A 105714-nucleotide genomic window follows, 5' to 3' on the forward strand; every position below is an offset into this window, starting at 1 on the left:
TGGAGGAGGGAGGTTGGTTTCCTGGATCCCCACTTTATGCGTCACACGGTCGCCTTTTTGTAGACTCAGGCCTGATCTTGTGTGGCAGCGCAGGGGCAAAAGGCTCTGTGGTGACAGAGATGAGGCCAGGGGGCCAGGGTCAGCAAGACAAGAGGCAGAGATACCCGGGTGTAGCGCAGGGTATCACCTTTGCCAGCATCTCCAGCTGCGTGATTACATAGCTGCTCCCTGCCTTAGCTCATCTGCCATAAACAGGGGAACGTAACAACAGAAATTTATTTTCTCACAGTTCTGGAGGCTGGAATTCCTAGATCAGGGTCCCAGCATGGCTGGGTTCTGGGGAGAGCCCTCTTTCCAGCTTGTAGATGACTGTCTTCTTGCTGTGTTCTCACAGGGGTAGGGGGCAAGGAGAGAGAGAGCGAGCATGCTCGAGGGTTTCTTCTTTCTAAGGGCACTAATCCCATTAGATCAGGGTCCCACCCTCATGACCTAATCTAACCTTGACTATCTCCCAGAGGCCTCATCTCCAAATACCATCACATTGGGAGTTAGGGCTTCAACACATGAATTTGAGGTTGTAGGGGGCACAATTCAGTCCATAGCACTGTTGGATGTGAAGTTTGTTTGTGACTTCAGTATCATAAACCAGGCAGCAGTGCATTCATTGTGGCAGCGTCTGTGGTTCTTTGCAGGGACTTTGTGAATTTACCTTTGTCTCCATTCTGTTGCAAAAGTATTTGGTTCTTTTCCTGAAATTTGCTACAGCTTGTCATTGTGTGTGTGTGTGTGTGTGTGTGTGTGTGTGTGTGTGTGTGTGTTCAAATGTCTATTCTCCGACTAGCCATGAGAGCAGGGCCTTTGACAATCTCGGCTGCACCCCTAGTGCCTAGAACAGCTCCTGATTCACTAAATATTTGTGGCTGAAGATTGCAGTGTTTTCCAGCACCCAGCTCTGCTCTTGACCCACGGTGTTGAGGGGGAGTTAGAGGGGGGTACTGAGGACAGTTTCCAAGAGCTACCCTCGCAGAAGACATTAACCCTTTCATAGCTGGAAGGGGGCCCTAGGGCTTGGGAAGCAAACCCTCTTGCACATAAGGGCAGCTGGCTCAGAATTCAGGCCAGAAACCCCAGAGGAAGGGGCCCTTTCTTTCTGCTGAAAAGCAGAATCCCCAGCCCAGTGGAAGCTCGGCGGTGGGAGGGTTGCCCAATGCCCTCTGGGCGTTTGGGGCCTGGGTCACTGGGCACCTGAGCTGACGCCCCAGTGACTGGCCTGGCTATCCTCCGCCAGGTGGGTGGGATGACATCATTCTGGGAAAAGGCATCGGCGTCGGGGATCTTTCCCAGAGGCTGCAGGACTGCAGATGTCGCACAGTTGTGTTTGGAGGAGATGGCCAAGACATTTCTTTTCTTTTTTGAAGAGGGGATAATTAGGTTTATTTATTTATTTATTTTCTTACTGGAAGTAAGACATTTCTTCATTCATAGATACAATTCAGATTCAATTATTTCACTCTCCACTCAACAAATACTCATCAAATGCCTCCGAAGTCCCTGGCATTCTCTTAGAGGCTAATTAGGCTTTGTCTAAATTGACCACCATCAATTAAACACCCACAATGTGCCACACTTGTCACCAGGTCCCTGGGCTGTATTATTTCTCATTCTCACAACAACGCAGTGGGCAGGACTTACAATCTCATTTCTGCAGAGGAGGGAAGCACGGTACTCAAGGCCACAGGACTTCTAAGTGGGCTTCAAACCCAGCTTTGTCTAACACTCTGCTTTCTGATGTGGCCCTTACCTGTGTCAGTTCACTGATAAGCATTATCTGTAATCCTTATAACAAACTTAATGCCTTAGTTGTACTCTCCCCATTTTCCAGATGAGGAAACTGAGTCTTGGAGGGGTTAGGTAACTCGCCCACAGTTGCACAGCCTGGAAGCAGTGACACTTGGGTTTAAATTTGCCCCTTGTCCCACTCTGGGCACCATGCAGCTGCCTCCTGGTCAGGTCCCTTGGCCAATGAGCTCTGAATTCCCTTCAAGCACAAAGACCCTCCAGTCTCTCCAGAACTTCAAGTAGAAAATGTGGAGTGTCAAGATCATCCAGACTGACCCAAACTGGCAAATCTCCGTCTCTTACCAAGATGTTCGTCTACGAGCTGTGTGCCTGTACTTTCTTCCTCTCTGCTCCCACAGCCCTGCAGCATCCTCAGCACCTCTCCCTTCCCTCCTTCACAGAACCCCTCCAGGCCCTGGAAGGATCTGGGCACAGAATAGCAACATCTGACTCGAAGATGCACCAGGCCCCACCCTGCGCCGTTTTTTAGAACATGCCTCTTGGTCCTGTAAATTCCAGGGCCCGGAAGCCATGATGGAAGATGATGAAGCCTGGGGTTGCCAGTTGGCCTTACATCTGGGGTTGCTGTCCTGTTTTACACTGCGCATGGCCTCCGATGGCTGCATCACACTGTCTGGGCACCATCCTTTCATTCAGTGACTAGGCATTTGTTGTGTGCCACGCCCTCTTCCCAGGTCTTAAGGAATCCAGGGAGAAAGCCTTGATTTTTCTGGGATGTTCTGCTATCAAGTATGCTATCCCTACACACACTTCCTTAACTGCTTCTGTGTGGAAAATGGTACAGCCTGGTGTTCCCAACCAATAGCACTGACTGGCGGGTACCGAGCTCAGGGCAGGCTCCAGGTCTAGCCCCTGACACGCACCACCTCACATGATCCCTCCCTCCACCCCATGAGGAAGGGGTTATCACCCTTGTTCAGTAGGCAAGGAAACTGAGGCTCAGAGAGGGTGAGTGGCTCAAATGAGATCACACACTGGTGGTCAAAGAAATCAGGATCTGAACCCAGATTGAGCTGATAGCAAAGCCTTAACCGCAAATCTTTACTGGCTAATTAGCGAGGAGAAGGGAAAAGACTCCAGACCCTCTGGTCTACTGATTGAGATTCATTCTACAGACATCAGCTGAGCACATCTCTGCGCCAGGCATGGCCAGGTTTTAGGGACACAGAAGACAGAAGGGTCCTTGCCTTCAAGGGACATGAAACAAAAGTCAAAGAAACAGAACCAATAGGAGATCTCTCTCTCTAAGAACATAAATACATATATATATATATATATATATATGTATATTTCATGTGCACATGAGAGAGAGAAAGAGCTTAAGCGTGAGAGTGATTTTAAGGAATCAGCTCACCTGATTGTAGAGGCTGGTGAGTCCCAAATCTGCAGGGCAGGCAGGTTAGAGACCCAAGGAACTGCTGATGTGCAGCTTGAGTTTGAAGGGGTCTGCTGGAAGAATTCCCTCTTCCTTGGAGGATGTCAGTCTTTTTTCTTCTTAAAATCTTCAACTGATTGGGTGAGGCCCACCCATATTATGGAGAGTGATCTGCTTTACTTGAAGTCTACTGATTTAAATGTTAGTCTCATCTGATAAAAAGTACCTTCACGGTAACATCCAGACTGATGTCTGACCGAATATCTGGGTGCCACAGCCTAGCCAAGGTGACACATAAGATTAACCATCACAGAGCACGTAGTTTAGGACAAGTGTTAATTAATACTTCTGGGGTTACTTGTCCTTTTGAGCATTTAAAGAAGGCAGTAGAGATGCCCTTAGCATTCCTCCCCTTGCAGATGGGGAAGTTGAGGCTTGGGGAAGAGCTGTTACTGGCCTAAGGTCATGGGCAAGCTGGTGCAGGACCAAGATGGGAGTCTCCTCTCCCGACTCCCTGCTAGTGCTCTTCATCTTCTGGAAGCTTCTTAGTCTGGGTTTCCCCAGAGGAGACTCTGAGACAAAGATCTGAGTGCAAGTCGTTTATTTGGGAGGTGCAGGATACACTGAGAGGGGATGGGAAAGTGAGACAGGGAGGGAACTCTCAGTGATGGTGTGTTAGTGAGATGGTTACAATGGTTACCACTTGGGGGTGACTGGGGAGCCCCGAGAAGTGGTGTGGAGCTAGTGGAGCCCCAGAGCAAGCCCACCCAGGAGCAAGGGAGCCTGAGCATCAATGCACCCACTCTCATCAGTCTTTGGTTAAGGGCTGCTCCTGGGGGGGCATTAGATCCCTGCACTTTGATCAGCAGGCTCTGGTGGACAGAGAAAGCCTCTGGGCAGGTGCTGGCACTTGAGAGCTGGGCCTCTGTGAACTGAAGAGGGAGTGGGGGCCACCGACAGCAACTGTTACAGGAGGTGGGGGACATCCCCATCTCTTCAAGAAACAAGACAGCTGGGGACACATCCCCTCTGAAAAAGGCACATGGAATATTTTGCCTACAGTTTGATGGATTCACACACCCCTGGGGATTCCGGTTGACGATCTCTATCTCCAGTGACTCTTCCTTCCTCTCCCCACCCACCCCCGCCAGGAGGTAATCAAGGCTTTATTGACACAGCTGCCCTCCACCCACATGCGCTCAGGGACTCTTCCGGAGAAAAGTGGCTCAGTGATGACATTGTAGTTTGGTCACCAGCGTGTGGGTGCCCTCCTCTTCCCTGAGCTTCAGAGCACCTGGCCCCTGGCAGTCCATGCCCAGCATCCCTCTCCGGGGGTTGGCAAATCCTCTGCCATCTGCCACTGGAGGCGGGGATCTGCTCTTGTTCTGGCCAGTGTGAACCGTGTTGATGAACTTGATCCACTCCTGCTCTGTGGTTGCCTTTATATTGGTGTGCCTTTCTTCCAATTGCAAAATATATCATGCCTCCAGAGGAGTGTGTAAACATACAATCATTTTAGGAAATAACAATAAAGTGAACACCATGTAAACACCACTCAGGTTGAGGAATAGAAAGTCTTCGGTACTTTTGAAGCTGTTTAAGGACACCTCCCTCACACCATCGCCCCTACTGCAGAGCAAACAAGGATGCAAACTTGTCATCATCAGTCCCTTGCTTTTCTTTATGGTTTTTACTTTTTTAGTTTTGCCTACTTTGGGACTTTACATAAATGGAAGCACACGTTATCCCTTAGTGACTTGCTTCCTTCACTTAACGTTGTGTTTGTGAGATGCATCATGTTGGTGTGGGAACCATAAGTGTTTCCTCTCCATTGCTAATATTCCACCGTGTGAATATACAATTGAGTTATCCATCCTACTGGCGATGGACACTGTTTCCAGCTTTTGGATCATTTGATAAATGCTGCCATGAATATTAATATTTTATTTATTTATTACTGTATTACTTAATTTTTTTTTAATTTGGTGGGGGAGGTAACTAGGTTTATTCATTTTTTTAGAGAAGGTACTGGGTCTTGAACCTAGGACCTCGTGTATGTTAAGCATGTGACATACCACTTGAGCTATACCCTCCCACCCTGCCATGAATATGTATGTCGCTTCAGACACAAGGGCAAGAGTTTCTCCAGGTATATACCTAGGCTTTGAGTTTCTGGCTTAGGGTAGGCGCATTTTCAACTCACTGGGAAGTCACAAACTACTTTCCAAAGTGGTTGTACCAGTTTCATCCCCATCAACAATTTATGAGGGTCCTGGTTATTCCATATCCTCACTAACAGTTAATTCTGTTTTACGTTTGTTTTTTTTTTTTTTTTTTTTTTGCCTGTCTGGTGAGCATGTCATATTACACCATTGTGGTTTTCCTTTGAATTCCCCTGCTTACTAATGAATGGAATAACTTTTCATCTGTTTATTGGCAATCTATGTTTTCTGTTTTGTGAAGGACCTCTTCAGAGTTTTATCCTATTTTTCTCTCAGATTATTTCTCTTTTCCTTTTTCTTATTTTTATTGAATGGCAGGAGTGATTCATACCTGTAGCTTAGATCTTGGTCCACAAAGAACAAAATGATAAAGAAAAGGAAGGATAAACTTAGCTACATTAAAATTAAGAACTGCTATTGACTAAAAGACAGATTAAGAGAGGAAAAAGATAAACCACAACCTGGCAGAAAACATATTTGTAATACATGTAAATGGTGACAGACGAGTATACAGGATTTACAAACAACTTCTACCAGGCAATAATAAAATGTCTGGCCCTCTGTTCTGTGTAAATGGGCTATTTGTCTATCTCTGCATAAGTTCTAAAAAGTTCTACGTTTTTATACCTGGTAGAGCAAGTTCTGGACCTTTCCATCTTCAGGAGTGATTAGCTGTTCTTGATTCTTTACACTTCTGTATAGTTTTTAGAATCAGCTTGTAAGTTCTACACACATACACACACACACACACACACACCCTGCTGCAATTCTAACCGGGTTTGCGTTAATCTATAGATCTTAGAATTATCCTTTCTTTCAATATTAACCTTTCAACCTATGAACATGGTAACTCTCTCCATGAATTGAGATCTCTTCTAATGTTTTTCAGTGCAGTTGTATGTACACTCCATAAAGTTTTTGCCCCTCTTTTGTTAGATTTGTTCTTTGCAGTTTTGTTTATTGCCATGCTAAGTGGTATATTTAAATTTTTTTCCCACGTGCTGTTGGTATCTAGAAATACAACTGATTTTTGTATGTTGGTTTTATAGTGATAGCCTTGCTAAACCCTCTTATTAATTCTTATAGCTTGTAGATTCTTTTGGATTTTCTACCTGTATAATCATTCCTTTCCAATCCTTAAAATAACTTTCTCTTGCTTTACTGCACTGCATGAAATTTTGATTCAAGGCTGAATAAAAGTGATGGTTATGGGTACTCTTGCCCTGTTCTGATCCTGGAAGGAATGGTTTCAACATTCCATCATCTTGTATAGTTTTTCGTGTCATTTTCTTGTAGATCAGGTTTGTCAAAACTCTAACAGCACCAGCAATACCAGGAGAGCTTATTAAAACACAGATAGCTCCCCTCCACCTTCCCCAGAGTTCGATTCAGAAAGTCTGGGTGAGGCCTGAGGGTTTTCATTTCAAACAAGTTCCCTGGCAGTCCCAATGCCCTTAAGAATTGTTGCAGAAAAACGTGTTACAGCTCAGTGTTACAGCACAGTTGTGACAGCAACCTGGATCCTGGTGAGAGACCAAACATCACTCCCAGAGTTGGAGAACTCAGGTTTATTATGCCAGTGAGCCCAGAGAAATTAACACTCCAAGCTCTGGACCCCATCTGTAGGCTTACACAGGCTTTTATAGGCTGCCAGTTTACACTTTGCAACATCATATGCAAATAAGGTATAACAAAAATTGACTAATTAGGAACAGGCTTTGTAGAAATGGACCAATCAGAAGGGAGAGAAGTAACCAATCAGGAGTGAGGGAAATGGACCAATCAGGAGTGAGGGAAGTAACCAATCAGGAGTGAGCTCTATGCAAATGAAGTACTACAAATGGACCAATCAGGAGTGAGCTCTGCTTTCCTAGAAGTTAGCCCTTTCAGAGGCAAAAAGTGAGATAAAGCCACTGGGCCAGGGAACCAGATGGTGCTGGCAGGAGAGTAGTGGCCCTGTTTGGGGATCCTGCTGGTCTTTTTTATGGGGCTTCCCATCTCAGAATCACTATTGTAGATATTTTTCCACTGTTTTTTTCTGATTTATTGAGATAATTGTATAAATTTTTTCTTTGAACGACTAATCTACTGAACTGATTTTCTAAGGTGAAACTTCATTCCTGGGATCCCTTTCATTTGATCTGATATTAGATAATCTGATAGCGTTTCCTTTTTTTTTGCATGCGATTCACTAAGAGTTTTACTTAGAATTGTATTTATGGGTTCCTTACCGTGTCTCTAGGTTTCCTTTCTCACTCTGTTCTTGTCAAGCACTGTACCGAGCTCAGATTAAGTGCTAAAAATGGAGGTTGTTATGGTTATTATCGTGTTCTACCATTGTAATTTTGTTACCATGTTTCCATTGTCTGTTTCTTGCTTCTCTGCTGATCTGTGAGCTTCCTAAAGGCAAGGTCCATGCATATTTACTCATTCTCTGCTGGAACCCCAAGATCCACCAGTGAGCTGAACACACAGTGGAAATAATTGTGTCCAAATAAAGTAGCTGTGAGGATTAGCTAGCTATATAATAAGGCACGAATAATTATAGTAAGGTGCTATATCCCATGCGGGTTGGAGAGAATAGAGGGTAAAGAAATGAATTTTGGTTGGGTGCTTGCTGTCTGCTAGGTGCCGGTCTAGTCCTCCAATCATCCAAAAGGTAAGAATTGTTCATGTTTTACAAATGAGCAAACAGAGATTCAGCCCCAGACAGTCTCTCATCAGACTTGCTGCTGCAAGGTGGCTGAGGACACTGACTACTCCATGTCCTTTTATAAAGGTCCACGTGTGGCTGGAATCCTTTGACATGCTGCCTTCCTTCTGATAATGAGAATCCAGTGGTTAACTCCGGCTCCTTTCTTGCATGGGCAGCTGAGAAGCTCATCCTAATACTGAGCTTAACCACACAGGTGCTAGTTTGATCCTCATGGTTATAGATACATTTGTCCTTTCCCATGGCCTTTATGTCCTAGGTTTTTCCTACTTTGATGTCTTTATTTTTCTCTCCTTTTTAATGATTCATTTGCTGAATGTTTCCTTTATGTAACTGACCTGGAATCCCTTGACGCATTCCTTAAGGGAATAAAACAATTTAAAAAATAGAAAAAAAGTAAGCATAATGACTGAGCCATCCAGTAGCCTCTTGGGTCGTGTTACTCACATGAAAACTCATTTCCGAAGGATGCTCAGGTCCCTGCCTGCCAGAGCCCTGGGAACTGCCTGGGGCGGCTATAATTTCTGCAATTGAGATGTTGCAGATTCAGATAATTAGCACTGAGATGCTGTTTCTCAAGATGCCCAGACTCATTTAAAGACCCCAGAAGGGTTCAAGAAAGAAACTACGGAAATGACTTTCATGTTGGCCTTAGACCTTCAAAGATGGCTTTGCTTCAGAGGGTCATTGGTGGTGATTTCTTTGCATCCGCTGGTTCACAACACACACATGTGACGAGTGCCCACACTGGCAACGCTCACCCTAGGTTTTCCAAGCAGGCGTTCCTTTCTAGGAACTCCAAGGGTGACTCCTGCTCCCTGAAGTCCTATCGGCAACCATTTCAAATCCTTGCTGCCCACATAACAAGAAAGTGCTGGGAAGCAAGAGACCTGGGTCTGGTGTCCAGAACTGAGGTGATGGACTTGGGGGAATAGGGAGTCCAGCCCCTCTCTCGTCCTGAGCCTCCTGAAAACTTGCCCAGCACTTGTTTCAGCTTCAAGTCACAAGGAGAGAGGCTGCTAGCACATGGTGATGGGCAAACAGGAGACACCACTGCCTGCCCCCAGGGGGCAGAAAGTTCGTGTTCCTGTGGTCTTCAAGAAGGCTTTGCTGCCACCCAACTTCTTATGTATCCAGCTTGAAATTAAAAAAAAAAAAATTATCATCAGGAAAAAGTGGGAAAGAGACTCTAGGTGGCAGTGCAGAAAAATCGAGGCTTCAGAGCCAAATACATCTGTCTTTTTAGCTTACTCTGGCTAGTTACTTCAAGTTACTTCCTCCCCGACACTTAGCTGCAGTTTGCTGAGTGCCAAGCTCTATGCCAAACGCCTACCCGGATCTGCCACACTGCTCACAACATCCCCCTGAGATAGGTACTATCTCTATCCCATTCTACCAATGAGGAGAGTAAAGTTCAGAGAGGTTAAGTCATCTGCCCAAGGTCACACAGCTGGCAGTGGCCAAGCTGGGAAACACACCTCGGCAGCCTGGTCCTGGGGCCCAGACTATGCTACCGTCCTTGTTGCTTATTGCCTGGGGACACATAATACATGCTCAACAAACATTCGTCGGATTAAATGAAAGTGCACTTGAGAGTCAGCTCCTGGTTCCTTCCCTATCAGCAGTGCACTCACTCATGAGCAATAGCAGGGACAGACTGGCAGCTCAACTACAACCTAATTCCATGTTGGCACACCCGTTGCTCCATCGCCCCAAACAGGGAAGCAGGAAATGCAGAAAGTGACACTTCCCTACACACCTTCATCCGTCACCAGGCCCTTCCCGGGGCTCTTGTCTACTGACACTGGAGAAATCCCTTGACTCATCCATCTTTCTCCAGGAAACTCTGCTTACTGTGTCCCTTGCTCAGGGGGCAAGACTCAGAACTGCAGCATGAGTGGGTCTGGGCTGGGGTGAGGGCTCAGACAGAGAGGAACCTGCAGGGGCAGGCCTGCGCCGTCTGGCCACAACTGTGGGAAGAAGGCCGGCTCTGAATCCCTAAGGGCAGAACAACACCAAGTGAACAGGAATGAAACTTGACTCTGGAGGTGGCTTCCCATGAACAATCCCATTTCCCAGAGTCCCCAGCATCCCCAGGGGCCACTGAGTTCTCACTGTTGGATGGTCAACAGAAGTGATATGTGACCCTTCTGGCCCGAGGTAGTTCAGAGGCAGGTGTGTGTTCTCCAGCCTCTCTCTTCTCTTCTGCAGGCTCAAGGTCCATGCCAGAGTGAAGCCAGCAGAGCCTCCATCAGCCTGGGTCCCTGAGTGACTGTGTGGAGCAGAGCTCCTCCCATGCCACCCCAACACATGTACTTAGCATTCAGACCTGAACCACCTTAGTCTGTTGGCCTGAGCAAGAAATAAACACTTGAGCCAGTATACATTTTATAGTCTATTTGTTAGAGAAGCTGGCCTCCCTGAATGCATACTTCCTCCCAAACTGGTCCTTTCCCTTTTTCCCATGGCCTCACCATTCTCCCATGGCCTCACCATTCTCCCAGTTAAGAAAGCTAAAATCTTCTAGATCTGTATTCCAGAGAGACTCATAAATGTGTACACCAGGAAGGATCTCCAAGAATGGAGATAGCCACATTGCTTGTTACAGCAAACTTGGGAAGGACCTGAGACACATGGATGGAAAGCTGTATAAATAGATCTTACTCATAGAATGGAATATTACACAGTAGTAAAGAGGAATGAGTTATGGCCACAGGCAACACAAATGAATCTTACCAATACAGTGCTGAGTGAAAAAAAAGCAAGTCACAGAATAACAGAATGAATATGGTTCTATGCACATAAATTCTAAAAGCAGGCAAAATGAAAGAGTAGGTAGTTCAGAGATACTGACATAAAATGAGAAAGAGAAGCAAACTAATGATAAACACAAAGTTCAGTGGGGGAGGGTAGAGCTCAGTGGTAGAGCACATGCTTAGCATGCACGAGGTGCTGGGTTCAATCCCTAGTACCTCCATTAAAACAAATAAATAAAAACCTAATTACCTCCCCCACCAAAACAAATAAACAAACAATCCAGATTAGTGAGACTCCTGGGTATGGGAGAGGGGTGGGAGGGGTCACCCATAGGACTGCAGAGGGGTTCGGAATGTTCTCTTTTTTAATGAAAACAGTGTTGAGTACACACTTCCTAATTATTCTTTAAATCATTTAGAAACATCATAAAACCTCTTTTGGAGCCTTGATCGACTTCATTTAAAAAAAAAATCAGTACGTAGGAAATATGGAAACCTGGCAGGTACTTGGCTCTGCCTCTCCGCAGTCCCACGGCCCGTCTGCCAGCAAGTTGTTGCTTCCTGTTTTCACACGAATGGTGAATTGAACAGTCATTTCTCTCTGGCTCAACTAGTGTGCAGCCCTCTGACCTGCGTCTTTGCTCTCACCCTAGTCCTTAACCCAAAATCTCACACCAAGCTGTTCCCCACCTAGAGGATTCTTTAGAAAAAGACGTAGCCCAAATCATGTCACCCATACCTCGAGCGCTCCCCACTGCATGGGGGTGACAGCCAAGCTCATCACTGGGGCCTCCCAGACCCCAGAGACAGGGACTTGCCTTCTATGCCACCATCGCCCATGTCACGCCCCTGGCTCCCTACGCTCTCTGCCTGCTGCGAGGTCTTCAGCCATGTTCTAGAACACGTCGAGCCAGTCCCTACCCAGGGCTTTGGCACTATCTCCTCTCTCCACCTGGCTCCTTCCAACCCAGTCTGAGATGTCACCTCCTCAGAAGGGCCTCCCTGATTGCTTATCAAAGGCAGGTCCCCTCTGGCTCCCAACTCCATGCCCCATTTGTTCCCTTCCTGAGCCAGGTGTTCTTTGGCGCTGAGTTCCTGTGCTGTCTGCTCCAGACACTAGACTGTGGGCTCTATGGAGGCAGGGGCTTCACCGTGGCCTCTGTTGTGACCAGGGCCATCTTGTCCTTTAAACTCTCCCCAGAACTTCAACTTTAACTTCCAAGGGCTGCCACAGTCTTTGGCCCAAAACACAGCTCATTTTTTTTTAAAGCTTTCATACATAGATATGCCAATACAATTATAATAAATAAATCACACATGTGGCCAAATCACACCCTCCTTTTAACTTTTTTTTTAATCCATTGTCTGGTTGGCTTCTTCCAGCTAACATCTAGTGTGGACCAGTCCATATTTTCCTCTGTGCTCGTATAATCATAAATTGATACACACACACACACACACACACACACACACACACACACACACACACACACAGTGGGGGGGTGTGGCTTTGAGGTCACAGTGACCATGCTGCCATCATTATGCACACACTATTTTGTGCCCTGTCTTTCTCTCTCTTGTGAAATCCCTCTAAGTCAAATGGGATATTTACTACTAGTTCTTGTTAAATGATAGTCCAAGGGGTGGAATATATCAGAATGTGTTCAAAGACACCCTCTTGATAAATGTTCACTTTGTGTCCAGGTATTTTGTCACAATGAACAGGAAGTAGTTGGGATTTTTAACCCACATGAGCATCAGAACCACCTGGGAAGCTTCACAATGTGCAGATACCCAGGCCCGGGGATCTGGCCTCAGGAGACTTGGCTCAGGGCAGCAGGGATGAGGGCACCTAGGAATCTGTATCTTTACAAGAATCATCTGGGAAATCTTGCGTGCACTCTGTTTAAGAACCACTGGCCCAGCAAGAAAATTTGAACGTAACAGAAACTGTCTGGTTGTTGGAGGTGCCACCGTGCCTGAGTGGCTACCACAAACTGCTGATCCCAGAAGGGGTCCCAGGGTGGGAGTTGGGGGAGACACTTAGGAGAAAAATATGGCGAGGAGGGGCGTGCTGTTGCTCTGCCCTGGCTGCACGTAGAGGCACAGGGCAGCTTTTACAACATCCTAACACCCAGAGTCTCCAATGGGGAGGAGGACTTAAAAGCCCTCCAGGTGATTCTAACTGGCAGCCAGGTTGAGAACTGCTGGAGCGGCTGGTTAAGAACCCAGGCTACAGAGATCACCTGTCCGGGCTCAAACCTATCCCCCCGACTTAATAGCTCTGGAATCCGGGCAAGTTCCTTCATTTCTCTGTGTCTCAGCATCCTTGTCTATACAGGGAGGGTATAAAATAGTAACTACCTGTTAGCCTGGAAGAGCAAGCAGGCTGGCGCCTGCCAGGTGTCCAGCTTGCGGCCGGCACGCGGCTCACACTCACCACCGTTGTGCTGTAGGAGACATGGGATGATGCTGACTCCGTAGGAAATGACTCTGACTCTGTCCAGTTGCCCGGAATTCCTCTCCGGCCATCCCCGCCCCCTACCCTCAACCTCCAGAGCCCCAGCCATCCCAGCCTGACACGCCCGCCCTCCAGGGCTGCCCGGGAGGGTGCAGGGGACCTTAAGATTGGGCAACCTCCAAGGCCCTGCAGTTACTTTTTCCTTTCTCAATAAAGCAGGAGTCAGGCAGGCCCAGTGCCGCCAGAGCTGTAAATCCCCAAAAGAAAGACAAGCTCTCACTTCCTGTCTGGGCAGGAGCCTCCTCCTGGGCTAATTTTGTGCAGCTGAGCCCAGCAGGATGCAACCTGAGCATTCAGTTCGGGAACAGCCTTCCTTTCCCTTCCTCCCACATCTGACCTTTGGGTCTCAAAGGGTCTCCGTCTGCTGTGAGGATGCAGGAATTGGGAGTATCCGTATACATACAGCAGTGGCTTGGGGAGGGTCTGGGGATAGTCTGTAACAACAGTCCACATTTCTCCAGCACTTACTTTGTGCCCCGCACTGTGCTACTAAGCACCTCACTTAAACCCCATGCAAGCTCTGTGGGGCAGGCACAATGATTATGCCCATTTTACAGAGGAGGAAACAGACACAGAGAGGTTAAGTGCGCAGCTGAGACGTGCCAGTTCAGCACTGGGTCATCCAACTCCGAGGCACGTGGCCTTTCCTTTGTGCCCTGTTGCTTTGCCCAGGGCAGGCTCTACCCAATCCTGCCCACTCCCAAGTCAGACCCTGGGGATGGGGAGTGGAGGGGGGCAACATGCTTCACGGTGGGTGTACTAGGGCTACAGGAAAACAGGCCTCCACCCCACCTCCCACCATCCTACCTGTGCCACCGGTGCTACCCTACCCCCGGGCCTTTGCACAGCAGTTCCCAATGCCCAGAAGCTTACTCTCCAGCTTGCTCACAGCTCAGTGTCCTCCTTCAGTCCTAGCCCAAATGTCAAGTCCTCTGAGAGGTGACGGTTTTTCTACTGAAGTAGGTCCCCATCCCCTTTATTCCCTGGCCCTCGCTTCCTCCACTTTATGACCCTTATCTTAATTTTTAGTTATTTGTGTTTCTTTACTTACTACCTCCTTAGATATAAATGCCTGAGTCCAGAGATTTTGCCTGGCAAAGAGTAGATGCTCATTGAATATTTTTTGAATGAATGAATGAGGAATTAACAGAGGGTGTTGAACAGGCTTTTGCTAGGTTATAAACAACTGGCTCAGCCTAGCAGTCTTCAGGCTCCCTTGGGACCTCCATTCTGACCTTCCCAGGATCAAGGCTGACCCCTGTGTTGGAGGGACCATAATATGAGTGGGGAGAGGGAGTTCCCCCACAAAAACTCAGGCCTCATCCTGGTCTCCCTGGGGATTTTCAGGCCTGAGAACCAGGCCCTGGGAGGGACCAGGTAGTGCACCACAGGCAGCTGCCTGGGAAGGCAGTGGCCTGTGGAGGACACCCCTGCCCCCAGGCTTGGTGAGACAGCCTCCAGTGCTTTTAGGAGCTGCTCAGCCTGCACCAGTGAGATCCCAGGTCTCAGCCCAGTGTCATCGAAGGCCCAGGACTAAGTGCCAGCCCCGGAGGCAGCCCGTTGATGGCACCTTGCTCCCGCTGACTACGTGAAACTTGTCAGGAGGCCTAGCTGCATACAGCTCAATAACAAAAAAAGAAATGACTCAATTGGAAAATGTGCGAAGACCTAAACAGACATTTCTCCAGTGAAGACAGACAGATGGCCAATAGGCACATGAAAAGATGCTCAATATCGCTAAATGTTAGTGAAATGCAGATCAAAACCGCAATGAGGTATCACCTCACACCAGTCAGAATAGCCATCATTAAAAAGTCCACAAAAGATAAATGCTGGAGAGGCTGTGGAGAAAAGGGAACCCTCCTACACTGCTGGTGGGAATGCAGTTTGGTGCAGCCACTGTGGAGGATAGTATGGAGATTCCCTAAAAAACTGAAAATAGGGTTTCCATATGATCCAGCAATCCCACTCCTGGCACATCATCTGGAGAAAACTAATTCGAAAAACCACATGCACCCCAGTGTTCACAGCAGCACTATTTTCAATAGCCAAGACATGGAAGCAACCTGAATGTCCATCGACAGATGACTGGTAAAGACGATGTGATATCCATATACGCAATGGAATACTGCTCAGCCATAAATGAAGAATGAAATAATGCCATTTGCTGCAACACGGATGGACCTAGAGATGATCAGACTACGTGAAGTCAGACAGAGAAAGACAAATATATGAAATCACTTATATGTGGAATCTTTTAAAAATGACACAAATGAACTTATTTACAAAACAAACAGACTCACAGAGATAGAAAACAAACTGTGGTTGCCAAAAAGAAAAGAGGGGGAGGGATAAACTAGGAGTTTGGGATAAGCGGATACAAACTACTATACATAAAATAAAGTCCTACTGTAGAGCACAGGGAACTAGATTCAATATCTTGTAATGATCTATAATGAAAAAGAACATATACATATATGTGTATGTATGTGTATAACCATGCTGTGCAGCAGAGACTAACACAACATTGTAAATCAACTATACTTCAGTAACAAAAAGAAAACCTTTTTCAACATTTATTGAACCAATTGTCAAAACCTCTGGTATTGATCAGAGATAAGGATAGCTGAAGGCTTGTGGAAAGAAAAGAACGAAAGGAGAAAGAGAGAGAGAGAGAAAAGAAAGAAAAGAAAGGAAGAAAGAAGGAAAGAAAAAGAGGCCAAGCTGGATTTCAAAGAGGGCATATGTGGTCCAGAAAGCCAAGGCAGGGCATAGCTGGAGGCGTGGCATGGGGCAGAGTAATGGCCCCCACAAAGATGTCCACATCCTAACCCCCAGAACCTGTGAGTATGCTACCTTCCAGGGCAATGGGGAATCAAAGCTATAGATTGACTTAAGGTTGTGGATCAGCTGACCTCAAAATGGTAGAGGGTCCTGGCTTGTCCAGCTGGGCTCACTGTAATCATAAGGGTCCTAAAAAGTGGAAGAGGAGGGCAGAAGATTTGGGGAAATATTTGAAGATACAACACTGCTGGCTTTGAAGATGGAGGAAGAGGTCACTAGCCAAGGAATGCAGGATGCCTTTAGATGCTGGAAAAGACAAGAAAACAGATTCTTCTAGAACCATCAGAAGAAACAGCCTTCTAGACTTCCAGAACTATAAGACAATAAATTTGCATTGTTTTAAGCCACGGAGTTCGTGGTGGTTGTTATAGCAGCAATAGGAACCCAACACACTGGCTGTGACCTTTGCCGTGTGGACGGGTGAATGTCGTCTTCAGTGGCTCAAATGAAGCTTCCTCTGCTTTGTGGTTAGGTTCCTAGGCTGCCGCCCACCTACACCAACCTGGAGCAAAGAAGGCAAACTTGAGGTGCGAGGAGTTTCCAAGGCTTTCCGCTGGCTCCACCCAGAGCCTCATGGCCAGTCTGGGAGCATCCAGGGGTGAGAAAAGCCTGCTTGGAAACTCACCCTTGCCTTCTAAAGCCACGCTCCCCAGCCCAAACCCTTTCAAAAATGATTTTCTCAGTTATGTAAAACACCTCTCGGTCTCTGTGTCTTGGAAGGAAAGTCCTGCTAGCTAACTGCCAATTCTAAGCACGGAGAATTAAGGTAAATGTGTTTCATGCTTTACACACAAATGCAGAGTTTGTATGACCACAGGACTTCACAGCTGTGAGCTCAAGAAAGAATAAATTTCTCCTTTATCTTTTTCTTGCAGTTAATGGAAGATTACTCTGAATCTCCGAGGATCTGAAGGTGTTAGAGGTAGAGATGGTCTAGTAAAGATGTAGTTGTAATTAAATATATATATGTATGATTTTCACATTTGTCTCAGCATCTGTTGGACGTGGGCTTATTCCATCCAAATCCGGTCACGTGAGGGGCACTGGGAGTCTGTTTCAGAGATTCTAGGTAAACGGTGGTGAGCAGGGTGAATTAGGGGAAGGCAGGCTGTAGTACCTTCTCTAACCACCTAGAAACACCCCAGCCCTGGGGCCAGTTTGAGTTGTTTCTGAATTCTGCACCTCTAGAGAGAGTATGGGGGCTTGGAAAGGACAAGCATAGAGAGCCATTTCCTGGGGCTCTGCAGCCAGCCCACCTGGCCTTTATGGGGTGCCTGTGGCCTCCCCGTGGGCAGGAAGGAAGATGTCACCAAGGGCACACAGCAGGCCTCCCCGTGTTACACACACACAGGCTTCCCACATTGCCACACTCACAATGCAACCTTCTGGGCTGTGGTTGCAACCTTCTGGTTGCAAGGTTGGTGAGCCCCCGCCCTGCCATGCTCACCAGGTCCTGGCAGCCTTGCATTTTACCCGTGGGTTGCATTTTTGCATCCATATTATTGCCACGGTCCATGGCAGTCCTAACTCCTCCCATGACCAAGACAGAGCTACCTCACAGTCTTATCAAAATCAGGGCTTGTCAGCCTCAAATTCTTGGCACGGGGGTGGGGGGGGGCAGGCAAGCAAATGTTTCAGCTGCAAGAAACTCCCCTGTTCCTGCGTCGTGTTCTAAGACCAAAGCAGGGCCCCAGTTAGACTCAAACCATTTGTGTTTCTGTAGGTTTATTAGTTAGTGATGGAGACAAAGCTGGACCCATACAGAACACACATGCAACTGACACACACATCTGGAGAAAACAACCCACCCCTCCCCTGACTCCCCTGTGCTCAGAGCAGTTCATTCCCAGAGTGGTCCCGTTGTGAGCGGTCTCGGTGGGTCTGCCCCGCCGGGCCCCCGTCTCCTGAGGCAGAGCAGGATAGGGAAATCTTGACCAGTGGTCAACAGAAAACCTAGGACTGGCTCCCCCACACCCCCAGAGAGAGGCCCCGAGGCCACGGAAGCGCCTTATGTATTATAAAGGACACTTTTCTCCCTCACACGCAGTTTTCCCAGGCTCCAGGAATTCCCCAGATACTTTCATCACCAAGAAATTCCAGGAGGTTTTGGAACCAAGCCAGATTTCTGAACATCAGATGACAAGGTGTTTCTAAGGTTAAGGGGGGACTATCATTGCTTCAACATACACCTAGAAGCACCTACTACGTGGAACCTCTGGAGAATGCTGGGCAGGGCAGAGGTCAACATCTGGTCAGGAGCTTGGGAATCGGAAGGCTGGTCCCACCTTGACCTAAATGGACCTCTGCTCCTTCCCTGTGGGTGAGGCTATGGGCCTAGTGTCTCCTGTCCTGCGACCTTATGGCTGTTCCCCTGCACAGTGATAGGCAATCAGACCAAAGCAGGACCATGGGTTCTTCTTCCATCAGGACACACAGGTCAGGAAAGCAGAGGAGATTCATGGAAGTTTCTAGACCACAAAGTGAATTAGGCTCCAAACGGAGGATTTGGGGGTGGGGAGGGGGAGTATTTGGAAGAGTCCTCATGGGTCATGCTGATCGACATGAGAGGCCAGAAGAAATGAGGTCCTTCTTTTTGGGAGGCCAAAGGGAATCAAGTCTGAGAACCGAATGGGTTGCAGGTGAGGCGTGAACACTTCTAGGGAAAAGGCTTCCAAGAGGGGGTTCCATCTGGAACCTTGGGGTTCAAGAGCCTGTCTCAGTCTCCATCACCCAGGCCGATGTTCCTCCCCAGGAGGAGAGGATGGGGGTGGGGCATGGGCTCAGGGCACCATGTTCCACCACTTGAAGGAGAAGGGCTGCCGGCGCACGTTGGTGCCGCAGTGCACCTCCCCGTGCAGCATGTGGTACGAGGTGAAGTCATCGATGAAGGTGCAGTGGAGGCCCAGCGGCTCCAGCAGGGAGCGCACCTTCTCCTCCAGGCAGCAGCGGCCGTTGATGATGGGCCCGAAGGGCTTGGGGATGCCCAGGTGCTTCCCCAGCACCAGCATGTTCACCTGCAGAGAACGGGGAGCAGCACTTCATCATCCACTCGCACCCCAACACTTTCACTATCCCTGGCAGGACCTGGGTTTGTCCTTTAGGCAGCCTTGCAAGTAGCTACTCGCCCCTTCAGGCAGTGGGAGAGGAACTTGGGTTGGTAAGAACCCTAGACAGCTGTGCATTCCCATGGGTGCATCTTCAGAGCTCACAGTGACAACTTATTTCTCTGGCGACTGCCCTCCTTGTGGGTGGATTGTCGGGGCTGCCGTGTCTGTGCTACACAAGCCCCAAACCCCCAGGCTGTAGCTGACAGGACCAGGGTGACCGTCAGACCCAAGCTGGGCCAATCAGGTTCTCTCTCTCCAGTATTTGAAGTTGACATGGTGGAACAGTGGAGTCAATCTCTGCCTGGTCTGTGTCTGTGCTTCTGTGTGGCTGTATTAATATTCATCCCCAGGGACAGAGAAGCAAAGGAAGCCAAAATGGGGGGAGGGGATGAATGACGCAGATCCAGAGACAAGAGATGGTTTCAGGCCCTCCTGATGCCCCAGAGCCCTGCCCTCAGCTTCCATGGTATCTTTATATTAAATCTTCTGCACTGGCTGAAGCCAGCTTGGGTAGTCCTCTATCTCCTGCAATCCAAGAACCTGGACCACTGCACAAGCTCCTGGGGGCACATACATCCCTCCTTAGAGATGCAGGAAGGAAAGGGCGTGATGAGAGGCTTTGCAAGTGGGGAAATCAAAGAGGGCAGGAAGTCAGCCAGAAAGGAGAAGGAAAAATGGGGGGATGAAGCAATGGTGGTGTGGACAGGCTCCCTGCAAGACTCTGACGATGGGCAAGTCTAGTTCCTCTGAGGGATGGAGGTGAGGAAGGGATGGAGGGGGAGGGAAGGAGGGGTGGAGAGGCGAGCTGGGCAACTGACAGCAGTGCTACTCAAAGTGCGGTCCTCAGAGAGCAGCATCAGCGCCTCCTGGGTGCTTTCTTGTTAGAAAGGCGGCAGCATCTCAGGTCCTACCTCAAACCTGCTGGATCAGAACCTCTGAGGTGGGCCCCGACTGTTCCAGGTGTTCCAGAGGCAAGTTCAAGTTTCAGGGGCACCAGAAGTAAAGCCTCTAGGGCTCGATCAAAGGCCACTTCTTCCATGAAGCCCTCTTGGATCTCCAGTGCTACCTCTTAGGCCGAATGTGCTTTGTCTCATCTCTGAACTGCCACATCACTTTATCACACAAAATAGATTGCTGGGACATGCCCTCAGAGAGGTGAAGAGAGTTTCCTCCAACCAGATTTGATTGGACTCTCCATGGGAGCAGGGAGCTGCTTGAAACATCTCCGTATCTCACGCAGGGTACCCTAACATGTGAGGGATGGATGAATAGCTGTGAGCTGGGAAGAAGGGAGCAGAATGGGCATCTGAGTTTCCAGTGGATGCTATGTGCTTTACATGCATGGCCTTATGAAATCTTTTGTTCACTCCATAAATATCAAGAGAATCCGTGGGTGGAGAGAAGGGGCCTTCCCTGATGGCCTCTGAGCAAGACCTTTGCCAACGAGCATTGTGTAGTGACCATGACAGCCAACTAGTCCTTCTGCTGGGCACCATGGGACCTCTGATTCTCCCCAACCAGTCACTGCAATCCCAAACGTGGCAGCGACCAAACGTCTTGTCCTCTGGGCAGCGGAGGCTTGGAGCCTAATTTAATGAAACCTTAAGTCACAAGTGGGAGCCTCACCAAGTCAGGGAAGAAGGCCAGTGCTTTTCTCCTCTCCATCTTGAAGAGCTGGGGGATGTCAATGATGTCACAGTCAGTCAATCCCAGCTCCCTCTTCAGCACCTCCCGGTTCCAGTCAATGCAGCTCTGGGGGAGGAGGGGGGCAGAGTTGGGGAGACGTTGCCAGTGTTCAGGGAGACCCAAAGGATCATGTCTGGTTAAGGATGGGCAGGATGTCCAAGTACCCATGGGCCAACTCTGCACACAAACCCTCTTTGTGCCCCTTCATCAAAATATACCTGCCCCATGTCCCACCCCTCACAGCCCTATCCCCCTACTGGGGCTCAAGTGAGAGTGTTCCAGAGTGTTCCTTCCTTAGTCTCCTCTCTTCTCCAGATCCTTCACTCCTTAGGGGATCCCCTACAGTCTCATGGTTTAAAACACCAGATAATGACAGCTCCCAAATTCCTATCTCCCAAGCGCTTTATAAAGCCCAGCCTCTTTCCTGAGCTCAGACATGTAAGGATAACCACCACTCTGCATCTTTACTTGGATGTCTGGCAGGCACATCAGATGTGACGGGTCCAAAGGCAAATTCTTCATTTCTACCTGCCCCTCTGCCATGTTCTTCAGTTCAGTAAATGGAGCCGCTGCTCGGGCCAAAAGCCTTGGTGTCATTCTCGCTGCCTCCTTTCCTCTCACTCTATATCCGTCATCAGCGAGTCCCATGGGCTCTGCCTCTGAAATATATCCCTGATCTGACCTCTTCCCACCACATCCACTGCTTCCACCTGGAGGAGAGGCATCCCCTCCCACCTGGCTGCCTGCAGCATCTTCCTAACTGGCCTCCTTGCTGCTTCTGCTCTTGCTCACGTGACAGCCGTGACAATGCTCCTCGCAGACTTTCAACTGCGAGAGTGGAATTGACCAAGAGCCCTTGCTGCCCAGCTCCAGCTCCAAAATCTTTTCCGTGTTGGCGTCTGAAGCCACACCTCCCACCGGCTGCTAACTGCCCATGGCTGAGCGCTACATGGACACAAGGGCAGACTGTTTCTGGGAGACGGGACCCCTCTGATGGTTGACAGGCTTGCAGCATCCCCCACAGCTTTGCCAAACCTGACTTAGACTGTATGACAGTATAGGATGCATCCACCCCAGCTTCTGGCCCTGTCCTTCCCTCGGGGCCATCTCTCCCAGCCCCCTCCAGCTCCCTTCCTCTTTCCTTCCTGCAGGTATTGTCCCTAAGGCAACCCTAGTGTGTTTAAACCCCCATCTTCGCATTTGCTTCTTGTAGGGCCCTGTGCTGGATACAGTTTGCTCTTCTGGGCCCACTGTCCCCACTTCTCTCCTCTTTGCCCTGGGAGGCTGACCCTTGGGAATCAGGGACTCCCATACCTTCTGGCTTCCAGTTGGGTCAGCCAATGGGGGCACTGGCCAGAGGTGAGGGGCTGAGAGTGCAGTTGGGGTCTTTGTCCCCACCCCCTCCACCCCCCCACTGCCACGCCCTTCCTTCACTGGGGGTTGCCTGTGAAGTCCCAGCTCTCGTCTTTCAGCCTCTTTCTGTAGTGACCCCTCCAGATTCCAGGAACAACTTCCTCCCCTAATTCCTTCAGGACTAGCGGTGGTGACAGCTCCCCTCTTCCCAACCTAGGGATACAGCACAGTCCCTTGCTGATTTCCTCAAATCTCCCCTGTGCTTTTGGGAATACCCCCTTTATAAACTCTGCTGTCGTTCTCCAGCTTGAAGTGCTGCATGTTTCCTGCTTGGACCTGCTATCACCTTCCCCCACGCCCCACCATGAGAGGTGATATTTTCTCAACACAGCAACAGAGAGATCATTTCAGAGCATAAGTCAGATCAGGTCCCTCCTCTGCTCAAATCTCCCAGTGGCCTCCAATCTCACTCAGAGTCACAACCAAAGTCCCAGTGATACTTTACAAGGCCTTGTGTGACCCCATCTCCCTTCACCCAGCATCGGCCTCTTGGCTCATCCTTAAATACTCCAGGCCCCCAGGGTCATTGTCTGTGCTGTTCCCTCTGCCTGGAATGCTTGTCCTCCTCACGTGCACCTGGCTTACGCCCTCATTTCTCTTGGATCAAAGTCAGGGTTTAGAGGCCCTCTGTCTGGGCCTGTTCCAGCCCGAGCTTTCAAGAACCATGAGCCTCAGACCTCCATTTATATCCCTGGCCCCAGCCACACCCGCCCTCCACTCAAAGCCCACGGCCCTTGTACCTGCACAAACTTGTTGTAGCTGATGAGGTTTCTGTTGGCGAGGACCTGGTTGATGGAGATGGTGTTGACCTGCTGGTTGCCTGTAAAGGAGAGAGAGACATGAAGGGCCGGGCGGGAATAGCACCAGCAGTGAGGGCCACCAGCTCTGGGAAGCAGGCAGGCAGAGGCCAAGTTCACAGGTTCCGGTCTTGCTGAGTCAGCAGCTCCCTGCCGTTTCCGCTTGGCCCCTGCGCACGTCTGGGTGTGTGAGGACAGCCGGGGCAGGTTGCTGCAGTGCTGTGAACTTCAGACCTTCATTCAGGTGCACTGGAGTGGTGATGCCTGTTATGGGAAATGTACAAACACCCCACCCCACACCCCACACCCCCAGGGCACTGGATGATGATCGCTCTTCTTCTGGCTAGTGGTGGGGTGGGGCAGGGGCTGGGTCACCCACCTGCCCATCAGTGCCAGCCCTGATGGACACCGTCGGCCCCTGTCCCTGATCTCCAAGAGGTGACTGCAAGGCAAAGGGGCTCCCTCAGGCCCAGCTCTCCTGCCTGCTTGAGAGGGTGCCTGTGGGGACAGGCAGGGCAGGGAAGGGGAGGTTAATGCCAATGGCTCACAATCCTCACAGCTGTCATTTATTAAGCTCTTACCACGTGAAGGCCCTGAGCTCAGTCCTTTCCATTCAGCACCTTATTTAGGCCTCACAGCAACCCCACAAGGTATGCATCATTACCCCCACTTTGCAGATAAGGAAACTGAGGCTCAGAGAGGTAGGAAGACTTGGCACAGATCTTGCAGCTAGGAAACGGGATGTTTGTGATTCCAACCCAAGCCCAGGGCTCATGAAGGGCTGAAACCTTGACCAAGGGAAAGCGGAGGGCTTGCTGGACCCACCCGATCACGGGCAGGCTTGGCCTCCCCCTCATCCCAGTTGGAGTCAGACAGTTGAGGTCCAGTCCCAGCTCCACTACATTCTTGCAGAGGCCTCTGGGCCAGCGACTTCCCCTCTGTGAGCCTTTCATTCTTGGGTATGAAGCAGAGAGACAGTAATCCTCACAGGCTCTCCTGAGATCCAGTGGGATAATGTGCATGGACCACACAGCTGCGACCCGGCACACGCAGTAGGTGATGACTGAGGTGCGCTGGGTCCCCAGGGTCAGCTCTCCCAGGCAGCGAGGCGGGGATGCATGGCCCGACAGTGTGAATTCCCTCCCCATTCCTCCCAGCTGGGCCTTTGCAAAAACTGCTTAGCTTATTTTTGGTCCTTGTTCACTGTAAACCAGGTGCTTCCAGGAAAGTTGAAGATGGCTTTTCCCTAGCCTGGTGCAGGAAATTTGGGTTTGAGGATTTTTCAGGTTTGGTCTGGGCTCTAAGGAGTCTATTCACGGTCCCTACGGGAGCAATGGAGTTGGGGAAAATTCTATCTCTTCCACTTTACAGCTGGGCTCCGGGGTGATGATTGTGGATGGGGAGTAAGGGGTCATGGGAAGTTATATTTAGGAGCTTCTAAATTCTGTGGAAGCTTTTCTTTCAGTGGTAGTTTTGGTCCAGGGTGGGACTGTTCATGAGCCCAGGCTCCAAGCCCCAATAGATGCTCCATTGATCAATCAGATTTCACTCACAGAACCCAAATTATTAAGATTTCCAAGACAGCGAGGGCAAAGCATTAAACCCCAAGTGCTGGGACCTTCTGAGCAAAGGGCCCAGTCTGACTGAGCTGGTCACATGCCCACGAAGCCGGCCATGTCTCCACTCCGTCCACGCCCACCCCAAGCCCATCCGTCATCAAGGCGCTCCCTGCCAGCTCTGCCCCAGTCCGGAATGGTTGTGGCTGGTGGAGCAAGGGATCTCAAACCTGGGGGGACAGCCCTGCCTTAAAATGTGCCATTCCTTTCTCAAGCCATGATGTGCACTGATCTAGGTGAAGGGGGCGGGAAAGCTGGGATGAGGGACACAGCACTGGTACCCACCAGCAACCCCTTGGAACAGGAGGGCCCTGCCGTGGCCCCACTTCTGCTTTTCCTGGAAGAGTTTGAAGCAGGCGCTAGGGCTGGCCAGGAGCATCCGGAAGCCCTGTGTGGAGAAAGCAGACTTGGCTGAGCTTCCTGGCCTCAGCACAGCTCCCTGGAGCTCATCCCCCAACCCAGAGCTGTCCCCCAAGTCCTTACCTTCCCATCTGGGGCAGGGACAAAACTCAGAAACTCATCCACGTGGCCCACAGTCAACCAGTCCACAAAGAGCTCCACGGGGGGCTGCACCTTCTGCGCGTGGAGGAAGTCCCGAACCACCTGGGTGACCCTGCGACCCCTTGACCTGGGGCCCAAGGGGTTAAAAAAAAGTTGCTTAAGACAAAACAAAATAAAACTATGCAGAAATGGAATGACAAGAGTCCAAGATTTCTGCAATATCTGCCCAAAAAATGCATCGCTTTTGTAATCAAAAAAGACAATAAAAAATATATATTTTAAAATTACACTCAAGGTGAGTTCTCGATGAGGCAGACACAGGACAGGTCAATCACACCAGGTCAATGATGCACCCAGGTCTCACCATCCAGGCACATCCTCAGAACTACCCTGAGACCCCATCCTCACACTCTCCAAGAGACTTATTTCACCCCCATATTCAATCAATGGCTGGGCAGTTCTTCCTTGAGTTTAACTTACATCTCTCTTGCTGCAGCTTCACCTTCCTGCACCTCAGTGGGGAGAGAGGGTGATCTTGTCTCACAGCCCTGGCATTTGATGTTCATGAATTTAAACCCCATTCTTCTTTTGCCTTCTGAAAAAGTATCTAATGGCATGACCCAAACTTCCCCTTTCTGTGAGATCATTTGTCTGTGGGCAGTTTGTCCCCTCTGAAGCTTCTTGATTCATCTGTTATTTGATCACAAGTCTGTTCTAACTGCTTTGCTGAATTTGGTTGACTCTATGTCCTGGTCTATAAATAATCATTAACTATAACCCCTTTTCTTCTCCAGCAGTACCCCTGTGTCACATCTTGAACAAGAGACATCATGTTACGCTCTCTGTGCTACTGCCATTTCACTTTTTGTGTCCTCTATTTCCCTTCTGCTCTCAGGAAAAGAGCTGACATTAGTCATTTACATCATAGTATGAACAAGCATTGATTTAAATGCAATTTATTCCAGGACTGTTGAGACTTAAAGTTTTTCCTTCTGTAACTATTAATCAATAGCAACATCTATTTATTTTCTGAATCAGAAGACCTAAGTCTAGTCGTAACTTTGCATCCTGTGTGAACTTTATCAGGTCACTCACCTTCTCTGGGCCCACTTGTGAAATGAAAGTGTTGGACTGAACGATGTCTGGGTCTGGTCTTCTCAAACTCCCCGAGGTAAGTGTGGACAGTGTCTGAAGAACATCCCACTGCTCCCACCACCACCACCACATCCAGGACTACCTTTTTTCTGGTTCTCTTCCTGCAGTAGAATGGCCCCTCCTCCAGCCACCATCAGCCCCCGCTCCCCCTCAGCCTCCACCCCAAGAACACCTCTCCGTGCTCCTCTCTCACCCAGGCAGGTTGCCCCCAATGAGGATCCTCCCCAGGGGGTACTCCTTCCCATTGGCCACCACTGGGGGGCTGACCTCCAGGTTCCCAAAGGAGTCCAGGCGACTCACAGAGTTGTCTCGTGGCTCCCGAGTCACGTAGCCGAAATCTGGACCCTGTTAGGGGAAACTGAGTCAAGCTGGGGGGTGGAGAGGGCTCACCAGGAAGAGCTTGAACCAACTTGCTGGGCTCTAAGCACCTTAAAGACAGGGTGGGAGTAGCCACCCATTCTTCAGATGGAAATACTGAGTCAAAGATGGGGCTCCAACCTGTTGATATTTCACACATGCTCAGAGATGCATGCCTGCCAAAGTTGGGAAACACACAGCCCTCTAGCCCTGCTGCCGTACGTGATTCTCCATGGTCACTGGGAAATAGCAGAGGTTGCTCCTACACTCCCCATTAGACCTGGAGCCTAAGGCCACAGCCACCCCCTTACCCTCTGCACAGTCTTCCTGCCAAGTCCAGCTCTAGGGCAGGTATCTGGCTGCTCTAGAGTGGCCTGTTCTTGGGGACCAAGAGACTGGTGATGGCCCTAGGAACATCAGTTTTTCAACTCTGGAAAGAGGGAGAACTCCCCAGGACCACCTCTTAGAAGGAATGTAGACAATACTGAGAGCTGGAGGAGAGCGCCTCTCACTTTGGGACCCACTGAGGGCTTGGAGAGACCTTCCAATCTCTATGGCATCAAGGGAATCTCCCCTCTTTCCTCAAGGTGGGGGGTCTGTTAAAACACACTCTTTATTTTATTACCAATAATAACACCAGCTAACTGCGCTATATGCTCCCTCTGTTTGGGCATGGAGAAGCCTCACAAGCACCTGGGAGGCCAGGCTAACATATCGTTATTACTGATGAGGAAACTGAGGCTCAGAGAGGGGAAATCACTCTTGCAAGATCACACAGCATGTGAGTGACAGAGCCACGTTGTTCTGACTCCAAAGCCTATGTTTTTAACAGCTGTACTGTCCCGCCTCCCCCTGGCTAAGGCTGCCAGATTTAGTAAACAAAGAGACAGGAGATGTCCAGTTCAATTTCAATTTCAGATAAATAACAAATATATTTTTAGTATAAGTATATCCCATACAATGTATGAGATATACTTATCCTAAAAAGTTACTCATTGCTTAGCTGAAATTCAAATTGAACTGAGCATCTCCTGTATTTTACCTGGCAACTCTACTCCTGTCCCTAAAGAACACAGTTCCCAATCTGGCCTTCAGGGTAATGTCCCTCAGCCCTCAGGGCTAGGCTGTGGCCGGGACCACTCACCAGGATTCTTTTGTAAGGGAAGTCCTGTAGTTCCCCATTCCTGGGGGAGTCAAAGACCACAGGGAAGGTCTTGTGCGGTGCCTGAATGTAGCCCATCTCCATCTCGTCCTGCAAACATGAGGGACACACGGCTGAAGTTGGTATCCAACAAGAAGCTCACTATTTTGTGCCTGGTCCTGCTCTTTACAAATATTAATTCCATTAGTCTTCATGACACACCCACGTGGAAGCACCATGATTACCCCGTATTACGGATAAGGACAGTGAAGAATAGAGAGGTCTAATTATTTGTCCAAGGGCACACAGCTAACCAGCGGCATAGTCAGGATCTAAAACCAGCCACTCTGGCTCCAGAATCCTGCACTGAATCACCTCGTTGGATGAACCCCAAGCCGAAATAAAAGCTTCTTAGCTTGGCATTCGAGGTCTCCCACGTCAACTCTTGCCCTTCACAGAAACTTGGCCCTGGCCAAAGAGAACACGTCCTTTCGCCTGCCTCCCACCTCTGGGCCTTTGCACACACTGGCACTCTACCAGAACCACCATTCATTGAGTTCCAGCACAGCCCTTACCAGTTCTGTGGCCCTAGACATTTGTCCCCTCTGACAGCTCCTTCTGTACGGGGGTGTTGACAGGTGTTGTCAGGAAGATGAAATGATGCTACACATGGCCTGTAGCAAGTGCTCAATAAATGACACAAATCATTATCCATTCGCCAAATCTGGTCCAGCTCAGATGTCCCCTCCAGGCAGTCTTCCCTGATTCCTCCAGAGAGAGGTGATGCCACCCTCCTCGAGACCTTGCTGGCACTTTGCTGGAACCCTGCTACCTCTTAGATGGTTGGAGTGGGGGCTTTTGTCACACCCATTCACTACGTCAAGGCTTCTCAGCCTCAGCATGACTAACATTTGGGGCCAGATAATTCTGCGTCGTGGGGGCTGTCCTGTGCATTGTAGGCTGTTTAGTAGTGCCCCTGGCCTCTTCCCACTAGAAGCCCGTAGCATCACCACCCTCAGTGTAGCAACCAAAGACGTTTCCAGATATGGCCAAATGTCCCCTGGGGGGACAAAAATCACCTTCCTTTGAGAATCACTGGTTCAGGCTGTTGAGGGCAGGAAGCATGTACCCCACACCCCACCTCTGCCATCCCCTTCAGGTCCCGCCCAGTGCCTCGCCCAGATCCTATGCATGAATGGATGCTGAGTCCAATGTCAACAGTGTGCCTGGCTCTCCATATAGTCGTAGAGAGAGGGAAAGAGCTCTAGTCTAGAATCGGAAAGAGCAGGGCCCTGGGGAGGGTGATCCCAGCCCTGGTCCTCCTGGATATTCCCAGCAGCACCCGCGTTGGGATAGGCCAGCCTCTTCATCCAGGAGAGCGTCCCATGAGGTGCCGCCCAGCGGCTGCAGTACCTGGATCCAGCGGTCATTGCGGTTCTCAGCCTGTGGGCAGATGGTCAGCTTGCAGCCAGCCCTCCTGGCCAGCTCCGCCACCGAATCCACAAAACCCGTGTTGTTCTTCACCCTGCAGACAAGCCAGGGGAGAGTGGCTCAGGACAGAGCCAGGCCAGAGGGGCCACCAGGGTCAGAAGGACACCCAGCACCCCCAGACTCACTGGCACACGTACACCTCCAGGGGTGGCAGGGTGCTGGGCGTCATGATCCAGGGTGCCACGCGAAACACCACGGTGTCAGTGAAGATCGGGGACTGATAGAAGTCCTGCAGGGGGAGACAGGGGGAAAGGGCAGTGGCCTCAGGGTGCAGAGCCTGGGTGATTCAACAGCCACCGAGGTCTTGCCCAAGCTGCTTGCTCCTTAGTTTCTTCCCTTCCTTTCTTTCTTTTTTTAGTTAATGGAGGTGCTGGGGATTGAACCCAGGACCTCCTGATGCTAAGCATGCACTCTACCCCTGAGCTGTACCCACCCGCCTTGCTCCTTAGTTTCTAGACAGGCACCAGCCAGGTGGCCGGGAAGCCTGGGATCTTCCAAGCCAGCAGTTCCCATCTATCCCAGGAATGGGGGCACCTTTTCACCCTCTCTGTCCTGGCCACCCCTACCTCATTGGAGTAGTCCAGCAGGGTGACGTGGAAGGAGATGAGCCCCGAAAAGCCAGCATCGGGGAAGGAGAGCCCCTCCACGAAGAAACGCTCCTCGTCCCCGTGGAAGCGGGGCACCTCATACGACAGCTTGTCCTGGCCCAGCACGTGCCTGTAGGCCTCGCATGAGTCCTCGGGACCTGGGAGGGGACAGAAGGGGTGGCTGTAGCTCCCTAGCAGGCCTGGGGTGCATGAGGGATGCAGAAAGGTCTGTTCAAGCTCTCTCAAAAAATATAAGCCAGACAACAACACCTGCCTCCTGCCTCCCACTGGCAAATGAGAGAAAGATGCTTGAGACACAGCATGAGCAGGGCTGGGGCAGGGAAGGGAGGGCATTCCTTTCTAAGATAGGTGTTCAGATCTTTTGGAGGGCAACTTGGTGGCTATTAACGAAGTAATTTTACCCCTAACCAGCAATTCCAAGTCTAGGTATCTTTCCTACAAAATAAGTGTACAAGGATGTTCACTGTTACTTATTCACTTGTTGAACAAATATTTACTGAGCACCTACTGGGCACCTATGAGGCATGGTTCTGGACTCAGGACATAGCCGTGAGCAAGGTCCCTGCCCTCCAGGCACCTATATGGTTGTAAAATCAAAACACAGCAAAAACTATGCGTTCAGGGTACCAGGTCAGTTACAGCCCCTCCGTGGTGTGGAATTCCATGCAGCCGTGGTGGAGACTGAAGCAGAGCTAAATAAATACACAGAGAGATGTGTAGGAGATACAACTCAATGAAAGAAACCATTTGGAAAGCAGAATATGTCCATACACACAAACACACACCATGCACATTTAGTGCATATAGGAAAACAGTCAGGAAGAACCAAATTGTTAACAGTGAACACATTTTAAGAGTCAAGATTCGGGGTATGGATAGAGAACTTTCATTTTTTTACTTTACATACTTCTATATTTTAAAAGGAGCATATCATACATATATGATATGCATTATACATCATATACATTCGTATTTTAAGGGGTATTTAATATCCTTGCTTGTACTTGTGATAATGGCATTGGGACTATGTAAAACAATAGTTTGGGGTTTTTTAGGGGGGAGATGCAAATTGAATTATCACCAAGGCAAATAGCCATGGTGTCTGGGGCTGCCTTTCTTTACTTATTTATAAAACATTTCAGGGTTTTTTCCTTTTTTTAATTTTTCTTATCGTTCCATTTATTTTTATTTTGGGGGAGGAGGTAATTATGTTTGTTTATTTATAAAAATTTTCTTTTAGCTTTGTCAGTTAATCTTTCCAAATATTTGAGAAAGAAATAACACCAGTCTTGTTTATTTATTTTTAATGGAGGTACGGGGACGGAACCCAGGACCTCATGCACGCTAAGCACACGCTCTGCCACTGAGCTGTACCCTCCCCTGCCGGGACTGCCTTTAAAGCCCTTCAGTAAATAGAAAAGGGTTGATGAAGCAGGAAAGACAAAATAGTGACAACTGTTGACTCCAAGTGGTTGGCATGGTGGGCTTTCATTACACTGTTCTCTACTTTGGTGTATGTTTAAAAGTTTTGATAATAAAAATTTCTAAATGTGCTTAGAACATGTTTTAAAAATGTATTAATCCAGTAAAACAACCTTGGGCATGGCTGTGCAGGGGATGCTAGCTGACCGGCTCCAGAGCCCCCACGTCTGACTGCGCTTTCTCTGACCCCCCGACCAAGGCAGCTCGGGAAGAGCAGTCAGCCCTCCAGCCCCGGGCGGGGGGGGGGGACTAAGGCCCCTCTGGCGGGGCAGGATGCGCAAGGACTCACCACAGGCGTGGAAGACCCGTGCTCGCTTGGCATCACGGCTGGAGGTGTGGAGGATGAGTTTGTGGTCATCGAAGAGGGCAGCGGGGCCTTGGGTCCGCAGGACCATGACGGACATGTCTTCCAGGTCTGTGGAGCCGGGCAGAGGGCGGGAGCTCAGGGGGCCTCTGACACCCCAGCACCTCCAACTCCTGCCTGCCGCCCTCCCCAGGGCACAGGGTGCCAGGACCTGGGTCTCTGAGCCCCAGCTCTGCCCACCCTGTGGAAACACTGAGAACCAACAAGAGCAAACCACGAAGATGTCCATAAGTGTGTGACGTGGTGAGCTACGTCCCACTCTGTGCCTCTGTTCCCTCATCTGCTCAGAGGAACAGGAAGTGGAGAGTGGCCAGCCCAGTGCCTGGCACACGACAGGTGTTCGGGAGATGCATTTAGGGTAAGAAGGCCACCTGGGCGGCAAGCAGGTGAGGAGCGAAGCCTCAGTCCCAGCATCACTCGCTGCTGCCCGTGGCCAGACCCTCCCTCCCTGGGCTTCAGCCTTCCTGTCTCTGAAACCAGGGACAATCATGCCCGTTTTCAGGGTAGCTGCAGGCATCTTGGCTGTGAAGCACCTCCCTGGCCCACATCTTTTGGGATGGACTTCCCTGACATCCAGGCCTGTGAGGCCTGGGGAGGAAGCCAGAATTGGGTTGGAATAGGAAACCTTGGATCTGCCACAGACCGGCTGAGTGACTTCAGGGGTCTCCTGACCTCTGAGCCTCAACAACTTCATCTCTGAATTGTGGAGATGCTGCCCTCCGGCTTGGATGGTTAGAGAATTCTGGGAAAGGGTCTGGCTCACGGTAAGTGCTTAAGTAATGTTAGCATTCTCCACTGCCCTAGAGGGAGAGAACGGTGAGTCAGCTCATTTCCAGAGCTCTGCCTCAGTGTGTGGGTGCCCACTGGCACTGGGGGTGTTGGGGAGGGCCAGATGCCAGCCTGAGGCAGGTTTGAAGGAGTATCATGGTGTATTAGGAGCTGAAACTATGGCCCCAAGCTCTGCCTTCAAGAGCTGCCCATGTGGGTCAGAATCCCTGCAGGATAGCTGAGCAGTGACCCTGGAAATCCAGGACCACGAGCTGCCCCGTCACCCCCTCACCTTGCAGGCAGTGCACACGCTGGTCACAGTTGTCCTGGTTATCACAGTTCAGATTGTCCCTGTCACAGTTCACCAGCAGGATGGCTCCGTACCCACCAGGCCCCCAGACCCACTGCCGCTGCCAACGACAAAGCAGATCTGATGATGGGGGCTCAGACCAGACCAGCGCCTCCCTCCCCAGTGTCCCCGTGGCCAGCCTCTGAACCCCATCTCTTTATCTTCACCCCACCCTCTGAGGATAGGTCCACTCCTGCTCAAGAAATGGAAATGGCTCCCTACTGCCCGCACCGTCAAGCCCAGCTACACATCTGCCTCTCATGGCTGTCTGTGTTATGCCTCCAGCCAATATCCTTTCTCCATAGGCAACTTCCTGATTACTAGATCCATTCCTCCCTCCGGGCCTTGGCCCCTGCTGTTTCTGCACCTGGAATGCCCTCCCTCTGGCATCGCTTTGCAGCCCAGCTCAGGTGGACTTCAAAGTCTTCCTCGCTCACAAAACCCATCTTGACCCTTCTCCTCTGAACTCCCAATGCATTAAATGCCACCACAATTCAGCCCAAAGTTCTTAGTTTCATACTTGGTAGATTTCCCTTTTCACCTAGTTGAGGGGGTCGGCATACTACTGCCGGTGGGCCAAACTTGGCCCACCCACTGCGTGTTTTTCTAAATAAAGTTTTATTGGAACGCTGTCACGTCCCTCTGTTTCTGTGTTGAATACAGCTCTTTCATCCTAAATGGCAGAATCAAGTCATTGCAACAGAGACAGTACGGCTGTCAAAGCCTGAAACGTTTACTATCCTGCTCTTACAGAAAATGTTTGCCAACTCCCAATCTAGGTTGAAAACCCAGAAGGATTTTTCCCTGCAAAGGAAGGCCTAGCCTGGGGCTAGGCACCTGTGTGCTTGAAAACTCTTGGTGATGATTTTTCTCTCAGTGAAAGACCCCCCCAGCTATGCCTGGTTCCTCTTTGGCTCCCTGACCTCGGCATCAGCTGGGAGGCAGGGGGACACGTGAGTGGCCTCAACCCTCTTAACCCAGCCTAGAGCATCTCCAAACTCCACGCCCCTTTCGGGTCCCAGGCAGAGATACCCTACCTTGTCCACAAAGCTCCTGTCCTGCCTGCCTTCACAGTTCAGGTCGCAATCCAGGGTGATATCTGTAAGGGGAGGGCAGAGGATAAGTCATGACAGGATTCCCAGGAGCCCAGCACAGGCCCATGGCCTCCAGCTTTTAGTCTCAGTCTCAGGACCCGCCTGGGGCCAAGCAAATAGAAGTCATTTCCAAGAAGACACTGCCCAAAGGTGAGGAGCATCTGGAACCTCCCTCCCTGGGCTAGGGAAAGAGGCCTTGAGGAGGAAGCAGGGTCAGAGAAAGGTCAAATGCTGCCCACTCCAGGAAGCCTTCCCTGAACTCTCCCTCTTCTGCATCCCTGTGGCCATCACTGTCTGGGGCACGCCCTGTACTGAGCCCAGGTCACGCTGGATACTCTTGGTCTGTATGAAGCTGACTCATCTCCTTGGGATGGGGCAGTGAGCCTGGACTTTGGGGTCTAAGAGTCGTGAATGTGAATCTGGGCTCAGCTTCTTCACAATTTCCCAGCCCCCTTCCCACCTTCTTAACCGTTCTCCCTAGAAACCTTTCTAAAACCCTAGAGATTTTACGATACCAATGAAGCATTCAAGGAGGAGAGGGAGAGAGAAGACCCCCAGCCCCTAGTAGAGAAATAGAGAATTTGAAATGATTTTTAATCGTGTGAAATGAGTGATACCCAGCCACCACGCAACAGGGTGTGAATCTTACAAACATAACGTGGGGCAAAAGAAGCCCAGCCCCAAAGGACGTGTAGAATATGATTCCATCCATAGAAAATTCAAATACAGGCAAAAATATATTATTTGGGTGTGCATACTTAGATGATCAAACCATAAAGAAAAGCATGAAATACTTATCACAAGATAGTGGTTACCTCTGGGGGAAGGAGGGAGTTATGATCAGAGAGGAGCTTGGAGGCAGGGTGTACTCTGGGGCGCTGGTCACATTCCACATTCTATTTCTTGGCCTGAGTGATGGTTGCCCGAGTGTTTGCTTTGTAACTATTCATTACTGTGTGTATGCATACACACACACACACACACACACTCACACACATAAAGCTTTGTGCACCTTTCTGTATGTGTATTTTCTTTTTTTTAATTAAAAAATTTTAATTGAAGTTATAGTCAGTTACAATATGTCAATTTCTGGTGTACAGCATCATGTTTCAGTCATGCATATACTTACATACATTCATTTTCATATTCTTTTTCATTATAGGTTACTACAAGATACTGAATAAAGTTCCCTGCGCTCTACAGAAGAAATTTGTTTTTTCTGTATGTGTATTTTCCAACGAACAAGGGTGTGTATGTGTTCTGGGGTGGGGTGGTGCAGAGAGGTACCCAACCTCAATCCTAATGAAAGGCAAATTAAAGCAACAGTGAGATACCAACCTCTCAAATTGTCAAAAATGGAAAGGGTTGACAATGTACAGTGTGGGCAAGGCATTCTCATGTGCTGTTGGTGGGTGTGTAAAGTGGTGTGGTCTTTTGTGAACAGCCATTTGGCAATAGCTATCAGAACTTTAAATGTATGTTCCCTATAACTCACCGGATCTGCTTCTCAAAATGCCTCCTGCACGCAGAAAACAAACTAGGGTTACCAAAGAGGAAAGAGGAGGCAGGGATAAATTAGGAGTTTGGGATTAACAGATACACATGACTCTATAGATAAACAACAAGGCCCTACTGTGTAGCACAGGGAACAATACTCAATCTCTTTTTATTATTATCTAATTTTAATGGAGGTACTAGGGATTGAACCCAGGACCCTGTGCATGCTGAACAAGCACTCTACCAGTTGAACTATACCCTCCCCCATATATTCAGTTTCTTGTAGTGACATACAATGGAAAAGAATCTGAAGAGAAAAAATATATATGTATGTGTATGTATATGTATAACTGAATCGCTTTGCTGTACACCTGAAACTAACATTGTAAATCAACTATACATTCAATAAAAAATAAGATTTAAAAAAATGTAAAAATGCTACCTGCAGATGAATCATTTTCAACTTTCTTGCTAAGTGTTCTCCAAGTATTTGTACCAATGCAAACCCCCATCCCCAGTGCAAGGAGCTCCCGCATCCATATCCTTGGCGACACTATCTTCCTTTCTAAAAAGTTTTAATTAATTAACTAATAAGTTTCTTTTCACTTGGGTTCTGATCCTTGGGGCTTTCTCAACTGTGAATTGCTAGTTCATATTTTTTGCCTATTTCTATTAATTGTTTTGTTTTCCTTTCTTATTGATTGGAGTTCTCCATCATCTACATACACCCATCAGCCATTCGCATTGCAAATTTCTTCTCCCAACCATAGTTTGACTTTGTACTTGTACAGAAATTTTTTATTTAAAACATTTTTTAAATTTTAATTTAGCAATCCTTCCCCTCATGGCCTGTGCTTTTGTTTTGCCTTGTTAAAACACTGGACTACGCTGAAGTTGAAATGATATTCTCTTACAAAAGCTTTAAAATTTTGAATTTCATTTTGAGATTTTTTAACCCACCTGAAATTTATTTACTTTAAAAAATTTTCAGAATTGAAGTATGTTGATGTACAAGATTATATATATAATATAGGTATATAATATAGAGATTCACAATTTTTAAAGGTTATACTCCTTTTACAGTTATTATAAAATATTGGCTATGTATCCTTGTAGCTTATTTTATAACTAATAGTTTGCACCTCTTAATCCCCTACCTCTATACTGCCTCTCCCCCTTCCCTCTCCCCACTGGGAACCACTAGAGAAATTCATTTTTGAGTATGGTCTGAGGCAGGGCTCCAAGTTCATTGAGTGTCACCGGACAATCACATGAGCCTGGGTCTCTGTCCTGGTTCTCTATGTGACCCCTTGCTCTATATTTAACACTATATTTAACCGATTTCACACGTCCCTTGGTTGAGGCCCCCAGCTTACCAACACAGGTGAGGTAGAGCACCGCGTAGGCCAGGGGCAGGGGCTCATGGCTGGAATGGTAGGAAATCTGAACCTGTAGAGAGATGGGTCCAGGGTCAAGCTGGCTGAAGCCAAGAGCTCTACCCCCAAAACACAGGTCTCGGGGGAATCTGGCAGGGAGAGGAGGAGGTCTCAAGAAACTCTGTGCACTCAAGTTGAGTTTACTAGCCCGGCTCCTCCTTTAGCCTCCTCTGTGCCATTTATTTTTCCATGCCTCAATTGGCCCACCTGTAAAATAGGAACTATATGTGAGGGACTCCATGGAGACCCGCATTGCAGTGCCGCCCAGGACTACTGCGGGGTTTGAGCGAGCCTCTACTCCCCTTTGGGTCTCAGTTTCACCAGTCATAAAATGAGGACTTTGGACTGGGCAGGATTTAGCGATTCTCTCTTCACAGTGGGATTCAGATAAGCCTCGACTGAGCCTGGCAAATCTGGGTTCTATGACCTTGGCCAAGGCCCTTCTCCTTTCTGAGCTGCCTCAGTTTCCTAATCTGCAAAATGGGGACCACGCAGGTCTCCACCTCCGAGGATGGTCGTGCAGCTCTGAATCAATCCATGTAAAAGACTGATCCCGTAGGAACTGCCCAAGAACTCCCAGTCATTGTTACTAGGGGGCAGGTGTGGCAGTGAGTGCAGAGCGCAGGAGTCAGACGGCCTGCGCTGGGATTCAGGACCCACCGGGCGAAAACATCCCGAGAAAAGTTACTGTTCTTGCTGGGCCTCAATTTCCTCAGCTATAGAGTGGGGATAATAATAGTTCCATAGGACTGATTATAGGCTGTGAGGATGAAAGAAGGAAACATGTGGCATGCCTGGCACAGTGCCTGGCCCACAGCAGGCACCCAATAACTGTCAGAGGTGAGGCTGAAGATGCGGGTGATGATAAAGCAATTCCAGGCGGATGCATCAAAGCCCCTTCGAACCCTGGCCTTCCATGTGGACATTCCCTCCCGATGTGGGTCCCTCAACTCTCTGGCTCCGATATCCTCATCTCAGCCAGAAGGTTCAGGAGCTTATAGAGGCCACGCACCTCTCAGTCCTGGGAGCCCCGGAATCCTGCAGTTACTGAGCCCCAGCAATGATGCTTGCCTCAGGCAGACAATTAACTGGATCTCGGCCAAAAGTGAGGGGAGGGAAGTAGGGGGACAGTCTGACCACCCTCCTCAATCCCTGTGGTTCTTGGGGTCAAAGAACTCAGGGTGGGGAGGTGCCCACATGGCCTCGGGCTCAATGAGGGGCACCAGGAGGGGCCTCTTACAGGCTGGCTGGTTCCCTTGCTCTGCCCCGGGGCCTCTGTCCTGGCTCTCACTGATCACGCTCCTTGGTGTCAGTTTCCTTGTCTGTAAAATGGGTTCATGGAGTCCTGCCCCCATCTGCTTCATAGAGCTCCCTGGGTAGGCTAAATCAGAAACATGGATGGTAATGATGTGGGGGTGATGGAGGGAACATGCCCCCAGTGGTCAGACAGGTCTGTGATGAGTTCTAGTTTTCCCACTGATCAGACGTGGCCCTGGACAGTTACTCTGAACCTTGGTAGCCCCACCTGTGACATGAGGATCAGACAGACCTTGACTCTCAGGGCTGTTGTGAGGGCTGGAGGCAGTCAGGGCACAAAGTCGGTGTTCCTTAAAGGGCCAGTTTTTCGAAGCATGATTCCTGACATGGAATGGGGACCTGTTACCCACACAACAAGGCCTAGTTCCCATCACCCTTTTAAGGGGTGTCACCTGTGCCAAGCTCAAGGGCCATCCCATTTCTCCCACTTTTTAAATGCCCCCTGCCCTGGGGCCGGAACTTGGCCTCCAGCTGGGCCTTGTTAAACTCACCCTCACTGGCTGAATGAGCAGAGAGAGAAGAGGAAGGGGAGCCATCCTGCCTCTGAGAAGGGAACGGGGTCAGGAAGAGAGTGGGTTGGGGAAGACAAGGCGGCTGGAGGAGGGGGTATCTCTCCAGGCAGCGGCACCCATCCCCCATCTCTGCTTTCTCTCCTTCATTCAGAGAGGGAGAGCTCATGTATCAACCCTCAGCCAGCAGATGGGGAAACTGAGGCCCAACCCGAAGACCTGACACAACTCCCCCCATCACAAGGGGTCTTGAGAAGCAAGAGCAGGAGCAAAGCCTGGCTCACATCCCGCTCCACACCACCTCCTAGGAGGGAGGTGCAATGACTATCCCCATTTTATAGATGGGGAAACTGAGGCCCAGAGGGGGGATGTGACTCTCCGGTGGACTCACAATTGGTGTTTGAAAGTCACAGAGCTGGCTGGCACCAGGGCCAGGCGCTGACCCACTGTGCTACCCTGCGCTCTGGGTAAAGAGATGGCGCCAGGCCCTTATGAAGCTAGATCACTGCCTCCCCACCATCCCCCAGACCAGGGGACCCACTCACATGACTGTCATTGAGGTCGTTGCTGGGAGAGTTCACGACTACGATGATCTTGAACCCTGAATCAAAGTGCCACCGCCTGGTGTCTGCACGCTCCCGCTTCTTCTCCATGCTGGGAGAGATGTAGATGTCCACGCCGGGGGTCCCATAGACCTCAAACATCTCCGTGCCCTGGGGTACGGCCCTGGGGAGGACAGGAGCCGTGAGAAGCGCCAGGAGGTGGCCCTTGTTCAGATGCTTGAGTTCTGGCTCAAACATTTGCTTCCTCCAAGAAGCCTTTCCTGACTACCTTTGGCCTCTCAGATCCTCACAGCAAGCCCCTGGGAGCCAAGCCTGGACCCCACACACGTTACACAGTCTTACATTCTAAGGTTCTGTGTTTATTAAAATTTCCCTTGTGGGTTCTTTAGGCATTAGTTGTAGAGTTAAAAAGATTGTTGTCCTGCGGACTGCAGTCCTCCAACTCCAGCTAGTCTTGGCGTCTGAAGTCAGTCTCTTCTTCCTCTGACTGTCTAGGGGGTGCTCATTGTGCACGCAGGCACTGCCGCGCTGTGGCAAATACACCCGCTGCCCTAGAGCCTTCAATCACTCCAGCCAGATGGGGCTCAGGACCATGGGATCGGTGGGATCCCATGTAGGGAGAGGCCACTGTAAACCAGAGGGGCCAGAAGGCTTCCTGGAGGAAGCAGTACACACATCCAGCTGGGGGAGAAGAGCAGCTGACACTGGCTGAGCCCTTGCCATGTGCAGCCCGATCTGAGTTTATGTGTATTATGTCATGTAACCCACTCAAAAACCCCAGGAAGTAGGTACTGTTATTGTCTCCCATTTTACAGATGGGAAAATTGAGGTTAAAGTAACTTGTGCAAAGTCATGGAGCTAATAAGTGACAGGACAGGGATCCAAACCCAGGCCTTCTGGCTCCTGAGTCCACATTCTTACCCAAGAGTACTACCATCAGTCATCATAACTCCTGGCCCCCGGCCCCTGCACACTTATTGTGGCAGGTTCGGCTAAAGACTTTCCAAACACCAGCTCATCTAATCCTTGGCTCCAAGAGGAGGGGCTTATTACTCCCATTTACACGTGGGGAAACTGAGGCTCAGGATGTGCAAAAGGCTTCCTCAAGTTGGCACAGTCAACCATGAAGCCCCCACTCCCAGGCCTTTTCCCTTTCCCACCTCCACCCAGAGGAGAACAGACCTCCTTCAAAGCCCCCTCTTCATTCCTCCACCAGCAACATTCTGACACTTCTCGACATGGCTTCTTTATAAAAAGAGAAATAAATGAAGCTCAAACTGTACTCCCCCAGGGGGCTCCCACTCCAGGGCTTGGCCCTGCCAGAGATCCTCACCAGGTAGGCGGGGCTGGAACACCTGTGTCCCCTCCCAAGCAGGGCCGCCAGCTTTCATAAAATACAGAACATGCAGTTGGACATGAATTTCGGATAAACAGCAAACAAGTGTTTTAGTTTCGGTATAGCCCATGCAATATTTCAGACATGCTTACACCAAAAAATTATTCATTGTTTATCTGGACTTCAGGTTTAACTAGGCATCCTGGATTTTATCTGGTAACCCTACTACCAAAGCTATAATTTCCAGGGCCCTGGCCTGCTGTGCCCTTGGTGTGTGAGCCAGACCATCAGGGGACACAGAGACCCTGGATAGAGAGGCATGGGGACATGGAGACAGAGAGAGACAAGGAGACATGAAGAGATATGGAGAACCAGGAAGACAGAGACTTGTGGAGATGGAGATAGAGTTGGGTACGAAGGGCCCCCAGTACCCTGCCCTCAACCCCAAACTGCTCCGCGGACCCCAGGCCTCAACAAGCTCAAGCTGAACACCTTCGCTGGTCCTTCTTTGATGTTGTTAAAGTCCACCCAGTTCCCAGGCCCCAGCCCCTGGCTTGGGGTATTTCAGCCCAGCTCCCCTGCACCTCACTGGCACAAGCCCTGTGTGATACCAGGGGACCCCTGATGAAGATGGAAGCGCCCCTGCCCAGGAGGCTCCCAAAGAAGCCGGGGGCTCGATGGCACCACGACCAGGGTCAGGAGTCAGGTTCTAGACCGGGCTGGGTCACACATCAGCCAGGTCACCTTGAGTAAATGACCTGGCCTCCCTGGGCTCAGTAACCTCGTGCTATAAAGTGGGATAATGACACCTGCCCGACCAACCTCACGGGCAATTGTGAGGCTCAAGTGCAATAATATACGGGGGAGTCTTGGAAAACGACCAGCCCGGGACAGGGGAAGGGTTTATTAAGGTAAATTAGGGCGCAGGAAATGGATAGATGGAAGCAGGTTGAGAGGGTGGGTTGTGTCTGGAGAAGACTTCCCAGAGGAAAGCAGCTGAGCCAAGGATGAGGGGGATGGGCTTCCACTCCAGAGCCGTAGGAGGTGAAGTGTAAACTCAGGCTGCAAAGAGCTCATTTTCATTTCTCCCCTATGTAATAGGGAGCCAGCGATGGTTCTTGATGTGAGCAGTAACACAATGGAGCCACGGCAAGATGGTTAAGCCTGTGGACTCTGGGGCTGGGCAGTCTGGTTCAAATCCCAGCCCTATTGCTCACTAGCTGTGTGACCTTAAGGGAGTGATTTGGCCTCCCTCTGCCTCAGGGTCTACATCTATAGCGTGGGGTGATGGAAGGTGAAAGAAGTGGGTGTGTGTGAACAGTTGGGATGAAAGTTGGAAGCACTTCAGCTCATGCCCTTGTTTCACTGCTGGGGAAACTGAGGCCCAGAAGAGAAGGGACTAGACTAAAAGGCCACATCCTAGACTCCCAGTCCAGTGATCATGCCCCATCATGTGGCTGTATCCTGGGAAAATCAAAGGGGTGGCTGCTAGGAAAGCCTGCATCAGGTATGGAAGGCTCCAGATCCCCCATTTCCTGGAGGACAGGGGAAGCGGCCAGAGTCTCACCTGGATTAAGTTCTTCTTCCAGCCAGGCCACCCCAAGCTGCCAGAGTGCTGTTCTAGGCACACCCCAGCCCAGCCCTAGGGGCTCATGTAGTTGAGAGCCTCGGGCTCTCTGCAGCTGAGGCTGTCCACATGTAGGACAGTCCAAGAGCCTCCCAAGCACTACGCCCTCCCAGCCAGCCTGAGCGCCCAACTGATTCAGTGGCACAGCCAGTCTAGGAGCTGGTGTATGTGGGGAAAATATGGTGGGATGACCGACAGTTCTGGTTTGTCAGGGACAGAGGTGTTTCCTGGGGTGCAGTGCTAAAATCTAGAAAAGCTTGGGCAAACCTCACAGTGGTCAACCTCAGACCTACCTGTTGAAATGCAGATTCCAGAAACATAAGCGCTGTGGGCAAAGCTCTAAGACCTGCATTTTAAACCATACTGATGCCCAGTGAAGTCTGAGGACTATGGCTAAGGATGGACTATGTCTCAGAAATGCTGGACCCTGACCCCTACCCCTGGGAGTGTGGGCGTGACTCCCTGTGAGCCCACGTGCTCCTGGGAATCAAGGCAGGTCAGGTGTCCCTTTAGATTCATGTCACCCTTTCAATGGTGAGGATGACGATAGTGACAATGGTGATGAAGACAGCTCCCCTAGCCTTATGATGTTGGTACTATTTTCCCCACTTTACAGATAAGAAAACCAAGGTTCAGAGATGCCAGGTGACTTGCTCAAAGTCACAGAGCTGGTAAGTGACAGAGCCAGGACTCACAGCCAGCTGTGTCCCAACTCCCTTCCCAAACACAAACCCATCTTCTCCCTTCATGGGCTCAGAGCCTCAGCCTCTGGGAAAATAAAGCCAGACATTTCAGGCCTGGGAAACTGATGGGAAAGGTCTTTATGCTGAAAACAGAAAGGATGAAAAGATGAGCATTAGGGTCCCCAACATGCTGGCCCGCGGGAGCAGAGGAGACCAAGACCCAGGCAGCTTAGGCTCTGGGTGGGAGTACCAGCTGCCCCTCCCTGCGCAGTGAGGATCCCAGATTCCCGAGTCGGCCAGCCTCACTGATAGAACCAGGTTCAGGCAATCGCTGCCCCTCCTTAATCCTGCGTTCTTCCTGCCCCTGGAAAATGGCAGCCACACAAACCCTTTTTCCAAAGTCCAAATACTTAAGAGAGTTGAAGATGCATCCGCCTTCCAGAAGCCAGCTCTCCGCACAGGCAAGTCAGAGCTCTTACACCAAACAAAATCTGGTGGAGACAGAAGGGCGGCTGCTTTATCAAATCAGGGAGGAGGCTCAGAGGTCTCCATGAACTGAGTTTGAAGCCTACTCTGTAACCGAGCAGGACCCTGAGGGGCCTTTCCAGAACAAATGCCCTTTACCCCCACCATGTTCTCTGCCTGCCTCCTGTCTGTAGAAAAACTTTAGTCTCCTAGGCTTCCCCATGTTCCAGAGTACACTGCATCAGAGAAGGGAGAAAATGCAGAAAGAAAGGAAAACAGCCAAGCAAGACAAAATAATAGTAGTTTAGTCATTAAACAAAGTCAAGGACGTTTAACTCCTCCTCAAGGGTTGTAGATAATATTCTGAGCCATATCTCTAGAGCTGTTTTGTAGAGCCTGAAACCCACACCAGGTGGAAGAAGTTAACTGCACGCTGCCCGCAAGCACTTAGACCCCAGACGGGCTGGAACCAGAAGGCTGATGAAATTGACTCCCAATTACCTCACCACCAACCAATCAGAAGGATGTCCACGAGCTGATTACGCCCCCTACAACCGCTTTCCCTCACCCTGTCTTTAAAGACTTCCCTGACAGCTTTCGGGGAGTTGGGGTCTTTTGAGCCCTAGCTGTCTGGACTCCTTGCTTGGCGCCTGCAATAAACACAGCACTTTCCTTCACCACAACCTGGGGTCAGTAGATTGGCTTTACTGTGGGCAGGTGAGCAGACCCAAGTTTGGTTCCGTAACGACTCTGCTATGCCAACATTTTCAGGGTACATACAGGGAAACTGAAGCCCAGGATGGTGCAGAAAGTTGCTCAAGATGACAGAGCAATGGGTGACAGAACTAGGAGCAAAACTCAGGGTTCCCGGCCCCCAGGTGCCCCGAGCCTCCTCATTCTGTTAGACCACCTCTGCTGAGCAAGGGGTTAGCTGGTTGCCCTTCCAACCCAGGGCAGTGGTTCTCAACCCTGGCTGCACATCCACACCCAGTGCCTGGCTCAGCACGCCTGTGTATTACTCCTCCGTATCCTTCCCCGCTAAGAATCCCCGCTCAGGAAGGCAAAGCCCCCTTACCAAGTCTGGGTCATCTCCAACTCAACGGAAGGCGGGAGGACAGAGTTTAGTTCACTGCCACAGACAGAGAGGAGTCTTAAAGGTCTTGCCTGTGCTCACCCTTCAAGGCTCTGGTTGGTGCCCTTCCTCCAGGAAGCCTGCCCTGACTGTTCAGCCTGTGCTAATTTCTCTTTTCTTATCTCCTTCTTCTCCCAGGAGGGCTCAGAGGTTGTTCCCCAGCCACCTGGTGGATGGCAGGTTTGGGAATGCTTGAGGCTGTCTATGGGGCCAGAAAAGAGCCTTAAAATGATGATGATGATAATAATTCACACACCAAGCATCGCCTATGTATTCCACATGCACAATCTCATACAATTGTCCCAATTGCCCTTTGAAATGAAGGCCAAAGTGTTTAGGCTGCTTCCTGGCTCTGCCACTCCTCACTGGCTGTGTGACATGGGGCAAGTTACTTAACCTCTCTGTGCCTCAGCTTTCTCATCTCAAAAATGAAGGTAAAGATGGTACCCACTTCACAGAATAGTTGTAAGCATTAGTTCACATGTTAGGGAAGTGACTGGTATGGAGCTGGCTTTAAATATCATTGCTGCTATTACTATTATTATCTTCATTTTACACATGAAGAAAGAGAGACTCGAGAGGTTGAGTGGCTTTCTCAAGGTCACACAGCTGCTAGGTCAGAGAGCCAGGGCTGAGCCACCCCTCCCACTGCCCTTTCTCTCGTTGGCCCACAGTCTGAGTGCCCAGGATGGCTAAATCACAGCATCTCTAAGCTGGAAGGGATTTTGGAGTTAATCTGGTCCTGCTGCCCTTGCAAGACAGGAATCATTACTGCAGAACCCCTGCGAGGTGGTCCAGCCCCTGCTAGAACTGCAGGACAGGGTTCTCAGAGGGCAGAGACCATGCCTGCTTGTTCACTATTGAGTCCCCGTGTCTGGAACATGCTAGACTGCAAAGAAACACTTGATGAACATGTGTGTGAACATACTAGGAGCTCTCCTGCATCTCCAAGGTGTTCTGGTCATCGGAGACCCCAGAGTCCCTTGTTTAAGGGTGCCAGAGTCCCCATCCCCCACTCTGTGACTGTCCCACTTACAGGCTCCTCTGCGAACCCCAAGGTGGCCCATCTAACCACATCATCCGAAGACACTACTGCCTTCACCTCTCGTGACCCAAATCTGTCCTCCATCCTCTGCAGGGGAGGAGCCAGGCCGGGGCTTCCTGGGGCAGGTCAAGCTAGAGACACATCTGCCCGATGGGCACTTGGCAGCCAGGGCAAGTGAGTCACCCCCATGGGCATGCAGTGTTGGAGGAGGCAGTGGCGCCAGCTGGTATGAGTACCCCCTCTTCCATCCCCCCTCTGTGGCTGCCCCCAGCTGCAGGAGCAAATGAATCCCTTTCCCACTCACTGCCCACCCACCCTCAACCAGGCTTTAGCTCCCGCTACTTAGCTTGGCTGGGCCTGCTCCAGACTTGGTTCCCTCCCATGACCCACTTCTCACCTACTTTTGTCTAATGCCCCGGAACCAACCCCATCTCTACTTCTGACTAAGTTCACTCTAATTTTTGAAGTCTTAGTCCGGAATACAGGTTCTCAGCTGGGGGTGACGTTTCCCTCCAGGGCACATTTGGCAATGTCTGGAGATGTTTTTGGCTGCCACGAGTAGTGGGTGTGCTACCAGCAGCTAGTGAGCAGAAGCCAGAGACGCTGCTCAACATGTCACAGCGCACAGGACGGTCCCCTCACCAAGGAATGACCGTGCCAAGATTGCTGAGGCTGAGAAACCCGGTCTCAGGAGAGGGTGGGAGACCTGCGAGATGGGAACAGTGACACGGTTCTGCCTTCTCCCCTCCTAGTCCCCTGATTACCTGTGTCCCCCACTCAGCCTTGGAGCTGGGACCCCTGGAGACTCCTCAAAAGGTAACGTAGCTAGTTCCCTGGTGATTCCCAGAGCCCAGCTCCTGCAACTCTGCCCAAACTCTCCTTTTCTTTTTTGGAGAGGGTGATAAGGTGGGGCCTGACCTCCAGGCACTGGCTTTAAGGACACGGCTGTGGCCATGGCGCACAGCAGGGGCATAGTGCATGGGTGTTCCTCCTCAAGTGGCAGCCAGCTGAAAGCACAGGACACTTGACCATGAACGGGTTTAAATTCTGGGTTTGCCACTTAGTAACTGTGTGATTGAGCAAATGGCTTGCCCTCCCTGGGCCTCAGTTTCCTCATCTGGCAAACAAAAGGAAGCTAATAATAAAGTTAGCTCCCAGGGTTACTGTGAAAGTCAGATTCGAGAGTTAAAATTCAAGGATTAAATTCAAGAGGCTTGTCAAGCTCTTAGAACAGTGCTTGGCACATAGTAAGAGCTATGTTAAGTATAAGTGAGTTATTTAAAAAATGAGTGATGCTCTGTCTTCAGAGCTCATAGGCTGGGGGTGGAGGGTACACTTCTTTCTGTTCTTGTGTGCCCAGGGAGACCCCCGACCCAGCCTGCAGGATCCTCTGAAAAAGGAAAGTACCCAAGATCCCACAGCACCAGCAGCCTCCAAAAGCCCTGAATCAGAGCTCTGCCACTGCAACCGTCTCTACCCTCGTTCAGTCTCCCACACTTCAAGTCCCCAGCTGGGGTCTTTAAGAAGTCTGGCTGAGAAAGGCCAGGACCCAAGCTTCCGTGACTGGCTGCTGTTCCAAGGCCAACGCTCAGGAGAGGGCAGCCAAGCCAGGAAGCCCCACATGGCTCGTAGGGAGAGCCCAAGGGGGTCAGCACCAGGGGCCTGCAAACCCCCAGGCTTCTGGCTCTTACCCATAAATGTCCACGAGGGTCTCCACGCCAGCCACACACACAGCGCTGGTGGGATGCTCCAGGGACACACGCACGATCCTCTGTAGAGACATGTTGGCCTTGGGCTGAGCTTGGGCCACAAAACCCCTTGGCCTGTGGTTTAAAAGCCCCTGGCCCTGCCCCTCCAGCCCAAGATGCTAGCTCATTGGCTCTAGTCCTGGAAGCCCGGCCCCTTTCCAGAGCCAAGAGCTCAGGATTGGCTGGAAGGAACCCAGTATTTGCATATGAACCTGTTACTCCTGCCTCAGGCGCAGAGGGAGTTAATTTCTCACTTTACTGGGGAGCAAGTAGGTTCCCTACAGGTACCTACATGGCCAGGGCACCAGGGCCTTGGAGGGGTGCAGAGATGTGGGGTATTGATCTGGGGACCTTCCTCACTTTCAGCACTCATCCTCTTTACGCACTTTTCCTGCATTTTCAGAGATGGGGAGCTTCTCTACCTAGCTGGGGGAATGGATGAAAATGCAGATTCCCAGGCCCAATCTCCAATTTAATATGCTGCCTGGCAGCTGGGTTTTTTTTTTTACAAGCACCCCTAAAGCATTTTGATGCTCTTTGAGTAACACCAGCCCTTTTTTTAAGAGCATGGATTTTAGAGGCAGGGCTGGATTTCAGCCCTGCTTCAACCACATCCTGACCGGGTGATCAGGGCAAGTCCCTTCGTTGCTCTTTGCCTCAACTTTGGCATCTGAAAAGTGGTTGTTGTAAGACTTAATAGGACAGTGTGGGTAGAGCTCTAGCATGGAGCTCAGCATAATTTTATTATGAGGGTCATTGTTTTTGTTGTTATTATTAGAGGTTCAAAGCCTCTGGAAAAAAGTAAGTGATGAAGGTGAAAACCCTCTCTGGCCAGGAGGGGCTTGGAATGTTCGGAAGGAAGGCTCACTGGTCAGGTGGGGAAATTGAGGTCAGAAGGGGCATTCAGCAGCTTGAAACAGCAGAAGCGAGGGCTCTGGGGAGAGGAGTCTCGGGTTCGGATCCAGGCTCCACCAGGCATTGGTGTGTGGCCTTGGGGAGTTTTGTTCCCTCTCTCGAAGCCTTGGTTTCCTCATCTGTAGGAAATGTGGCTAATCACTAGCCCTGGCAGAGATAATAGCGGGGTACACCCTGCCCAGCAAGGTTCAAAAGGTGCTGAATAGAGGTTTCCTCCCTCCTCCCGGGTGATGCTGAAAGCCTGAGGCAGGGTGGGCACGAGGACCTGCTCCCCAGAGTCCCCGGCTGGTGTGTTTGCACCAGTTCGAGGATCACAGCAAGACTCTAAGTAAGGATGATTTTAAGGACAGCTGCTGAGCTACTGGGTCCAGTGACAGCTTCACTTTCTTGGCTGTAAAATGGCTCAGTGGCTGACTCAGCTCTGGGTCAGAGTCAGAGCTCAGGAGGAAACCCCAGGCAGGCACAGTTGGGAAACAGATGCAGAAAGTGGGGGCTTCCCTCTGGGAATTAAACCAGCCGCCCCCTCAGAATTCTGTAATTTTCTTTGGAAGTAGACTTATGCCTTCACCTCTCCCCAGTTAATACATGCCAGCTTTTAGAAAGAGATCTGAGGTTCATTCAGACTAAAGTGTCAATGACTGATGGGCAGCAACTCTTTGCCAATTAGTCCACAACAAAAGCTAAAATAAAGTGAGTGAATGGGTGAGTGAGTGTCAAAGGGAGCGATCTGAGGCCGCACCAAGTATGTAGGATGAGGGGGGTGATGTTTTCAGACCACCAAGGCTGGGTAACTTAGTAGCTACAGAGGCAGAAATGAAAAGGTGTTACAGTGGCCTGTGGCCCTGGGTACCAGTCCTGCTGGGAAATCTCCCTCTCTGCCAGTAGGGCCCAGCCGGCCTGTCCTCTGAGAGATGGACAAGATAGTCCAGGGAAGGGAGTGAGAGGAAGAGGTAGGCCCCACCCTCCCCTGATAGCCATCTCAGCAGGGCAGGCAGCCTCATGGCAATGGGCCAATGCCAGCCACCCTGCCGCGTCAGCCTGCCTGCCCGGCACAGGCCCTGGGGGCTCTCTCGGCCGAGTAGGAGCTGCCCATGGCAGGTGGAACGTGAGCCAAGCAGCTGGGAGCGTGGTGGGTGGAAGAGAAGGCAGCCCCCACCCTGCCCTTTCCTCCCCTCCTCCCCACAGCCCAACGAACAGAAGCTAAGGAGGCAGCCACTTGAAGAAATGCATGTTGACATTTTAATTAATCAGAAAGGAGGTGACCGGTCACCCGGAACATTCTCTGAGGGAACATCAGGGCTCGCCCCTCAACAGCCCAGCAGCAATTCCAGAGCTTTCTGCGCTCAGTGCCACTCTAGAAGGCTTGCTCCCCACCCTCCCCATCTCTGCAATGCCCACTCCTCTCCCCTGACCCCCGCAGCCGGGTCCCTGGGGAATCCCAACCCTGGCTGCACCCCTCTGGCCTCTGAAGAGCTTCCTTCTCTTGGCTCAGTCTAGGCTGCATCGTGATTATGAGCAGAAAGTGCACAGGTTAGACCAGGGACTTGCAAATGGGGTTCCACAGGGCCTTCTGGAAGGGGAGGATCCAGGTACAAGGCCCGCACTGCCTTAAACCAGAGCAGTTCCTTTTTCATACGTTGGGTCTCCATGGTAGCCTCTGATCGCTCAGGGTTAAAAGAGTTTAAGGGCAGCTGGCTCAGCCTATGTCTCACCTCGGGCCAGTGAGAAAACCCAGAAGGCAGGGGGCCTGGGGGCTGTGAGCCCCCGAGGAGGGCAGGCTGGTTCCCTCCTGCCCATGCTTGTCTGGGGCAGCCTGCCTGTACACATCTCGGTGACCTCACCTGGGGCCAGGCTATTAACTCCCAGTGGCAGCTCAGCCTTCCCTTCCATGGGAGGGGACACAGGCCTGCCTCAGGCTTTTACTCACAGGTGAAACCCCAAATACAGGCAGGGTCTCTGGGCTGCTGAGAGAGACTGGGCGAGCCTCCCCTCCCACTGCCTGCCGAACGAAGGGGAATAATTAAAGACTATTAAAGGAAATTAAACTCCACCCTCAGAGATAACCTAAATGGCTCCCCCCACCCTCTTCTAACATCTGGGCCCCACCCCTTTCTGCATATGGAATGGACAGACCCCTTCACAATCAGTCCTAAATCCAAAGCCTGGGAGCCCTAGGGCGCAGAAGCCAGGCCCTGGCTTATCCTCCTGTCTCAGCCTCTTCTGCCATCCTGGCCTCCTGGCCTCCTCCACTCCTGCCCCGCCTTCCTCTGTGCACCTGCCTCAGGCCTCACTTTGGCCTCTCAGCATTTTTGAGCCGGAAGCAGCCAGCATTCCTAATTAAAGGCTTTCCAAACAGGTCACAAGCACTCTTCTGAGGCTGGAGTTGGGTATTAAAGGGGGTTGTTGCTTTTTCTTTTTAAAACAGGCCTCCAGATGCTGAGGTTTTCTGTCCTTATTTGTCTATGTAAATATGATGCTAGGGGGTCACCGCCTGGGGGTCCCAGGCAGGAGAAGACAGTTGATAAAGGCAAGAGGGTGCCTCAGATCCTTCTTCCTGGTCTTATAAGAGCCACCGGTGGCCTAGACCCAGGGCCCTCACATCCAACCCCAGGCCCTGTGGTTCCATTCCTGGTGCAACCACAAAGGGAATGTCAGAACAGGGGAGCGGCTATTCAAAGTGGGGCACCTGTCAAGGCCGCGCACAGCCTTCCTTGAACATGCTAAGGCTTTGGATCTTTTCCAGAACTTCTGGGAGTTGTGGATGGGGAAGAGGAGAGGGAAGAACAAAGACGGTCCTTCTCGAGCTGGGTAGGCCACTCCCGAGGCGAGGACAGGCAGCATCCGTGTGTCCTGGTACCCACCGTGACCAGCACATCTGCAGGCACTTGGGGGAAGCACCCAAGGCTCCCCCAAAAGGATGGAGGCCAGGCAAAGTTTCCTCACCCTGGCGGGGTTCCCTGGCAGGTAGGCAGAGAGGATGGCAGATGGGGAGTAGGCTCAGAGCACCATGTGCCACCACTTGAAGGGAAAGGGCTTCCGGCGCACATTGGTGCCGCAGTGGATCTCTCCAAGCAGCTCATGGTAGGACAAGTAGTCATCGATGAAGATACAGTGGAGGCCCAGAGGCTCCAAAAGGGACCGCACCTTCTCCTCCAGGCAGCAGCGGCCATTGATGATGGGCCCGAAGGGCTTAGGGATGCCCAGGTACTTGCCTAAGACCACCATGTTCACCTGAAGAAGAGAGAAGGCAAGAAAGAGACTTGGTTCACTGGGGATGCTCAACACAAGGGGCCTCTTCTGGGTTCTGGTTCTGGCAGACCCATCCCCAGGGCCAGTCCCATCCTTGCCAGCATCTTTGGGCCACCAGGGCTGGCACTCACTCAAGAACTAGAATTTCTGGAAGCAGAAAAGACATAGATTCCTAGTTGGAAGACAGGATTAATAACAGGCAGGGCTGCCAGTAACATACCTGGTAACTTCATATAAATAGAAGTCACCCCTTCTTCCGACACTTTCTTCCATCTATCAGAAAATTAGATTATAACAGCTTTGTTGGACCAAGACTTTACTGTCATCTGCCAGAAACTTGTACAGCAAATGTACTCCTGTACAAGGTCCACAGTGTGAATGTCGTAGGCGTGGTGCATTTGTGCAGTACACATCTTGCTCAACTGTTCCTGGAAGCCCTGATAATTGTTACTGTTTATTGGGCATCATCTATGTGCCAAATATAGCATCACTAAACCCCACAGCCTCCCTCCAAGGCCATGGCTTAGACAGCTTAAGTAACGTAATCGAGGCTACACAGTCAGAGAACGGGGAGATTGAAATTTGACTCAGGTCTGACTCATGCCACAGCCCGTGCTCTTTATAGTCTGCCAGAGTGTTGCACTGTGGCTGCCTGGAGTGCTGAGGAGTTGGGGTAAGGGGCTGGGAGCCCTTGGGAACAACTGTGTTTATCTCTGGTGGCACCTCTGCTTCCCTGGCTGAGGGCCCTAACACAGGGGAAGGGAAGTCTGCCCAGTGCAGGGTGTAGAGGTTTCTTAGAGGTAACCTCTGGCCCAGATGGATGGCCAGAGGAGCTGTCCTTGGTGCTCAAAGGGGACACTCTGGACTCTGGACTTGCTTTGTTTGGTACTAGGTCATCTCAGTGTGGGGTGAGCTTCCCTCCTGATCTCCATGCCCTGACCCCTCACCCTCAAGTCTGCCATGCAGGGCCATCCACTACTGGGACCAACATGGAGCTGGAGGGTCCCCCTGGGGTCAGTCCCATGGCCTTGGTCCTCAGCTGCCTAGTTGCCCACTAATGGACCAGAACATGCTGGGGTGGGAGTAGGGCCAAGAGCCAGATTCAGAACCACAGGCAGCCCGGTTTGCTTCCTCCTGGATGAGGACTCAGGAGGTTGGAGGCTGGCCCACTTGCTTGCTGGGTGACCTCAGGCTCTCACTCTCCTCTGAGGGTCCCTTTCCCCGTCTGACAAATGAGGGGTGAACTGAGTGTTCCCTAAGGACAGTGAGGACACACTGGGATCCTCTCACAGGGCCTGAGCTGGAGCTGGCAGATTCCCACAGAGGGGGTGTATGTTGGGAAGGGGGCTCCCAGCAGGTGTGGGCAAGGCCACAGCCCAAGGAGGGCTGACCAAAGTCCTGAGCCCTCCCCAACCCTCAGCCAGCACCAGAGCCAGGTGCCTCCTTACAGCTTTGCTCTTCAACACTGTAGCCATCAGGCACTTGCAGCTGTTGGACTTAAAATAAAGGTAAAAATTCCATTCCTCAGTCACAGTCGCCACATTTGAAGTGCTTAGTAGCCTCATGTGGTGGATTCCATGTCACAGCGCACAGATGTAGAACATTTCCATCATCTGGGAAAGTTCTAACAGCCCTGACTTAGAGTAATGTTTCTCAACCAGGGTGATTTTGTCCCCCAGGGCATTTTGCAACCATCCTGTGATGCATAGGGCACCGCCCAGAACAAAGGATTCTTCAGCCCCAAATAGCAGTAGTACCGAGGCTGTGAAGCCCTGCCTTCCAGGTCTCTGCCGGGACCCCACAGCGAGGAGTCAGGAGTGAATACAATCCTGGCAGGGAAGCCCCACCCACACACCTGCCTCCAGTCAAGACCCCTGGATTCCCTGGATTCACTCCCAACCCTTGGCTTGTCCAATGACAGGGATTCGAGTTAAAGGCCCCAGGCTGAAGAAGGAGGGTCTCTCATCCCGGGGAACCACCCCTCACAGTTGTCAATACCCCCCCATCTTTTCCCAAGGGGTTAATGGGCACTCCGGGCAGCACTGTGCTGATAGCATCGCTCACGCCCCTCCCAGGGGCCACACTGGTGAGATCACATCTGCTCATCTGCTTGTCAGCTGCCTGAGTTAATGACAGCCAGGGAGGCAGGTACCACCCACCCCAGCTGCCTGATTCAGGAGCCCTACTGGGGAGCAGCCGACAGGGTGCCAGGAAGGGGAGCAGAGCAGGCAGCTGAGGCCCAGAAACAGAAGCCTGAAATATTTGGAACCAAACCACGCTTCCTTTTTCTCTTTGGGGGAAAAAAAAACCCTTAGCTGTGAGGGTTGCCCTGTGCACTGTAGGATGTCTAGCCGCATCCTTGGCCTCCACCCACTAAATGCCAGTAGCATCCTGCTCAGGGGCCATCAAAATGCCCTGGGGGGCAAAATCACCATGGTTGAGAACTACTGATGGAGATATTCTATATCTGCCCAAAAAGCAAGCACTGGAGAGGTTCACAGGGCCTGCCCCAGCCTCTGTGCCAGTGTCTGTGGACAGGGACAGGGACCTCTGGAACCTCTGCTAACTGCCCATCAGGACCCTGTCAGGCCCCAGGGACAGAAATGCTCCATCCTGCCTCCTTGTTCTCACCATGTCAGGGAAGAAGGCTTTTGCGTAGGAGCCCGTCAGGGAGAAGAGCTGGGGGATGTCCACGATGTCCCGCTCGGTCAGGCCCAGCTCCCGCTTCAGCACCTCCCGGTTCCAGTCGATGCATTTCTGGGGGTGGGAGGAGAGGCACAGGCACGAGGGAGCCAGGAAGGAGCCAGCGCTTGCTGAGCACCTGCTGTGTGCTGGCCCCCGCGCGGGGCCCTCTGTGTCCTTGAGCTCCTGTGATCCTCACAACGGCTTTGTGCCATTGCTGCCCCAGACAGGGAAATGGAAGCTCAAGTGACCTGCCCGAGTGCACAGAGCTAGGAGGTAGTGGGGCTGGACTTTGGACCCAGGCAGTCTCTGGTCCCAAAAGTGCTTGCTGCCTCCCGAAGCTGTTCCAGCCACAGCTGGGCTTAAAAGCCCCTGCCCAGTTGAGGAGAAGCCCAGGGCATCCTCCCATTTACTAAGCAGGACCCCGTGCCAGGCCTGCACCACTCACGTGGCAGGCATTAGCTTCGCCTCTTCCTGAGACCTCCTTCCAACCTGTCTCCTCACCTCCTCACAGGGTCTCCCTCGCCCCTACAGAGCCCTATTTCCCAGCCACATCTCTGATCTCACCAGACTTCTCAGGGGAGAACGCATCTGCTCCCATGGAAACCTATCATTTCCCCAGAGCACAGCAAGCTCTCCCCCATCAGACTGGCGTGGCTGTGTCTCTTCCACCAGACTGTGGGGTCCCAAGGGCAGAGGCCCTACCCTACCCACAGGTCTCAGCAGCACCCAGGACAGTCAGAGGTCCAGGGCTGAACCCCTCACCCCCACCCCAGTGGTTCCTGGGGCTGTTTCACCCTCCACCCCCCTCACCTGTGCATGGAGGTTGTTACTCCTGAGGCGTCTGTCTGCCAGCATCTCGTTAATGCTTCTCTTCACCTGGTGCTTTAACCCTGCAAGACAAAGAAGACAGTAGCCAGCTCAGGGAGTCCTGCCCAGAGCTACCTCCAGCCTGGGCTGCAGGATCTGGGCCAGGACTTTCCTCCCACCTCAGCACCAGGGTCTGAAGCTTGGATGGAGAAAGCCAGAGACTGGAAACCCAGATGGGACCAAGCTCGTGCAGCAAGTAAAACCTGGTGATGGATTATGGACTCCTTGGGAAGGGACTCCTATGCTCAGGGCCTAATAACAGTACGGCTACCCTGCTCTGGGCCTTCGATTATAGTTATTTTTTATTTTTTAATATCTTGGAGGGGGGAATAATTACATATATACATTTTTTTCCAAATGGAAGTACTGGGGATTGAACCCAGGACCTTGTGCATGCTAAGCACATGCTCTACCACTGAGCTATACCCTCCCCCGCCATTATATTTATTATTGATCTTTAAAACAATACTAGGTTGGGTTAATTATCACCCCCTATTCAGAGAAGAGGAAACAGGCAGCAAGTGGCAAAACCTGGATCTGAATCCAGGTCTATCTTAGCCAAAGGGTACGCCATATCCCGTCCAGTGCGCCACTCCTCAGGTAAGAACACTGAACCCCCCATGGTGGGGAAGTGGGGGTGATGCTCAAGGGGGCTAGCCCGGCCCTTGGAGGGTCTTTCAAGTCCCAGAGGAGTGTCTACAGAGGGGTCCTGACCATCCTCCTGGCTTGAGTCCCTGCTGCTTCCTGCTGCTTAGCCCTGGGCAGGCCACTTCTCCCTGAGTCTCAGTTTCCTCCTCAGTGAAAAGGGGTAAGGAGAAGGGGGTTGGCGATCTGATTGGTCAAGAGCATGAAAGCGCCTGCACAGACAGGCACATGGAGCGCTCTCGGCTTCCTGTTTCTTTCCTCTCCTGGGGTGTGGCCAGGATGCACTGACTCCTAGGGAGGGGGTCACACCCTGCATGTGCCGGGGACAATCCACGGGTCCCTTGGCTTCCACCCCTGGCTCAAGAAAGGGAGAGCCCTCATCCTTTGGTCCCATATGAAGGTGTTGGGAGAATCAGTGATGTTGGGCTCTGAGCTGAGAGCTCAAAGACAAAGAGCCTATAAACAGAGCACGACCATGAAGGGCACCAGTGGTGCCCAGGGCTAGCAACGGGAGCGCAGGGTCCAGAGGGGTGATGGGTTCGTTGGCACTCACCGTCAAACTGGGCCGCCTCCCCGTAGCCCTCCTCCTTCTTCTCTTGGAACAGTTTAAGGCAAGCGCTGGGGCTGGCCAGGAGCAGCCGGAAGCCCTGGCAAAGAGGGAGGGAGAGCTCAGTGTATGGGATCCCCCGACATGCAGAAGCCCCCAAACTCAGGAGAGGCCTGAGTTCAGAGGCTCAACCGCCCATGGCACCCCTGCTCAATCCCACCCACCAGCCACAGAGAACTGTCTGCAGATCCCCCAATCCTCCAAGCTGGTTCACACCCCCAGGCCTTTGTCCATGACCTTCTCCTTGCCTGGAGGCCCTTCCTCACTTTGTCCACCAGGGAACTCAACCACTGGGCACTGGGAGGCCTCCTCTCCCAGGCTGCCTGCTCCCTGTGGGCTGTGCCCTCCCTAGACACCTCAGCAAGGTGGTGGAGCTGAGGGGTTAACATGCTGCTCTAGAGCCCACCATCTGGGTCTGAATCTTACCCTATTGGTTGATTGCCCTTCTGAGCCTCAGTTTCCTCATCTACAAAGTAGGGGCCATGATAACAGTACCCACCTCATGGGGCTGTTAGAGGATTTAATGGATTAAAACATGTACATCTCATAAGTGCTCAGTAAATGTTACCAATTATTATCGGTGTCATTTATGGGTCTTGGCTGAGAGGTTTGAATCAGAGCGAACACCCAGTAAGAGTACGAGTAGTGAGCAGATGAGTGCCCTCGTGACCTGAGCTCTGGCCTCCACCAGGAAGCCCCTCCCCCCCCCATTAACACCACCTGGCCCGCAGGCTACCCTGACTCCAAGCTCTCTATGGACAGAGAAGGTGAGCTGGTTTCAGGTGGCTTTGCCCTATCCCAGCCTATCCGGTCAGAGGTGGCTCGGGCGGGAGGAGAGGGGATGTACCTTTTGATCGGAGGTGGGCACAAAGCTCAGGAACTCGTCCACGTGGCCCACGGAGAGCCAGTCCGAGTAGAGTTCCACGGGCGCCTGCACCTGCTGGGCCTTCAGGAAGTCACGCACCACCTTGGCCATTCGCCGCCCACCTGACCTGGCCGGGGAGGGAAAGAGCAGGGCCGTCGGTGCCGCCTGTGTCCTGGTTCCCTGCAGCGCTTCCCTGCCCGAGACTCATGACGACTCTCTGAATGGGTCTTCTTTTGTCCCCACTTTCTGGCCCCAGCCCCCAGGTGCTCCCAGGGACTCACTGTCCATCCTGACCATCGTCCCAGACAGTGACCCTCCCTCACCCCAAAGCATCCTCCCCAGGACCAGGGAAGTCCTGCTGCCCCTTCCCACAAAAGAGAGTCAAATGAGAGACCACCATCTGCCAAACGGAACCGAAGACACTCATCTCACATCCTGGGACTCAGACAGGTTGATTCTTTACCCAAGGCACCCAGCCACCCCTCACCAGACTTAGTCCAGTGTTTCCCAAAGTGTGGGATCTGGACCATCTGGGGTCAGATTCTGCTTCAGGGGAGGGGGAGGTGTGTTTGTTTAGACTGAGGATTCCTGGGCCCTGACATCCTCCCCATCTCAGAGTCTTTGAGGATGTGGCCCATCTGAGGATGTAGGATCTGCATTTTGATACTCATCCTCAGCTGATTCACACACAAGAGAACTGCTGCTCCAGTGGTTTTATGTTCAGCACTGACTGTCTAATCCCCAGAAGTCCTTGAAATGAGGTTGGGACATTTTCAAACCACCCTTTATTAGCAGAGGGAGGAGCTGAGGTGGCCTAGGATAGGGAACAGGGGGCAGGAGCTGGCATCCCAGAGCGGTGGGAGGAGACATTACCAAAAGTTGAATGTCCATGCAAGGATGCTGCCTTAGGCAATGGCCGTGTCCCCATTTCACAGATGAGGACACTGAAGCCTAGAAAGTTCAAAGAGGTGACTTGTCCCAAGTCAGAACAATGTATTACACTCTGGGCCCTTTTCACTTTTCCCTGGCACATGTAACCATGTGTAAACACACACATACACACACACACAATCTGTATAGAGATTTTTTTTCTCAATATGTTTTACAAAAAAGGGATCACATTTTTTTGCCTTTGCTTGTCCAGCTTAGGGAGACATCATGGATGAGCTCCCTAGCCCACATCCAACCTGGTGGTTCTATCTTAAACAGAATTTAACTCAGCCCTTCCCCTTCCTCCTTTTCTGCCACCATCTGGCCACGGCAACTCCATCCCTTAAATAATCCTGGTGGTTTGTCCTTTTTCCTGCTCTCTTTGCTTTCACCCTTGCTGCCCTGCAGTCTAATAAGAGGGAGGCTTCTTAGTATGTCAGCCATGTCCCACCTCTGGACAAAACCCTCGCATCACTCGCATCTCCCTCACCATAAATGCAAAGTCTTCACAACAACCAGCACAGCCCTAGGCAATCCCAACCCCCTCCTGCCACAATCCCCTTCAATCCACTCAGTTCTAGTCATGCTGGGCTCCTGCTGTCCCTTGCATATATCAGGTACATATATCTGCCTCAGGGCCTTTGCACTTGCTGTTCTCTCTTCCAGGAATTGTTGCCCACTCCCCACGTCCCTCACTTTCTTCAGGTTTTACTCAGATGTCACCTTCTTTCTCTGTGAGGACTTTGGAAATAGCAACAACAACTCCTCAGCTCCCTTCCCAGCTTTATTTTTCTTTACAGCATTTGGTACTATTTGGCATCCTTGACGTCTTGTCTATTGTCTGGCATCCCACTAGAATGGATGCTCCAGGAGGCCTGGGACTTTTGTCTAGGTTCACAGCTGTAGCCCAGCACCTTTTATTGAATAGACACTCAAAAATATTTGAGAATGATATTAAGGCTTTTGAACAGCTGTGTAAGAGTCCATGGTCCATATAACTTGAATACGTTGTCGACAAAACTAGAAGAAACACCCAGCAAGCAGTGACCATGACATTAACCTGATTTGAGGGATGGGAACACAGAAAGTATTTTTCTTGTATTTCTGGTATTTTAATATAGTGTTGGCAATTCTAAAAGACCTCTTTAAAAAACAGAGAGATAGCAGAGAAGAGTGAGGTTTCAGAAATTGTTCATGAGCAAAAAGTGGCAGGAATCAGAAACATATAAGATTGGAGGCAGGGCAGAGTCCCTCCCTGAGACTCTGCAGCTCTCTGCCTGGAGGCAGAGGGATGGACCAGATGACTCCAGCCCTGGGAAGCCTCAGACCTGGTCTCTGAGTCACATCAAAGCTGCCACCAGGGGGCAGAATTGTTCAAAGAGTCTTTTAAATGTGAGAGCAGAGCATGAAGAACCCAAGATAGCAGAGAATAGAGGGGGCATTTACTGAGCACCTACTATGTGCCTGCCTAAGGCTCCTCACACTGAGTATCTTGTTTAATCCCCATAATAACCCTATGATAGTCCTACAAATAATGGGTCCAGGTCATGATCTGAACTCTGCCCTACCAAGCTCTCTAACCTCATCCCCTTCCACGCCCCCTTGTTCCCTCTGCTCCAGCCCCACTGGCCTCGTTGGTGTTCCTCTAATGTCTCCAACACAGCCCTGCCTCAGGGCCTTTGCACTAGCTTTTCCCACTCCCTGCACATTCTCCTCCCAGATAGCCACATCTTTAACTGTCTCATTTCCTTCAGGGAAATCTCAACCTCTCACCAAAGCTACTTTTATCTAACATACTAGACAATTTACTTATTTACTATGTTTGCTTATTGTTGGTTTCTCTCTGCTAGAATGTATGTAGGTTGTCTGTTTTGTTCACTGCTGAGGTCAAAGCCAAGATAGGAACATAGTTCTGCAGCTTGGGTGTTAAGTTTTAACTGGAGGCCCAAGGAGAAGACCTGGATTCTGACCATTGTACTAACTTGCTGTGTGGTCCTAGGCAGTAGCTGTCCCTCTCTGAGCCTCGGGACCCCATCTGATCACCAAAAGCTTTATTCCTAGTTTTCAACACAATGGCCAATGGAGTGGGGCCCAGCTATACTAGAGACCCCACACCTTCCCTTCTGGGGTCCTTGCTCTGAGCTTGGGAGTTCCCAGAACATTTTTTCATCCTCAGCATGGGGCCCCAGCCCTGGTATATCAGAAGTCTCAATAAATATTTATTGAATTGATAAATGAATGCATGAATGAGGGTATTCACTTCACTTACCTAAGCCTCAACTTCTTCATCTGTAAAATGGAGATAACAGTTGTCCCAATTTTATAGGGCTGTTATAAGAATTAAATGCGGTAACCTGGGTAAAGCACTATGGCACATAGTTCGTGGCACATAGGTGATCAATAACTTTTATCCATTGAGTTCCAACCTGCTTCAAGGCAGATCCACGGCTAGAGATCCAGCTAAACAATTCTTAAGCATTTGGAAGGTAGTTAACATGAATCCTTTATCCCCAGTAATGGCAATTATATAGCTAAGATGGAGATTTTTTTTTGTAGGCCCATTTTACTGATGAGGAAACTGAGGCACAAAATATAAAATAATTTGTTCAATTAATAATGTATCTTTGTCACCTGATATAGCCTTACTACCTTCAACAGTGCCTGGCACTTCGTAGGCATTCAATAAATATTTTAAATGAATTAATCAAGCACGTACTATGTGCCAGGCACTGTGGTAGGCACTAGTTAGGTGATACACCCCCAAGTCACGTGGCCAATAAGTGGCAGAGCCAGGACTTGAACCCAAATCCATTTGATTTCAAAGCCTGTGCTCCTTGCTCCTGAGTCCCTCTCCCTGAAGCACAGAATGACTGCCCAGAGGTCCCAAGTCCCTTCTATCCCCAGGGCTGTGGGCAGGATCTAGCCCCAGAGTAGTCTTGGGCATGAATCACCAGCAAGGTGAGCAGACACACTCCTCTTGCCCTGGCCAACCTCAGCCCAGGGCACCCAGCCTGGGCACCTGGCTTTGCACCCGGGGTTGGTGCCAGGAAGACTCACCTCACCTGAACCAGAGCCCTGAGGCCACCAGGGTCACCACGTGAGGCTGGATGACCTTCCCAGGACTTCCTGGCTGCTCCCGGCCCACGAGTAGGTAGTCAGGGCATGCGGAGGCAAGCTGGGGCACATCTGGGCTCCACACTAACCCCACACAAACAGGAAGGTGGCCTCTGGGGCCTGTGATGGGCTTAATCTTTGGGGCAGGAAGCAGGGGATGCCACCAGGATCCCTGTGCTACACACCCCATTCTTCAGTTGCCCACAGGCGGGGTGGGACCTACTCAGGGGGATTTAACAGATACCTTAAACCCTAAATGCTGTGTTTCCTGCCCGATGACAGCTATCCAGGGTGGGAACCATCGAGTCACCTCTGTCACCCTGGTATCCTGGCCAGCCACTCGCTCACCTGCAGCCGTGCGGTGACCTCTGTGCCCTTTCATGCTGTTGCCAGGACAGCAGCTGTTTTGATCTCCTCCTGGGATCTGTCTCCTGCCTCCACACTGGATTACACATCACCTCCCAGCCCTTCTGATTTTTTCAAAAGAAGCCAGAAATCTGGCCTTTTGTGTGAGGCCTTCTGATATAAATTGATTTAATGTTGGTGACTAATTACGCTCATAAAATACTAGGCAGGGTCGAAGACCGTGGGCCACTAGTTTGTGGGTTTTTTCCTAAAATTCTGTGATTTTTCAAATCTAAGATGCTAGGACACTGAGTCTTTGATTCTAGGATTCCATGCAGGAAGTTAAGACCACTTCTCAGATGGAGAATTGTGTTTGTGGTGCGGGAGCTGGAGGTGGATGCTCTAGTCACTCCCTCCTCCCTCGTCCCCCCCCCCCCCATGCCCTCCAGTGACCTCCGCCACCCTTCCACCCTGGTTTCTCACTTGGGAAAGCTGCTGCCGATGAGAATACGGCCCAGGGGATACTCCTTGCCATCCACAGTGACCGGTGGGCTGACATCCAGGTTGCCGAAGGAGTCAAGACCGGAGGCACCAACGAATGGGATTTCCCGGGTTACATATCCGAAGTCAGGACCCTAGGGGAGGACCAATGAGACCATCCCCAGAAGGAGGGGTCAGTGAGGACAGGAAGAGACAGCTCTTGGGGCAGGGGGGCGAGGGGTGATGGGGTGGGGGGCTCCCACTCCCTGAAAATCCTCCCTGTGCTCTGAGCATTGTGCTATTAAAGTCTAAGCCAATAACAGAACCGTAACTAGAAAATCCCCAAATGTTTGGAAATCAGGCAACGTCACACTTCTAAAGAACCCATGGGTCAAAGAAGAAGCCAAAGGGAAGGTTAGATAATATTTTGAGCTAAAAGGTAAGGTCAACACAGCACATTAAACGTGTGCAAGGCCAGTGAAGCTGCACTTCTAGGGAAATGCCCTGACTCTAAACACACATATAAGAAGGACAAAGGGTTGAAAAATCTTAGCTTCCACTTCCAGCTAAGAAAAGAACGGCAAATTAAACCTAAAGAAAGTAGAAGGAAGGAAATAATGAAAAAGGAGCAGAGACTGGTAGAAAATGCACTGTCCAAGTTAAGCCCAGGGCTCGGGTCAGGTCCTTGGTTGATGCAGAATCACCTCCCCAGGGACTCGTCCCCGATCCCTCCAGGCTGGGGAGAATGCCCCTGCTCTGTGTGCCCACGAGCTCCTAGACTTTCCCATTAGAGCCCCTACCTGGACCCTGGCATCATCCTGATGGTGGGGGATGGGGGGCCAGTAAGTGGGACACAGGCCACTTCAAAAGGTGGTTTAGCCTAGCAGTGAAGTGCAGGGGCTGTGGAGGCAGCCCCTCTAGTTTTGCATCTTGGTGCCACCGCTAACTGGCTGTGTGGCCTTGGATAAATTGCTTAACCTCTCTGAGCCTCAGTAAAGAGGGAATAATAACAGTCCTTATTCATAGGAGTCCACATGGATTAAATTAGCAACCATGTAAAACTAGGAGGGAGGGCCTGGAACTCAGTACACAGTTGCCAGAGCTGCTCTTGTTGCCCTGCTGTGTATAGGGGGCAGCATCGTGCCTGGCACACAGTAGGTGTTCAGAAAATATTCATTACCTGAAGAGAGGCCCCAGGTCACAAAAGCAAGAGCCATGAGGGTTCACTGAGGGTGCACTTCCCTTAAAAGGCAGTTTGGTCCCCACAGAGCTGACTCCTCTGTTCACTCGGAGTGAATTCGCCTAGGAGAATTTTGCTGGCCTACACGTCCCAGAACAGGGGTGATTTGCATGTGATTTGCATTCAATTTAAATAATCATCCCAAACCTCCCACTAACTCTCCATTTGCCAGGCCTCACCGCCTGTGTCCTTTTGCAACCCCTAAAACACTAGGACCAGGCTGACTGAAGGGTCCTATAGAAGGAGCCACCCAAGGTTTCCCCACTCTGTCCTTGGCCACATACCAGGATCCTCTTATAAGGGAAATCCTTCAGGCCTCTGTTTCGAGGGGAGTCAAAGACCACTGGGAAGGACTTGTGAGGGGCCTCGATGTAGCCAAACTCCATCTCATCCTGGGAGAGGGAGGAAAAGACCACAGTGACCACCTGGGTGTGTAGTATTAAGAATGGGGGTATCCCCCAGGCCCAGGGCAGGGCGGGGCCTGGAGGGTGCAAGGGGCAGGGAACAGAGGTGGAGTGAGGCCTCTCAGGACCTCAGCCAGGAGAGGACTCTGCCAGGGACCAGAGTATCTGGACGGCAGCAGGAGAGACTAGGGGCGATGCAGGCAGCGGGAGAGGGTTCCCCTAGACTGCACGCCCCAACCCTGAGTCCAGGCACTCAGCCCGCCTGGCTTCTCTAGGGAGATGGAAGCCAGGTTGGAGCCTGTGCGCACCCTCTTTCCCAAAAGCCAGAGTAAAGGATGGGGCTCAGGCCTCCAGGGCTGCCTTCCTCTCTTCCAGGGTCCCTCCCGCTCCCACCTGGATCCAGCGGTCGTTTCGATTCTCGATCCGAGGGCAGATGATCAGTTTGCAGTTGGCTTTCAATGCCAGGTCAGACATGTCCTTCAGAAACTTCTCATTTGAGCCATGAAGGTCTACGACACTGCAGAGCACAGGGAGAGGGGAGAGAAATAATGACTTTGACTGTGGCCTTGGCCTTAGGGCCAGAAGGCAGGGATGGATGGGGTGGCCAGTCTGTGCTAGGCCCCCTGTGGCCTCTGGGTACAGGAGTTCAAACACAGCCCCTGCACTAGAGAGGCTCATGACAGAGATGGATAATGTTCCCAGATCACATCAGGTGGTAGGCACAAGGGGAGGGAAAATCTACTGCTGGTTAAGGAGGTAGTGGGGGCAGGTAGTCCCTGTCTTCTCCAGTTTCTCACAATTGACCTAGATAAACGAGTGAGGGTGGGGTTAGTGAGCAAGCGGAAAGAAAGTGTTTCCTTCTGAACACCTGCACGCACCTGGATCCAGGTAAGCAGAGCAAACCTGTTTGGCCACACCCTTCCTGGCCTTTTGACTTATGTTCCAAGTCACCTCTAGCCTTTTCCATTGGTCCAGCCTCGGATGCAGGGGCCTGGAGTAGCCTTGCCAATCAAGGCTCACCTGTCCATCAAGGGGCCTGACAAGGATTCTGAGGGACGGCAGAGGGACCAGGACTGCACTTTGGGGCAGGGCTCACAGCAGATCCTGGAGGCTGGGTTCCCAAGTTCTCTAAGGCCCAGGAGCACACTGAAATCAGAGCAAGACTAGGTCTCACGCAGCCACTAGCAGCCTGAACAGGGCCTGGCCCCACGGCCTAGAATCAATCCCAGATGCTGCAGGGCTGCTGCAGGCAGGGTAGGGGCAGGATTGCTGGAGCTTGAGCCAGTGACTGTGGCCAGGGCCTTAGTGCTTAGAGCAGGTGGGGCTGAAGGCCCAGCTTGTGCCTGTGGGTGTCCTCAGTGAATCTGTCCAGAGTGAAGGAGGGGCCAACCCCAGTACAGCATTCTGCTCCCATCTCTACGAGTCCAGAGATGGTGGGGGAGCTGCAGGAGGGGCGAGGCCTCACCTGCACACATACAGCTCCAGGGGGGCCTGGGTGTTGGGGGTCATGATCCAGGGGGCCACACGGAAGGTCACGGTGTCTGTGAAGAGGGGCACCTCGGGCAGGGTCTGGGGGGAAAATGCAGGGAGTCCCATCAGGCCTCAAGACTCCCCCAGCCTCCAGCCTCCCAGCCCTGGAGGCTCCAAACTGGTCCCTGAAGCCCCTCACCCCCATCCCAGCCCCCAACGCCCTATGCACCTTGGTGTCCACCAGGCTGACGCTGAGAGAGACCAGCCCCAAGAAATCAGCATCGGGAAAGGTGAACCCCTCCACATAGAAGCCGATCTTCCGCTCCCCCAGCTGCCGCTCCACCTCGTAGGACAGATGCTGGGGTCCCAGCACCTGCTTGTAGTCGGAGAGCGAATTCCCACCTAGGGGCAACCAGAGTCAGCACCGGGGTGGGGGTGGGGGTGGAGAGCAGTGCTGGGACGGGGGGGGGGGGGCTGTGAAGATGGGAGGACAGGGAACCTGAGACCAGAAATCCAGGGGCAGAGTCACCTTTGTGTTACAACTACTTGGGCTCTTCTCCAGCTCTGCCATGTGCAAGCCGCATGACCTCAGCCCAATGACTCAACCTCTCTGAGCCTCAGTTCCTCATCTGTAAAATGGGCTAACATTATATGTTTCTCATGAGGTCAATGTAAGCTTTAAATCAGATAAGGAAATAAAAGCAGCTGGCACAAAAGGGGAAGACAACCCAAATGTCCATCACCAGATGAATGGATAAATGAAATGTTGCATATCCATATCCTGGAATGTTATTCATCCACAAAAGGAATGAAGTACTGAGACACGCTACAGCATGGATGAGTCTTGAGACCATTATGCTAAGTGAAGGAAGCCCAACGCAAAAGGCCACACACTGGATGATTCCATTTGTACAAGTTGAAAGAGTAGGTACATCCTTAGGGACAGAGAGCAGGTCGGTGGTTGCCTAGGGCTGGGGAGTGGGGGCATGGGGAGTGACAGTGAGTACAGGCTTTTACTTGAGGGTGATGAAAATGTCTTGCAACTAGAAATTTTGTGGTGGTTGCACAACATTGAGAATGTACTAAATGTCACTGAATTGCTCACTTTAAAATGATTAATTCTATGTTATGTGAATTTCACCTCAATTAAAAAAAAAGCGCCTGGTTCGAGATTTGCAGATACTAACTACTACATATAACATAGATAAACAACTAGTTTCTTCTGCATAGCACAGGGAACTATATTCAATATCTTCTAGTAACCTATAATGAAAAAGAAAAAGAAAAGGAATATATGTATGTATATGTAAGACTGAAACACTATGCTGTACACCAGAAATTGAAACAACATTGTAAACTGACTATACGTCAATAAAAAAGAACCCAAAAAAAAAAAAAAAAAAAAGCGCCCGGCACACAGGAGTTCTGGCCCGTCCCCTTTTCTCCTCCCCTCCAAGGGTTGTCTGGGAAGTGTCACCCTGGCACGCTCTTAGTCACAGCAGGAAAGGTTGTCAGTTCACTTAAATGAGATTTTGCTTATGTTCTGGTATCACAAGTAAATGTTTTCAGGCTGGACTTCTGCCTAAACTTCCACCACGAGTGCAGAGAAGGAACATTCTGGTTCCTATCAGTCTCATTTAGCTGGAACAAGTTCTGGGTCAGTTTGAACAGAGGGTGAAAAGGAAGAAGGAAGGGGCAGGAGAGACTTCTTGCTATTTATAAAAATGAGTAAGGGCACCTCAGGGTTAAGGATTGTTTTCACTTTGTTTTGTTTTTTTAAGCCACAGACTTCAATTAATAACCTCTTTGGCAGAACAGCTGGATTTTTAGCTTTTCTAGTCGCTGCTCCCACCTCACCCAGCCCGGACAGTACTGGTCATACATGGAGAACCCATTCCAGGCTGACAGCCCAGAGAGGGGATGGGGTCGGGGGAAGGGTCAGCGGCTGTGGAAAGAAGAGGGAGGTTGGGGGAGGGTATAGCTCAGTGGTAGACAGTGTGCTTAGCACGCACGATGTCCTGGGTTCAATCCCCAGTTACCTCTGTTAAAATAAATTAATAAATAAATAAACCTAATTACCTCCCCCTTCCAAAAAAGAAAGAAAGAAAAAGAAAGACGAGGGAGGCTTTGGTATTGAAGAGCAGGCTTTGATGCCTGCTCCACCCACAATTGGTTATGTGACCTTAGGACAGTGAATTCATGGGTCTGAGCCTCAGTTTCCCCCTCAGTAAGATGGGTCTAGTTTGGGACCCTCTTTCTTGGGCAATAAGTCGTGTCCTGATGGAGTGGCTGTTTGTAAGCTGTTGGGAGAATTACAAAAAGATGATGGAGAAGGGAGAGATGTGGATCAGAGAAGAAGGAACTAGTTTGAGAAGCAGAGGATGGAGCAGGGAGGGAAGAGGACCCTCCAGGCCACTCACCCCTAGCACAGAAGACCCCCACTCTTTTGGAATCAGAAAGTGGCACGTTCAAGATCAGCTTGTGGTTGTCAAAGAGCTCGTCAGGGCCATCGCAGCTCAGCACCATGGGGGACATGTCCTGCAGGTCTGGAGAGAGTGGTACCCATGAGACAACCCTCCCGCCACCCCACACCATCACCTTGGACAGCCCTGCACATCCCTTCTGTTACTCACCATCCAGTGATGTCAGCTGGGTGTTGGTGAGGTCCAGCCCCTTGGACCTGAGACTATCCCGGTCACAGTTCACCAGCAGGACAGCCCCATAGCCCTCAGGGCCCCAGCGCCAGGATTTCTGTGGCAAAACAAGAGGCCTTGGGGTCAGGGGAACCCAGGGGTCTCTGGGAAGGGGTTCTGCTTTGTTAACTTCAAGGCTTGTATTCTGGGTTTGCTTAAAGATTTAAAGAGGGGTCATAAATATGGGGACTAAAGCTCCAGGTCTCTAGACCCAGTGAACAGCCTATACACCCCCACCCAGCAGCCCCACCCAGCCATCACACCAGAAGAGGGTGATGCTGCCGAACCCAGAAAGGCCTCTGCCAGCTGCTTAGTGTTGGCCCGACCTGGGGGACAGAGGCTGCCTCTCCCTGACCTTGATGGGGCTAGAGAATCCCCACCCCACGTCTCTCCTGGGGCTTGGCCCACAGATGTCTCTGACATTCACTCATGGTCCTGAAGGCCCTACAGGGAGGTCCAAGCTAAGGCAAGAAAGATGGCTGGAGCCCTGCCTCTGTGATCCAAGCTCTTCCTGATGTGCCTCCACTTTATCCCCACCAGACTCTGCAAGGCAGGGCTTATTTTCCCCATTTCACAGACGTGGGAAAGAGGCTCTGGGGAAGTGAGCCCCAAGTCACATAGATGGGACTCAAACTCACAGGGCCACTGCTAACCTATATGGCATTCTTGTTCACCCCTCTAGCTAGATGCTGTTCTGTACCAGGGCCCAAGACATGGTTTGCATCATAGGCCCCACCCACCACCTTGCCCAAGCAATCTTGTGCAGTGAACAACCTGCACAGCCATCCATGGCAACCCTGCTCCATCTTGTCTACAAAGTCTTGTATGTGAGCCAGGCTTCCTCTCTGGGGACTTTCCCTGCAAACTCTATCTCCTACCCTCCCAGAATGGCTTTCAGACACTTCCTATGGGATAACGCCTTGAGCCTACCCCATCCTCCTCCTCACTCTTAGAGTCCAACTGGGGCTGTCTACTCAGCCTCGTCTACTAAAAGCCTTCATTCAGTCACTTTACAATCTTTTATGAAGTACCTGTCATGTTTAGGGGTTTAAATACAGCCCAGGAAATAGAAAAGACATCAAGCAAAAGAACCAATCCCAGTTCTAAGGTGGCACAAGAGAGACTCTGAGAGGGTAAGCTATTTTCCAGTAGTCACACAGCATTTTGATCACACTTGTGCCTACTTGTGCTGATTTGGCAGTCCTCAGATGACTTCCCTACGCTGTTGGATACCCCAGACCTTAGAATTCATTAGCCTTCTGGAAGGAGAGCCTACCCCACCCCAAGGTCTGCCTGTCAACTCTGCCTTCTTGGGCTAGCCAGGAGAGTCCCACCTTGTCACCTTGGCTCTTCTTCACCTTGCCGGCACGGCCCATGTCGACATCAAGGGAGATGTCTGAAAAGGGATGGAGAGGGGCTACCAGGGGCTCCCTAGTCCCAGCCTCACACCCATAATGTCCAGGTTGGGGCAAGCTCTGCCCCCTCCCCAAGCCCATGAGAACCAGGAGGCCCTGTTCTGGGGACCACACCCAACTCCTGGGAGGCCCCTGTGGCAGCCCCCCGTGGTTCTGGGTGTTGGAGGGAATCGAGTCTTTGGCTGTTGAATTTCTTACTCATCAGCGTGTGCTGAATTGCTGCCTCTTGGTGGCCCTGACTCTGGTGGTCAAGATGAGACTTGGAGCCAGCTGCCCCGTGCCCCGGTTGAAGGCGGCATGGGGCTCTCCGAGGTCTAGTGATTAAGTCTTGGAGTTCCAGTGAGGGTGACAGGTGGGATTCTGGATGAAGGAGTTTAGCCATTGACCCATGGGCAGTGCAGTTTCTAGATTCTCGTGGCCCTTAAGTATGGCTGGGGCTCTACCCCCGAGGTCCTAAAGAAGATGCACAGCCTCTTAAGAAGCCAAACTCCTCGACAGAGGAGGAAGGTGACCATCAACTTGCACTCAGGGGCTCCCCTAAGACCCTCAAACGGCCAGCCAGGAGGTGGTACTTACCAACGCCAGTGAGGTAGAGCACGCTCTGGCCCAGGGCACCGCCCTCCTGCTGCCCGAAGTAGGAGACCTTCACCTGCGGGGACATCATTGGCCCTGAGCCAGCACGGCCGCCCCTTCCAATGGCCGTGGCACAGAGAATGGGGGACACCCCGACGGCCCTGCCTAGAGGCAGGGGAGGTGTGGGGTCCCCCCGTACTCCCTGTTGCTGAAGGCCCAAGACTCATGGGCTTCCAGCTTGGATTCAGAGCTGCCTTCTCCAGCTGGAGAGGCCATGGATGCCTCCCTGGCTCCCAGGGCTGAGCTGAGGCACAGGGTGGGTGCAGATCCCAGAGGGAACAGCTGGAGCCTCAGGAATCCATGCAGATGTCAGAGAGAAAAAATGAGGGATGGGGAAGCTGTCGTCATTGACTGAGGCAGGTTGTTCAACCTCTCTTGGCCTCTGTTTCTTCGTCTATAAAATGGGAATAACAATCCCCACACCCACAATAACAGCCAGTGCTCATGGAGCCTTCCCCAAGGTCCAGAAGCCATTCCAAGTGCCTGACCCAGGCCATCTCAACGACACCCCAGGACGGCCCAGTAAATGGGGCCCAGAGGTACGATTTGAGCTCCAGGGCCCCTGCCCTTAACACCTGTCGCTGGAGTAGAGGCTGAATCAATGAATCAGGAGTCACTGTGTGTGTGGCGGGCACCTGGGCGTGAGCAAGGATGGTGTCCTCTGTAAAAGAGGAAGCTTCCTGCTTCCTTAGGTGGGAGACACACACACACAGCCAGATATGTACCAGTGAATGTATCACGCATGTGTATGAGCATACACAGGTCCTGCTGTGGGCTCAGTAACTGGGGGTTTGTTTGGAGTCTGTGTGGAACTGAGTACAGGGATCAACGGGGGTGATTGTGAATTTGAGGGGTGAGCAGACCGGCTGTGCTTTATGGGAGTTTCATTTGTGTGTGTGTGAGATGCTGGGGCGCTGAGGTGGCTCTGCGTGCTTGGGGTGTCTATGGACTGTATCAGGCTGTGTTGTGTGGATGTGGGTGGCAAAGCCTTATGGGGATTGGGTGGGGGGGAGATGCGCGAATAGGGTGTGCTCTGTGGGGGGCTCTTACCTTCTGTGGGGAGGTGGCCTCTTACCTTGAGGTCATTTAAATCTTTACTGGCTGTGTCCACGGATACGATCACGTCCACGCCGGCGCCCAGGGGCCAGTGGGTCTTGCCTGTGGGCTTTGTCACCCGTGCTGGATCGTAGACCATGAAGATCTCCACCCCAGAGCTCCCAGAGATTCCGAAGGTCACAGAGCCCTTGGGCACATCACTGACAGAAAGGAGAGAGGGAAGGGTCCAGGGGCTCAGGAGAGAGACCAGTGGGGTAGTGGGCTGGGTTGGGGAGGAGTAGTGTGGTGTGCCACTGGCCGGGAGACCAGCCTGTTTGGGCCACAGGGCTCCATCCCAGCTCGCCATTGATTCCCACGTGACCCACCCTGGGCGCATCGTCTCCTGGCCTCAGGCTCCCCATCTGTAACCTGAAGGGCTTGGAGCAGAATAATGCCTGTTGAGCTTTGTTTTTGTGGCTGAGCCCTTTCAGTGGCTCTAACGTGGACCTCAGAGATAAGACAGCCAAAAGGGAGCTAGGGTGGTGCCACGCCATGCCTTTTAACCCTTCCACTGAGGCTCCAGGGAGCAGAAACTCTGGAGTTTTCACCTCTGGATAGCCCACTCCCACCCCAAAGTTTCATCTTCTGATGCCTCTGAATTCTCTAGCCCAACAGGAAATCCATTCAGGACCCCATCTCACCTCCTCCACTGCCATCCCTGCCCTCCTAGACTGCTGGGAAGTCTCCTCACCCATTTCTCTAGGCCCATCTGTGCCCCCTCCAGTCTGTTCTGCACACAGCACATGTTGTTCCAATGCTCAAAAGCAGCGGTTCCAGTCACACGCAGCAAATTCTCACAATGACATACAAGGCCCCTCCTGATCTGCCCTCTGCCACCCCCTAGAACCTCCTCCTCCCAATCACGCTCAACCCTCACTCACCTTCCTGCTGTTCCAGGAAGCTGTCAGGCTGTCCTGCCTCAGGGCCTTTGCACCAGCTGTTTCCTCTGCAGAAAATGCTCCTCCCCCCAGATATCCACATGGCTCACTCTCTTACCCGCTTCAGGGCTCTGCTTAAATGTCACGCTCTCAGTGAGCTCCCCCATCACTCCATGTAACGCTACGCCTTTCCCCACCCTCTCCCTCACTCTCCCTATCACTCTCACTCTGCTGACTGTTAATCATGCTGTTATTTACTGTGCATCTCTCCTGCTAGAAGGTCAGGCCCACGAGGGCGGGCAGTTCTGTCTATTCTGCTCACTGCTATATCCCAGCACCTATAACAGTGCCTGGTGTGCAGTCAGTGCTCATAAACACTTGTTAAATGAATGAATGGACTCAGTTTCCCCTACTCTGCAGAGAGATGCAGGCCCATCTGTCCCAGGTGGTACAAAACTTGACTGATGCCAGGACCCAGAGCAAAATTTTCCCTGTCCGCCTGATATAGCACATCCACCTGATGCCCTAGAACCCTACATTCCAGAAAGGGGGTGGGGAACCCTCAGTCCACCAGACCCCAGCCAGGCGCACTCATCTCCCGGGCCTACAAGCTGTTCCTCGGACCACCAGCTACAGCAGGGAGGGACCAGCCTTCCTGGGCCATAGACTCAGAGGGGATGCCCTGCAAACTCGGGCTGCAGGGCACCCAGAGCTAAGCCAACAGGACTTCCACAGGTGCATCTTGTCCTTCATCCCCTGAGTAAGCCTGAGCTGTGTGCCTCCCTGTCCCGGCCCTGGGCTAGGCCCTAGGGTTCCATGAGGCCCTTGGCCATGAAGCCCACACCCTAGAGGGGAAGTCAGACCAGGGAACTACATGTCAATGTTTCTCCCTCCATGACATGTCAGGGGTCTCCACTGACAGACCCCAGGGCAGAGCCATCAGCCTCAAGGCCATCATCCAAGGTCAAGTCTACTTGCAGACATCCACCTGACTGTAAAAATGCACTGTCCTTTGACATTTCCTCCCGCCTTCATCCTTTCCTGGACCCCTGAGAGCCCTGGAGAAACCAGACACCCCTCTCTAGCCCCCACCATGGTCACTCAGTCCCCCAAAGCAACAGCCCCCTTTGACCATTGTGATGATGGTTACAGTTCGAACAACCCCAGGTCCCACTCAGTGCCTGGCTCTCTGATGTGCACCATGGCTCCACAAGGCAATTCTGAATCTCCTCGTTTTAAGGATGAGGCTGGGGTGGAGGGGGCCCCTGAGCCCTGTAGGCTCCTGGCAAGATCCATGTCCCCCACGCCCCACTCTTGGCCTCACCACCCCCGTGAGGCACGATCCCTTCAGGCAGCCTCCCACCTTACCCTCCCCTCTTTGTCCTTATTTAATCAGTTGCCAGGGGAACCCAAGTCTCCCAGACTTTCATCCGCTAACCTGACCCCATCTCCCAACCTCCTCCAGTCTCAGTCAGTGTCACACGCCATCATCAGCACTGGGGCCTCAACCACATCTGGGAGAGCTTCCTGTCACAGACACCTGCTCCCCGCATCCACTGGGCCCAGGGGTGGGCCGGGGTCTGGCTTGCTCCTCACTGTCCCTTCCAGGCCACTGTCACTCTGTCCTTGTCCCATGAGGGTGTCAGCTCCTGCCACCATCTCCAGCGCTGCTGTCACCACTTTTATTTCAAAGGCCACAGGGGTGGTGAGGGGGTAGCCTGGCCCCTCAGTCCCTTGACCTCCTCTCTTCCAGTGGTCCTGTCCTCCACCCGGCCTCTCCCGTGGGTGGACCCCAGACTTTGTCATGGCCAAGAACTGCACCCATGACAAATTCCCCTACTAGCCACCCACCCTGATACCACCTCCCAACCTGCCCGCTCCTTCTGCCACGCCAACTGCAACAGGCCTTCAAGTCCACAGGGACCTGCATCCATGGAAGTCTGCGCCCACTCTGCCCCTTCTTGCCAGCCCTCACTCCTCCTGTTCTCTCTTCCCCTCCCCGGGCTTAGATTCCATCATCCCACATCAAGGTCACTCCCTCCTCCACTCTCAACTCCCCTGCGTGTCTTTCTCTCCATCATACTGGCTGGCAAAGCTCCAGCCACTGTCAAATCCACCTCGCCCCAATTCTACATCTGCACCCATGCAGCTGATCACTTACAACACTTTGGGGGGTTCTCTTCTCCTTTATGGTCCCAGATAACCATTCCAGGCCTCTCCTCTTTCACTCCTCCCCTCCTCTTTCTCTCCTCCCCTCATCACTCAGAGCTGGTCACCTCCCTCTTCCCAGCGTCGCACCTGCCAGCCCACTGCTTCTGAGCCCAGCGCGCCTGCCCTCCTGGACAATGGATGGGCTGCCCCAATCCTCCCCTACTGGAGGGCATCGCCCCAGCCTTGCCCATTCTCACCCTCACTCACGACCTTACAGATATACTATAAATATCATCCATCGTAACAAATCATGCCTCATTTCTTCCGCTCCCATCTTAGCAAATCTCCTCAAGACTGAAGGCTATTTGCTGCCCAGATCTTTCCTCCTGTCCTCTCCGTGACCTGCCTCTAATCAAGCTCTCCTCTGCACAGTGCCATCCAAACCACTCTGCTGTCAAATCCAAATGTCCTTTCTCTTCTTCCTCCAGGTGATCTGTCAGCGGCGTCTGACCCAGGTGACCAACTATCCTCCTGGAGACGCTTTCCACTCGGCCTCTTGGTCACAAGACTCTCCTGCTGTCTCACCTCCCTGGCTGTCTTCTCTGCTGCTTCCTTCCTGCATCTTGTTCTAACTCCAGGTGCCCCAGGCTGTGGTGCACAGGCACACATTTAACACCAGCAGCTGGGGTAGGAGGAGGGAGCAAAGTATGCACAGATATAAGTTTACTATAAATGTTACTGATATAGATGACATGTAACACACAAGATACAAACAACAGTACAGCAGACATTACTCTTTGTTGTAAAATGTGTTGTCAGTGCTCCGTAGCTCACTGACTCTTACAAAATGCCTCTCTTATCAATGGAGCCAACAACCTATGGTTGCAATTCAGTCATGATTCCAGAAACGGAGTTGCATCTGGATCTGCAAATTCTTCCCCCAGCAGGTTTACTGCCGAACATTTATGTGATGTGGATGTTGATTGATATTTTCTTTTCTGCTCGAGAGTAAGAGGAAAGTGAAACTGTGACGATGTGAGACTTCACTCCTTCAAGGCCACGAGCGACTTCTTTGCCGGGTTAGAGGCCACTGAAGAGCACCTCCTCACACATTCGTGCTAATCTCAAGGGGACAGCTATAGACACCATACACCTTCCAGTGACATCTGCGTCATTAATTTTTCTTCATTGAGAAAACAATCAATGGAGTCCTGACTCGCCTTGGCTAGTTTCCATGGTGTAAATACTCCCAGTATGGACAATGTCAAGTTACCATTGCAACGTCATTGAACTTAGGTTTCAAAGAGGTGCACGTAGCCCCCCCATGGATAACTCTCCTACCACATGGAGGGGAATGATCGCAGATACTGATAGAACGTAGTCAAATAATTAGGAAGCGATGCACTTTGAGTATTCATTACCTTTGAATTTTATATAATTTATTTAACAGTAAGTATATGTAGTTTAATTTAAAATAAGGGCTGTGTTTGATGACAGGCTCATTAACTTCCTTAAAACAATGGACAACCAGGTCCCTTTGGGGAAGGATCCTGCTACACTGCTAAAAACTTGTGCTGTTCTCCTTTCTCCCAGCCGTCCCCAAAGGGACTTACAGCCTTTTACCAGGGTGACTCTACACTGGGGAAAAGGAAATGATCAGATTTTTCTGGTTTTCATGGACACTGGCTCTGAACTGACACTAATTCTGGGAGACTCAAAGGGATCCTGCAGCCCACCAGTCAGAGCAGAGGCTTGTAGCGATCAGGTGATCAATGGAGTTTAGCTCAGGTCTGTCTCATCACGGGCCCAGTGGGTGCCCGAACAAACCCAACCTGCAGTCTTATTCCCCCAGTTCCGGAATGCGGGATTGGAATGGATGTGCTAGCAATGGGCTCGCGCTCTGGCGAGTGCACTCAAGTGGCTACAGCCGGCCTGGACCCGGGGGCTCAGTGCTGGGCTGTCCCCTCCTCTCTGCCGACACTCGCCCCCTGAGTGATTGCCACCTGCCACAGAAGTATGCTGAGAACCCCCACTTTTCCATCTCCAGGCCCTTACAGCTGTCTTTTGACAGCTGTAATAGGGTGTCTAATAGGCGTTTTAAACTTAACATATCCAAAACCAAACTCCTCCTTCCCCACTCCTGCTCTGTCGAAACCTACCCAAGTCAGTCCATGGAGCCCCAACCTCCGATCAGCCAGGCCCTCTCTCCTTCCCTCACGCTCACATCTAGCCACCAGCGAACCCCATCAGCTCCGTCTTCACAGCATCCCCCTGCTGACCTTCGCATCTCCTCCATGCCTAACATCCTGGTCCAGGCACTAGTTTTTTCCATGTGAGTTTTTACAACAGGCTGGTCCCCTTGCTTCTTCTCCTGCAGCCCGCGGTCTGTTCTCAACACAGCAGCAGAGGGATCCTCTTAAAACAAAAGTCTACGAGGTCCCTTCTACTTGCAGCCTTTCCTTGGTGGGGGCTCCATGGTCTGCCCCCAGCTGGCCATGACCCCCTTGCTCCCACAGACCCAGTTCCTGCTCTCCCTCCAGCTGCCAAGCTCCCTGCTGCCTTAGACCCTTTGCGCTCAGTACTCTTGGTTCAGAAAGTCCAGCTCGCAGGCATCTGCTGGGTACTCATCCCCTCCTTCCCAGAGGTCCTCCTGGCTGCCCTATTTAAGGCAGTGCGAAGTGGATGACCCCACGAATCCCACGCTCCCTAAACCCATGATCCAGCTTCATTTCAAGCCACAGCACTTGTCACCTGATGTGTCATCTTTATTTGACGTATTTCCTTACTGTCCATCTCTCCCTCTAGAACACAGAGAACTTTTCTATTTTATTTTCACTAAAACTACTGTCATCTCAGTACCCAGCGCAGTGCCTGCCGTGGCTGAGGAGTACAGGAAACCCTTGTTTCACAGATGAAGACAAGGCAGTCCAGGAACGTGGAATTGTAACCAAACAGGACCCTATGGACCTTTCCGGGACAGACCCCCACCCCGTGTCCTTCACCTGCCTCTTGTTTGCAGAAAAACGTTAGCCTCCTACGCCCTCCCCAAGTTCCAACGAATAAATTTAATCAGATAAGTGAGAAAATGTAGGAACAAAGGAAAAGAGTCAAGCAAGATAAAGTTTTAGCCATTAAACAAAGTTAAGGACTTTAGTTTCTTCTCAAGGGCCATAGATAATATTTTGAGCCATGTCCTTTGAACTGTTGTACAGAGCCTGAAACCCCCACCCAGTGACAGAAGTTAACTGCATGCTGCCCACAGCCCTGGCCACACAACCCCTTATTTGGAGTCTTGGTAGAAAAAATAGTAATAATTTTTTTTTTTAATAATAGAAGAGGGGCTATCAGGACCTTCTGAGCCCAGCCTGGTGTCCTGCAGTCTCAATCTACCCCCCCACCTTGCTCTGCAGCTCACTCCTAGTTCGCCCCTCTCTGGGGCGCTGGGATCCTGGTCTCAGCTTCCTCCCTTCCCCCTTGCAGGTGCCAGGTGAGCCCTGCAAGGATGGACCTTGGGGAAAGGAGGCTTCCTGCATGTGATGGGAAGGGCTGAGCCCCAGGGCAGGTATCACCTGCCCTCCCGGAAGGGGCTGTTCAGGTCCTAGCCCCGCTGCCTTCCAGGCCCCGTCTCCCCAACCAAGCCGCTCCCCTTGTGCTGCCTCTCAGGGTGAAAAAGGTGCGGGGAGCTGAGGCTGTCCCAGCAGGAACTCTGCAGGCTGAGGGGGGAGCTCTTAGAGGGTGTAACAGGCAGGTGTGGGAGTTGGGGTGAGCTTCAGGCTGCCCCCCAGTGGGATTTGCCTCACCAGTTCTCCCAAGCGGCTGGGCAGGTTCCTCCCAATCCTCGCCTCCCTCCCCCCACGCCCCCCCTGCTTCTTGGTCTTAGGATGCAGCCCCCAGACCCAACCAAACCCCGGGAGGCAGTCCTGGCATGCCCCCAAACTCAGAGCCAAGTGAGGTAATGGATTTGAAAGCACCCCTTTATTAAGCGAAAGGGACTAAGTCATTACCATACAGGAGGTGCCGTCTGGCAGGTGGCATCATTCTTAGCATCTGTATCCTCATTCCCATTGTTGCACTGATGGGCCTGTGCCCTCACCTTGCCCTCGCCCTTCTCTGCGGAGGTGGGGTGGGGACTGGGAGAGGGCGATATTTTGCCTTCTTGAAGACCCACTTCAAATGCCACCCCTTCCGTGGAGTGGAGCATGAGCTGTGTGTGGAGTGTGGCTTTGAACCTGGTCACTGAGCCACTCTGAGCCTCGATTTTCCTCCTCTGTAAAATGGATATAATCCAGAGCTACTTCCTAGGACTGTTGGAAGGATTTCATGAGGTGGTACATTTAAAGTGCTTGGCACACAGTAGGTGCTTAATAAGTGTTAGGTCCATCATTGCTGTTACTCTCCCCAGAGCCCCAACAGCCCAACCCACTTCAGCCAGAACCCCGTATCCTTTCCTCTGTGACCCCACAGCACCAGTTCAGACCCTCCTTCCAACCCCGTGACAGTCTGTGTCACCCAGAGCAGCACCCTGACTCACCCTGTCACATCTCCACGCCCCATGCCCAGAGCCAGGCCTGCTTTACCACGTGAATAAAGAGGCTGCAAGGAGAATGGAGTCAATTCTCACAGAATCTCACAAAAGGAGGCGCAGAGGAAGGAACGAGGAATTTCAAATCAACAGGTTAATTCCCAGCCAGGCCCACCTGCTTTGGCAAGGTATGTGCCCACCTACCTGTTAAGGCATAAGGGCAGCATGTTTCACAGGTAACACTGGAATCGGGTAATATTGGGGTGGCATTTTCAAGCACCTACTATGTGCCAGGCACCCGCTCAGCTTTTGGTACCTGTGATCTCACCTACACTTCACCACAACCCTCTTACATATGTGTTGCTGTCCTCATTCAGCAGATGAAGCAATCTCCTCAGAGAGGTTAAGTAACTTTCCTAGGGTCACACAGCTGACACAGGGAGGAAGGAGCAGCAGGTTTGTCTTCTATCTTTTGCTGTCCCGGCTGACATTCAAATGGGTGTATGTGCCCTGAGCATGTCCCCGGCAAGGATCGGAGGAAGGAGACAGGGAAGACGCAGGAAGGAAAAGGAAAACATTGAAACTTTGCAAGACAAGCTTCTCAATAGACTCCTGTAGGAGCTGGCAGGATGGAGGCACTGAGGCAGGAAAGCCATGTCCCCTCCTCCCGCTCCGCACACCCAAACTTTGCAGAGGTGAGGTCCAGACTGGGAGAGTGGCACCCATGACCTTCTGGCCCCTTTCTGCCCTAAAACAATGAGACTGTGGAGTATCTGCACAGGCCTTGAGTCAGAGAAGGGTCCCAGAGGTCATCCTGGCCGGCTCCCTGCCCATCACAGGACTCCGCGCTTGAACACTTCCTGTGACAGACAGCTCACTACCTTACACCCTCTGTACTTTGACAGCCCAGGGAATTAGAAAGCTTTTCTCTGGCTTGGCTGCAACCTACATCCAGAAGCTTCCTCCCACTGGGGCTCCACAGGACACACCTTATCTCAACGCTCAGAAGTTGACCACCGGGTCTCCAGGGAGAAGAGAAACACCGCAGTCATGGAGAAGTTCCCTCCCGTGCCCTCCTTCCTACCTGCTTCTTGGACAGCACCAGCCCCAGGACGAGCTTAGGGGTCAGGGGCCCCTCTGCCCGTCGAAGGTGTGGGCAGGGAAGGCAGAGTGGTACTGACCTAGCCTCCAGCTGGGTGGGTGGGTATGAGAGGTGGTGGCAGAGGACCAGTGTGCTCTGGAGGCTTGTCCAGGGCACTGGGGTGGGGGAGAGGTGAGAGCAGAAGGGAGAATAGTGAAGAATTGGATGGAAGGACGGGAGAGCAAGCCAGTGGGCCACCTTTGAGCAGACCAGCCTGCCAAGCCTGTGGATCCTCCTTCATACCTAGCCAGCCACCTGCCCTCCCGAAGTCCCAGAGGTGTCACCCTCCAGGGGGCCTAGACTTAACATTCCCTGGACTGACGCCACAAGAAATGCCATGGGACCAGCCAGCAAGATCCAGCAAGTCCTCTCTGGTGCATCCAGCTCTGTGGCGACTCCTGTCAGGAACTGAGACTCACTGTGAGTCCCACAGAGCTGGCCGACCACCTGTGTGCTGTAAAGGATGGCAGACCCCTCCCCAGGAGCACAGGGAGCTCCGGTTACTGCTGTCAGCTGCTCCACCTCCAGGTGCATTTCCTGAGCACCTACTGTGTCACGTGCCACCCTGGGTACTGGGAAAGCAGGGATGAGTCACCCCTGCCCCTGCCCTCTTGGGATCCACCCACGGCAGGTACATCATGGTCTGCAACATGCTTTTCCACCATTCTCCTTCCACCCACATGGCTCCTGTCTGCTGAGCAAGGCAGTTTTTATTCCTTTCCCCATTTTACAGAAGATGAGCTGAAATTCAGAGAGAGGCCACACACAGGGCGACAGTGGAGAGCTGGGATATGACCCCACTCAGGTTTGACTACAAAGCTCATTCTCTGCCCTGCTCCCACGCACCCCTAGAGCTGACCCGACAACATAAAAGATTCCCAGATAATGGGCTCTCTCGGGATTGGGCTCAGAGAATTTGGGCTCAGGCAGGCCTGAGTTCAAATCCCAGCTCGGCTATGTGCAGGCTGTGTGACTGTGGGCCAGTCTCTTGACCTCTCTGTATCTCCATTTCTTTGTCCGATAAATGGAGATTAGGTGTCACTACCTCATAGGTTCGTTGTGAGGCTTAATTGAGAGAGTGCGGTGAACACGTAACACAGTGCTGCCGTCACTGTCATTACTGTCACAGGGGACACGGGGAGCAGGCAGACCCTGGGGAAGAGGACTCTAGCACCTCCCTTCACTTTCTGACCTTCCTGAAAACCTGGTTAGTGATGCAGTTGTCAGCATCCACATCCTGAAGTTTTTTAGCTCCCAGACTAAGATGGGAGCCCCTCAGGGGCGGGTGTGGGTTGTATCATCTCCAAGTGCCACAGCCCAACAGAGCCAGACAAGGGGCAGGTGTCCAGTAACATTTGTTAAGTGACTGCAGCAGAGTAAAGGCCACAGAAGGTTCAGACCCTGGCACGGTCCTCCCTGGGTGCTGGCTGTGCTGACAGAGTGCGGGGAGGGCGATGGCTGACAACCCCCTGCCCCCGCCCAGACCCCACACTGTGGGCAGGAATTTTCCCCTAAGTGTAGAATCACACAGGGCGTGGCTATGTCCTCTCCCTCTTTCTTTCCTCCCCAGAGACAGTAATCATGGGTGCCTTATGCCCTGTCATCGCTCAGCTAAGGGCGCATCCAGAGTGCCTGCAGGGAGGGTCTGGGCCCGCCAGGCCTTCTTTCAGTGGACCTCTGCCTGCCCAGAAATGGGGGCTGGAGAAGGGGAATGATGGCTTTCATCCATGGGCCTTCCCAGCAGAGGCAGACAGGGGCTGGGGGCCAGAATGTCCTGAGAGAAGAGCCCTGCATGGAAAATCACAGTCATGAGTCACTTGTCTCCTTTCAGCCTGTTTCCCCATCTGCAAAATGTGCTCTGCGGATGAGGTAATTTCTCATCTGTATAACAGGGGCCAATTTCACAGGTACAGTCGACAGGTGAGAGTATCCCCATCTAGCATGGGAGGAAACAGGCTCAGAGAGGCTAAGTAACTGGCCCAAGGTCACACAGCCTGCAAGAACCAGCCTAACCCCCAGCTGGTGGTTATAACTACCAACCATCCCATTCTTAGCAGTCACTGAACTGACTCTCAGACGGTCCCACCTCAATTCATCGTCTTCTGGGGCTGTCGGGACAGTGCCCAGCCTTCCTTCCTCCTCACCCAGGTCCAGAAACCCCAGCCCCCTCTTCCTGTATGCCTGGCAGCCTGGCTCAGACCATACCTTCTGCAGGATCCTACTGAGGAATTTCTGGCCTTCCCTTTGCCCACTCCTCCCACCATGGCAACAGAGAGCCAGGTGCGGGGAGGAGGGGGCATAAACGTGGCTGGAAAGGTATGATGGAGAAGCACTTGGCAGGGCTTTAAGTAGCCTTGGACTCAAATGCAGGGTGACCTAGTTCTCTGTTCTGTGGCCCAGGGTGCATTTGGGGGCACAACACAGGTCTGTACCTGCTAAGAGGCCAGGCCCCTATCAAGTTCCAGCAGATCCCAGCCTCCTCAGTACTGGCCCCTCGGCAGCAGCGTTTGGAATCCCCCCACCGCTCTCAGCCCACAGCTGAGCACCCCTCCTGGGTTCCCCAGGTGGCTGATATCTTGGCTGGGTGTGGATTTGCCAGTTCCTTCCAGCCCAACATCCCACCCTCCACATATCTTTGAGCATCAGGACCACTTGGCGGAGCTGAACAGCTGCTTAGAAGCCACAGCAAAGGGAGTGGAAGCTTCTCTGGACAGAGCAAAGGAGAGGACAACACATCACAGGGAAAGCATTTTGGGATCAAGGAGGAATCTGCATCACGGGTAAATGACCATAATTCCATTCCCTGTATCTCATGTCTTTTCTCAGGGCCCATCAGCTGGCCCCTGGGACCACTGAGAAAAGCAGGGAGAGGGCTGGGGTGGAAGAGAGAGAGAAGGGGGGGTTGGAAGTGATGGGAACAGGAGAGGGATGAGAAGTCGGTGGAGGAGGAGGGGAGATTCTAAGACCAAACGGATGGGAAAGAGAAGACTGGGGCAGGGGATGGGCTACAGGGACAGAAATGGGGAGGAAAGAGAGACTGATGAGGGATTCCCAGATCTCAAAACAGGAGGTGGCAATGGGGACCAGGGAGGTGAGGACATCTGTAGACTTAAGAGGAGGCTGACCTCTGATGCCCTCCCTGATGCTAATATTTTACACATCAAGATCTCACTCACTCCACCATTTCCCATTCAGATTCTGTGACCTCTGACCTCTCATAGCTCCGTGGATCTTACGGGGAACCCCCGTTTCACATTCTCCAAGAATCTTCAAATTTAAACTTCAACATTACTTCCAATAAAGGAATGTGATGCAGCAGCAGAATGGAACTGGGAGGAGCTGAGGTCCTCATCTGGCTTTAAACCCAGGTCTCAGCCAGGCTCTCGGAGCCTGTCAGTCATTGTGAATTAGTATTGGCATCAATCCTATAATTATCCCATGAGAAGCACAATTATGCTTCATTGTCCTTCTGTGCAAGCTAAAACCATTAATTTACTCAACATAAACATTAAGAATATATATATATCTCACAAGTTTTATAACTCTGTTTGGGTATTTTTGTGTCTTGAAATACAGGTAACCCCAGAAAAAGGAAGTGGCCTGTTCCTCTCTCCCGCTTGTCTGAGAGGCCCCACAGACACTCCTTTCTCTGTGAGCCTCAAATCCCAACAATCTGGGATCTAAAGGGTCTCTTCTGCTTTGATGCTTTTGCTGGGCTGGGGGAGACTTAGAAAAACTCCAGGAGAATGTCCCCAGCCCCACCCAGCCAGCCTTCCCCTCCACCCCCAAGAATAAACACTCATATGGCCTCCAGCTCTGATTCTGGCCCCTGGGCAGACAGGGAGCCTAGGCTGGATCATTAATGGATTCCTCACATCACACCCCCTCATTTTTGGCATGAGACCTCTGGGGGCCACCTCCAGGCAAGGACAGGGACAGCCAAGGCCATCTGGCCAGACCCGAAGGGTCACGGTGGTGAGCTAGCCCGCTGGGATGAGTGTAGGATCTGCAGCACATGCTGGGTCAGAGGATTTCTAAGGGTTCCTTGGGCTGGGACACCCTGGGGCACACAATTACCCCAGTACAAATATTTCTCCAAATAACCAGTCGACAGAGCACATGGGGGAATTAATTACTTCCCATGATGTCACCCTTACACACCCATCTCTACTAAATCTGGAGGGCTCAGACTCCGGGCAGCTCAGGCGACTGGTACACCTCCTCTTTGGTTGGGGGGGGGCTTCCCCCTTCAACCAGCAAAGCCAAACAGAAGGCCCTTGTTTGTCCTCAGCTGGAGCCAGGCACCTGGCAATGAGGGTGGGGAAGCCCCAGGGTCACCATCAGGTGTAGCCCCTCCCTCCAAGCCAGCCCAGGCCCGGAGTTAGCTTTAGGCTCCCCTTAAAACTATCCCAGGTTGACCATTCATGGCCCCCCGCTTCCACCTCTCTTGACAATTCCACATTGCCTTTCTCCACCTATCAAAGACTTCACTGGCAGGAAGTTCTTCTTTAGGTCTACTTTAAAACCAACTTGCTGCAGAATAAACTTCAGTTTTCTAATTTAGCGACTCTCCGTGGCTATGACCCTAGTCACCACCAATATCCAGGGTGAAGGTTCCTGAAGGTCTCTTACTGGTGCTCACTCAGGACCCGAGCAGCTCCCTACCCACAGAATCAACCAGGGCACAGAAGCTTCGGACAATCAGGCAACTTCCCTGTGCCCCTCACCTGGGCTGGGGCCCATACCTGAGGATACCAAGGTGCCTGGTGATCTCCAAGAAGATTTACAGACAGCATCGCCCCCATGTTCCCACTACACACCCCCTGATCTGTCCTCTACCCCACCCTCTCAGATGGGAGGAAAAGATAGTGGGGGAAACGGAGCTCAAGGAGCTGCGGATTCAGAGCTGTAAGCACCTCCCTCTTCCCCGGCACCGGCAGAGCAAGGCCCTGCACAGGCACACTCCTATTTCTCCTGCCCCAACCCATTAACATCAATGTTATTGCTGCCCGGCTTGTCAGATGAGGAAAGAGTCTCAGAGAAGTAGGGTAGCTTGCCCAGGGTCACACAGCTACGAACAAGGCTGGGATGAGGTAACTGAGTCCGTCCAACCTCAGAGCGTGGGGGCCCTACCGCCACCCTGAACTGCAGAGGTGACCCGGGTCATCCTGTCAGAGCTCAGAGGAGGGAACGAGGCCCTTGGAGGACCAGTGACTAGTCAAGTGCTTCTGGCCTTAGACAGCAGAACCTCAGCCCAGGGCCTGGGGTTCTGAAATGACCTTCCAGAGACAGACATCCCCTGGGGTGAGAACAGGGGTCTGGAATTGGGAAGCTAGGGGCTCATTAGAGACCCCCTCTCTGCTCTCGGTGTTGAAGCAGAGTTGCCAAATAAAGTACAGGGTGCCTAGCTAAATTTGAATTTCACCTAAACAGCCATTTTTTTTCTAAATACAAGTATGTCCCATGCAACTACTAAAAAAAAAAAATGTTTTTTTTTAAATCTGAAGTGGAAACTTAACTGGGCATCCTGTATTTTCGTTTGCTAAGTCTGGCAACCTTGTGTTAATTTAAAAGGGCAGGAGAAAATGGGATCTGCTGGTCACCAAGGGAACCAGCCCCACATCAGGGCCCCCAGGATGACTTAGAGCCTCCAGGGCTCCTGGCTGTCCCTCCTCGGCCCCCGGCCACTGCCTGAGAGAGGGGCAGGGAGGCCTTCTGGGGCAGAGGCTCACCTGAAGCCAGGTGAAGCTGGGCCCAGCGTTCATTAACCAGATTGGGAGAGCACAGGGACTGAGACCCAAGAGGGCCGATGGGGGCGGGAGGGGAGGAAGGAGAGGCTCAGATCCCACCTTGTAGCAGACCTCAGCCCCCACCTCCTCTGGGAGGAAGGCTCCCCTCCTGACCCACCCCCCATCCGCTAGGGCTCTGGCCCCAACTGTTCCAGTAATGATGGAGTTCGTAGACAGTGTGTCAGAGCCAGAAGGGCCCCCAGAGATCCTCAAGCCCAACTCCCTCAGTGGCCAGCTGGGGAACCTGAGGCTGGGGCCAGGCCAGGGAGACTCTAGGCCCATGGGAGAAGCTGACGCTTCCACTGCCCCTCAGATGTAATCATTGCCACTGTCACCACCGTCATCACCATCAAGCCCCAGGCTGGTTCCCAGCCTTTTACTTTATTAATTCATTGAATTGTTCCCTAACCACTCCCTCCTGATCCCAGTCGCCTCTGATGTCCGGCCTCCGATGATCAAGCTGCCACACACACCACCCCTCCCCCTCAGAGAGATGGGTTGTTGGCAAGAAACTGAAACAAATCAGTTTGTTGGTAAATCAGTTTGTTGGCAAATCAGGGGAGGTCCAGTCCTGTCCCTTGTTTTGAGCAACAATTCATTTTGATGCTCCATACGAGTTCCACTTGGACATAAGAATGCAGAGCTCAGACCCCAAAGCCTGGTCCCACAGCTCACAACTGGAACCCTCATCCCAGGACTTGAGGCCAAAGACTTGCCCCCCTCCCCGTGCCAGAAGCCAGAGCCCCAAGGTGGACCTGATATCCTTGTCCCACCCTCCCAGGTGCTACAGCCAAATCCGCCTGCTCTGCTGTCAAAACAGCCTCCTGCCAGCTTCCTCCAAAGTGTCTGATTTCGTCCACCCAGTGCCCACCCCTTGCCTCAGGTCCTCCGTTCCAGCCCAGCCCTCCGCAGCCAGGTGGGCGCTTCTCAGTTCTCACCTGTAAACATCCACATACGTTTCGACTCCCACCACACACACAGCATAGGTGGGCTTCTTCAGGGACAGCTGCACAGCTCTCTGCGGGGCCATCCTGTCCCCCTGGCTCTCAATCTCCAGGCTCCCTGGCTCCCCAGCTCCTCTCCCCGGCACCTCGTTGCCAGGAAGGAGAGTGAGTTCTGATGAGCCGGTGCCTTCCTCCTCCCTTTTAATTTCACCCTATGATTTGATTAGCCTGCCTGAGCCTCGTCCCCACCTCCTGGCTCCATGCCCATCCCTCCTCACTCAGGCCTGTTAATCGAAGAGGATAAGGGAGGAGGTACCCAGGGCCTCTCGGAGGATGGGGAAGGGGGGGCTTCAACTGGGGCCCCTGGTGGAGCAGAGTTCAGCTGCCAACAGAAGGCGACCAAGCTCCCCAGCAGCCCCTGTCCCCCTTCCTGCAGTTCTGCCTCTATCCTCAGATTGTCAGTGCCTGAATCCACACGGTAACGATGTCAGTGTTTTCTGAGGGCTAACTACATGCTGGCTAAGCGGTTCGCAGATCTTATCTCACATGTTAAGAGATCAGCTAGCACATAAACCACGGTGCAGTCAGACTGCCTGGGTTCAAATCCCAGCTCTGCCTCTTAAACCCTACGATCTTGAAAAGTTATTCCACCTCTCTGAGGTTCCATTTCCCCGTGTGTGAGACAGCAGTCGTAGCAGTAGTTACCTGTTCCATTGGATTGATGTGCAGATTATGTGACCTCCCAGTAGGAGGTTCAGCACGGTGCCTGGCACGCAATACTCACCAGAAGAAACACGGGCAACCACTGCCGGTACCCTCATGTCACAGGAGAACCCCGGATGCCGATCACACTGCTGGTCAGTGGGGGAGCCACATTCAGGTCGGCTGACTCACCACACTGTGCCACCTCTCAGGGGGTGAGGTTGTGCCTTTGTCCCCCAACTCCAGAGATGGCAGAAGCTACCCCATGTCAGTATCCTTGGATAGCCAGTGGGGAGGGAACTTGAAAAGGAGCTCAGAACAGTGGGCTAGGAAAGACTGATTTCTTTTTTTTTTTTTTTCAGTCTTTTTTAAAATATTTTTTTATTTTGGGAGGAGGTAATTAGGGTTTTTTTTCAATGGAGGTAGTGTGGATTGAACCCAGGACCTCATGCCTGCTAAGCATGCACTTTTCCACTGAGCTATACCCTCCCCCTAATTTGTTTCTGAAAAATCCCCTCCTTTCAGCTCTGGAAAGCACTGGCTCCCACCTGTTCTCAGGACGTTTGTGGAATTTCATTCATTCACTCGATAAACATTCGTTGAGCACCTACTCTGTTAGGCACCCTATTAAGCAATGGCGACACAACTCTGAGCAAAACAGACCACAGTCCCTGCTCTGACAGCATTTATATTCCAGGGAGACGGAGGATGAGTAAAGTTGCATAAGTCAAGTACGGGTAACATCAGACAGAGTCAGGATGCTCGTCCCCCTCATCCAGGCGAGAAATGACGGTGGCTTGGTCCTGGGGTAACAGTGAAGGTGGTGAGAAGTGGTTGGATTCAGAATGTATCTTGAAGACAGAGTTGAGGTTTGCTGATGGATTGGATGTGGGTGTGATAGAAAGAGAGGGGTCAAGGATGACTGGAGTGGTTGAACCCCAGCAACTAGAAGGATGGAGTTGCCCTCAGAAAGATGGGGAAAGCGGGGGGTGGGCAGGTTAGGCAGGGGGTCCAGACATTCTATTTTGGACCTGTCAGGCGTGAAATGTCTATTGGGCCCCTAGGTAGAGACCAGTAATTACAGGGGACATGCTTCCTCTATATTGGGCACCGGTGGGTGACAAGGAGGAGAGTTCCCTCAGGAATCCCAGGATGGCCCTTCTCAGCCATGCAGTCACTGCACAGAGTGGATGCACAACCAGAACACCCACATCCACAGGTCTGGGGTAGAAGGATGGCAAAGAGAGAGAGAGAGAGAGAGAGAGAGAGAGAGAGAGAGAGAGAGAGAGAGAGAGAGAGAGAGAGAGAGAGAGAGGGAGAGAGAGGAGAAACACCCCTTGCCTAGGGGAACTGTCAATCTGATGGGGCAGGAGAGGACACAGTCCCTACCTCCAGAAATGCCCAGCCTGGTCAGGGAGAAGGGAAACATAAAAATGGGATAAACATTTATCTGGTTATTTTTGATTTGGAAGACTTTCCTGGAATGATCTTTCTTACTGCCAATGTACCTGATTACGCATGTTCCTGATCTGCAAAGTTTGTTACACCCAAAGGCACCAAGGCAGAGTCTAGATTTGCCCCATGGATACAGAACCCAGCAAAACAGCATGGGATGCACGATGGTTTCATTTCCACCACCCACACCCCTCTGCATTAACCAGGACCTGAGCCATTTAGTTTATAGGTAATGTAATGTGGAGTGTAAAAAGCAGGTTCCTGAAGAGCACATGGGTATGTTCCCATTACAGAAGGATGGATGGATGGATGGATGGATGGATGGATGGATGGATGGATGGACGGATGGATGGATGGATGGATGGACAGATGGATGGATGGATGGATGGATAGATGGATGGATGGATGGATGGACAGATGGATAGGTGAATGAACAGATGAGAAAGAAGGAGGAATGCAGGTTGGTGTATAAACGGCTGTCTGCAAAGGTGATGATGATAACCATGATGATGATGGCAGTGATGACGATGGTGAAGATGATGTCAAATGATGGTGAGATGCTAGCAAACACATACACAGCCTTCACCATGTATGTACCAGGCACTGTTCTAAGCCCCTTCCATGGATTCACTCATCTAATCCTTACAACAATACTGAGTGACAGGTACCGATTAAACCTAGAATCCCAAGTTCAAACAGACCATAGCCTGGGCGTGCAGAATGTACTCTTTGTGGGCTGTGGGCAGGGCAAGGGCCCTTTTAGGTCATGGTGTCCTAGAAAGAAATATTCTCAGAGCTGGAGGAAAGAAGGAGGAAATAGCAGGGAGTGGGCAGAGAGGCTAAGAGGAACACCAGAGCATCCCCATTTCACAGATGAAGAAATCAAGGCACCAAGAAATTAGGGTCTGTCACTGGCAAGTGGTCAAGCCAGGATTTGAGCCCTGGCCATCTGATTCTAGCCAGGCTCGTGTTGTGGACTAGATTTCCGGGAGGTAGAATGTCGTGTCCTTTTTACCTTCTTCCTCATGCTTCTGTGGCGTGTTGACACAGTTTGTGACCAAATATTTTTATTGTTGAAAAAAAGAAAGTCTCTCTTGGAGGAAAAAAAATAAGAAGAGTTTCCTGCTCTCGGCCTCCCTGCCCACCCTTGGCAGATTGCAGCCTTCCTCTTTGCTTCGTTTCTGAGAACACCTAAGACACCATGACCTGCCTGGGCCCCTGCCCTGCCCACAACCCGCAAAAGGTACATCCTGCACATCTAGGCTGTGGTCTGTTTGAACTTGGGATTCCAGACCGGACTGGGGAGCAGGGGTGGGGAGGAGCAGGGGTGGGGAGGAGCAGGGATCGGGGAGCTGGAAGACATCCCAGCCCCTCTCCCCTCTGGCACGTAGAACACGGATGGGTGAGCCTCAAACACAGCGCCATGCAGGGGGAGAGAGCTGCCAGCCACTGGGTGACCATGGGACTCTAGCGTGACTCCAGGATGTCCAGGAACAACCCAGGGAAACTGTAGCTGGGAGAGGTTCTGGGCTGGCGCTACCATGTCCAGATACCTCATTCTCCTCATTCTTCAATAATTTTTTTGAGCACCTACCTTTCACCAGCCATTATTCTTGGCACTGGGGATGTAGCAGTGAAATAAGACAAACCAAGTCGCTGCCCTCTTGGGGCACAGACAGTAGCCGGGGGGACAGGGAATAGACTGGGAGGCTAGAGACTGGGGTGTCAGGAAGTGATGACGACAGAGCAGGGTAAGGGGCAGAGCAGACGGGGTGCTGTTTTGAGTAGGCTGGTCAGGGAAGGCCCCTCTGAAGAAATGATATTGGGGCAGGTCTGAAAATGAGCCCTTCATGATTTCAAGGCCGCTTCCAACCTCAGATCATCCAGGGTTCCATCCTCCCCACTCATCTCCCTGCTCACAGGTTGCTGAACTAGCTCAGTTTCCAAACTCAGATGACTTCGGGGGTCAGAGGATAACATAAATGTGTGACACTACCAAGTACAAGACCACAGGGAGGAGTGGCAGCTGTGACAAAGGGAAGGCAGCCTGCTTTGGCAGATGCATTAAAATGCAATATTCCTTAAAAACAGAACACCATGGGTCAAGCCAAACTAACTCACTTGGAAGTCAGATCTGACCCTTGGGCCTTTAGTTGGAGACCCCAGCATGGACTATTTATGAATTGGTGGGTAAGCAGGGCGGTGGAGGGAATGACTTTGGTCGGGGGAGTCATTTGATGCCTGTGAGGATAAGCTATCTGGGCCCAGGTGAGTCTTGGCACCATCGGGACATGGAACCCGCCTGCGTCGGGCCTTGTAACCTGTGGGAGTGGCTTCTGGGCTGTCCCCATCATTGCTGACACCAGCTGTGGGCCCTTCCACTCTGGGGGAACACCCCCCCAACATACACACACAGTTAGTGCCTGAGCTTACCTGGGGCAGCCAGGGAGGGAGGGTGGGAGGACCTGCAGAGCTCAGCTCTCTGGACTCTCCGCTGTGGCCTTTCTCCACGCCCAGCACCCCTGAGCACCACAGGGCCAGTCCCATCTGCTCTCTAGAATCCTCAGCTTTAAGCTGGAAGGGTCCCTGGGGGCCATTCATCCAGCCCCTCCACTTTCCAGTTAAGTTAAGTCAGGCTCAGAGAAGAGTAATGACATTTCTGAGATGAAACAGCGATCACACTGAAGCCAAGGTTTTCATGCATTCCTTCCTTCATTTCTTCCTTCCTTCCTTCACTGAAAAACAGCTACTGGGCACTTTTTGTATGTAGATGCTATTCTAGAAATCAGGGCTTTCACTCCCTGTTGAGTCTTCTCAGCTTCTTACATGGAGTCACCCCTCCAGGATCTCCCAGGTCACCGCCAAACTCTCCCTGTGCCCCTGACACCCAGAGCAGGATCCTGGACCCCCAAGTGGGTGGAGGAGGGGCCTCGTGGGCTCTGACTCAGCCATCGTGAGGAAGCAGGAGACCCACTGACGCCTGGGGCTAGTGGCTGTAATGGCAGGAAGTAGTGAGGGCTGTGAATCACCCAACTCAATCCACACTGTCCCCTCGGAGTCTGACACCGCAGCCCCGGTCTCCACTGGGCACCAGGGACCTGCAGGAATCACCGACTCCCTCCTCTGCTCTGGGACGGCCAAGGCTCCATGTGGCAATGTCAGCAGAGCTAATGACACCACAGGAGGGGCTGGGCTGGGCACAGTCCAGGCCTGGGGGTGGTTGCGGCCAGGTGGAATCAGCCCCGCCCCCACGGGTGGCCGACTCAGCAGGCTCCCGAGCACATCTCCTCTTTCCCTGCCCTCAGCTGGCTTTTTTCCATCTCAGCAAACAGTGCTGCCTCTACCCCAAGGTGCCCACGCCAGAGACCTAGGCAACCTCTCTGGTCACTCCCAGCACCAAAAGTCACCTCATCTGACCTGTCAGCTCTACCTTCCAAATCTCTCTTGGCCCCACCCTTTCCTCTCTGACCCTACTGTCACCCCCATTGCTGGTCCCAGCCACCACTGACTCTCAGCAGAGATCTGAGCAGCCTCCTGGTCCCCCAGGCCCCAGACTAACCCCATTCCCTGCCACAGGCAGCAGTGATCTGTAGGAAACATGCATCTGATCGTGTCATTCCCTTGAAAAGCCTTCAGCTTCCTACGGTCCCCAGGATAAAGGAAAGTGGGCAAAGCCTAGATTGGGGTGCCGTTCTGTCTGAAGTTCTAGTCTGGGCTCTGACATTTCTTAGATTTCAGCACCCTAGGCAAACGATTTACCTTCTCTGAGGCCGTCTCCTAATTCACAAAAACCTGGAATAATGGAGAAGTTATAAATGACATGCATAAAGTGCCTGGGGTATAGCTGATCCTCAAAAAATAGAAATTCAGTCTAGCATTAAAGATCCTCGGACCAGGCCCCTGATGACCCCTCCTTCACTCAGTACCTGACCCACATTTTGATCATTTACCTCTGGGCTGCCCTCCTGCCCCTACTGGGGGCTTACTCACTGACCTGGGCTTTTCCGTGAACCTCTGCCCATTACCAGCCTTCCTTCCCTCCCCTTCCCTTCCCCACTCTCTTCCTCCAGCACCCACTCCATGGGAAGACTCAACGCTTCTACTTCTTTCATGGATTTACAGCCTGCACTGTAATAACAAAGATTTGAGACAGCTTACAAAATGCAACCTGGAGAAGATTGCTATTTTAAGCGAGAAAATGGAGTCAAACAGCGGGGAAAGAAGGAAAAAGACAGGGAGAGACATCCTGTCTGGTTTGGTAGATTTCACTGTGAGTTTCCTGGTGGCCCAGGAAAAAAGGGAAACATCATCAAGTCCATGAATCATGATGCTCATGAGATAAAACTAAAACAGTTGAGGAAGAGAAGCCCAGCTCTTCAGGCCCTGAGAATTGAGGGAAATACCCCTGCCCCCACCCCTGGGAGAGGCGTTTAATAAATGGGGCAAGGGTGGGATATTAAACTAAGTGATCCACGACATTCTTATGGTTGGGTCTGGCTTGATCCACAGGTAATTGCGGAGGGGACTGTCTATAGAAATATGGGCTTTGTATCCTTCCAACTCTCCTCCATGAGCATTCTTCATTTATTCAAGCCTTTAATTGAATAAGGAGGGAATGGCGGAGGATTTGGGGGTGACCTCTCTGATGGCTCTTCCTGGTGCTGAGAAGGCAGAGATCCAATATCTTCCAATGTTGGCCAATCTGGCTGCAGTTGACATTCACTGTGAGAATCATCCCGGGTCCAGCACCTTCCACCCACTTACTCAGAAATGGAGAATCATTCGTGGAAAGGTGGTTGGGGAGATGCTTCAAGTCTCAGCAGACCCCTACAGAAAACTTGGTCCACCTGCCTCAACAGACACACAGAGACAGAGAGGCCCAGAGAAGAGTAGTGACTTGCCTCAAAACACACAGCCGGGTGGAGGCAATGTGGGGTAAAAGAGGGAGAATCGACCCCAGAGTTAGAACCTTGGATTCTCAGGCCAGCTGATGCCCCACCTACATCTGACCCGTCCAGCTGCTACTCTCACCATCTATGTTACTGATGAAGCATCATCTGCCAAGACCCCCAGTAGAGAAACCATCACACAGAGGGTTCAGCATCTTTCCCCAAATCGCTCACTCATTCAATCAAATATTTCTTGGGCATCTACTGGGGGCCAGTCCATAAGCAGATGAACAAGACCTGGTTTCAACTTGCCTTATAGGAGAGCGTAGTTTATGGAGTACGCGGTCTGTGAACATGCTGTCACTGAGAAGTTTTGTAAGAGCCACAATGGGGATGTTCTGAGGACCAGGAATGCGTGCACGGCGGGGAGGGATGGTAATGCCAGGAGCCAGCGCTGACTGAACACTGACACTGAGCCAGCTCTGCTAAGCGCTTTGCAGGCATTATCTTGTATTCTTGCATCTAACCCAGGAGATGAGCACTGCTGCTGTCTCTGATTGGCAGGGGAGGAAATCTAGTCTCAGAGTTTCAGCAACATGTCCAAGGTGTCCTGCTACTGAGGATGGGAGCAGAGTTGCAACCCCATCCAGGGGACTCAGAGATTGTGTGTTAATTGCTACGTTCTACTGCCCCCAAGGAGGGTGAAGCCAGGGTAGCTCTTGTGCTGTTGGCACTTATAGGCTTTGGGGGCCACTGGCCTCAGCCTCTCCTGTTGCATCCGTGTACCCCTTACCTACTTCTGCCCTGGGAAGGGTGAGGCTGTCCTGGGTCTGGCCTGCTGGTCCCAGAGCAACCCCTTTTCTGACCCCCACACAGAGGCCTGATGGCAGAAGAACTCAAGAGATACCCAGTTCCCAGCTGCCTCACACCATTAAGGTCCTATGGACATCAGCCTAGGTCACTCCATCACTCTGGAACCCCTTCAGGCCCTGGGGCCTCCCAGGGCAGGACCAGGACATCCTGTCCCCACTGGCCTTGGCCTGGCCTGAGTCCTGGGGTTGGGGGCTAGCCTGGGCAGAGAGGGCCCTGATGGCTGGAGTAAGGGCGTGGGAACACGTGCCCTCCTAGGAAGTCAGGGCAAGGGGAGGCTTTAGAGATAACCTGGAAGTCCAGGAGGTCACACTGAAAACTGATTAAAGAGTAGACACTCAGGCCCAAGCCGGCTGGGGGCTCAAATCCCACATGATCACCCCTTCCCCCTCCAGCAGTCCCTGAAACCCTACAGCAGGAGCCTGGGGCTCACAGATCCGCTCAGAAAGCTACCTGCCTGATTCGCCACTGGTCGTAAGCCCACAGTGGGCCAACCACAGACCTGAGGTCACTTGGGGAGGGAGGAAGGGCCCCTAGGGGTGTGTAGGGGGGTCAGCAGTTGGGCAGGCAGTACCAACACTGCACGGAGCATGGGTCCAGCCCTGGCCCATCATTCACTGGCCACATGACCATGAGCAGCCACCTGACCCCTCTGGGGCTGCTTTAGCTTCATCTGCCTAAAGGGACTTGTTACGTGCACACCTGGCCCAGGTGCTGGGCTTTACAACAACCCCCCGGACATCTCCCAGGTAGTTTCTTCACCTGCAGTTTCTAAAGCACCTAGCATAGGTCAGGGCCCTGGACATGCTAGGCTCCCTCCTGGTCCCTCGTAGACTGCTTCCTCCAGGAAGCCCTTCCAGATGGCTCTGGCTCCCAGGAGTGTTCTGTTCTCTAAGTGACCCCTATAGGCGCTGCCCTGGGAAACTACCTGCTTCAATCCCATGTCACTCTGGCAAAACTGCACATTTCAGAGGACAGAGAGTGGCCATGTCTTTGACTCTGGTGGCGGTGGGGGCAGGGGCTGAGAAAACTGGCTTAAATGAAAAGATCCAGACTCACAGAGGTACAAGAGTTCACGGCCACCCATCCCACAGCCAATCAGCAGCCCCCATGTTCCCCAGGCAGAGGTTCTGGCCATCCCTTGACACAGCTCTTGGGCTGTCTGGCCTTTATCTCCTTGACCCTGGCACTAAGCTGAGCATCCTCAGGGGCCCTGAGGTCACCTGGGAGCAGAGCTGCATCCTTCTCCCTACCCAGCCTGGCCTGGCTGTTCCATGAAGCCAGAGGGCCTCCAGAGAGGAGAGAGAATGGGAAAAGGGGACGGAAAAACAGACAGAAACAGACTGAAAAACAGAGACAGACAAAGAAGGCCCGAAAAGAGAGAACAAAGGGAGAGAGTGAGGAGGAGGAGGGGCACAGAGAAGAGCGGGGACCAAGACAGCAAGATGCATAGAGAGGCTGAGATGGAGACAGAGGGAGGGACCGAAACAGAGAATGAAAGGCACAGAGACACTGAGGGAGGAGCAGGAGGGAGTCCTAGAGCCCACAAGATCCTCTCTCGCCTTCCTGCTTCCCGCGGGGTCTCTTCCCCAAGTCTTCTGCTCCCTGTACCCAGGCATGTGCTGATTACTTACTTTGCCCCTGGCCTGGGAGCTGAGGACAACCCCTCCCCCCGCCACACCTCTCAGGTGGTAGCTGTGTTTATCCCCACTCTGCAGATGAAGAAAATGAGGCTGGGAGCCATAGATGACTCATCTAAATAAACTGCTGCTAGGGTGCTGGCAGGAAGGTCATGGACAGGGAGACTGAGGCCCAGAGATGGGTGGTGACTGGCTCTGGGTAACGAAGCAGCTAGCCACAGAGCCCAGGCTGGAACCCAGCTCGCCTGGCACCTTGCCTGGCTCCAAAGAAAACAAATAAATCTCATGAAGTCTTTGGCAAGGAGGCTCTAGGTTTATCAGATGGGCTGTGGAAACTGTCACCACCCACCTACCAAGATCCTTCTTGCCCACCCACCTCAAAGATAAGAGGACTGAGGCCTCGAGACGGGAGTTGGTTGGCACATGGCAGGCCGGGAGCAGGGCCCAGGCTAGAACCCAGGCCTCTCGCACCCTGCCCAGCATCCTCTGCCCTCCTCTGCCTACTATCACACTTCTAAACACACTGCCCCCAGCCTGCCAAGGCCCCACTATCCGCGCACTGATGGGCCATGGATTTCTCTGTGGCCTCGGCCCCCCTTCCATGCCAGACCCATTTGAAAAGCCTCCACTTGGCCCCTTTGCTCCAAGGGTTGGCCTCTGTCCCTCGTCTGGGTCACAGCTTCCCAAGTCCCCTTCAGATGGGAGGGGGAGTCTGGCTTTGCCTGACATGGGATGCACTGACCCCAGGACAGATGAGGAGTTCTAAACTGGACCCAGCTTTGCAGAACATTCATGGGGCCTGACCCTACCCCTGCTCCCCATCCTCCCAGCCATTAACACACAAAACCAGGGCAGAACCCAGGGGACAGGTCAGCGGGTGAGGTTCAGCCAGTGGGGCTTGGGGAGTCAAGGAAGTACCTGTAAGCAGGGCTTACTGATTTAAAGACCCAGCCCAGAAAACAAACAAGAGGAAACCTTGCTTTTCACTCTACCTGGGTTCTAAAGAAAGTGTTGATAGATCTTTTGTAAAGAAAATCATGTTAACCTGGGAAGAAGTGGCCTTTCTTTCTTCCTCATTCTAAATGTCCGTCTCATCCCCTAGAGGTGTGCTCTCTGTGAGGACGGGGTCACATCACACGCACCTGGGAACCCCGGTGCCCAGCATAAACAGGGCTTGGCCCATTCGTTACTGATGCTCCCAGAGTGAGCTGATGACAAATGATTTCATTTTCCATGTAGGAGAGAAGATACTCGTAATCCGTACATCTGACAAAGGGCCCCCATCCAGACTTTGTAAGGGGCGTCTGCAAATCAGCGTGAAAAAGAGAAGCCACCAGTCCTGCACGGTAGAGCGGAGCTCACAGGCTGCAGGTATTAAGCAGGAACCTTCCAGGAGATCCTGTGCTCACAGCTGGCTTCCCAGGCTGCGACCCCAGAACCCCTCCAGGGCATGTCTCTGGCTGTGCCTTTACTCAGGGGTAGATATTGGCAAGTGTCAGGTGACGTGTCCTTGGTAAGAGGGCCTGGGAAGTCTCGCAGACAGCGCCCAGACTCTTGCCCAGGTTGTCAGGGCTCAGTGTTAACTGTGGGGTGCGGATAGGGGGCTCCATCCACCCTCAGATGGGAGGCAGTGCTCGGGTTCTGTCTCCCACAAAATAGGCAGGCAGAGTGGAAGGGGCACTGGGCCAGGAGTCGGAGCCTAGGGCTCCATGTCTAATGCCCTGCAGACTGGCAGTGTAAACTTGGGCACCCTCTTCACGATCTGGGTCTTTACATCTGTACAAGGAGAAGACTGGGTGGCTGATCCCAGAGCGCTGACCAGCGTGGACTCAGTGCAACTAGGCGAGGCCCACACCTCCTGGTACCCCCCTACTTCTCCTTCCTAAGAGCATCCCAGTGCCCCCAGCCTCAGTGACCACCCCCCCTCCACTCCAAATAACCCACAGTCAGGGTTGGGTTGAGTCTGAGAGCCAACCAGCCCCAGGGCAGGCCTGAGTCACCCAGCCTGACCCTGACCCTCTGCCTGAGCTCTCGGTGCCAGCGTGGCCTGGCAGGGCGGGCACCTCATTCCGAGCCACAGCTCTGCTTTAATCCGTGCTTCCTGCTCCACTTCCCCGAGTCCACGTGTGGCCTCCTTTCTCCCTGACGTCCAGCGCTGGTCCCCAAGGGCCAGCCCCGCGGACAGCAGCTGCCCACAACATGCCTCCTAGGTGCTGGCTTTGACGGAGATGGACAAAGAAGGACAACAGGGGTCCCCAGTCTGAAGGAGGAGGCACAGGCCATGCTCTGCGGAACCTGTTTGACAAATGGAGAAACTGAGGCCCAGAAGGAGAAGTGGCAGGGCCAAGGCCACAGGAAGGCAGGACCAGAGCCCAAGTTTATCTCTGGAGGCAAAGAGGGAAGGAGAGAGGTAGGGAAGAGGGGTGGATGACTAAGGGAGCTGGTTCCCCACGCCCTTGGCCTGGGAGGGCTGGGCAGCCAGCCGGAAGCCCTCTGCCCCACTGCCCCGCAACAGCTGACTCAGGGCTGCCCAGAGCTGACCTTTCTCAAATCTGTTTGGAAAACACTTTATCTGAAGGAGTCCTGCTGCCCTGCCAGGCATTTATGAGCTCAGTTTATTGGTCTGGCCCAGGGAGCCTGGGGCACAGCTCCTGCGTGAGCCAAGGAAAACACCTGCTAGGGTGCAGCCTTGGCCAAGGCCACTTCTCTGAGAGCCATAGCTGGGTGGAGGCTTAAAATCTCCAACGATCAGAGCCAGAGGGACCCCAGGGCTGAGTTGGCCCAACCCCTGCCTTTTACAGAAGGGAACAGTGAGGACCAGAGAAGGGCAATGATTTGCCCAAGGTCACACAGCACATCAGCAGCAGAGCTCGGACCTGCCACTGGCCCCCTGACCCTTGACCAAGGCTCTTGCCAGCACTGGGGCCACGGGGAGCAGCTCTTCATCTCAAGCTGCCCTTGTGGGACTAGCTCAGGGGTCAGAAAGATCTTCTGTACTTGGGGTATTCAAGGATTGCCTTGGGGTTGGACCTGCAACTCCTGGCTCTGCACACCACCCCTCCTTAGCATGCCTTGAGGGGACTGACCCAGGTCCTGGCCATGGTAGGAATTTGCCAAGATAGGGGTTGTGAGGCTTAGAGACTCATATCACCCGCCTGCCCATCGCCACGCGGTCAGCCGGCAGGATCCCCTGCACAGGGGAAAGGCCCTGCTGAGACAGCGGGCAAGGAGCGGTACTTGCTGTGTACTGAGCACCTCCTGTATACGGACCCAGAGAGAGCCCTTGAGCATGACCTCATGCGAGCCTCACACCGTTGTGAGACAGGCACCTTTATGAGAGGAAACGGAGGTTCAAAGATGTTGAGACGCTTTGCCCAAGGTCACGCAGCACCCCCGTGGGGAGCTGGGCTGCCAGCCCAGCTCTGTCTGCCTCCAAAGCCCATGCTTTATTTCCCCATTGTACGCGCAGACTCCGAAAGGGCCCCAGGGGATGCCTGCCTCCTCTGGAAAGTGTCTAGAGCCTTCTGTCAACCTTAGTCTGATGACTTGGTCCTGGGGAGGTGGACTCTCCCCATGGCTCAAAGCTGGCCTTGCTGACCGCCCTCTAGCCATAGACCTGCTCTTGGAGACCCCTAAGCTTCCTGAGGAGGAGCAACAAAGACAGTCAGACCTGGCCTCGGTGTATGAGCGATCCACTGGGATCCCCAGTTCAGCACAGGGCAACATGAGAGGCCCAGGGGCCCAGCTAAAGGAGTTCACCAGCCAGACTCAAACTTGCACAGTCCCAAGGCTGGAGTGGGAGGCTTGGGTTCCAGCTGAACTCTGCCATATGCTTGCTGTGTGACCTTGGACATGTTGCTGGCCCTCTCTGAGCCAGCGTTGGTCATTAACATCCTGTGATGCATACTTCTACACATGCCTGGTTAGGTTCAAAGGTTCAGACAGGACCATTGCTTAGTATCGGTCCTTAGAAAGAGAGCCAGGCTAGGAGTGGTTGTGAACTCCTGAGCTGCCCCTCTCTGGTGGGACTCTGTCAAGGTCATCCCTCACTAACTGCAACATCCGTGACTACCAGAGTGGAGGGCGGCTTGCTGGGGCGTCCTTTGCAGGAAGACATGACAGATTTCCAATTCTCATGTTAGAACTCAGAGGTGCGCTAGCAGCTGCCTCTACACGCAGTGATGTCAGATTGGTAGCTTGAAACTGGCCAGAGTGGTATTATTTACACAACAGAAATTGGTAAATGCTACAAATGAGGGGATTTGTGTGTGTGCGTGTGCGTGTGTGTGTGTTTGGTTGGTCTGGAAGGCCAAATGTTAAGCATTTACCAGCACACCACTGGTTGTATGGAAAAGTTACATTTTTCTAGACATTTGTCCGTTTCCTCTAGGTTTTCACATTTGTTGGTATATATTTTCTTTTCATTTACATTTAAGTTTAGCAACTAAAGAAAAAAATAGATAAATTGGACTTCACTTAAATTTAAACCTTTTGTGATCCAAAGGACAAGATCAAGAAAGTGAAAAGACAGTCTGCAGAATGGGAGGCAATGCTTGCAAGTCTTATCTGAGGAGGGTCTAATATTCAGAATATATGAAGAGCTCTTACAACTCAACATTAAAAAGACAACCCAATTACAAAATGGACACAGGATTTGAACAGACATTTCTCCAAGAAAGAGGTACCAATGGTCAGCAGCACATGAAAAGATGCTCAACATCATTGGTCAGTAGGGAAATGCAAATCAAAACCACAATGAGGTGCCACTTCAAATCCACCAGGATGGCTACTATCAAAAAGTAAAAAAACAGATGATGGCAAGTTTTGGTAAGGATGTGGAGAAACTGGAACTCTCATATGCAGCTGGTGGGGATGTAAAATGGTGTCGCTGCTTGGAAATGCAGCTCGGTGCAGCTTTGTGCTAGTTTGATAGTTCTTTTACCTCTCAGCAAGAGGAGAGTGAGGCAGGAGGTGTAAGAGGAAGGGAATGCTACGCCAGGGGCTTTCTTCTGAGGAAGCAGGCACCTCTCTGGAGGCCTGGAGTCCTGCGTATTTGTAGGTAGGAGTGTGAAATTTGGCTTCATAAGCTTGGCTTTCCCCAAAGATCACAGGACACGGATGTCTCCCCTCCTGGGGTCATTCAAAGGCCGGTAGATCTGAGATGGTACCCATTTCTCCACTGCAGGCACCAAGGTGGCTCCCTTGGGTTTCCTATGTACATCTTCATCCTCTCCTGTGAATCTCTCATTAAATCCCTTTATTTATACTTTTCTCTTTCTCCTCAATGAATCTTGTCAGAAGCTTACCAATTTAGCTAATCTTTTCCAAGAACCAATTTTTGGATTTTTAAAAAATCCTATTTCTTTTTACCAACTCCTACTTTTATATTTATCTTTCCTCTCCTTGGGTTAATCTTATTTTTCAAACTTCCCAAGTTGAGTGCTTAATTCATTCATTTCCTGCCTTTCTTGTTTCCTTCCGCAACCATTTAAGATTTGTTCTAAGAGCCATTTCAGCTAAGTCCCTGGGTTTTCATAAGTTGTCTTTTTGCTATTGTTCAGTTCAGAATTTCCATCCCCGTCTCTTTTGATCAGTGAGTTCTTTAAATGACTTTTTAAATTTTTCAGACAAATGGGATTTTCTTATTATCCTGACTGAGTTTTAAGTTAATCGCTTCTGAGTCAGAGGATGTGGTCAGGATGGTCCAATTTATTTCGATTTTGTTGAGACTTGCTTTACGGCCAGGATTCACAATCAGTTTTTACATATGTTCACAGTGCTTGAGTGGAATGTGTTTGTCCATGGTTGATGCAGGTTGCACCAATGTTGGTTGGATGGAGCTCATTATTGGTGTTTGTCAAATCTTCTACTGACTACTGATTTGGGGGCAGGGGGCTGGTTTATCCATCAGTTTATCCATAATATCTTCCACTCTAAGAGTAGATTTTTCCAGCTCTTAGATGTCAATCCATTTTGGTTGCCTGTATGTTGATATTAGCACTAGCTTCACAAAATGAACTGAGGAAGGACCTCTCCTCTTCTGTTTTCTGGAAGAGATTGTATAGAATTGGTGTTCATTATTCAACAATTTGGTAGGATCCAGTGAAACCATCTGAGCCTGGAAATGTCTTTTTCAGGAATTTCTAAATTGTGAATTCCATGTCTTTAATAGATACAGGGCTATTCAAATTGCCTATTGCATATTGGGTGAATTTTTGTTGTTAGTGTTTTTCAAGAAAGTGATCCATTTCATTCAAGTTTTCCAATTTAAGTGTGTGGAGTTGTTTGTGGTGTTCCCTTATCATTCTTTGATGTCTGCAGATCTCGTATCACTGGTTTCATTCCTCATATTGATCATTTGTGTCTTTCTCACTCACTCTCTCTGTCATTTGATCTTTTCAAAGAATCAGGCTTTTGTCTAATTGCTTTTCCCTCTTGTTCTTCTGTTTTCAATTGCTTTGATTTTGCTCCTCTCCTTATTTTTTTTTCCTTCCTTCTGCTTGCTTTGTGGGTTTTGCTTTTTTGTTGTTGTTGTTTTATTTTGTTTTTGTTCTTCTTTTTCTAATTTCTTAAGGTGGGTGCCTAGAATATTGATTTGAGACTTTTTCCCTTTTTTAATGTCAGCATTTAGAGCTATAGATTTCCTTCTCATCATGTATTTTGATATGATGCATTTCCATTTTCATTCAGTTTAATGTATTTTTTAATTTCCCTGAGAGCTCCTCTTTGTCCCATGTATCATTTAGGAGCATATCATTTAATTTCTAAGCATTTGGAGATTTTCCTATTATCTTTCTGTTACTGATTTTTGTGTAGTCAGTTTACAATGTGTCAGTTTCTGGTGTACAGCATAATAGTTCAGTCATACATACATGTACATATATTTGTTTTCATATTCTTTTTCATTATAGGTTACTACAAGATATTGAATATAGTTCCCTGTGCTGTACAGTATAAACTTGTTGTTTATCTATTTTAATCTATCTTATATATGATAGTATCTGCAAATCTCAAACTCCCAATTTATCCTTTCCCAACCCCTTCCCCCAACCCTGCCTCCAGTAATCATAAGTTTGTTCTCTATGTCTGTGAGTCTGTTTCTGTTTTGTAAATAAGTTCATTTGTGTCTTTTTTTTTTAGATTCCACATATAAGTGATATCATATGGTATTTTTCTTTCACTTTCTGACTTACTTCACTTAGAATGATGATCCCCAGGTCCATCCATGTTGCTGCAAAGGGCATTATTTTATTCTTTTTTATGGCCGAGTAGTATTCCATTGTATTTATATACCACAACTTTCTTTTTAAGGAGTTATTTTGCTGGTGCTAGGAGAATGTTGTTCTTTATAGTCGAGCAGGTATTTCTGCTGCTGGGGAGGCCTGTTTGATGCGTAATGCAGATACACACGCACAGTAAAGGGGAGAGGAGGCCAAAAGGCAGAGAAAATTTTTTATATTTAAATTTTTCTTGACTTGCTTTAGAATATGAATTTTTATTTCATCAATACATGTATAATGTATATATACATTATATATGAAATCATGTAATTATTAATTAACCTCATAGTTAATATTAATATACATAATTCTCTATAAGTATATAAATAAATATATTATCAGTAAATATGTAATGTACATTATTAATAAATGTAATAATAAAGGGGTTACTACATAATGTTACAATGTTCAACACATTGGAAAGCTGGAACAATTCTGAACTTGTATGGTTTAACAACGTAAGTTCAAAATATACAAAGCTGAGTTCCCTGAGTTTTCTTTATGACTGTATATCCCAGACTGAGCACTGGAGAAGCCAGCAACCCAGAAACATGAGACCAAAAAGCCCCACAAAACCCTGCACTCTTTGTCCAAGTGACCAGGAAAGGGGTAGCTGAGTAAGACAGGAAACTTTGAGACAATAACCACCTATTCCAGCCAAACAGCATAGAAAAAACTGTGACCCCAGGCTTACCGTGCCAGCAAAGGGTGAGTAGGGGACCTTGACCCCCATCTCTGTCAGACTGTAATAAGGTGCCCCAACGGCTCCGCTGTGCCGCTGTCAGAGGAATCAGAGGAGCCAGGACTTGCATTTTCACTGGGAGTTAACGAGGTGCCTCCCTGATGCTGCGATACCAGAGGAGACCGTGTGAGGGGGCCTGGTCTCCCAGCACCCGGCAGGAACAGGGGGCTCCTCCTTATGGGGCGGTGTCAGGGGAAGTCTAGAAGAGGGTCAGGACTTCCACTACCATTCAGGGTAATGAGGCCAACCCCCATTCCCAGGGTGTAAGTAGAGACCATATAGGGAGCACCCCTAAACCTCCCAGCCTAGTGAGGAGCCTAAGGTGCCAGTCACACACAGCCAGGTGATCCAGGCCAATATCAATGCTAAGATGTGGTCATCAACGCCATAGAACAGGGCAAGGTCATTGTATTATCCAGGGGCCCAGAAGCCCCTCTAGCAGAGTGACACTTGAGTGGGGACCTGAAGGAAGCGAGGGAACAAGCAATGTGGACATGTGGAGGGTCCAAGTGTCAGGAATGGGAACAGAATGTGCAAAAGCCCCAAGACAGGAGCTTGGCTGGTATGCTCAGGGACCTGCTGGGAGACCCATGTGGCCAAGGGGTGGGGGGAAGGGGCCAAGGTACTAGGAGATGAGGTCAGAAAAGTACAAGGTAGAATCGTGTTGACCTTGAAGGCCAAAGGAAGGGTCTCACTCATGTGAGTGAGATGAGGCATCATTGGGAGAATTTAAGCAGAGAAGAGTCATTATTTGCTCCACGTTTCAACAGAATCCCTCCGGATGCTTTTCTGACCACAGATTACAGGGAGGCAGCAGTGGAAGCAGAGAGACCAGCTGGAGACAGCGCTAATAATCTCAGCCAGAAACAAGCAGTGGAGCAGGTAAAAAGTGGTCAGCTTGAAACTTTTTTTTGGAGGCAGATCCAACAGAGGTCACCGATGGAGTAAATGTGGGGTATGAGTGAAAGCGAGGAACCAAAGATGACACCACGTTTGTGATGTAAGCAATCAGCAGCGTGGAGCTGCCGCTGATTGGGATGGGGACTCTAGGGGGAGGCACAGGGTTATGGGACTGCAAACCAGGAGGATGGGTTCACAGGAGTTGAGACTGAAGTGCCAATTAGACCCTCAAGAGGTGACACGTGGAGGGGACTGGACGATCCCACTGGAGTTCAGAGATGAGGGCTGGGCCGGAGATACAAATGTGGGAGTTGTAGGGCAGTTTTGAAGCCAGAGTCTGGGTGAGAGTGCTAGGGGCTGTGGACTGGAGAGAGACGAGGCCCAGGGACCACATCCTGGAGTCCTCCGACCATTAGAGGTTGGGGAGAAGGAAGGAGATGAGAAGGAGCAGCCAGGGAGGTAAGAGGAAAACCAAGAAAAGGTGGGCACGACCCAGAAGAGAAAGGGTCCCCAAAAGAGGCATGATCAGCTGCGGAAGGCTGCAGATGAGTCTAAGGAAAGGACTGAAGACAGACCTAACC

General features: G+C 51.4%; 2 protein-coding genes across 2 annotated transcripts; both read right to left on the minus strand.

Annotated features, from left to right (window-relative positions):
• Positions 1-18048: 18048 nt before the first annotated feature.
• On the minus strand, positions 18049-47613 carry PADI3 (peptidyl arginine deiminase 3). Its single transcript, XM_011000909.3, has 16 exons — positions 47522-47613; positions 39525-39705; positions 37094-37166; positions 34164-34225; positions 33070-33187; positions 31935-32060; positions 30122-30300; positions 29681-29784; positions 29478-29589; positions 28068-28175; positions 26760-26911; positions 25394-25538; positions 25196-25298; positions 23238-23317; positions 21025-21150; positions 18049-19305 (listed from the first exon to the last, which is right to left on the minus strand). Exons 1-16 carry the CDS (start codon positions 47611-47613, stop codon positions 19072-19074), a joined length of 1995 nt encoding a protein of 664 aa, XP_010999211.3. The 3' UTR covers positions 18049-19071.
• A 2112-nt stretch (positions 47614-49725) lies between these two features.
• On the minus strand, positions 49726-86919 carry PADI1 (peptidyl arginine deiminase 1). The gene is made up of 16 exons (XM_031464179.2): positions 86650-86919; positions 71211-71391; positions 70079-70151; positions 69422-69483; positions 68028-68145; positions 67815-67940; positions 65624-65796; positions 65390-65493; positions 64318-64441; positions 63805-63912; positions 62284-62435; positions 57394-57538; positions 56493-56586; positions 55238-55317; positions 54374-54499; positions 49726-51724 (listed from the first exon to the last, which is right to left on the minus strand). Exons 1-16 carry the CDS (start codon positions 86739-86741, stop codon positions 51491-51493), a joined length of 1992 nt encoding a protein of 663 aa, XP_031320039.2. The 5' UTR covers positions 86742-86919; the 3' UTR covers positions 49726-51490.
• Between the last annotated feature and the right edge of the window lie 18795 nt (positions 86920-105714).

Source organism: Camelus dromedarius, chromosome 14 (genome assembly GCF_036321535.1).
Source record: "Camelus dromedarius isolate mCamDro1 chromosome 14, mCamDro1.pat, whole genome shotgun sequence".
NCBI classification, from domain to species: domain Eukaryota; kingdom Metazoa; phylum Chordata; class Mammalia; order Artiodactyla; family Camelidae; genus Camelus; species Camelus dromedarius.

Coding starts and splice junctions, on each gene's coding strand:
- PADI3 (XM_011000909.3), bottom strand. CDS start 47,613: ATGTCTCTACAGAGGATCGTGCGTGTGTCCCTGGAGCATCCCACCAGC. Junction 21,151..23,237: donor GCTACAACAAGTTTGTGCAG/GTACAAGGGCCG, acceptor CTCCTCCCCCAG/AGCTGCATTGACTGGAACCG. Junction 19,306..21,024: donor TGGCCTTCTTCCCTGACTTG/GTGAGGCTCCCA, acceptor CGTTCTCTGCAG/GTGAACATGCTGGTGCTGGG.
- PADI1 (XM_031464179.2), bottom strand. CDS start 86,741: ATGGCCCCGCAGAGAGCTGTGCAGCTGTCCCTGAAGAAGCCCACCTAT. Junction 65,797..67,814: donor GGGGGTCTTCTGTGCTAGGG/GTGAGTGGCCTG, acceptor GGTTGCCCCTAG/GTGGGAATTCGCTCTCCGAC. Junction 65,494..65,623: donor TCAGCCTGGTGGACACCAAG/GTGCATAGGGCG, acceptor TTTTCCCCCCAG/ACCCTGCCCGAGGTGCCCCT.